The sequence below is a fragment of the Macrosteles quadrilineatus genome, unplaced genomic scaffold, assembly GCF_028750875.1.
Source record: "Macrosteles quadrilineatus isolate MER2022 unplaced genomic scaffold, UCM_ALF_1.0 Scaffold_2__2_contigs__length_208266976, whole genome shotgun sequence".
Classification (NCBI taxonomy): Eukaryota; Metazoa; Arthropoda; class Insecta; order Hemiptera; family Cicadellidae; genus Macrosteles; species Macrosteles quadrilineatus.
In genome coordinates this window covers 122807855-122952033 of record NW_026542595.1, presented here as the reverse complement: position 1 = coordinate 122952033, position 144179 = coordinate 122807855, and the positions used below count along the sequence as shown (strand labels likewise).

The window sequence follows — 144179 nt, the reverse complement described above, 5'->3', positions numbered from 1 at the left end:
CATCGTCCTGCTGCTGTACATGGTTATGGGAGCACTCCTGTTCCAACAGCTGGAGTCTTCCACTGAGCTCGCAGTGGCGGGGGACTACGCCCAGATGTTGGCCCAGGTCCGTGCTGCTCTAGACAACACTACCCTTGACAACGCCACCCTAGACCGTCTCCTAGACCTCCACTCCACTGTCACCTCAGGAGGAGGTGCGGGCAGACGATGGGACTTTGCCGGCAGTTTTCATTTTGTCAGCACTATAGTTTCAACAATAGGTGAGGAAAGTGACAAATAATTTAGTAATTAAATTTTAATATTAGGAGTTTCTTCATTTTATAAGTCCCAGAAAGAATGTTGTTGACATCTTGGATGTTGTCAAACGTCAGCAAATATCTATTCAAAATGTTCAATCCAAGGTGAGCGAAGTGGCAATGTATTAGTGATAAAATTATAAAACTAGGGGTTCTTCATTTTATAAGTCCTAGAAAGAATGTTGTTTACATCTTGGTTGATGTCAAGCGTCAGCAAAGATCTATTCAAAATGTTCAAACTGAATGCTTCCTTAAAGCTGTCATGACTGTCTTTCTCTATTTTTTATTTTTTATTATTTCATATTTGCTTATGGACTTTACTTTAAAGAAATTATCTACTTTGTGCTTTACCTCACCCTGATTACCTTTGTTTAGCTTCTGTTAAGAACAATTTAGAATTTTCTGGTATAATTTCCACTTTTGTTCAATACTTATGGGCAAATTACATAAACTTAAGATAAATAATAGCTACCCACGACACTGTTGCTAAACAAAAACGTACTAATTGTATGTTTTACCCCTTTAAATTATTGCTGCTGGGCAATGAAGGATATGTGAGGAAGATGAATATTTCATCAACCAACGGCGTCAAATTGTTTGTTTTATTTTTACATCGTAATTTATGTACGTAATTTAAGTGTCGTTTTTTTTTCGACGACACGACGTCGATTACGTTTTATGGACTATACTGTTTTTAGATGTTTAGTAGGTTTTTGAATACAAAGTAGTTTACAAAGGGTTACTGTTAAATAACCACAAAACATCCCTTTTTCAATAAAAACAAGTGTCAAGGAAAGACTAGAAATGGAATGAGTTTCATTTTATTTTTGTATAGTTTCTTTAATGGTTGAGCTCAAATTGGATGATAGTTCAACTATTTTTTCTAGATATGACATTTGATTCATATGACTGTTGATTTGTCCAATACAAGTCAGAAATGAGATATGAGTTTTAAATCTCAGAGATGAAATGAAAACAAATATACAAGCTATAAATTAAACAAGCTATGATACTCTTTGACGGCTTGATAAGTTCAACTCTCAAGTGGAAAAATAAATTGGAAAACTCAATGATTGATTGGAATGGTGCGACAAATAAATGGCTTCTAATGCTATCTTTATCTTATTTTCATTTTGACAAAGGGCCTTATTAAACTGACTTATTTGTATTCATTACTCACTAATAAGACGTTTAGAGTTTCATTTAGTCTTTAAAAAAATATTTCCTAGTGATGCGAACATTTCAGTTGGATTCAGATTAGAATGTTTGTATCTTCATCGTTACCAAATGTGGCGTCTTGTGAAACATCCTATGATTTTGTAAGATTAATATCTACCTTACTAATTGACACAAAAATGAAACCAATTGTCTCAGATTGGGCTAACAAATTATAATAAATAGGGATAACAAAATTTCTGAACCGACAGAACTCAAATCTTGCACGTACGACGGGTCAAATAATTAGAATAGTCAATTTTAACTTCTGACTTTAGAAAAATCCAAATAATCATGTCATTCCTTTTCTCATTTTACAATACATCAATCACCTGTATATCTTTAAAACGCGTCATGCGAACTTTTTGACTGAAGGGTTTAAGGAACAGTTCCTCACGAGATGATAAATCAAACAATTTTCGTTAAATATTCAAACAGTTTGTCTACAACTCATCATAATGAAATTTCCCAATCTCAAATAGAAACTACTTATGCCATACAACGTTTTGGGATGCACACAGGGGTTTGGGAGGGGGGTAACACAAGCAATAAAGTAATTAGAAAGTTTTAATCCCCAATTACTTGAGTCTCAATTAAATTTCACATGATGAACAGTTTCAACAACTTGATATACAGGGTGTCCCGGAACTCTCTACCAATATTTTAGGTCATTGATTCTGGGTAAGAAACGTACCTAAATATCATATTTAAATTGTCCGTAAGTCCTTAGTTACTCACACAGCCGCCATTTTGGTTTTTCAGTTATTAACTTTTTTCTAAAGAATGGTTAAACATGCGAAATGGAAACTTAGCACAAACATTTATGACAACTAGACAAAGCTACAAAAAAATTATGAAGATTTTTCAAATTCATAAAACAAAATGGCGGCCTTTTAAATTTTCTTTCTTAAATACCTCAATAACCATTGATTTTACAAACATTTTAAATGGCCACCATTTTGTTTTATGAATTTGAAAAATCTTTCTAATTTTTTGGTAGCTTTGTCTAGTTGTCACATAAATGTTTGTGCAAAGTTTCCATTTCGTATGTTTAACCATTCTTTAGAAATAAATTAATAACAAAAAAAAATTGCGGCTGTGTGAGTAACTAAGGACTTCCAGACAGTTTAAATATGATAATTAGTTATGTTTCTTACCCAGGAGCAATGCCCTAAAATATTGATAGAGAGTTCCGGGACACCCTGTATTTTGTGGAGGTAAGAGTGTTTTATGAGGTTGCTCTTGTCGAAACACTCATTACCGCGGGAAATTGTTACCATGCGGTGATTAACTTCCTTACTCTGTGTGTTTTGTAAACTACAACTAACACACTCTGTAAGTCTTGCATTAATTAACTATGCGTTTACACCTTGATGTGTACTTGATAAACAATTGTAATCATACCCTATACAAAGTATATGGAGAAAGTTTTTTTAAAATAATAAATACACTGTTTTAGCCAAAAGGACACGTTTAAAAGTTCGTAGAGTTAAAAGGACCTAAAAATACTAAATTCCAATCAAATTCGATCAAGCCGTATTTTATTAAGATTCCCAAAAAACTTTACGAATTAAAAGTTTGCTTGTTTGTGATATGAACTTGGACATATTTTTATTTCATACCAAGTTAATACAATTTTACAACAAAATTACTTTGTTCTTTTTCTTACAGTAGCACCTTTGGCTATCAATACAACTTCAGTATCCAATAGTCAATGGTAACACACCCAAGTTCTCATTAAACTTTTAGTAAATGATTTAGTGAAAACTGAATCAGGCAACTGAAAATTTGTTTAGTATCCATCTTTGCTGCGGCAAGGGTGTTTTTATTATTCTTTTCTTTTTTTTTTGTAAAGACATTTAAATTGTACTCTGACAAATGTTTGCATATTTTGAAAATACCAAAAAAAGTGTATAGCTCATTAAGTCTAATACACTACATTGAGAAAATAGGGACCCACTTGGGTTATTGGCAAGAACATCGCTTCCTGGGATTGCAGGTTCAAATCTTGCTAATCACTAATGGGTTTTATTATTGCGATTACATCATGGTTTGATGGTTCGGAATCCACCTAAATCTGTACGTCCACACATCTGATAAAAAAACGTATACTTATGTCTCTTGATTGAGGAGAACCTTCAATTAATAAGGAACCTCCTTCACTTAAAGCGGTAATAGCTATTTACATTACAAGTGTAGTAAGAGCGTTTTTACATCACGCAGGTGAATGTTGTGCAACGAGCGAAGGCGAGTTGCATAATTCACCGAAGTGATGTAAACACGCTCTTGCGTAACGTGTAACGTACAAGATTTTACCTGACCCGACAATATTCAGGAGGTTACGAGCAATATACTTCATTATCAATTTCACTCATCTTCTAACAGTAACCTTCATTTACAAACAAAAGCTAGGTTAGGAAAATTCTTCAAAGCATAACAATAAAATTCAAACACACAGCTGATTTCTAGCGTTGAACGTCGTTGGCTCCATAGAGGTATATTTTTTAAGTTATCCACTCAATGTTATTTAAATGGGTTTCATTACATCACCGAGTGAGTTTTTTTCAACTTTACATCACTCGAGAAGTAAGGAAGTTGTATACATCACGCTTGGGATAGGGAAGTTTAACATGGCGGGTTAGGTAAATAATTTAATTGTGAAAATATCACATATGCCGTGCAGCAGACTCCGCTTACGTACAATATTCATGACGTCATAACCGTTTCATTCCCATGGTGAGTAGAAAACCTAGAGATCCACGGCCAAGTTGAGATCGGTGACGTCAAGTGGTCAGTTCATTTACTGGGTGAATAAGGGACTTGTGAATACTTTAACAGCTGACGTCCCTCCGCGTTGTCAACTTCTTTGTACAGCCCTGAAGCAAATATAAAAATAACCCTCGTCTCAACTATCATACATACTAGGTAAATATTTAGTCGATTTGTTATTTCGAAATCGTACGTTTTGCTTTAGATTTTAAATAGTGTAAGTGAATTTTATATAGGCTACTTTTGTGAAGTCCGAAGATATGGTTTATGTGTGGTTCATTTTTTTGACACGAGTGCGATGATGTATAACAAATGCTTTTCTGTTAGGATAAATTTTATGAATTTTGCTTTACTGTGTGGTAATAGTACTAGAGGATAGGTATAAATTATATGTAGATAGGTTTCTTGCTTTAATTTTTTTTATAAGTGAAATTCCAAAAATAATCACTAAACATCAAACATCCTTCTACTAAAACGGATTAACCTTAAAACTGTCTTCAGCTATTCCTAAAAGAAGATTATACCTATATCAGGGAGATTTTTACCTATTTTATAATTCCTATAATTCCTCTACATTGGAATAAAAGTATAGCCAGTTTGATTATTGAAGATTCAATAGCATTTCTTACAAAAGCTGCAGCTTGGGAATGGATTTTAAAATAATGCCTATATTCGAATTCTTTTTTCGAAAGTTTATCTCATGCTAAATCTTAAAAAAAATCCTAATGATGAAGAAACATGACGAAGCTTATTGCAGTTAAATCAAGCGTTTTTAGTAATAAGTTACAATGTCATAAGATCTATAGAAGATATTCTTTATGATGGAATCTGTCTCCCCTCAGTCTAACTGGACACTGGGGCCAGTCGTTGGTAGACAAAAAGGATCAGGACACAGGTTCCATCATACAGACTATAGTAAGTGAGGTTCATGAATCTTGAACTTCCGAAACAGACTTATAAAATACACTTAAATAAAATATACATCAAAGAGTTTACTTTTCCGAGGTATTACTAACACAATCAATTTTATTTACGAACTCAAAATTAAGGTTAATGAATAACTATTAATTATTTGTTTGAAAAACTGTTTAACTTGGATCAATAAACGTCCATAAGACTGTAGAGTTTTACGTTGGAGAGAGTCAGTCAACCCGAGCTTGAATCGAAGTGTCACAAATGTATATGTCAAAGCATACATCACCGACTGTCGTTTTGTTACAAGAGCTTATCTCAAACCCAAGTATATGCGAAGTGCATACATTTATAACATTCCTTTTAAGATTTCTGTGATAATATTGGCGTGAATTTCAGTAGTTTAGTGACAGTAAGTAAAATAATAAAAATTCAAGAGCTTTTCTATTTGTAGCTGGTTGCTTGATTAATTTACACATTCTGTAAAAAGGGGGCTTGGTTATGATATGTAAAACGTTTGGAAGATTGGTTATAAAATAGTTAACTCCATTACATGGAAAAGTGTTTTTTTTTATTTATTTAACTTAACAAACAAGTTTTCCATGCCCGGATTACGCTATTTGTATTAAACTGCTTGAGCTCCTTAATACTTAGGCTACTAGAGTTCCTAAATATTAGGCTGCTGTTGTAGCAGTTAGTTTCAACCATTTAAGAATTAACCAACTTGTGGGCTCATGAGTAAAATTTTTTTTCTTATTATAAACTAGAGGAGTTTAATGAAAACCGAATAAGTTTTTTTTTCTCTCACCCATAATCTTTTTCACATTACTTCAGGCTTGACCTAGGAGTTGTGACATTATCACTTAGATAAAATACATTGGTGATTTTGCAGAATCACCCGAGATCGAAGTTCCGCATTCTACCACTAGACCATTGATATATTAACTATATCAATGCACTGTACCAGCTTGCTCCCCCTCTATATACATAATTGGTTTGGGAAATATTACTAATTGGTTAATTTTGACCTAACGTGTCTTTGGCTTTTAGGGGATATTTATCCCCTGATTCCTTACTATCCCCTAACTCTTATTAACTGGATCTTCAACTTAACACAACTATTTGAATTAATATTGGCTCTTTGTGTAGGATACGGCAACACCACCCCTCAGACCGTGGCTGGACGTATAGCTGTGATAGCTTACGGTTTCCTCGGATGTTCCAGCGGCATCTTGTTCTTCAACCTGTTCCTGGAGAGGATCATCACACTACTAGCCTACATCCTACGAGCCATATACTTGAGAAAACTCAGCAAGGTAGGAAAAATCCACAGGCATTTGTACCAAAAAATCCACCAAAACTAAAGGAATGTTAAATAGTTCTATTTCTTCACATTAAATAACAGGAGGTGCATTAAAATAACTGTGTAGAATACATTCAAAACCTCCCATAAACATAAAACTACCTTCTGATCCAGAGACATAATCGATCAAATTAAACAAAGAAAACTACGTTCACGGATAGTAGAAGAGGAAAGGTATGTATAATAAAAATAAACAAACTAGGACTGGTCCAAATCTCCTTCTAATAGCAGTAACAACTGGATCTGGACTTTTGGGCCAGTGGCGTCATATTTGTGTATATATGATCCATTCCATACAGTATCTTTTCTAATATCTGGCGTTCTAATTAATCCTTTATTTACTCTCATTTTCTACTATGCACCCAAAGAGTCACGGGTTGATCTTTTGAGTTTGGCTGCTGTTGACACAATTCCTCTAGAAAGAAAGGAATTAGGAAGTAACTTCGAAATAATTGATCCATTTTGCTTCTTAAAAATAAAATCTCTTACTTAACATTGGTATACCTTAGCAATGTGGGAGTGTCCCTGTATATATGTTCATAACATATATGTTCATCGAACATATGAACATATATTATGATCGCCAGGTAAAATGCATGTGTTCAGAGGCACTTCAATGCTGCTAAGGGTATAGATAGCTGAGCGGTTATAGAATTAGCTGACAGTTAAAAGGTTGCCAATTCGATCCAGAAAAAAGTTGGTTAGTTTTTAAGGTTCCAACATGTAACCACCTCTGTTTTATTTGACCATTATGCTTTTCATAAGTGGTCCGTGCTGAATAAAGAGCTGATCTCATTCCGTAACAAAGGTACAAAGATCATCTCACTCAGCATACACTTATCTTGCAATCATATTCAACTTGTTTTGTCCTACAGGAAGGTCAGGATGTTGACGAGGACGACAGTCTAGACGAGTGGAAGCCGAGTGTATACTGGGTAATGTTGTGTCTGGTCGTAGCCTCAGTGGTCGTCGCTGGATGTGCTTCAGCTCTCTACTGTATTATCCTTGTTTTGTCCTATAGGAAGGTCAGGATGTTGACGAGGACGACAGTCTAGACGAGTGGAAGCCCAGTGTATACTGGGTAATGTTGTGTCTGGTCGTAGCCTCAGTGGTCGTCGCTGGATGTGCTTCAGCTCTCTACTGTATTATCCTTGTTTTGTCCTATAGGAAGGTCAGGATGTTGACGAGGACGACAGTCTAGACGAGTGGAAGCCGAGTGTATACTGGGTAATGTTGTGTCTGGTCGTAGCCTCAGTGGTCGTCGCTGGATGTGCTTCAGCTCTCTACTGTATTATCCTTGTTTTGTCCTATAGGAAGGTCAGGATGTTGACGAGGACGACAGTCTAGACGAGTGGAAGCCCAGTGTATACTGGGTAATGTTGTGTCTGGTCGTAGCCTCAGTGGTCGTCGCTGGATGTGCTTCAGCTCTCTACTGTATTATCCTTGTTTTGTCCTATAGGAAGGTCAGGATGTTGACGAGGACGACAGTCTAGACGAGTGGAAGCCCAGTGTATACTGGGTAATGTTGTGTCTAGTCGTAGCCTCAGTGGTCGTCGCTGGATGTGCTTCAGCTCTCTACTGCCCGCTGGAGAACTGGACATTCTTCGAATCCATTTATTTTTGCTTCGTTTCTTTCGCTACGATAGGTAATATTTGTCATATTCTCCTATTGTTGTTATTTTGCCACGATAACTGCTACAAATTGTTTCACTTCTTGTTTATCATCTGAATCTGGTTAAACATTCAACTGAAAGATCAGCTGTTAACGTACAGTTCACATTCAAACCCTTTGTTGAAAAAACTAATCAGCAGAACTAGATCTTTAAACTATTGAACCAGATAAAATGCAAGGAAAGGGCAAAACCCTAATGAAAAATATATTTTAGTTTCCATTCCTCCCTTCACTAGATAGCTTTAAAATAATGACACCTTAACCGTAAAAGTCGGTCAAGTAAGATGAGTGAAAAGGGACGTTACAGAGGGACGTACAATACTCTTATTGCATTAATTGTATAGATTAGGTGAAATATGCTTTGCTCTAACCTAAAATGCATTTCCAGGTTTCGGAGACTACGTGTCCACTCAGGGCCCTCAACGTCAGTACCCGTACCCGGAGTTGTACCGGGTCGCCAACTTCATTCTGATAGTGTTAGGCTGCTGCTGCATCTACTCGCTGTTCAACGTGACAAGTATTGTGGTGAAGCAAGCATTGAACTGGGTGATCCTCCACCTGGACTGTCAGTGCTGCGACCGTCAAGGCAAGGCTGGTAGGATGCTGAGGAGACATTCGCTGAGACTGCAGCAGAGAAGGAGGTCGAGCATCACGTACCCGAGGAGTCTCAGGAAGTCTACTAGGTAAAGGTCTAGTAAAAGGATGTTTAACGGGTCTTCTTGACGTATCCCTGGAAGCTCTTGATAGCAGGATCAAAAGCCTAGGAAATTGATTATAGTATATTATAAGATTGAAGCTGTCTCCTGAACCTTAGTCTACCTGGAACTGGCCCTTCTAGGATGACTTGGCTTGTGCTTTAAAAAATTAGATGAACACAATCGTTATAACACTGCGTGTGTTGATAGGTAGCCTAGTAGTTAGCATTTAGGAATGTAATGCAGGAGTTAAAGGTTCTATCACTCTTACACAAACTTCCGCACTCGAAAGAAGAAACGTTAAAATCTTTACTGATATTTTAAGTGACTGATATAGAAGCAGGTAAACACGAAGATATGTGAAATTTATGTGTAAAACAAAACGATATATCTTTACAGGTTGGATTGTATCTTTTGAAAGCATTGTCCACAACTTATTATTGATGGGCTGGTCGTTCAGAAGATTTAACGTGCATCATTGAAACGGCAGCACTTTCTTTTATATACGCCTACCTTCAGTATCTTCAGAACATAAAGGTGGTCTACGAACCATGTTTTTGAAAGTCGTAAATTTTATAAATAATTACATCAAGTTCTTTTCCAAAGTCACTACCAACGAATGCAATGTTAAATATCCTAAAACTAACTGTCTACAAATATTGAAATGTGATTTGATGCATTCAATTGTTTTTATACTTTCAATTTTGTTAATATTGTCTAAAAACCATTAGTGTCATGTATATATTTTCCTGATTTTTAAAGTCAAGGTTAACAAAAAAGAACGAATATGTTCAGTGAAAGTGAGTAAAGGTTTGTTGTTTATCTCATTAAGTTTTCGTTCAAGTGAGGAATAAATAATCAAGATCCTTATATAGAAGAACTATTCAACATTTAAGAAAAACAATAGCAGACATAATTTCGGAGCAGCGTTTGGCTATGTCTATAATTTCTGAGTGGTTTTTGGCCGTACACATTATTTCTGAGGAGTACCTGGTTGTGCACATTATTTTAGAATTGTGCAGGGCCGTACACATACAACGGAGAACTAACTGGCTGTGCATTTTTATTTCTGAACAGTGATGTATTCCGTAGCAACACCAGGCACTGATAATCATAGGGATGACATATTATTGTTAATGATAGATAGTAATATTGATACAATAAAAAAGATAAAATTCAAGAGATTGTTTAATTAGCATGATTTTCAAAGAACTGACAAATTGTAAACAAAAAATGTAAATAGAGTATTAACAATATAATAAAACATATGATTTACGTACAAAAGGCAGGCAGTACATAGTATTCAGAGAACTTCTAACAATTATTAGGTATACTTCACTTATTGGTTGCATGGTGGAAGGAAAAAACATAGGTGTGCTATTCCCACATATTCTGACGTCACTCGGATTGCAAACAAAAGATCACCTGATTGTAACTGTCAAATTAGTATTTATGTATTTGTTTTGATTTGGTTGTTATTGTTTTTATTATTATAAAAACAATAACAACCAAATAAAAACAAATACATACTAATTTGACAGTTACAATCAGATGATCTTTTGTTTGCAATCCGAGTGACGTCAGAATATGTGGGAATAGCACACCTATCTTTTTTCCTTCCACCATGTATTGGTTGTGTCCCCAGGACGAAGCGCAGCACGCCGATGTGTGACGTAGTGGCGGAGACCGACTCTGCAGGATACGACTCTGAGGCGGGAGTTGACTCTCGGGGTCGGAGACTGTCTGGGGAACTCATCTCTATGAAGGACTTCCTCACGTCCAACAAGGTAACATGGGTGTCACAGGATTTCCTAGAGAATAAAAAACATTTGCAATCAGCTGTTTCCATATTTGCGCTGTTCCATTGAGATTTAATTATGTAATACAGATATTCATTGGAAGGCAAATGTATAGACAAGGTAATATAATAACGACTGATTTTGATAAGTAAGACTGGCCTTAATCACCTGACCTGAATGTGTCCAAATATTATGCTAAACTATGACAGGTAAGTCAAAATAAATCTTCATTATGACTTTCTTCGAATTTACCGCTTTGTGAATGTCAGCAGTATATGCTCTTATCGGTACTTTCCTGTTAAAGGGAACATTCATTATTATCGATGATTTTTTTCTCGATATATCGATGTTTTTGTTTTCCGATCCATTACAAATTGAACACAAGAAATGAAACTGTTCTAAGCTAACCAAACATAACCAACCATACTTGCTGTACCATTTAAAAATTCCCTTTGGTTTTGAATATAAAAGCCAAGTTTTAAACGCGGAATTTTTGAATGTTACAGCAAGTTTGGTTAGTTATGTTAGGTTATTTATTTTAGAACAGTTTCATTTCATTAATGTTTGTTGATACTGAACAATATTTTTCGTCATTGTCAGCTGATATGTTTCAATTTGTTAATATCGATATATCGAGAAAAAAATCATCGATAATAATTAATGTTCCCTTTAACAGGAAAGTACCCTCTTATCATATTACTTGGCAAAATGGAAGTGCCCCTGAAATATATGTAATTTACCTGGTGTTCAGGGGCACTTCCATATTTATAAATGTAGCCTATAGGTATGTCGGACAGGATATATTAAAAAAGGGTTGGAAGACGTGTTTTATTATAGTAATATTTTTGACAATTAATTCGTCATTAATACTGTTTAAAAGTAGGTAAATGTTGGATGAGAACAAACCAGTTCCCATTTTAAACTTGAGAAATATTTCCAGCTTAAAATCATAAACCGATCATGTATATTGTACAAACAAGTTGTTTAGAAACTATCATTTTATTACACTCAGCAAAAAAAGCTATTTTGAGGAGTGGAAATGGTAGATTTCTTCTTACCATTTCCACTTAAAACAACAGCTCAACAGCTGATGTTTCCAAAACGTCGATCAGCTGCAACATACATAAAGCAATAAAATTGGTGGAGTTAACTTTCCTTAAAATCACATAAATTTTGTGAACGGACTATAGTAGATGTGTTTATGACTGTTGCTTTAATGACACTGTGTTTTACCATTTGGGATATTTTCGTCGTATAAATCGAAGTTTCATCTCATAATCTCTGTGCTTCTCGCAGGTATCTCTGGCAGTGATGCAGAAACAGCTGTACGAGACAGCGATGATGCAGCGGGGTTACACCGAGGACAACAAGTCCACGGGGAAGTTCACCCCGGGATCTGTGGGTCCTTTGGCCATCGTCACCCAGAAACTGGGCGACACCTCGTCCGCGCGGTAGCAGGCGGACCCCAGCTGATAGGGCGACATCAGGCTGTGATTAGGCTAGGACTGTTATGTGCTTTGACAGTGGAGGGTGACTTAAGGAACTTATAGTGCAATGTAAACGATTTGTATTGGGTATACAGTAAATAGAGATGACAGATTTTATAAGTAAATTGGGTAAGGTAAGGAAATATTTTGCTGCAAAAATATTCTGGACTTAAAGTTAATTTTGGGTGATAGTCGGTTGTTTACAGACATTTCCATTACAGTTGTAAAAATACTTAAGAATCGTTTTGAAGATATAAAAATCTTTAAGAAAGTACCTTAAACATAAGTCCGGCCATAGCAGGGGGAATCGCAAAAGAAAATTCATACAGAGAACTGTGTCGTGGTCAAAACATGAAAAATATACTGAAAGCAAGTAATAGTTATAGTCTGTATGATAGATCCTGTCCCATTAAACTCCGTCTATCTGGGACCATCCTGGGACTGGCCCGGGCCTCATACCATTGACCAGTTTCCATGTAAATGGAGGGTTAGGAGACATGTCCCATCTTACAGACTATATTAGATAGACAGTAGCTCACAATGAACATGTTTTCACAACATGGTGGCTCAAGGGAGCTTTTAACTGTGTGTTGAAATATTTTAAAATTTAACCATACTATTTTGAAGAAATTAAGCTTGTTTACACAACCCTTTTCCCATAAAAAAATCTACTATTTATTTACACAGTATTTAACTGACTATAGCGATTGAAAACAAATGAGATAATACAATGAAGTTAAACACTACTGTATTTTATTTCTACATAAACAACATAGAACACAGCATTTTGAGATAAGAACAGGCTTGTATGTTAATCGAGAATATGAGCCATAATGCCAAATTTCAGCCCAACCCAACCAGTAGTTAATGCGTGATTGAACTTCAAACAAACAAACTTACAAAAATTCACATTTATAATATTAGTAAGATTATCTAGCTAGGAACCCCTTTATCATAAAATTAAATGATATAGAAAATGCATTAATAAGTAAAAATACAAGTGTAAATCCAAGTTGACAAGCTTTAGATGGATAAAAAAGCATACACGTAAAGCGAGGTAATTAGTAGGCTGAAGTAGTTTGTGACGCTGAGCTCAAGGCAATTACTGACTTCTTATTGCACCACCCCTCTACACCTGTCGAGATTAGCTTTTTGGCCTTCTCAATCATAGCCGGCTGCTTAGTTTGAGGGATTGCGATATCTTCAATAAAAAACATGAAAGAAACGTATGCCTAAGTTTTGAAAGTAAATTTTTATAGAGGATGATTTTTTACAGCGATAAACGTAACACCGCTCGTACATAAATGATTTTTGCATGTAATTTGCATAACTCCCTAAATTCTCCTACTATATGAAACAAAGAAATTAATTCTAAAACACTTGGAGATATAATTTCTTTCAATTTTACCATCGTATGAGGAGCTTAAAAAATATATCTATCTCGTTTCTGTGAACCAATTTCCAAACTTTTATGGGTATGAAGTTTTGTTGTTTTTTTGTTGTTGTCATACAGAATGTATGACTGACTCTCTTATTACTGTATATTCAATGCAAAGTTTGCTTATAAATTGACGAACCGATTTTGAATATAGTTAATATAGGAAGTTAAACTTTAATGTATATTTTATTGACCTCTCTCTACTAAAGATAAAACGAGAGATGGTTAGCTCTTTCATACTTATTAGCTGAGTGATTTACTTGAATTACTTAAAGGGGTAAAAAATAGGTAAAATTTCTTTGCACATAGAATTGTAAAAATTACAAAAATGTTTACCATGTAACAAAGTTTGTGGAAGAAATCGTTCATTCATTCCAAAGAGTAACCTTGTTCATCGTGTATCATGAAGGTTTTCTCTTTACAAATACTTCTGACATTGTAGAAAGAATATGACAAGATTTTCAGTGAACTATGAGTATAAAAAAAAATGATAAATGCTTATTAGTTTTAACAGTAAAAATTAAAAAAAAATAAGTTGATACAGGTTAAAATAATGAAAACCCTTTTTTTGTATTGACTTGAATTTGTATTATCCAGCAATTTCCCTTTTATAAGCATTAAAACTCAAAAAATAAACAAACTTCAGAGAATTTAATGTTAACAATCCAAACTTAGATGAAAACTATATCTTATAATAGTAAAATAAATACGACAACTCCCTTAGCTAAATAAATTTATAACTTCGTAGTTTATAGAAAGTTGTTGATTGCTTCAAAACATTTAGTACGTAAGAGTATTAAGAGTATTAACTATAGTAATATATTTTTAGAAAATGCTTATTAGTCTGTTGTAAAATACGAAAATAACTCATATAATTATATTTTTTTATAGTTTCTCAGCCTAAAAAACTATTAAGACTTAGTAAGCTAACGAAACTTAAAAATTATATTTTCGTAATGCTCACATGTAAATTTGTTTCAGTTAGATAATTTAACTAAACCTCGGTTGCGAAACATGTTATATTTTATTTATTCGAAATAAAAATCTCTAAGTAGTACGATGGGGTGTTTTATTACCTTCTTCAATTGTAAACCAAATGGAAAACTCGCTAGATTATAAGGAGCCACTATATAAACTCGCAATATATAAGACTCTATGCAGTTTTAGTTTTTGTACGAAATAACTTTTGGTTTAGTTAGTAGTATAATCCACTTCATGTTAGTATTTTTATGAGTATGATTTAGATGAGCGAATACTGATTTTGTTCAGCTTTACACCATTTAATGATTATGGCCCTAAATATTTAGGCTACTTTGTATATTTTTTGAAAACATTGATCCTAAAGTCAGATTTAAATTACATTGAATATCATAGAAGATGTACGTATTTTCCTACAATCGAACCATTCTTTTTCTGTATGGTATATCTTTCATATCTACATTATGTGTTATAAGTGCTAAAGTATAGTTAAATAACCTCATCAGTATTATTAAATTACCTGAAAGTACAAAAATACGTCAAATGCACTTGCAATAATATATTTACAACCTGTTACTCACAAGACGGTAAATAAATTCGCCTATTGGCGGTCTGATGATGATTGGAGTGCCCAATCGAAATCAATCACCAATAATCTTTTTATATGTAATCTTTTATATGTATTACCCTCTTGTGAGTAAACAGTATTAGTGTAAATGTATGATTACAAGCGTTATTTGACGTATTTTTGTACTTTCGGGGAAATAATATTTTCAAAACCCAAATAGTAAGCATGAAGTTATTGTTTTTTGTCCCTTATACAAATTAGTTTATCAAACCAATCAGCAGAGAGAAGGAAATTTAATCAATAAGTCTTCAAATATAAACACACATTGGAAAAAGAGTCACAAAGAGGAAAAGAGATGCTTATAGCCTTGGTTTGTGAATTTTCAGCCTCACCCAAGAGTTAAGACGTTACTAAAGGCCTCGCCAAGGGCAGCCATAAACCATCGAGATTTGGACCTTACTCAACTGTGTCGCATACTCCTACTGTTAACACTGGTCTGTCGGAAAACAAATAGATTAACATTGTTGTGATAAAACAAACATTCTTGATAGTGGAAAACATTTAGAGGTAAAATTTATAAATGGATTATATTATATAGTCCATTATATTACATACATAGTTGGAGCAAATGCCATTTCACTTATTATATGGAAACTAATATAACGTGTTAGACAGATTTACGACGACGATTTAATCGTAGTAGAAAATAGGAGGCACAGTAAATATAAACTTTCTATGCAACAAAACCATTAACTAGGAATAATTGGGTAGATGTTTCCTACCCAATGTTAACACAAGGTACAATGTTAATACATAAAAAGAGCATTAGCCAATGTCAATTCGAAAAAAGTATGTTCAAATTATTTTCGAAAATAAATGTACTTAAGTTGCTTTCACGTAGCAAGAATAAAATGCAACTGTTTCAAATATTGATCTCTTAGTTACTTTCACGTTCGTAATTGATTTATAAACGAATGGGTTTATTTTGGGTTACCTCTTATATTAGCTTATAAATTTGAACTATAAAAAAACTGTTCTCGGTTGTCGTGTATGAGCCCTATCTACGCATGTGGTAATTATTTTATGGAAAGTAAATAATAGAAACGTCTTATAACCCTTAATACCCCCGCCTCAGAAAACCTGCAGTCTAAGCGAATTTAATTTGCTTGACTGGATTTACACTAAAATATCTCCTTAAAAATATCACATTTTTCCCCTATTTAAATATAATTAGTTTAACGAGTACTTAGGTTTGCTGCAACAGGGAGCGTAAAAGTGTTTTTTTGTAAAATGTAATTAGTTTAGAAATAAATTAATGCATTTTCCAAATTTGATCAAAATATTTTCATAAACAAGCAAACTACAACAGTTTACTTATTCTTGTATGGGAAATTCGCTGAAACGTTTTTAAATGGCATTTACAAAAAAAAATCATAAAATAAAGGGCTTCAAAAAGAAAAATCTAAGTTGGCAGCCATATTGGAAAAATGGCGGCTTAAATTATTATTCAACCTGACCAACATTTTTTTTATAAAAAACCAAAGCTTACAACATCCAAGCTACATTTTAAAATGTTTTCATATCTCTTATAATTTCGAATAAAACAGCTGGTACACTTATATCAATCACCCTGTATAAATAAAATGCAAGTTAACATGCGTTGTGAGATTATATTATAAAATTACTTAGTTTATACCATGTATATATTCTTCTGAGTCGGCTACCGACCAATTTGCTCATTACGGCTTTACTAAGACAATAAATAAACTTACAACGAAACTAAGTAAATAAATGTTTAAAAAATATTCCTGTTATGTTTAGGTCCGTGAAGTTGGCGTACCCATATTAGCGTATCCATTTTTGATCATACCAATCGTTAGTTCATCTTTAGTTCTCGATAGTTCCCAAATTTTTTCGTTAGTTCTCAAAAAATAAAAAAGTTATAGCCGATTATAAGTGGGTACGCTAACTTCACACTTCCGGGTTCTAGCACGCGCCGTTTTCTGAGGAGAAATGTTTACATCTATATACCAATCGTTAGTTCTTCGTTAGTCCTCGATAGTTCCCAAATTTTTTCGTTAGTTCTCAAAAAATAAAAAAGTTATGAGGCATACAAAGTGGGTACGCTAACTTCAAAATTGTACAATTTCCAGCGGGAACAGTTTTTTTACTATAAATGCCTATATCTATATACCAATCGTTAGTTCTTCGTTAGTTCTCGATAGTTCTCCAAAATTAACGTTAGTTCTCAAAAAATAAAAAAGTTACGAAGCATAAAAAGTGGGTACGCCAACTTCACAGTTATAGAATTTCCAGCGGGCACAGTTTTTTTACTATAAATGCCTATGTCTATATACCAATCGTTAGTTCTTCGTTAGTTCTCGATAGTTCTCCAATATTTACGTTAGTTCTCAAAAAATAAAAAAGTTAAGAGGCATACAAAGTGGGTACGCCAACTTCACAATTATAGAATTTCCAGCGGGCACAGTTTTTTTACTATAAATACCTATATCTATATACCAATTGTTAGTTCTTCGTTAGTTCTCGATAGTTCTCTAATATTTACGTTAGTTCTCAAAAAAATAAAAAAGTTAAGAGGCATACAAAGTGGGTACGCTAACTTCACAATTGTACAATTTCCAGCGGGAACAGTTTTTTTACTATAAATGCCTATATCTATATACCAATCGTTAGTTCTTCGTTAGTTCTCGATAGTTCTCCAAAATTAACGTTAGTTCTCAAAAAATAAAAAAGTTACAAAGCATAAAAAGTGGGTACGCCAACTTCACAGTTATAGAATTTCCAGCGGGCACAGTTTTTTTACTATAAATGCCTATATCTATATACCAATCGTTAGTTCTTCGTTAGTTCTCGATAGTTCTCCAATATTTACGTTAGTTCTCAAAAAATAAAAAAGTTTAGAGGCATACAAAGTGGGTACGCTAACTTCACAATTGTACAATTTCCAGCGGGAACATTTTTTTTTACTATAAATGCCTATATCTACAGGGTGATCAACTCAAGGAGGCCACCATTGGGATATCGGAAACGGTAAGAATTAGAGAAAACTTTAAATGGGGGACATTCCTTTATTTTTTGTGGCAGTTAAAAATATGATTTTAGTTTTTTGAAATTCAGCCGCCATTTTCCAAAATGGTGGCCAACTTTGAAATTTCTTATGGAACACCCTATATTGTATCATGTTTTCGGATAGAACAGGCAATTTAAAAACTTTTTTATTCATGACATTTTTTCGATAAACCCACTCGTTTAGGAGTTACAGCCTATGAAAAAATGACTTCCGGTGTACATTTTACATCATGTAGCTCCTAAACAAGTAGGTTTATAGCGTAAATGCGAAAAGTAAATGAGTCAAATAAGTCTTAAAATTGCATCTACATTCCAAAAAGACCAAAAAATTCGTTAAAAACTATTAATTCTTTTATTTCAAAAATGGCGGCCATTTTCCAAAATGGCGGCAAACTTAAAAAGTGGAAAACTGTGTATTTTTTGGTCTTTTTGGAATGTGGATGCAATTTTAAGACTTATTTGACTCATTTACTTTTCGCATTTTCGCTATAAACCTACTTGTTTAGGAGCTACATGATGTAAAATGTACACCGGAAGTCATTTTTCCATAGGCTGTAACTCCTAAACGAGTGGGTTTATCGAAAAAATGTCATGAATAAAAAAGTTTTTAAATTGCCTGTTCTATCCGAAAACATGATACAATATAGGGTGTTCCATAAGAAATTTCAAAGTTGGCCACCATTTTGGAAAATGGCGGCTGAATTTCAAAAAACTAAAATCATATTTTTAACTGCCACAAAAAATAAAGGAATGTCCCCCATTTAAAGTTTTCTCTAATTCTTACCGTTTCCGATATCCCAATGGTGGCCTCCTTGAGTTGATCACCCTGTATATACCAATCGTTAGTTCTCGATAGTTCTCCAATATTTACGTTAGTTCTCAAAAAATGAAAAAGTTACGAAGCATAAAAATTGGGTACGCCAACTTCACAATTATAGAATTTCCACCGGGCACAGTTTTCTAAATAAAAATGCTTATATTTATATACCAATCGTTAGTTCTTCGTTAGTTCTCGATAGTTCTCCAATATTTGCGTTAGTTCTCAAAAAATTAAAAAGTTACGAAGCATAAAAATTGGGTACGCCAACTTCACAATTATAGAATTTCCAGGGGGCACAGTTTTTTTTAAATAAAAATGCTTACATTTATATACCAATCGTTAGTTCTTTGTTAGTTCTCGATATTTCTCCAATATTTACGTTAGTTCTAAAAAAAAAATAAAAAAGTTACGAGGCATACAAAGTGAGTACGCTGACTTCAAAATTATAACATTTCCAGCGGGCACCGTTTTCCGACTAAAAACGCTTAAATCTATATACCAATTTTTAGTTCCATGCATTGTAATTTGATTCATCTTCACACAATGAAAATCAAAGTAACACTGACATTAGAATAACTATCACATTATGATTCTCTCGAAGAGAAAGGATTGCTTATCAGTTCCAGGATAGCGCTTATCTGTGATATTCGCAATAGTAGTTGCAGGTGTCACTCGGTTAGATTATTTTTTAGGAGTGATAATTTTGATTACGTTATCAAAATGATTAACAGTTGAATATGTTCAGTTAATTAGAACATCCAAAAAAGACAACGCTTCCAAAAATTGGTTTTAGATAAGCAATGAAATCATATTTATACCTACTTAGTTGTGTAAAAAAGTGCATTTTATAAAAAGTCTATCATGGAAACAAAATAAACTATCCATCAAAATGAAAACCAGAGTCTGCTAAGTAAAATGGTATAAAGTAATTTATAAGCAGTGATTATTTGAATTGGATTAAGCAGATAAAATATGTACGATCAAAGAACTTCTGTTTGGTTAATTAAACTAATCGTTTGTATTGTTTGTATTTGTTTGTGTTCGGTATTAGTATTATAAAATTACATCATTAAACGTAACACGTTAGACAATAGACAATAGACAATAGACAAAATCTTTATTGAAATATTCCTAGAGAACATTCATGCGTCAGGTACATAAAATGTACAGTATGTACGTAAACTATTACAGTAATTTACAATTACAATTAGAATTTTTTTCTTCTTTTTCTTTCGTTACGAGTGACAGTTGCACGGATCGAGACTGGAAGGTCATACGGACTTGAACAAACTGGAGACTGGAGTAGTGGATGGAATAAATGTGTACAACACATTACTAGCATGGCGTATTGGGTATGGCGGGGTCGAGACAATATTTATTTAGTTGTATAGTAGTATACTGTAAGCATTTTTCGTTGAATGAAGGTGCGCGCTGGAAATCAGAAGCATTAAATAAGTTAATCTATTGATTATTGGCTATACGTATATTTATTTAATTTTTTTAGAACTAACAAAATAAATGAGTGAGCCCATCTTACGATTAATATTAAGATATAGGCACTTTTAGTCAGACAAGGGTGCACGCTAGGAATGATTTGGGTTTGAGGTTGGCATAACCACGTTTAAGACCTTATTGCCTTTTTATTTTTTAAGAACTAGTAATAATATTGGGGAACTAACACGACATAACGAAGAACTAAAGATTAATAAATAGATATAAGCGTTTTTAGTCAGAAAACGGTGCCCGCAGGAAATTTTATAAATTTGAAGTCAGCGTACTCACTTTGTACGCCTCGTAACTTTTTTATTTTTTTGAGAACTAACGTAAATATTACAGAACTATCGAGAACTAACGAAGAACTAACGATTGATATATAGATATAGGCATTTATAGTAAAAAAACTGTTCCCGCTGGAAATTGTACAATTGTGAAGTTAGCATACCCACTTTGTATGCCTCTTAACTTTTTTATTTTTTGAGAACTAACGTTAATATTGGAGAACTATCGAGAACTAACGAAGAACTAACGATTGGTATATAGATATAGGTATTTATAGTAAAAAAACTGTGCCCGCTGGAAATTCTATAATTGTGAAGTTGGCGTACCCACTTTGTATGCCTCTTAACTTTTTTATTTTTTGAGAACTAACGTAAATATTGGAGAACTATCGAGAACTAACGAAGAACTAACGATTGGTATATAGATATAGGTATTTATAGTAAAAAAACTGTGCCCGCTGGAAATTCTATAATTGTGAAGTTGGCGTACCCACTTTGTATGCCTCTTAACTTTTTATTTTTTGAGAACTAACGTAAATATTGGAGAACTATCGAGAACTAACGAAGAACTAACGATTGGTATATAGATATAGTCATTTATAGTAAAAAAACTGTGCCTGCTGGAAATTCTATAACTGTGAAGTTGGCGTACCCACTTTTTATGCTTCGTAACTTTTTTATTTTTTGAGAACTAACGTTAATTTTGGAGAACTATCGAGAACTAACGAAGAACTAACGATTGGTATATAGATATAGGCATTTATAGTAAAAAAACTGTTCCCGCTGGAAATTGTACAATTGTGAAGTTAGCGTACCCACTTTGTATGCCTCTTCACTTTTTTATTTTTTGAGAACTAACGTTAATATTGGAGAACTATCGAGAACTAACGAAGAACTAACGATTGGTATATAGATATAGGTATTTATAGTAAAAAAACTGTGCCCGCTGGAAATTCTATAATTGTGAAGTTGGCGTACCCACTTTGTATGCCTCTTAACTTTTTTATTTTTTGAGAACTAACGTAAATATTGGAGAACTATCGAGAACTAACGAAGAACTAACGATTGGTATATAGATATATAGTCATTTATAGTAAAAAAAACTGTGCCCGCTGGAAATTCTATAACTGTGAAGTTGGCGTACCCACTTTTTATGCTTCGTAACTTTTTTATTTTTTGAGAACTAACGTTAATTTTGGAGAACTATCGAGAACTAACGAAGAACTAACGATTGGTATATAGATATAGGCATTTATAGTAAAAAAACTGTTCCCGCTGGAAATTGTACAATTGTGAAGTTAGCGTACCCACTTTGTATGCCTCATAACTTTTTTTTTTTTGAGAACTAACGAAAAAATTTGGGAACTATCGAGGACTAACGAAGAACTAACGATTGGTATATAGATGTAAACATTTCTCCTCAGAAAACGGCGCGTGCTAGAACCCGGAAGTGTGAAGTTAGCGTACCCACTTATAATCGGCTATAACTTTTTTATTTTTTGAGAACTAACGAAAAAATTTGGGAACTATCGAGAACTAACGATGAACTAACGATTGGTATGATCAAAAGTGGATACGCTAATATGGGTACGCCAACTTCACGGACCTGTTATAGGGTTTGGTACCATGAGTTTAAAATTGAAACAAAATTGTATAGATCGTGTCAATTAGGATGGCGTGTGTGGGTTGAATGATGGAAAGGTTTCCAACAATATTGAGAATCTCACTATACGCTAGTGTACATTCATTTATATGTAATCAATTGATGAGAAGGTTTTGCAAAATAACAAAAAGCGACGGTGGAAGAAGTGTTATTTCGCACACACGCAGCCCACTGGCCAATGTAATTGACACGATCTACACTGTGCTAGTTTTGGTCCACCCTGGGGGTCCATTCCCAGTACCCGCCATGTCTGACGAGCCTTCCCCTATCCGCCACCTGGGGAGGCGCCCGATAGGAGACTAGCAACTCCACACGGGAAAAATATGGTAGAGGTGGGCGGAATCATTTCTACAATATTTACCCCTTCTATTGTCAGTTTATAAAGTAAACAAAGCCACAAAGCACGATACCCGCTGTGGAAGGGGGTACTAGTCATTACACATAGTACTTTCCAAAGACTTCCCAGCTTTTTAAGAATTTTACATAACACTCTTCCAATCGATAAGATTATTTTATATTTAAATATAAAAAAGCACATGCAGGGCATAATAGTTCTGCTGCTCCCCAAAAGATATTCTTGTGCTACTCCCAAAGATAAAAAAATACTCCGGATGTAAACATTTTGTGCTGCTATAATTAAATAAGAACCTTGTATTGAGAGACTTTCCAGAACAATTAATTATGGTTAATAAATGTTAACATAAGTGGAAAAAGTAATATATTATCCCCTACCCACCTGATACAGTACTTCTGTTGATTCCGGCCACCTCTAATACTTAACCTAACTTGACTAACATATACTGTCTATGAAGGTTTAGCCATAGAGATTAGTCATGACTAATAACTATAGGGGTATTTTCAAGAAGAGAGAGTCTGATCAAAATAATGTATCCTCGAAAATGTGATACTCCTTAATACAATATTCAAACGAACGCAATTAGTTTAATCCCTATAGGCACACCTGTCTATAATATATAGTTGACTACAATATATTGAAGGCCCAGTTTTAAAATAGTAATATGTACCTTAGTACGTAAGTAAAGTGAGTTAATATCCTAACAAACTAAAAGTAAACCATTTAAAAAATACTACGAAGCCTTTCAAAGATTTAATAGTAAATCAATAATACTAAAATATTAGAATAACACTTATTACTAAGGCCAAGATACCAGCCTATACAAATAGAAAATTTGTATATCAACTAAACTAGACAAAAAGCAGTGTAATTATTTAAACTAAACCAACCTTTCCTAGTAACGATGCAGAAGTCACAGTAGTTTTATAAGTTTAATATCAACTAAACTTTACAACTGTGAACTCTTTTCACACTATTCACGGTTCCGAAGTTAACAAAAATATAACATTGAAATATCTGCACAACATATATATTAATTTAAATTGTATTTCAAGTAACTCTTTAAAACCGATTACCAAGTACTAAGAAATTTTATTTAGTAAATCAAATTAATGTTGGCAGATATATTTCCTTGTATCCAGGCTAAATTAAAACCCACAAATTTAAGATAAACAAAATTGAATGCTTCCTACCTTTGGTTGGCTTCAGCTGAAATTTAGCCGATATGATGTGAACAAATAAATTTAGGCTATATGAAATTTCCATTTGGTTTCTTCAAATGCTTATTTAAGTAACCTTGATATCTTTACATCTATGCTACTTAAAGCTCCCAGCTATTTATCATGGTATGACCTACACCATAATTAACCTTTTTGTTTCTAAAACCAATATACCAATACCAATGGATCCATGACTAGCCTCCTCCAATAGGTCCATGAATATGATTTAGCCAAACCCATGTGAAAACATCTTTTTTATTTAATTTAACTATAAAAGAGTAAGTTAAAACCAAATTTTTTAAAAGGTTAATAGCTAATCTAAATACATATTCTATTTCAAAAATAATTTTGTATTGGATTTATTTTACACGAATTAAAAATTTGTACTGTCTTGATTTAAAAATATTAATTGAATTCCACATTAGTCACTTTCGTACTATTTTTACTTCCCCTTGAATAAATCTGTACGATAGAAGGATTAATTAATTTTAATCTATTGCTTATGGTACATTAATACCTATGCAGCTTAATGATTGTTCACATCATATTGTACTTTTATTAGCAAGACACAAGACACAACACACAAATATTGAAATAATGTATACAAGTGCCAAGAAAACGGCATAACAAATTTACAGGTATAACAAGAGAATAAAATGTTGCTTACAAACGTAGACACAAGAAATGTTAATTTCGTCGACTAAAAACTGTCAGCGTCGATTCAAACAACATATCGATATTTAAATCATCCGGCGTGTTGTTGGAAAACATAGAAAATTGAGTTTCTCGATAGTCTTCTTTCTGTTGATATCGGTTAACTGGCCAACATGCACCAACAACACCAACTGACTAAAATGTCTTCCCTTCACGCGGTTGAAATAGTACCAACTTAATTCGATGCATGTTTCTATAATGTACTTCGAACCGGTAGAACGTATTCGTTATTAAACCTACCCGAAGCCTGGATACAAGAAATTATTTAACACCTTTAAACAATCAGAGATATAAGTTCTTACCTTTGGTACGACTGCAACCACTAACCTGCGAACAAATTTGTTTTTACTATTTTTGTGTTTAAATAAGCTATAAAAGCTTATCTAAGGTACATCAACATATACTTTGACCATAGCATTTATTATACAGGAGGTATCTTCAATAGTTGTTTTATGTTGTATTAAACTATCGAAATTATAACACAAAAGGAACACTCTCCAATAAAATTGGAGTAAAAACCTGCTTGAAATTCCTTCTTAATATTTTATTGACAATGACAACTCATAGAAATGTAAATTTTGCTTGAAATGCAAATATAAAAAACTATAATCAATTCAGAGTTAAAGCTTAATATAATAATTCACGTTAAAAAAAATTTAACAGAGCATACGTAAACATAAAATATCATATTTTGTATTTTTTTAAGAATGTACAAACGAAGTATCTTCATTATTTGTGGCTTTATTTTGTTGTTGTATTTTTATCAATAGGCCTAATAACATGAAATATATACTATTTTCTGTCACGCTAAATCACAGCTAAAAACAAAGCTCTTAAATAAGCTTGTAAGTTATATTCTTTCTCTAAATAAATTTAGCCCTTGTTTGGGCTATGCTATATTCAATTCTAAACTGCATCGTAATTGGAAATTGATTAACTCAAGGCTTAATCACAATTTAAATACACTGCCCATCAAAATTTGTTTTGTTATTGTTAGGCTAAGATTAATTATTTATTTTTTTACATCCTAACTGCAGCAATCAATGGTAATACAGACCTATCAAGTAGGCCTATCAGACGCTATGATGTTAGAGTTAGGGTCGTGATGTGATAGGGTCTAAATTTAAGCTAATTATGCCTAAATTTAATAATTCAAACATTTTATAAGAGCTATCTTTTTTACGATTATTCCTATGAAGGTCAGATAAAAATAGCTATGTCAATATTTTACCAAAAGATAGAAAATAGTTGCAACTGTTTGTGAGGTTAGCAAGAATAGTTTTATCATTAAAAGTACCGTTTATCAACACTCCATTCAGTTTTAGTAGGCCTAAATAAAGCAGTGATTCAGTGAAAATCTAATAATCATTGTCTAAAACAAAATAAGCCATATGAATGATATAGCTATTATTTAATCATTGTAATGTACGCTAGAGTAGGATATTATCATAAAATAACGGGTACAGTTTCTTAACTGGGCTATGCTAATATCGATTGAAACTATCGACTCTATTAGTAAACCTTCATGCAATTTTTTCACCATCAGCAAGTTTGGTTGGTTAGGTTATGATAGTTAAATTTTATAATAAATATATTAAAAAATATAGATTATCAATCAATATTTTCAATTTGATAGTTTCAATTGATATTAGCATAGCCCAGTTAAGAAACTGTACCCAGTAGTAGACTATTGCGTAATCAACTTTGGTTTAATTTTTGCAGTAACGCTTGTTTAATAATGCTGAATAATTGAAAATACTAACCAGAAATAATACTGCAATGACTCGTCAGAACAAAGATGCATGTCATCACAGGATAATCTGCATAAATAGTATCACTAAATACACTTGTCACACTAGTCACTTGACACTAACACTTTTCACTAAATGTCAACTAATACACACTCACAAACACTACATGATACCGATACGAACATTCACTTCAAGGTCACTACGAATACTACGAGTAGTAACACGAAATACACCGTACAGTTCAACGACAGTTACAAGACAACAATGGACCAATAAGAAACGAGCAGTCGAGCACGTCATGCGAGTAGAGGACTCGCTGATCAGCTGATCAGCTGACAATGAAATAGGGTTTTGGTTAGTTTATTAGCCAACGTTTTAATGCGCTACAATACGATGTATTATAAATATTATTTATTGTATTATTTATGGAATATTAATTATGTAGCCTATGTATGTATTATATACTATTTAAATTAATATAACATTAAAATAGGTAAATAGCTCGACACAAAAATATGTTTTCGTTACAATGCAATTACGAAAGTAATCAACAGCTATAAGTAATATTATTTTCACTAATATTTACTAAAGTCAATGTAATATTTATCTCAGTTCCTAATTTTGTGAATAGTATTATTGTATTGTGATTATTGTAATGCTGTGCTCATACTATGGTTTAAGAAATGTTACCTTTAATTATGCTATATTATAAGAAATGTTTATGATTAGGCATTATATACATTTGGATTAATACCATTGAGAGTGTATTACTGTGAAATGGGATAAATACGACTGTTTTTTACGTAGAGTAATTAACGGCTAAATTGTATGGGCCTACATTACATTGTTAAACAAGAGTCGTGAGCGTTGTAGCACAGACTATAGAATATATAATGGTTTACTCTATAGTCTGTGGTTGTAGTTTTCCGCGTCGCAACAATGCTGACAAACAGCTGTTAAATATCATGAGTTTGTTGTTGCTGAAATGTATTGTGGAAATTTTCAACATAAATGCTCGTCTGGTTAGAAATGTTTACTATTGTAAGTTAAATGTATAATGAAGAAGGGACATAAACTGACTTTCTAGCTTACTGCTATCTCCTTATGTAGGCTACCTTATTATCAACAGCTAGGTTGCAAAAGTCATAATTTTAAATTGTTTGGATTTACTCATAATCTACAGTTGCTACAGTATTTAACAACTGTCCACATTCAGTCGTACTGGCTTTTATTCTGTTATTTGTTAAACATACACTGTTACAGATTTACAGTTACTCTTGTACGATTAGCTGGATATGGTTGTTATATTTTTCTGTCCGATACAGTATATTTAACCTCTTCTAGGAGTTTAATACCAGTATAACACCATTATCATTACATAACCAACTTAAAAGGCTTAACAATACAAAAAAATTAACAATATTTTTCCCCCCTCTCTATAGGGAGTTAGCTATTACCGTAGGTGGCATGGCACCGTAAGAACTAAACCCTGGACCGACATACTTTCTCATTCTGATGTCCCCAAAGGCCCAAAAACACTATTTGTTCAATTTTTATATATGTATACCGGTAACCTATAATGTGTACAACTGGTTCTACTCGTGAATTCACGTGGGTACAATTTAGAAGCCACAAATAAAAAAAATAACATCTCGATTGATTTTAAAGCACCGAGTAGGAGAAGATGAACATGAGGCAAACATCATTTTTGAAACTCTATTGTGTAAAATATACTTTATACGGAAGCTGAACATTAGAGGGAATGTTAAAAGCAGCGGGACCTTCGTAGTATGTGGCTCATAGTAATTCGTTACGTCATTATTTCATACCTTACGTCCTGAGGTGACCAAGGTGGGTAAGGTCGTATCCTCGTATCCCGAAATGGCTGCTCTCCTTCACGATGATCTGTTAAAGATCGGGGACAGCTTCTTGGACGAACAACAGACATTTTATGTTTATCTCACATTCAGTGTCTTTCAAACACCTCCAAGCACTCACTAGTATCCAACGGCTATAGTATCAATGTTAATTTAACGCTCCACTCCTAAGATAAAAGTAAATAATGAAAAAGGTAAACAAAAATGTAAATAAACAAACTGCTGTAAATTATATGGCCAGCTGTTGTTCATAGAATTAATTGAATGAGGTAAACCTCTAAAACATGCGGTGCAGCCCTTTGGAAAATGTCCTGTGGGGCGGAGCCTTTAGAGAATTTGTTCATACCAATACTTTTCTGCAAATCTACACACCCTGAGCTTCATTTTGATGTGTCATATGCCTATGGTTTTATTTAGTTAATAGTTTTAACAGTTTACATACAATTTAATTCTATACTGGAATAATATAATATAAATATTATGTACCCCAGTAGCACAAGTCGTTGGCCCAACGTTGGATTATTGTTGCAACATGAGGGGGTCGGTTGGCATTATTGTGGTAGGGCCAACCAACTAATCTGAGGGTAGCCCGCTTTGGCTAATCCAACATTGGGCCAACGTAGGCTACGGTTGGCACATCATACATCCGGTAATGTTAAGAAAAACCATTTAATATTGCTAACTATTATAATAACTTAGGGTCATAGTGAAATAAACAAACCAAAACTGTTTTCTAAAACGTCGCGTATTGGATGTTCGTAAACACGATAACTTGAGTAATTTTGGTCCAATTTTGATGGAATTTGGCTTGAAGGTGTAGGCTGGGATAAACTTGAATGAGTTCGCGAACCAGCAATATTGAGTAGTGGGATCGGGGTACTTGGTGGTTTTCAAATGTCCAAAAATATTTTTTTTGCAAATTTGTCCCTATAAAACATAAAAATGCTCAATAATTTCCTTTACGAACATCGTGTAGAGCCTAAAATCTCAAACATCTTTATTTTTGACAGTTCTTACAAACTGCATAATAGTGCCAACATAATTTCTCTTAAACAAATCAAAACAATATTTTAATATAGATTAAATCTAAAAACTAAAGATAATTTTTTTTCTTTAAGTCTTCAACGCTGTAACAACAGCGTGACAAAAGAAGACTCTTTTAACCCCTTTGCCGAATTTGTCCACACTTTTTTCCATCTTCAGGGAGTGGGCAGTGCTTTAAAAAGTTGAATGACATTGTAAAATAAATTATTTTAAAAAAGCAGTTTTGTGTTTTGGAATGTCTAAATCGGACCGATTATGGATGTACTTTGAACTCCATGTATTTTTTGGATGTATTTTAGTAAATATCAATCAGAAATACCAAAATTTACTTAGTCCAAGCTGTTTGGCGGCAAATGGTATTTTAAATAAAAATCCTAGATTTATATTACAGCCAGTAAAACAAACTGAGTAATAAATACCCAATAAATTCCCTAACTGGGTAAAAAACAATGCAACAATGCTAATCAGCTGATCGGAAACAAAGTAAAGAAAACAGGGATACCAAATTAAGATTTCTTTCGTTTTTAAACAGTGTCGCAATGTACTTTTAATTTGGGTCAAGTTAAAACCAACATATTTGTTTTCTTATAGTGAAAATTGGTTCTCGTTCTATAATTGTGGAATGTCCAGATGTATTGATCTGCTGAATACCATACCGAGGAGTTACTATGCATAGGCTGTGGTTAACCATTCCATTACCAAAACGTAATTAGACAGGTACAATGGACTTGAGGTAGGGAAATAGCTCTAAGCTGTAAACCTTTGGACTACCTACTTGGTCCATCTACTGTTTCCTTAGAACTTCCTGAACTACATACACAAATGGTTTTTTCATTACAGTATTTGGTTTTATTAATTAATTACAGTAATCCTGTGTTTTCCGTATACTTTATTTGTTTAAAAATCATAAATCTCTCATATATTAGTTATTCAAACCCAATATACAGATATTTTCATATCTAGAAGATTTTGTAACGAAAATAAAAAAAAAAACATATTTAAATAGTATAAAATATAAGTAAAGTTAATACAAAGTATTGAAAAGGAAGTAGTATTACTTATCCTTGAATAGAAATATAGAAGCATTGAAAAAGGCAAACAGTTTTGTTTTAATGTACTACACAAGCCTTTCAGTAAACATTCACCTGTAGATATTTTTCAATACGATTTTACCAGTTTATCTAGATAATAAGGAAAATGTCAACAGCAAACTTATTTGGAAATTATTTGGAAAATATCTGGAAATCGCTACAGAAATTGTGATGTTACGGGTGAATATTTAGTCTTTAAATGTATATACAGTGTATGCTAAATTAACGAGAGAAGAAATACAAATTTCAAAAATCAAATAAATATTTGAAAAAGTTTTTGCTGTACCTATATCCATTTACTTAGATTTATTACTTATGAAGTCAACATAGTTATAGCAAGTTCTCAATTAATTTGTTAAATAGACACGAGTTAATAATTATATTAGTTATACTAAAATAACAGCCCTGATCACAGCCAAAATAAACACCTCAACATTATGAATGACTCAAAATACAATAATAACCTCTTACAAATTTTAAAGCATATTAAACTTGAAAATCTGTATATCACCACGAAAAATTCCCCATACATATTCAACATTTCATAAACTGTAAAAAATAAAGTCGGTATGAAACCAATTTTGCAAAATTTATGGTGTCAAGAGTGTAAAAAATCTTTTATTATAAACTGTAATAATAAATTTATTTCCAAAATGTTAAAAAAAGAAAGGACTAAATTTTTGTGTGGGTTGCACAGATTGTTTATGTCCATGTAAAGTATTTCTATTAAAAACGTTACGTCGCAGGGAAGGACATTTTCCGCTGTCTGCACACTCAAGTGGTGTGACCACAGCCATCGACCCTCCTTACTTTATTCAATTCTATTTCATTCAATAAACATACACATTCGTGTTTCTATTTTGTATTTAGACAGAGTTTTTAATGATAATTTCTAAATGTTTTTTACACCATATCTGTTTTCATTTAGACACAAAAGGACTAATAATACATAAAGTTTTGACAATTGAAAACAATTGAATTATATTTAAATTTCAGCAAATATACAAGGCTAACCAGAGGAAAAAAAAATAATAATTTTTGTGTTCGTAAATATAGCCTATATTTTTAAGACAATATGGTTAGTAAATTCGAATAATTCCGGCTATATTTTTTGTTCTTCGGTTTTTACCGGCTAGGTTTCATATCATCATTAGTTTTTTAGTATACTTTAGTTTTTTCACCTCAAAAAAATCCAATGGCCTTACACATTAATCGTCTCTCTTTAAATTTAATTTATTAAACTTAAACTTTAACACGTTATGGAGAAAGAAGCCATTACATATATTTCAAATGTAATCTTCACTGTTTTAGAATTCCTTTGTGTTAAAAACTAGATATAAGATTCTCCCGACAACACCTTATAAATAGTTAAAATACACAACCTACATTCTCAACAAATTACAAAATAAATAAATAGATTCTCCCTTTGAGTTGCTTGTGATTTGTTATTTTATTATATTATATTTTACATTTTCATTTAAGCGGCTATAATTTGGCAGTCTTTGGGGAACTGAACTTAGACTCGGTCCTTTAAGACTAATGTTTATCTTAGTGGTCTTTGGTGACTTGCCAGCAGTTTCTCGTTTGGTAGGCGGTGATATTGTCTGGTTAGTTGTACATTTACTGGCACACACAGCATATTTGTATCTTAAGCAATAGACAGTATAAAGCCTACTATCTCAGTAGTGAAAAGTATTGAGTATGTTGAAAAATAACACCATTTAATTAATAAGTAATGAAACCCCTTCTAAAAAACATACGCTACTCGGGAGGGGACGCTGCTTTTGCAGTGGTAGACATGGTTGACCTATAGGTCACGGTGGCCTCCGAACCCCTAGGTCACGTCATTACCACCTGTCAAATCACTATTTATATTTGGTGGATCTGAACTTGGGCCTTGACAAAAGTCACAAGTGATAAACTACATCTCAACTCCATGCTTTTCATTTAGTTACCAAAGAGAATAAAGTTTGACTATCCGTTTTCTGTTACTTTCATCACTTTTATTGATCACAAATATAAGATAAACGGTATCAGAAAACTAACACATACTTTCTTCCATTAGCGTGGCAAAAAGCTGTACAGTAGGTATGTCAGATAAGAGTAACTATGATATTTTATGGGGGAAATCACAAAAATGTCAATAACATCCACACACGCTTACACATACACATCACTTTAAAAACCACCTTTTGGGTTCAGGGGGACCCAAAACGGATAATTCCACCCAAAACTCTAACTCGAAAATTTTGATTAAACCAATATTATATCAAAATACTATGTACAGAGGGAAAATGTAAAAAATTGCAATCCCACACAATTCCTTACAAAAATAAAGAGTGGTTTCTTCAATTGCAAGACCCACAGCAAGAGACGGTTTCCATCTTCAAGGCTCACTTCCACAATAATGAGCTACTCAAGGAGTCAACCCTCCAAAAACATTCAAATTGCTATTCTCGGCCAATGTAACAGGAGTCTACAATAAAACTAGTCATAATAACTTTACTTAGTAAATTATGATCTTCAAGTAGGAGAATATGTTTTGTCTAATAAAGGAACTCAGTATAGTTTCAATCATTCTTTTTTCAAATATTTAACCAACATTTGGTTTGGTAATATTGTATATTCAAATGAGAACATTTAAATACTTTTACTGACCCACCAGTTCATTAAGGCATAAAACAATGCCTAAGGATATTATAAAACAATACTTCAATGAAGATTTTCATTTCAGCAGATCATTATCATAACAATGATTAAGCTGTTCTAGTTCCCCGAGATAAGCTAAATAATATCCTTGTCAATTTAGGCGAATCTCAACCTCTTTCACCATAGTAGATATTTCCCTTCCAACTGATTTATGATGTCTCGTTACCACTTTTTTGCAACCTTCAACTATTTTTGTCCAGCTTCAATTACTAGTGGAGTATTTATTAGTAACTATTTATAAAAAATGGAATGCCTCCAATAAAAAATAACAGACATCTGGCAACACCAACAGGCCATAAAAACAATTCAATTTTATAATTTATCAAAACAGATGGGAAATTAAATCCAGTCCAATGTTTTATAATTGACGGATTATATTAATAATTATCCCTATCACCATGAAATCTGATAAACAGTAACCAGGTTTTAGTAACAGCTTATCGTTACTCCACCAACGGATTTAATTAAACTTAATCATATTTAATGTTTTAAAATTACAATATTTAATAGTTAAATAAATACACATTTCCGAGTTTACAATAGACAAAAAGTATACTCATGTTTCACATCCAGTTTAATACTATCACTTTAAAAGTCAACATGTTTCTCATTTTCAATATTGTTATTAGATTTGTAATTAGGTTACTGTATTTTTGGTAAATTTGTTATTCCAACCACCAAATCCCAATTTATAATTTAATTAAATTTGTTTGAATATGAGTTTTTGTTAAGACTGTAAATAAAATAGGTAAAAAGTTAAGTTAAATAGCCTTCAAGACGTATTTCATTCTCTTTTACTAAATTTTTTTAACAACTGTAGATAATAAATTAATAAATTAGCATATTTTTGCTTCATAATAGGCATTACATCTTTTCACATTAAACTTAACTTCCTAAATGTAATAAAACTTAATTTTAAAACAAAAAATATCAGAAAATGATTTTTACAGCCAATAATTCATTAATTAAATAAATAATTATATAAATAATAATTAAATAATGAATTGTTGTTAGGCTATTTTATTTTAAAGCATCGCAAGTTTGAAATAGTAAAATTAATAAGATCTTACTCTGAATTGCAGCATCTTTTGAAAGAGATTCATCATTGTTTTCTTTGGATCAAGTCTGGCCTTCTGCAATCCGAACGCTGTCCGTTGGAATCAATAGCCTTGCCTTATCCCTCCGTGAGAAAATCAACTTGTGAAATTTCTCAAAACTAACTCTGAAAGAAGTACCAGTATGCATTGTTTAATTTTATGTTAAGTTATTAGTTATTCAAAAATGTATATAACCTATACAAATTTACCACAGTGACTCAAAATACTTAATTCTAATAATTTAGGATGGTCATTTGAATTTTTTCAACGAACCTTAAAATTTAGGCATATATTTTTGATTAAAATTACATAAATTATATTGGTCTAAAGTCAGCATTACTACCATAACTGGCAATTATTTAACACGCTTTTTGGATCGAACCTCAATTTGTTTATCTCTTTGGGAGTGCTTTAATTTAAGCAAAAAAGCAAAGACAATTTACCGAGAAAAATGTATGCATAAACACTTAACATATTTGTGTTTTAAAATAAAGAGACTTAAATTTGAAACTTAAAACAATTGTGTGGGTTTTTAAAACACCTCACGTTTAGACGCTGAAAGCTAAGTTTAAGTTTAAGTTTGGTTTCTGATACAAGCCTCCTCATATCTGATTAACGAGAAAACAAACTTCCACATCAATTTTTTAAGAACAAAGAAGAAAACACTCAGATTAAGTTTAGGAATGTAACATTTTATGCTTAAGTTAAAAACCTCATGTAAAGGGGATTTTATTAAGTTTCCTAAAAACTTACCAATATTTTTTTTTTTTTTTTTTTTTTTTTTTTGACAAAACATGTTTTATTACAATAGAAATTTTACAAAAAAGAGTAGAGGACTGTAAAATTAGAAATTAACAATTAATTTTTAAACAAAAAAATTTGGAATCCCAGCTCCATCTTCAAATTCTCTCGCTGACCGCCATTTCTTTCTTGTTCTCCTCAAACACATACTGGTTGACCTTAAAACAGCACAAATTGTTCTTGATCTTATCCAACTTATTACTAAACTGTATGGTTTTTTCCACTTCTCTGATAGTTTTTCAGCCATAACCCTTAAAAACATTTGGAACTCATTCCCAAAAATTCCATCAACACTTGTAACAAGAGGAGTAAACGATGCATGTCGTTGTTCACAAGCTTTAGTATATTTTCGTTTTTTTTCATCTTCAGCTTTCTTAATAACTTGTTGATGAGGGATGGAGACATAAGATGGAGCATCAGTGTCAACGACACGAACATCAAACAATGCCTCCATCTGAGTCTCCCATACGCCTCTACAAGCTAGATCAGCTTTTAGTGCAGGTTCGTTGAGATGACTGCCTTCTGCTATCAAGGGCTCTTTAATGCAGTTTCCCCACGCTTGTTCCATCATGCTACCTATTGTGTCTCTTACTTCATTGTGTCTTTTTATTATCAGACCTCCATTTCGACATTTTAGAGCGTGCTCTGTATTGAACTCGTTTCCGCATCCTTCACATTTTAATGGGAGGTTTATTGGTGTTTTCCCATAACGTAGAGCAAGGGCATCTCTAAATTCTTGTGGGGACATGTCCAGATTAAGTTTCTTCAGAGGCAAGCATGATAGCCAGCATCCATGTTTTGCTCTAGGTCCTGCATTGCGCATAATAATTTTCTGCCGTTTTTCTGAGAAAGTTTCCAAATGCTGACTGAATAATTCTTCTTCCATGGATTTCTTTACTTCTTTACATGACTTAATCGATAAATTTAGGGCATATTCATGTGAATCAAAACAAAATTTAGTTTTCTCTTTTAAACAAGATGTAAGAATTTTGCATCCATCTTGAGACGATTTAAACATATAATTTGACTGCTTTGTTGGGTCTATTATTCCTATTCCTCCCTTTTTTACTGGTAAATGTAGAATCTCACATTCCTCATTGCTTACTTCTGAACAAAATAGATTTGGAAAAAAAGATGTCCTAATTGCTTGTTGTATAGGTAAATACGTTTCAGATTTAGTTTCAACTACCCTTTGAAAAAAAGTCCATTCCATTTGTGAAGATTTAGTCACTACAGTGTAGGCAGATTGTGGATATTTCTTTGCAATATTTGCCAGATTGTCAATGTTTTGGGTCCATAAACCAATTTTTTCAGAAATGTGTTTATTTTTTTCCTCTTCAGAACCTATATATCCACCAAGAAATTGGCTACCCTTACAAATTTTCATACCAGATATTTTCTTTTTAAATTGTTTGGAAATATTATCATGATTAAAAATTATTTTTGTTTTATTAACTTGAGGAAAGTACCCATATTTTGGACCTAATTTTGAGAGCTTTTCCCACCATTCCACAACATCATCAAGGGAGCCTTGACAAGAAGAGTCATCTGCATACCAAACTTGAGATGTGTTTGGCATTCTTTTTAGTTCTTGTATTAATGGAAGTGTTGCCAGACCGTATAATATCATTGATAGTGGATCTCCTTGGGTAACTCCTTCTTGACTATACAATCTTTGATTACTTCCTTGTAAAATTAAATCTGAGCTACATTGGTAAGTATTATAAATGAATCTTGCAGCCCTTGGCCATTGGACTCTTGCTTGCCATAAAGCATGAATTCTGTTTATTTTGTTGAAGGCATTATCTGCGTCTACCAGGATCATACACCATTCTTTGTTGGTATTACTATGTTCACTATATTGCTTTCGCATGAAATGTATTCCTCCCTCTATACCAGATTTGAGACCTACAAAAAGTTGATCTGTACCTAATGCTTGTTTTGCATCATCGCCAAAAGCTAAAATAATGCATTTGGCCAGAATGCGTCTGAGACATTCTCCTATTCCAATGGGCCTCACACCTGGACATTTGTCAATTGCAATAAGTCTATTTGCCATCAGAGCTCTTATAGTGTGCCATGGTACTACTTCTCCATTTAATTTCATCGCCAAGGTGGCTATGGCTGTTCTTAAATAAGTACTCTTTTGTCCATGACGCAATAAGAAATCTGTCCAATTTTCGGATGAACTTCCTCCTGGACCTCCACTACCATGAAGTTTTCTTGCTATCTTTTCTACATGTTCTGCTGTTATTTCTGCATTTTCAAGCTTTGGAATTTGGTCCATGCCATCTGGTAATTTAAGCAAATTAATGTCAGGAATTATAGCATTTGGGTGTTTTTCTTTCAATACATCATAAACAGTGTACGAGGTATTATCAATAGTTTCTTCTGGATTAAGTAAACCACCTATATTCTTTTTATTTATCTGTCTTGAGGCTTCCTTTATTTTACCTTTTTGAACTAATTTATTAAAATAAGAGTCTTTTAACTGTTCATATTCGTCAGAGTCAAGCTCATATTTTGTTTTCTTTAAAGATTTATCACATCGAATGGCCTCATTGATGAGTTTGTCAAATTGATTATTCTGCCATTCATCTAGTCTTCTTTCAATTAATCTTCTTATATCCTTAGCTTTTTTAATCATTTTGTCTCTTTGAAGGATAATTGCTATAAAACAAATCACTCTCTCAGATATCTCTTTTCCTTTTGCCAACAGTAATATTTCATCTGCAAGTATTTGAATAAAGTTGTTTCCTATTGATCCATTTGGTAACTCATATTGCATCCTTTTCAGTGAAATAATCTTTTCCCATCTATCATTCCATTCAGATGATTTATGATTTTGGGCTTGTGGTTGGTCATTTCCAAAAGATTTTATTAAGACATCAAGAGGATGTTTGTCAAATGATTTTCTATTAGAAGACTTGTTAGGATCATAGTTTGTTATTGATGAGTGTTTTTTCTTAAAGTGTTGTTGGAGCCTATTATTATTTTTGAAACTTGTATTGCATTCAGTACACCTATATAGATCATCTGTCAAATCTTCTATGATATTAACGTTATCCTCTTTTATGGCCCATGCTTTGGATTTTGCTAAAAGTAGATCAAAGTGTCCTGAAGTTGGATTACCAGACAATAATAAATTTACCACTGGTACTGATATCTGTTTGTCATTTTGAGAGGAAATTACAATGGGAGGTTGTCTCATAGCCATTGTTCTTGTGCATTTTTGTGGTTGTATGGGTTGTAGGTAAATGTGAAAACTAACTTGATATAGTTGGGCCAAAGCAAAACATTCCACAGACGTTGCAAAAGTGCCATTTTCTCCCATCAATTTTATATATTCATCTTTTTCTGAGGATCCAAATTCATCTAATATAAACATTTTAGCTGATTCCCAGTGTTGATCTAAATATCTAACAGTTTCATTTCGTAATTTAGTAAAGCTATTCTGATTGCCAAATAAGAATACACTTACAGCACGAAATAAGCAGTTTCCATCTTTTTCAACCTTGAAGATTGTAAAATATTGTGCAGGAATCATTCTTGGTTACTTCTGTTTATAGGTTAGGATAAAATATTTCTTTCATTTTTATCCATATTCTTCTTAAAGATAAAGTAATTTACATGATTCAAATTTAGGAATATTATGTTTAGTAAAATAAATATACTATAGAGCTAATAACTAACTGATAATTAACAAATTTCTTAAAATAATTTAGAGTGAAAAAATTGCAATGTTTTGTTTATCACAGTACAGATGACCAATATTAAACCTAACTATCATATAGGGCTAATTTAATTATATTACAGACTAGGTAGGTTAGGTATGTTTTTGGTTTAGGTAGTTTAGGTCAGATAGGATAGTTTTTTTCGTCCTAAGACGCTAGGCACGAGCCCGGGACTGTTTTTCACATTACTTCATGCTAGACCTAGTGGTTGCGGCATTATCACTTAGATAAAATCCATTGGTGATTTGGCGGGATTTGAACCCAGGACCTCAGGGACCGAAGTCCAGCGTTCTAACCTCTAGACCAGCTCGCTCCCCGATCTTGATGATTTTTAGCTTGACAACTATCCAAAAATTGCGGAATTGAAGTCGAGATTCAAATTGAATAAAAGTTGTTTAATGTTACTTGAAAATAAGAATCGACGATTCAAAAACCACTTAAAGGAATATTTTTTTATTTACGTAAACTAATACACTGATGAGGTCTGTAAGGCCAATTTATGTTCATTTAACATCGCCATTGATGTATTACCCATTCAACCATGTTTGTGTTAAACCGCCTGTTACCTCGTACAGTGTATTGGGCCTATAATGGGTATAATAGGACCAGGCTGACATTATGGTCAAGCGCCGGCTGCACCTAACTACCCTAACACAGTTCAACGCAATTGTTCATTGTTTACTTGGCGTTAAACATGGTCTATGCAAATAAGTTGAAAGTTTGCTTCGGCATTCAAGTTAAGTTTAACGTTTAGGCTCATGAAAGTGATAAAGTACACCATTTTTGCATAGTTAATTTTGAACGTTTCTCCAAAGACAATCGTTTAGGGAAAGGTGTATATTTGTATGATATAAACTCACATATGAAACTTAAACAATTCTACAAAATACACAAATGGTCTATGATAACGATATGATGAAAAGTATTGTTTTTTAAGTTTGTTGCTAATTTAATTATCACTGTAAGTTTGTCTGTTCCAAATTATACTCCACCCTTTCCTCCCTAGTGTCCTTCACACCTGACTCCTCACTAAAGCTATTGCCTTCATTCCCTAGGGTTCATCCCCCCCCCCTAGGGTAGAAAACTAACCTACTCCTTCTTTGTCAGTTTCACTTGTTGTAACAAAACTAAGCATTTACCTGCTTCTCCTAACTCTCTAAATTGGGATAAATGTAACAATAGTAAATGTTTGTTTTAATAATTTAGTTATTTTATATTTTATCTGTGTTAATTAGTTTCAAACAAATCACTTTGATGGGGTAGGATTGTATGGTGAGTGTGCTGAATAAAAGTGTTTATAATATAAAAAAATATTGTCTTTTTTTAGTGCAATATAAACCATGCATACATATTTAGATTGTTACAAAAATAGAAAGTGAGGTTATTATTATCTCAGATTAAACAAAGTGTGTATGTAATCAATCGACGTTTTTCTTGCATCGATAATTTCACTATCTGTTTCATCATATTGTTTCTAAAATTTAGGTTAATAGAAAAGGAAAGTTTGGGTTTTTTATGATAAATTAATAGGTAGTTGAAGCTAATACAAAACTAAATACTTTTGTGTGATAACCTATTTTAGGATATATCGTATTCCACATTCTTACGGGCACTTCCTAAAATCGGATATTTGAAGTGTATATTTGATGATAATAGTCTATTCAATTCCATGACTAAAACTAAGACATACTAAGGCATGTATAGAATTGTTATAGCTTAAAATATTGATGTAGGCAAAAGCATCACAGAGTCAGAATGTTGAGTATGTTTACCGTGTTGTTCTCACAAAGATTTTGGTAAAACCGTCCAATACATAGGTAATAAGGAACAAGCCTTCTAAATTCAGTAATCTTGTAATAAGGCAACTTAAATAATATCCCATATTGTTCTTACTATATTATTTTTATCAGATATTATATTTATTTCAATGGATAGTTTTCTTATATCCAGATGACACAAAAAAACAAATTTTATAAAAAAAGTAAAATAAATTTATACCTTAGACGATTCATAGCCGCGTTATGAAATTGTATGGCCGCAGTTCAATTAATTTAAAGTATATCTTTCTCTATTATATCTTAAAATACATTGATTTCGCTTTAAAATTTTTCATATTAGATACTAGCATACAGAGAGATTCAATATCAATACCATATCCTAGTCTATTGTGAACTTAACCGTAAAAGTTTCATATGATTCTGAATGTTCTTGTAAGGTATGTAATGGAGATGGTTATAGGTACTAACAAAGAACAAAACCTTCTCTAGCATCTTCTACAACCTCGGTAAAGTCGAGTTATAGTTTCATTTCCACTGTCTTGTACCGTTAAGGCTTCGTACATTGCGGTTAAAAGAAATATTTATTTTAGTATAGCGTTTTGAGTTTATTAGAACTATCGGAGTTTCAACAATAGTTGCATTTCATACAGTAATAGGTTTCTTCAAATCAAAGAATGAGACAAAAACTAGTGAGGTTTTAATTTTATAAGTATAACTAGTCCAGTAAACACGGTATTATCGTGACCTAGACAAACATAAAACGTAATATCTACTTAATTTCCATCCACAAAAAATAAAAAATTAAGAAACATGAAATTATAAAAAAGTTTGATCACGGAAAATAAAAAAAAGGTTAGGCCTACCTTATGCACTAGTATAAGCTAACCCTAGTTGAATATTTGTTTTAACAGAGGATGAAGTAAGCTATTGTAACGAAACCACTTGACTGGGAAACACTTTAGTAACACTGTAGCGGTCAATGGGCTCTGTTAGAAATACTGAATTTGCAAAGCTTTTAACTTGGAAGCTTGAATTTGAGGAGTATATATTCATAAATGTCGTGCCAAAGACTTTAATAATACATTTAATAAAACTGGATAGGCTTATTAATTAACAAAATTCTTGTAAAACAATAGACTTACATTTTGTACCATTATTAGATAAATTTCATCAAATTTCTACAAAGGCTTTTTCATCTTTGTGAGACAGAATATACTTTAGTGTCTAAAGAGAATGTATCTGACACGCAGCATATTAAAGCTATTAGCTTCTGTACAGATTAATTGTAAAAAGATTGCACCAGCAACTAACAAAATTTCAAAATGTGTTATTCAAGCCTATCAAAATTATAAAATTAATGTTGTTAGTAGAATGTGTTGAATAGAAATATAGGTTGTTTAATATGATGTATTGAGTTCACATCTATGCTTTACTTTGCAGCGTGGATGAAAGATAGGAGATGTGAGAGCAGTACGGTGCATTGAAATTCAACTGTTGCATATGGATTTTCAATACGTCATCAATAAATTCTATATGGTGGTGTTTCCAGCATTTTTTCTGGTTGCCGAGCTTTGCTACGGATGTTGTAGTTAGATATAGTTTATATTTATGAGACTTTTTTCCTTATCATCGTCTAGCACACTAACCTAGGACGTTTTGAGAATAGCTTCAAGGTAAAGCGCACATCAATAACCCACTTAAGGGTTAAGTGAGGCTACTTCCCCTTCCTTTTAGGATACAATGAAGTGGTTTAAGCTCACCCTAAGTCCAAAACTTAACCTGTATTCTATCCATCTTTATGAAAATACTGGTAATATAATCATCTTAAGTTATAATAATACGTGCATGTAGTTATCCCTTAATCAAACGGCGATCATTATGTTGTATTTTTTATGGATAGCGCAAGGGACAGATTTATAATTATGTTAAATTTAGGTGAAATCTGTCCAAACCCATTCAGGTTTTTTGGATTTGAACTCGTCCTTAACGTAACGAATTCTGGAACGCTAACCTCTATGCTACCAACAGACTCGTAGGAAACATCAACAATAATTAAACATTAATAATGTAACTAAAATAGAGTAACGAGAAAATTAAAAAAAATGTGTTAGTACGTTATTTATTCAAACATTATACTAAACAATATATCCACTTAATACTTTTAGATAAATAGTTGGTAAACTTAAAGTGAAGGGTTTATAAATTAAAAATACGTTTTGTAACAGATACGTCTTATGAAAATGTGTAAGATAGAACTGTGTCTGTATCTACGAGCATTATTACGTGCTACGGGTTATCATGATATAATATATAGTATAGATGATTGCAACTAAAGGGTAAGAATATTTAGTTTTTATTGGTTTCTAAAACTGTGAGCTTTTCCTCTAGAAGTTGCATGCATGGGTGCCTCACATAATACGTCCTTTGTGTCATGTACTCTTCAATATCAATCTCCTTTGTGAGTGGCCACTACGTCAGACTTTTAATATCAGGAGTATAATGCGATTTTGGATGGACAATTAGTCAGTAGAAGCTTGTAATTTTCATGAGACAAGCATTATCCATGCCACATATTTTATTGTAGGTTTTTTTAAGTTTTTTTGGGTGTTGGTTTTGTAATATTTTATTTTGTACGGTAGAAGTTCTATTCGAAAACGTTAGTTTTTTAGTTGTGTTTTCAATACAAAGTTAATAATGATCATTTACTTTATTTAGTCAAAATAAAATTCCGAAAATATATTATCTTAAAACGTCAATATATCTCACCTGTCAAACAAATATTCACATTATATAATAAGTAAATTATCGCAAACACTTCATGTAATAAATAATCACATGTGAACAAGTATAGCGAAAAAGATAACACAAACAAACTCTTCTTTTGGGTATTTTTCAGCTAAGTTTGAATTTGTGTATTCATGTTGTAATATTCGTATTTTCTAACCTTAGGACGGGATCACATTCCAAATCTAAAGAGAAAACCTCAGCATTGAATCATTTTACATATCGTGTGAGAAAATTAAGTAGGTATTTTACACTACAAGTACAAATACAGCTGTTTTGTAACAGGTAACAAAACCAATCTGCTGTTATTGAACCAATGAACCTGTGTGACCAAAGTATTGAAAACCCATTTGGAAGTCATTCAATGTATTATTTCACAGTCACATATAAGTGGAGAATATTTATTTGTTTGTCGTTTACAAAAATCCCCTTTATATAATTTCATCGAGACTCTACAGGTAAATCTTAACGATTACAATTCCATTGATGATTGTAAACTTAAGAATGGTAATAACATAATTGTCATAACTTACGGTTATAGAATCTTTCTTTAGTTCCATAATCAATGACATAGTTTTAGAAACAATTGTGTAAAATATTTTATTTTATTCGTTTGGATCAGCTGTCTGGAATTGTCAAATAAGTATTCAACAGTTCTAATTGTTTATATTGAAATGTCAATACAAAGGTGAACAAAGGTGAACAAAGGTTGTGAAATTTATCATGCTCCCATGGGAAAAATTAATATTTACTTTTGAAAACCTCCCCTCAAAACCTTGGACATCCAAGGGGGGGAACTCAGGGAAGTGAATAGGCCTATGACATTCCTAGATATGTGGACTACGGTGTGTTTAATTTTGGCTGTATCGGTTTAGTATTTTAGTCATGGCAGCCGCACAGACAAACAGGCACCACCTAAATTTTTTATAGCATAGATGTCAAGCCTATCAAGTAAAGGAACAAGTATTTTGGTCACTGTATGTTTTAAATATTATGTTATATATTATGTTTATAACACAATATACACAAACTTTAAGATAAATGATCAATTTTTAATGTTTTGTTTGAATACTCCGTGATTTATTTTGCATCAAAATATGACTATTTTGACCTTTTTATTGGATACAAGATTATTTTCTAGAATAAGAATATAAAACGATGTCATCGACTCAAATGATATTAACGGGTTTGGATTGTCATTTTTATTTTAGAGTTTAGTGAGGTCCATGCAGGAAAAGTCACATTATACTTTTTCTTAAGTGAATTGCAAAACCCGTTAGCTTAATATACCTATAGTTATAAATAAAATTGTGCAACATTTTCTGTAAAATAGTACTTATTTATTGTTTAGTTTAACTTATCGGAAAAGCTTTTCAGGTTTTATAATTTTCTGTGTAAGATATTCATCATAGGAGGAATTTCATTTAAACACGATGGACAGCCTTGAGTAAGAAAAGAAGTGTGAGATGCTAAATTACTAAATGAATCACAGGAATAATTTATTGTTAAACATATCAGGCGTAAGTATATTTGTATGATTTTGTATAGAATTCATTCATTAAATTTAAATACATAGCTTTCATTCAAGTTTTCGAAAGTAAGCATAGTCGCTGTTCAGGAACTATTTTTAACTCTTTGTATTATGATTCTGGACATTATAAACATTGGCTTCCTCCATGTTAACACCAGGTTTATAAACAATATTTACCTCACAGCTGACTATTTCCAAACCAGTTTTAATGTGTTATTAGGAAAAAAATACAATCGGGTTTTTCAATTTGTTGAAAACATTATACAGTACTACACAGTTTTGTTCAACCAGCAATTCCTAGTGGTACACTGTTATGTATTTCATATCTTCTAGAGCAATAAAAAAATATAAAATTAAACGCGAATTTTGATGTTAATAACAACTCCGAAACTAAAACAATATTTACCTAGTAATTTTACCGACATTCAAAAATTTGGACGCAATAGAAAGGTCATTGACCTGATGGTGAGATATATACTAGCACGTGTAGAGGGGACACCCCTTAACAGAAAATTTGATTTATTTAACCAGGATGAGCCTCTCTAAGGAGCTTCACTCTTTATCCTTCGTTAAGCTAGGTTGGTAAGAGTGAGGAACTTCAGATATTATAAGTTTTTATTGTGTTTCGTATTAACCTTGGAGTAAGCCAGATCATGTGTCAAATACGACTACTTTTAGCTAATTGTCCATTTGCTTGTTTATATATAAATTGTATCAAACTTGCCAAATTTTTTTTATACTCGTAGGCTAACTCATGGGCATTACAATGGCAGGGTGAAGTTTTTGAGAAAATAAAGGTTTCAGTTAAGATGAAGGGTGAGTTATGTTTTGGCTATAAAATACATACATTCCTTTTCAACCACTTGAATAGCATATCTGTCACAGCCACCGAATAAAAAGCGAATTCAAAAGGAAAAAATTTTTTCTTGAGAGATAAATTTTTGTAACACGATATTCTAAAGCCATCCTTAAGAACAATAATTTAGCTTGTTTGTAATGAAATTATATTGTGGAAGTTATCCCATCTTAATGTGTAAAATGACTACAGTACTCAAATTGGTATTTCTTAATCTTTACTAAAATGTATATTAAAGAATTAAGAGTGCCTTTCATATTTTAACCTTTCATATTTTAACGGTTTGAAAAAAGAAAATCCCACCGTAGACTTAATGATTTATAGTATAACTAGCTGTGTACCCGTTCTACGCACGGGGATCTTATAATATTCAGTTGAAACCTTCTTATATAAAGAACAGCAGTTGGTTTGCATATTTTAAGATATGCTGGCCAAACTATTATACATAGCTTCATTTTATGTTGTTTTTTGTTGTTCCGGATCGGTATGACAATCAATAAAAGGTTAAATTACCTCTGTGTCTGCCGGTCGATCCTATAACGGTAGGCTTACTTTTATTTTTACTATCTGATCTCGTTTGCATGGCTCAATCACGTCCTGGTTGAAGTTCGTTCGCTACGCTCACTCACCTGTATGTTGGAGCTCGTTCGCTGCGCTCACTTTCCTTCAGGTTAGCTCGTTCGCTACGCTCACTTGCCTTCAGGTTAGCTCGTTCGCTACGCTCACTCGCCTCCAGGTTGCAAATTAGCTGTTGTCATAAATGTAAAAGAAATAATAGTGCTAGTGCTGCACCCTGTTGGTAATCCTTGTAACTTTAATGCTATTGAACATCACAGAACAGAACCAACTTGTTTAATTGAAACAGCTGTTAAGATTCAATAATTTCATTTCTCATAAGGTTAACATGGGCTTCCAGAAATTCCACGTCAAAAATCGACAAAAACTTGATTTTCAAGGGTTTACTGTTAAATATCTAACTGTCTCATATTCGATGAAATACGTCTAAAACCATCTCATATATGTATAGTATTTGGAAAATAAGTTTCAGGCGGGACAGTGCTATAGTTATTGAGGAGTAGTTGTAATAAAGTGCGTATTTTAGCGTTACCAAGAGAATGACAGATAGACAGACAGACAGACAGACAGACAGACAGAAATTGAGATAAGGTTTGATTCGGTTTCTCTGACCTATGAAATGTAAAAATAACCAAAAAGTTCATTATTCTAAGCAATGTACAGACAAAACTCTAATTTTATTTATATAGATTACTTAATATAATATTACTATAAAACAACTTTTTATTTGATTACATGTTTAGATTTTAGGAATCTTGGTTTAATCTATGAATGCAATTCAAATGTAGCCTACACACAAGAAAAGTGGCATTCATATTTAGCTGAAGATTATTATTTTTTGTTCGAAAATGACTTTTAGTCATATGTGATAGTTAAAACTATTTCCATAACAATAGGTCCAGATATTAAAACCGTCAGTTTCAGTTCCATTCAATTAAACTCTCCAACAAATGGTACAAGTTGTGAAACAAGAAGGCAAACAACTGTTCTTGTTCGCTTGTTATTGTTGACGACTAAACTGCTAGTCCATATTTCCATGTTGAGGAAAACTTTTGTTTAAACAATATGCTTACCCATAAAAAATAACCGTAACTATATACGATTACAGTGTTATAATTATAGTTTTTTGAAGTGGTCTGTTCTCATGTACAGTACTACGTCAAAGGACAACTTTTAGACGGAAATGTAAGGGGTTTTCAACACATGCAAATTAATTTGGCATTTTGCAATAGCGTATAAACCAAAACTAGACTAAAACTTAAAACTTAGCACGACTTTATAGATTGTATATTTCACTCCCGAAAGTGGAATTTCTGGTGCACGCTTAAGTTTCATGTATGAGGCAAAACCGAACATTGAATATGAAACTTTACGTGCGAAGCTGAGCATGTGAGGGTAAGTTTCATGGACGAGGCGAAGCCACGGATATTTTAACAAGTAAAAGGAAATATCTTAGTGAAAAGCCAACCAGAGATATGTAACTTAGTATGCAGGTTTGCTGCGGTGGGGCGTTTTAATTTGGTGGTGTTAGTTGGAGTTTTGGAACAAATCTCAGTTGATTAAACCAATCAGACACAAGTCTCATCAACAACCGAGGCAATTATCAGCTGATTGATTTTGTATCATCCTCTAGAGAAAAACACGGTCTTACACTCTTTGAATAAAAACATTGTAAACATGTCGGCATAAGGGGACGAAAAAACGAACTAACAATACTTTGTTCGCTTTGGTTGTAAAAATTAATTTTTTCATGAAAATATTCGTAAAATACGATATTGTATTATTTACAGAAGCTAGAGTTCTAATTCTAGTGTAAAATTTGAAAGCTGTTTTGAGGCGTATTTTTTCTTCAGTTACATAACATTAGCTTTAATATTTCACTTGATCGTTCACTTCTTTTATAGGACGAACCTAACATTGTGCAGTGTAGTCTCCCTAGTACTAGGTAATATTTAATGCTAGAGAAAATGCAAAGATGTCAAAAACATCTCGTTTATTGGGACAGGAAAAGTAAAAATTAACCTTACTTACCCTTTTCCATCCCAAGAAATACCTTGAAACCATCTTCAAAGAGAAGGACCATTAATTAAAAAGTTATGGCTTGTTCATTAAACATTTTGTGAAGGAAGTATTTTTGACTATTTGTCCAAAACTACATTCAGACGCATCCACAGTGATCCATTTTTCAACAATACTTATTGATAAACGATTATTGGTACTTTTCTGCAACAAAAAAAAAACTAAGTGCATAAAATAATTTATAGAAAAAGATCTAAAAACCTTTATCAAAACAAGCTAACAGCAATTCAAAACTAATTTCCGATTAACATGTCTTATCCACACATCATCAAATTCCAGGTATTCTACACCTATGTAGCATTTAATCAATTTCTAGTAAATCAACAAGAATTTAAATCATTCCAACATATTGATTACCCATTTGCAATCAATTCATAAGTACTTTTATGCAACGAGTGGACTAATCAAACTGTTTATTTATCCTGTTCTTATTTTACACATCTACTGTATTCATTATCTACACAATATACTATTGTGACTAAGTAAAGTAATTAAGATATGTCTATTAATTACCTCTAATTACCAGTTTTGTAATCAGGCTACACATGCGGGCAGTGGTAATTAGTACGCGGACTGGGGTGATTAAGCGCACAAGTCCAACTAATAATCTACAATATCATAATTGAACTGTCCGGCTGTAACGGTTTTTGATTATTATTTGTATATTCAGGTGTAAAAGGGTGAAAATGTTGTAGCATGGTAATTTGAAGAATGAGAGATGGGGTCCCGTTAGAAACCATAAGTTAAATAAAGGTTTATGTTAAGTGAAATTATTGAAATAAAATAATGGATAGACAAAAATATCTTTGTGTGGCATTTTATCTAGGAAGAAATTGTTTAAAGATCTCAAAATGTATGAAGATAATCATGAAAAGCATTAATTTCTACTACTCCCACCTATTGATTGCACTCTGGTGTATTGATTACTGCTATTCTACTACGATTGGACTAATTAAGGGCTTTCATGCTTACAATACTGTTTATTGAACCCATTCAAATCCCCATAATACCCATATTGTATCTATTTGTTCAATACTCACCATTCATATTTTTTTTCTCAGGACTTTTTAAAAGTACTGTAGTAACCATCAGAAGATATTTTCAATACCCTCAAATACTTTAATACCTAAACATACTGTGCACGTTGTTGAAATCTATTGTAATGTTTTTACAAATATAACTGAGAGAGCTAAGCTTATAAAGCACCCTAAGCGAGGGTTATTAATCACACAAGGGAAGTAATGAAAAATTACATCTTTGTGTGCTTCATGGCCAAACTGTCCGCTAACAAGCATTATTACCTCGCTCCACGCATATTTTCACCAAACACTATCATAGTTTTAATCAGGTTGTTGTTTTACTCAACTAGTTTAAATTGATTAGAATTCCACTTAGTGTTTATTATTAGAAATAAGTGGACACCTCAATAGAAATTATTCTTGATTATCACCATTCAGTTTTCTTTTGAAGGTTATTGATATCAACATAACAATTTCTGAAATTATGTTGCTTAAAATCAACGCCATGGCAGTGTTGGACCAATTGCTTGGAATAAATTAATAAAGGGTTGTAATTTCACCAAACCCCAATTGTTGTTTTTCTCAACGCAAATACTACAAGTATTTGGGACAAAGAAAGAAAGAGTTTATCAATTAGGGAACATACATTTATTTATTCGTTTTGGATGAGATATAATTTCAAATAACTTCTTGATCAGCATTGTACGTGTTATTAAATTTACGGAAAGTAAATAAAGATACGTCTTATAACACTTAAAACATATATTTACGCTTATACTGTTACTCACAAGACGGTAAATATACAAAAGATGGTAAGTGGTGATCGATTTCGATCGGAATTTTGATCGAAATCGATCACCACTTAACCATCTTTTGTATATTTACCGTCTTGTGAGTAACAGTATAAGCGTAAATATAGTTTTAGGTGTTATAAGACGTATCTCTATTTACTTTCCGTATATTATTTCAGGTAGAACTTTAATGTGATTGTTATATCACTAAGTCTGCTCCTTTGATTGCGGGTTCACAAGTGAGTTAATAATTAAAAGATTTCCCTACGATTGTGAATTCTTTTTATTTCTCTAGGTTCCAGCTCGAAATCAATGTCCACATTGCTTTAGGCTGGATTCAGAGTGGGTCACAATATTATCACTTAGATAAAATCCGTTGGTGGTTGGCGGGATTTGGACCATGGACCTCAGGGGTGGAAGTCCCGCGCTCTACAACTAGACCAGCTACCTCCACGGAATGGTTGGCGCTAATATTGTTAAAATCAACGAATGTTAGAATTTTTCATTGATTGATTAAATACTCGGTGGAAACTGGATTGAGCATCTGGTGTATTATGACCAACGAATAAACACAACTGTCCATAGCCTTCCTGGTTCTGGATTGCTCCCTATACTATGAAAAATATTGCATATTTTATCGCAAGATATTTCCAAATATCATATTCCACTTCGTATCCTAAAATGCAGTATGATCTATAGAATACAATTTGACCAAACTTATACTTAATAATCCCGACACATTGCAACATAATATGTTCTTCAGATGTCTGTTTAAACCGTATGAAGATCATTTCATTTAGATCTCTTAGATTGATAGAAACTAATAGTAATTCGGAAAAAGATTATTGATTAAGAGCATAAACCCCAAACACTTCTCAGATATAATTTGTAATGTAAAATAATATAAACGCTACTCTTTGAGTTTGAATGTATTGTATTTAAATAAAAGCAACCTCGCATGTGAACTAATTACTTTCAGTAATGTTTTAATGCGGTTGCACAGTTGTAGTAAATCTCCGTTAAATTTCCCCTCGGCCGAAATATCTCATGCAATTAAATAGTACATAGTGGTCTTTCTACAGTTTCTTCAATCTGAATGAGAAATAGATGGTTGCTATGTTTGGAATACCTTCGAAAAATATCAATTCAGGGGATGCGATAATCCAACGAAAACAGTTCGAAAACATCATCGTTATACTTAACACGTTCAGTTATAATCAACGAGTGTACGATTTTCCTTAGTAAAATGAATGTATTTGTGTGTTTACAATTAGAAACACATGCATTCTATTTCACCGTAATAACATGTTTCTTAATAATAACGATCATATGTTTGTTTATTTTTAAAATTTAGTTTCAACCTAAATAAACATTAATCGTTGTAGTAATTTTTAAGTCTAAATTTTCTAACTTAAAGCAACAGAAATGTTATAGAACAAGATCCATAAATGCCATCTAATTGAAAACCAATTTCACCGGTTGATAAATCAGTGGTAACAACTAAATTTTAATAAATCAGGAGTAAAAAAATCGACAAAATATCCTTGACTTACTAAGGGTTTTCATCATGGCTGTTAAAGTTTCGATGGACGCGCGGAGGAAAATCTCAGAACAGTTAGAGAGGGAAGAAGAGCAGAAAAGGGCCCAGAAGAAAGCTATTGAAGAACAAGAACTTAAAAAGTTAACAACTCAGGCAAGAATGATGAAAGAATCTAAATTGAGAGACGCTGTTGCAGAAAAACAAGCGTAAGTATAACAAAATGGTTACATTGTAATTTATCTTTCAACAAATACAAGAAAACTATGTCGAACAGTTGGACTAATCTATTGCAATGTTTCAGAAAAGTTAAGAATATTCTGGTAAAAGAGAAAGTTTCCTTGGAAGACAACCTGAGGGTGATGAACACCGCCCAAAGGTGCTTAAAGGACACTAGACAAGCCCGGGAAATAGCAAATCTCTTTGCTAAGAGAGTAAGTACTGTTGTAATAGTCGATAAGTCCATATCAAGTTTATACTGGGTCATTGAATTTTACAATCTTAAGTTCTGTTTTTCCGATATATCATGACAATTTGCTGTGATTTTTACGCCTTCAACATACAGTTAGGCTAACAACTTCCCAATTACATTAAAACCATTCTTTCAAAATTGTACCAGATTATGTCTTCAACAGGACCACCTAGACGCTGCGATTGCACAAGAGAAGAAGAACTTGGAAGAGTTAGAATACCAAATACGGAAAGATTCGCAAAACATTCAGGCGGTAAAGAAAAACCACGGATTCGCTGTTGCCAAGAGTGAATATCTGCAGAAAACAGAGGCAGAACAGGCTGACAGGTCTTTGCAAGCTTGGAGCTCGAGATTAGCTGCGGTAAGCTGAACAAGTAGATTGAACTTTTAATTCAAACTGGTATTGTAACGGTTTCAACAGTAGAACACAGAATGTCAATATGGAAATATGTTTAAATAATGTTGGTATAGTTTATGCATGTTATGTATTGAACATATTTGGTGCGAGGTTTTGTACTATTTATGTATGTCGTTATATATTTATGGAGTGAAAATTTAACTGAAAACAAAATTTCTTGAAATTTACGTTGAAGCTTAAAAATCGATTTCACCGGCATCTTAAAATACCTTTTGCATAAAATGGATCTCAAATACTATTTATTAATTTACGAAATAATTTGGTATTAGGAATTATTATTTTTCTTTATACACAGTTGCAGTGAATTGTTTGTTTACCAAGATGTAAACAATACACATTGCTGCAATCGAAAAAAAAAAACATGAATAAAGACATCTAACCTATGGGCCAATCCTCAAACCAACGAACGTGTAGGAATTTGTATGTAAGAATTATTTTAAAGAATCATACTGCAGTTTGTGTATATGTCTTCAAACTTAGAGCTTATTAAAAAAAATTGTTTGTCAACTCACAGTAACATAAAATAATCATATCTCAACCGATTTTACCAGGAAAAAGCCCAGCTGGCGATGGTTATAAAATCCAACGAAGAGATGAGAAGTAAGTTGCAGCGTTTGATAAAAGAAAAGGGGCAGTTTAATAAACTTTTTGGAGAACTCATGGAAAAACTTACGAAAGGGAAAGGCATCATGGTAGATATAGTGGAGCGATCCCGTCAAAACTTCAAGAAAAGGTAAGTGTCGAGATCTTCATTGAAATGTATTGCCAATTATTTATAAAAATTTGCTGTGAAAATCGAACATATCCTAAGTATTAGTACCTTCTTAGCATTTTCTAATACAAGATCATGGCGTTGGCGTGGTTGTCATGGAAAAACAGTATTAACAAACGTGTTAAAATAAACATGACGCAGACGTTACGTTATAAATTAGTTCAACAGCTGTTTGGGTAGGCCGGGTGTGCGGTGTTGCCACTTTTGTCTGGCTGCGACCTTGTATTAGAAGAGGAGACGACTGTGCACTACATTTACTACCAACAGCTGTTCACTAAACTTTGGAAATTAAATTATAGGATGCTAATCTTATTTTGTCCATAACATAAGTTTTATCATGACACTTTCCCACAGTAGAAAATTCAGTATAGACAGTATCCTTCCCAATTGTTATATTATTTTCAGAAAAAAATCTGTTTACAGAATTTTGTCTTAACATAATCCTAACCCAGATCCTAAAATCTTTTAACTATGTGAAAGGCACGAATGTATGTGGATTGTGGAGTATCTAATAAGAAAGGTCTATAAGTGTACAATTTTAACACTTTAATATTCGTATTTCATTCAATAGCTATATTTTCTCAGAGACGACGTACACCGCAAAATTGAGGCTCTCAGAAGTCGGGACAAAGTTGATTTGTCAAAGCGGATGGAAGAAATGCAAGAACTCGAGATCAGGCTGGATCATGATACAAGACTCAACAATTTCAGAATGAGGGTAACTGCGCTTGTCATATTTTTGTACTATTTCTTTTGGTTAAGAATGTGTTAAATATAGCGATTTTTTCTACTTGCTACCTAGTCAATTTCAAAAGTACAATTTTACAAGTTATAACTCTCGGTTAAAGATGATTATTCAAACAAACTTTTGAAGGAAGTGTGCTGTGATGGCTACTTTTTCATATTTGAAATGAAAATTCATTTTACATAAAATAAAACACCTGAAATGAATGTCGTACTCGAGCTTAAATAATGTTTGCCGACACAAATGTAACTAGGCCTAATAAAAACTTAATTTCAGCCCCTATTTCATTTTTCAAATTTAAATACAAACCCTTCGTAAACTTGTTATATTTAAAGGTACAACAAATGAGGGAGAAACTTTCGAAAGAGCAGGGGAGGAGCAGCTGTAACTCCGAAGAGCAAAAAAAGCTGGCACATATGTTGGAGACTGCGAACGATTTTTTGGTAAAACTACAAGAGTTCACTGGACTGACCACTTCTGAGGAGATAAGCAACCATATCGTCGCTGAGGAATCCAAACTTTTCAGCATGTTCAACTTAAGCAATGAAATACGAGATCAGGTAAAATCATAGTTCCCTTTAATACAAGGTCGCAGCCAGAGAAAAGTGGCAACACCGCAGACGCGGCCTACCGAAACAGCTGTTATAGGCCGCGGCTTTGGTGTGTGGCGACGTCACTCCGGCTGGTCTATTGCCATGGCAATCACAAAACAATATAAAACATAAATATTGCATATACGCTCTATTATGTATTAGTTCAACAGCTGTTTTGGTAGGCCTGGGCTGCGACGTTGCCATTTTTCCGTTCCACAAGAGGAGACCCTGATGGAGGCTCTGATGCTACTCATATCTTGTATTTCTTTGTAGAGATTAAACTATGTTCACCCAAACTTGCTTTTATGCAAAGGTTCTCTCAAGGTACCTAATAATCTATATCTAGGATTCACAATATAATTTAAAATCAGCAAAAACGTTAAAAACAAGTTTTTTTATAACTATCTTTATATTAACTCCAATCTGCTATGATTCAAATATTGATTATGTAAAACCTTTGACTAATAGCATTAGTCAATGGTAAAACACAAATATATAAAAGTTTAGGCAAATGTTTAAATTACTGTTCTCTATAGTGAAAAATACAAATATCTACAACATCAACAGTTGTTGTTTTAAATAACTATGACAACATTATTGGTAAAAGTAAAAAGCTACTTGAAGTTTTTTAATAATGTGAATATTGTCTAAGCATAGACAAATAGAAGAGGGTACGTTTTATCTATGGTATTGTATAATTGTTGTTCAACCTTAGTGAATAAATATTCTTTTACAGCTGGAGGTGTTGACATACAAAACCGCTGAGCTAGTGTCAACCGTCAACGAGGAGAGGGAGACCGCTGAACAATATCTAATTGATAGTAAAAGGTGGGAAACATAACTTCTAATATTAGATATCCAAATGAATGACAACTTGCCTTATAACAAATCTTGGATTGAAAACCAATATGGCATCCGTGTATTTTTTTTCGCATCAGAAGTAAAATATAAATTCAACTTCAAACCTTCTATAAGGATATTTAACTATGTTTGGCACTGTAGTATTTAAAATAATAACCTTTCGTATACGCGATAGGTGACAAAACTTGCATTAATGCTAAATAACTACACGCTGAACCAAAGATTATCCAATTTTAGCGAATTTCCCTATAGGGAAGTAGCTATTACCGTAGGTCTCATGGTAAGACTTAGGCCCGGGACCGATTTACTTTTTCATTTTAATGTCCCCAGAGGACAAAAACACCATTCGTTCAAATTTTTATATATGTATATATATATATATATATATATATATATATATGTGTGTGTGTCCGTGAACACGATAACTTGAGTAATTTTTATCCGATTTTGATGAAATTTGGTTTGAAGGTGTAAGGCGGGATAAACTTGAATGAGTTCGCGATCCAGCATGATCGGACCATGGGAACAGGGTTTTATGGGGGGTTTTATGGGGTAAAAATTGGTTTTTCTCACTTTTTACCCTCAAAACACAAAATTTCCCAATTTTTCTCTAAACCTTCTTAAAGAGCTTAAAAAAACAAACAATTCAGTATATCAAAGTGTTTTTGTACGGATATTGGTTACGGAGAAAACTAAAAAAATAGTAAATTTAAAATTCCCATGTTATTCTTATGGAGAATATTGTAAAATGTTGTAGTTTGCTTGTTTATGGATATATTTTGATCAAACTTGGCAAATTTATTTATTTTATAGTAAGCTATCAATATTTTACTAAAAACACACTACTTTATTAGTTTCCTTGTAGCAGCAAACCTAGGTACTCGTTAAACCTAATGTTATTTAAATAGATCAATTGAAAATCAATTCGGCCAAATGGAAATTCGCTTAGACGGCAGGTTTGCTGCGGCGGGGGTATTTTATTAAAAATCTACTTGTGTCCTAAATTATACGTTGAATGAAATTCCTTTGGAATTTCCAGAAGGTATGTGGACATGGTAAATTTCAATTGGATCTCCATTCCTTGCTAACCAATCCTCCCTTGAATCTCCTTCGGTATTCATTAGTTACGCAAGGTACTGTTATGAACCTAGGCTGCGGCTTTGGCAACGTCGCACCGGCTGGCCTGTTGCCATGGTAACAACAAACGTAAACAAAAACATTGTGCATATACGCTTCATTATGAAGTAGTGCAACAGCTGTTTTGGCAGGCCGGGAACGCGGCGTTGCCACTTTTGTCTTGTCACGGCCTTGTATTAGACTATGATACAATACATACAAATTACTTGAACATACATTTTGTTGTAGCCATAACAAAGAAATGCATGACAAACTTGGACGTATGGAACATGAACTGAACGATATGCAAGATTTCTACGATGCCAACCGTCGTGTCTTCAATAGGCTGTTGGATAAGACACAGGGTCTGTGCGACCTTTTGCATTGCAACACGTCCGTTTTACGGGATCTTTTAGGTAATTTCAATAGGATTATTTTAGAGGATTTCCCATATAGGGAATAAGTACCATAAGTCTCATGGTAAGACTTTCAATGATAAAACACACACCATTTCCTTCCCTGTAGCAGCAAACTTAAGCACTTATTACAATTAATGTTATTTAAATAAGATATGAATCTGACAATTTTAAGGGGATATTTCAGTGGAAATTAAGCCAGGTAAATGGAAATTCGCTTTCTGCTAGGTTTGCTGCGGCGGGGTTGTTATTGATAACTATGCGAACTATCCTGTTACGCAGCACTTTTGCTTTGATTTTTTATGCAGCACTCCTCTGACTGGTATAATCATTTTTTTGTTCTGGTAGTCCTAGCCCAGTGTATAGTCAAATAGTAGCGCTCCGTTACCATAACTAAATATATCAATTTTACATGTAACAAGACCAGCTCACGTTGCCTGTTATATAATGATTAGCCTCTAAAACCACGAAACTGCAATGATTATAACCACCGATTGGTGAATTCTATGAAGCGTTGGAAATTAACAACTTCATAGTGTAAAAGTGTAAAAATACATTTTATGAGTAATTTTCCTTTGTGTTACTATACCAGTTTGCTTTTCTATCATGAAGCAGTATTTTGTACTTTTTATTTAGCAATATTTGTTCTCATTATTGTACCGTCCACTATAGGTGAGAACTCTGAGGTCACCCAACACAACTTCCCGATGTTCCTGAACCTGTTGGAGACCGAGGTAATCTCTGCCTTGGATACCCTGACCCATCACCTCCCGTGGGTCTTCGCCACTAGTGGCGTCATGTCCACAGTCAGCAAGTCGGAGAAGTCCTTGTACTTCTCCGGAGTCGAGGAAAAGTCTACGGTGCTGGTCAAGAAGGTGGTGACTCGCCACTGTTTTGAGTAAGTGTTTGAGTTTACCGTCAATTTAAGATAGAATATTTATATAAACAAAAATATGTTTGTAATTTGATGGGTATACAATTTTTTTGGAGGTAGGATGGTTCTAGTCCTGGTTGAGAACTGGGATCCAAGCATTGGCCTTTGGGGGTAATTCTAGTGGTAAAGGGTGGGACTTTGGTCTCTAAGGTCCCGGGTTCAAATCCTGCTAATCACTGGTGAATTTTGTCTTAATGATAATGCCACAACCCCTAGGTCTGTACTCTGTTAAATGAAAAACATAAATTAATTAAATTTATATGTTTAGGTGTAACGGAAGGAAAACGAAAATGCTCTAAAACATAATGCTGGATATGCACAATCTACAAGTCTTCGTTATGAAAGGAGAAATACCAAAACGGATCTCTACCAACAATATTGTATGCTAGGGAGGCAAAAGTTTTGTAAATTTGTGAATTAAAACAAATACGTTGGAATTATCTTCAAATTAATATTATCACAGTTAAGGAACTAACATCTTGCTAACTATTTTTTTAACTAATCAATTTGTTTAAACAGGGAAATAACTAGCATTTTATATCCTTATGTAATAACTAAGAAGCGAACGCCACAGACAATTTGTGTTGAGAGCAGCAATATTACGATATAAGCTACTTATGTTTACGACAAAACTTTCTAACGAATGCCTCGGAAACTGTAGTGTGGTAATATAAGAATGATTAATACATTAGACCTTGGTAAAAGTTTTAGGCACTGTCCTATAAAATAAAGATTTGACATAAGCTTTCGTTTCTGAATATAATATTTAACATATTTGGATCGGGTTTTAAACACATTATGACTGGACTAAAGTTTATATTGTGTGTTTGTGAAGAATTTTATTTCTTAAACGTTCTTAGACCAGAATAAAGGAGGAGGATACAACTATTTAGATTAATGAAAATCCGTAATAAATAAAAAAATATATAATAAAAGAACTGCATAGCCACTCCTTTCCGTTTGAGCACACTGACGAAACGCCGTATACAATGAAAAAAGAGTATTCCTATAGTTTTGTAAGCAACAAAGTACTGTGCTAAAAACCTGCGTATTAGTTTTTGTGATGTGTACTTTGCTTAGCCGTTTGACCTTTTTGAAACCGACTGTCAAGTTTCAATTTGATTAAGCAGAGTGTATATTAATGAGTGTTACGTCTATATTCTGGTGGTGTGTCTGTTCTCATATTCAGTTCACAAAATTTAGGTGGTTGCATGGAAGAAATCCCTTTCCCTCCTTCTTACCCTACCAACTACCTTTAAAACAACAGGTGTCCAGCTGATAGTAAGCTTAAACCGTCAATAAGCTGTAACATACATTAACAAAAAGTGGGAAGGAATCCGGGAAACTTTCCCTAAAACGGGCTAAATTTTGTGAACAGACTACATTAGGAATAAAACGTATTTTCCAGTACTTCTTTTTATCCTGGTCTGGTCCTGGTCTACCAATCCTGAAAGAAAATTTTGCTTTGAAATCAACTGGTCAAGAAAAAAATATAAAATGCCTCTCGAGTATCTGATTACCCTAAAGTATAGAATACAATTTTGTATTGAATCTCATTTGATTTTTTAAACAATATGGTAATTAAATACACGCTGTGCATTTAAAATGCTGTTAGTGTCAGATGGGCTTATATTTGAACACAGACAATAAACGCCAAAACACTCATAAATGCTACAAACTACAATCACAGACACCCATAACACTGTCTCCGTGTAGTTATGGACAGTTGAATAATCATGTCGCTGATTCAATAACGATAAAGATAATTACTCCTGCACATAAGTAAATTGATTGTTCAATTCCATGACATGCTACGCTAGTTGCATATTTCAATTTGTATTAGCAAACAACATTTCTCTCCATGCTGTCTGTACTTTGTACATTGATTAGTGTTGGTATTTAATTAGGTTGGTAATAATTGTCAGGCTACTAAACTAAGTTCACATGGTTATGAACATACATAAGAATTGTTTCAAAATAAGAAAGCTTTTTTTACTAAACATATTTTGCAAATGCTATAACAAAACAGTAAATGAAAAACTCAGGTAATTTTTTTAATACAGTAATTTATTTATTTTATTTGAAGCTATTTTGTATACGTTTTGACTATAAATTTGCTAAGACAATAAAAGGCTATATTGTTTAGTTTAAACGAAGATGAATTAAACAAAAATATTATTTCTTGTTGTAGTTGGTTTTGTAGGCCAATCAGAATAATAAGGTTACAATAACTGCAGCCTCGCTAGTGGTCCTCGGTAGTTATGTGACATTATGTGTCGAAAAAATTCAAGATTTTTAAAGAAATTCTGGAGATGGTAGTTACCGAAACGCGTAATCCTGTGGGATGTTCGAGGAACTCTATTGGCAGTCTGCAGGTACTGTGTAACCTTATTATTTTCAACATATTATTAGCTTAGAGCTTTGTCACCATTGATAAAATTACTCGTCTTCCTAAGCTGTAAAAAGCTAGTTCTTAAGCTACAAGAGCTTTCCGTTCGTTAAGAGCTATGTTCAATGACAATATTACCCAATGAATCTCGATATTATTATATACTATTCAACATTAAGGTCAACCAAAACGTTTTACTAGGATTTGTTTTGTGTATGCAAACTTTAGGCCCTACAACATAATTATTTAATCTTCAAAGAGACAAAACTACAGTATGATTTTAATTCAAAACCGGGACAGTAATACATACATTAATCAAACCAGGAAATTTTTTATTCTTAAAAACAATAGGTCCGATGTCATTGAAAAATCTATATGTTCACCAAATTTGAGTGAAAACTCCTTCCTATAGAACTCCAGAACGTGTAGGCCTACAGTAGAACCTTGACAGCAATACATGAGGTTTATTAAATAAGACTTGTTTTTAAGGTTGACTTCTTATTAAGGTTCACAATAACATGTGATTAGGGGCAGAATACATTTAAGGAAGTTCGAAAAATGACATTTATTATCAACTAGCTGTACCCGCGGGCTTCGCCCCGTTTAACTTCATAAGTATTCGCATGGCTCATTCACGTCCTGGTTGAAGTTCGTTCGCTACGCTCACTCACCTTTAAGTTGGAGCTCGTTCGCTGCGCTCACTTGCCTTCAGGTTAGCTCGTTCGCTACGCTAACTCGCCTCCAGGTTGAAGTTTGTTCGCTACGCTCATTCACCTTTAGGTTGGAGCTCGTTCGCTGCGCTCACTTGCCTTCAGGTTAGCTCGTTCGCTACGCTAACTCGCCTCCAGGTTGAAGTTCGTTCGCTACGCTCACTCACCTTTTGGTTGGAAATTAGCTGTTGTCATAAATTACAAAAAAAATAATAGTGCTGCACCCTGTTGGTAATCCTTGTAACTTTTATGCTATTGAACATCATAGAACAGAACCAACTTGTTTAATTGAAACAGCTCTTAAGATTCATTAATTCCTTTTAAATATGAAAAATCATAAGATTAACATGGGGAACTACAGAGCCACTGGGGCGGAGCCCGAAAGGGGTTTTGAGATAAGAATATGCTTTAATGTTAATCGGGAATGTGAGCTATCATCATGCCAAATTTCAGCCCAATCCGTCCAGTAGTTTATGCGTGATTGAGCAACAAACATACACACAAACTCACAAACTTTCAGATTTATAATATTAGTAAGATAAGATAATGACTTGTTATCGAGGGTGTTCTTATCGAGGTTCCATTGTATTACTTAAACTCACATTTTCATTCAAAATTCCTCATTTGTGAGGAAGTCAGTGTTTGTATACAAAAGAGTAAAGTTAAGTTGAATGAGACAAGTTACAATTTCCTTGCCCAAGTGGATGTGACAGTTGTTGTTCTTTCTTAGATTATTGTTTCCAGTAAGTTTATACGCAGTTTGAATATCTCAGCAGCTTGAATACCCAAACGGTATTGACCTGCGGAGGAAAAGATTAAATATTATGGGTTTATTCATAAAAATAATTTAAAATTCTCAAACTACTCAAATAATTTTAAAAGGTGATAAAAATAAATAATATGCTAATATGAAGTTAGTTAAAAAGAAAACAAAAACAAATTACGATGATTGTTCAGCTTAAAATTACGAGAAAATAACACTGTGATCCTGCAGTTAATTTTAACACTAATTAAATTAGTTGCAAAAATCTTCCTGATCCCAAACAATTAGGTGAACAAAAGAATTTTGTTTACCTCACTTTTAATAATATGTTACCCAACGAACATTATACAGTGTAGGAGTAATGATTTATTTTTAATTATTATTTTATTCCAGAATTTTTTTTCTTACAAAATAAAAGCATTATACCAAAATAACTGTGTAAATGCTCCACAATCCAGCTACTATGAGGTCACGAATCGTGGATATTTATAGGCATGCACTATGGATGCGATACTCCCTGGTGTGGATTAACGTCCGCACGAGTGAGTACGACGACTATCCGCAGTACTATCCTGATAATTAGACCAATTCGTATATACCAAGGAGTGGTTCGGATTCCACTATAAACTGTAGGTCCCTTGGTTGCCATTAGCTGTATGGGCTATTAATTAACAGCGGTGTCTAAGGAATGTCGGCCTTAGTCACTAACAAGACTACAAGATCGCGCCACTCATACTACACTCATCTCCATCCATACTTGGCTTAAAAATTCTTCAATAAAAGGTTAAATTACCTGTGTCCGCCGGTCGATCCTAATAAAGCTGTATCCTATTACAGGAGATGCATTTCGGCAGAATAAATTGCCATCATCAGTCCTAATATAAGTACTTGATATTCCCCATTGGGTGCGTCTTTATTGAATATTTATTCTGCCGAAATGCATATCCTGTAATAGGATACAGCTTTATTAGGATCGACCGGCGGACAGAGGTAATTGAACATTTTATTGATTGTCATACCGATCCGGAACAACAACAAACAACATCAAATGAAGTTAAAATACATACTATGTATGGTCGCCATTTTATTGAACAGTATTGTCAGTATTAACAGGTATATTGATGTGGTTATTTTTGTATACATATAAACTTACAAATTAAGCAATGCAAGTGTTATGCTAGAATTACATCACATTGGAGAAACTATCATATAACAAACAAGAGGGTCTGTTCCACCGATGTTTTATAATACGTTGAACGACTTCCAAATGGGTTTTCAATACTTTGGACCCATGGGTTCATCGGTTCTATAAATAACAGGTATTGGCAGCTGTTGTAGCAAATTGGTCTGGGAATAATCTATAATGTGTACTTCGGTGTTGTATACCAAAAAAATACATTATGCTCTAAACTCTGTGGACGATTCAATTTACTAACAATAATGTAAATATTTACAATGGACTACATAATATATTCTAAGATTTAAGTTTGATTGATTTATTTTGTACAGAAACACAATTTGTTGTGAGTTTGGCCTTTTCCATGTATATTTCATCTATTTTTGGGTCTATGCACTTTTTTTGTTTTCAAGTTTTTGTGTCTTGTGTTTTTGTGTCTTGGGTTTTTGTGTCTTGACAAAAAATTTAATAAAATTACATAATATTTGCTATATCTCTTTACGATAATTACTTATGTGAACCTATAAAAACACTTTATTTTAACGGAATTTCGTATCATTAGTTTATTAGTTTGACATTAACACCCGCACTGACCTATCGTCAACGACCTAGCCTTTGTCTAGACTTTAAATGACCTGACACAAGCTTAATCTTGTTAATGTCATCAGTTGACATTTTACTTGTCTTATGTTGAGACAATCTTCGACCATGTTAGAATATTTTTATGAAAATCGCATACTTGCTACTACCACTAAATGTACAGATAAGTCATGTCAGGCTACTAACTAAGAATTTTTTCGTAATTAAAATTTTTATGAGATTTTACTTGTATTTTACTCCGTTTATTGTCATACTTCGAAAGAGAATTGACTTTTAACTTAAAAAATCCCTGAAGACATGACAATATCATTCACAAAATTATATTTTACAGGGCATTTGGCAGCGGCAAAATAAATTAAAATTGTTGATTATTTACAAATTATAATATATATTACGCGGTCCAGTCTTATGATATTAAAAGTTATACATAATGGCCACTCACAAAGGGCGATATTATGGAGGACACAAAGAGCGTATTATGTGAGGCACCCATGCGGATCACTTTTAGAGGAAAATCCTAAAACTTTAGAAACAATAAAATCTAAATTATCTTAACTTTTATGTAAGCAGAGTATTATTACAAATTGAATTACGAACTTATCCACCATCTAATTTTCATTTATTTTATCATTCCGTTATAACAATGTTGCTTCTTGCATTTTGTATCTATTTATTTGTGATTAAACGATTCTATCCCTCTTGTTATGTGACTTTTGGAAAAATCGCTGTTATACTTTGTAATTAAAAATAATAATATTGATAACTACGGTGACTTTAAGTTCCAGGGTATGTATATTTTAGGATCGGGAATTATATAGAAATTCCAAGTGCGTACAACAATTTCTAAAATTGTTTACTGAGATCCGTGAGAAAGGTAGTGCATTATTGCAAAATAAGAGATTTTATCAAATATGGCTGGACCTTTTCAAAAGTAAGTACCGAAGCCCAAAAACTAGACTAATGTCTAAATACCAGTATTTAGTTTACTTCATTTATTGTAAAGTTTTGAAATTATAACTAAAATTCAAATTCAGTTAAGTTTAAATTTATCTTTAATAAACAGTATTGCAAAAAAATCACCATTACAAGCTTAAGTTTATTGCCTAATGTTTACTGACTAAAAATTTATCCAAACAGAGAATTAATTCATTTAAGTTTGATATGACAAGTAAAAAAATGACCCAAAACTTTACATTACCAAAGGCATTCAAACATTAAAAATTAAAAAATAGGTTTACAGAAGAAACTACAACCAACTCTGGTTGCACACTTGCTCTTAACAAAGCATCAGCGAGCTATTGTAACGGAGACCACTTGACTGGGAAACACTTTTGAGACCTGCAGCAGTCAATGGGCTCTAGAAATACTACATTTTTAACATGACGGCGGAAAACGAGCAGTATATAAACACGTATTTTGGTCCAGGAAGTCAACTAGTTATAGATTTTGGCATTATTTAGAAACGAACTTTAGAAACGATAAACTTTAGCTTGTAATGTTAATTTGTGAAGCTATACCGTTTATTAAAGTTCAATTTAATTACTAACAATCAACACTCATAACTTCTTAGAGAGGTTATGTTTTCGTTTATTGTCATTGCCACTGATAATAAGCTGATTTCATGTAATTACGTGTTTGTAAAACTTCGTTTAATAATACGGTACTTTTTTCAGGGAATATGTTCTGCTTGCAGCATTCTTACCATAAATATCAGGTAATTAATATAATAAAATGGTGAATTTACAGTTACATCTCAGCATCGAATATGTGGTCCACAACAAGTTGGGTGAAAAAGTGGTTAAGAGGTTTTCAAAAGAAACCACAAGCACATTTTCATTTATCAATTTAACCTTATTTTGTTTAGTCCATTTAATGAATTGCTTGTATGTAATTAATTTCATACCTTTGTTTCGATTTTGGTGGCAAAAGATTACCACAAACAGTTTGTGCTCTCATTTCCATCTCGTCAACTTCACTTTCACTAACTGACATTTTTAAATCAGTTTAATATACCTTCCTTTAACTTAGACTAACTTAGGTTAAGGATACGCGAGTATCAACAGGAACAAGTCGGATCAACAATTAAAATTGTCAACTGATCAGCTGATCAGCTGATCAACTGCTTAGTTGACGTTCGAAACATTACAATTTTACTTATTTTCTCTCAATCCTTGAACCTCATTGGTTCGTTACCCGTTGTTATGAGAAAAACTATGCTGTTATGAAAGTAAACAGCGGTTAAGTGAAACTTTTCAATTCTAATAACTGATATAAAATGGTTACTTTAAAAAACTGTCGTAGGTAAAGTTATATTTAAACTTAAGTGAATTTCAACTTAATTATAATTTTAAAAATTTACAATAAATAAATAATAAGATAAAGTTTTACTTCCTCCGTCAACAGCAGCTGCTAACCCGTATTATAAAGGCTTGTCTCGTATTACCTGTGTATTGGATGGTAATCTTGCCAACATCTTTGTGAGAACATCCGGGTAAACATACTAAACATTCTGACTCTGTGATGCTTCTGCCTACATCAATATTTTAAGCTTTAAGCTATTACAATGTGTATGTTTCACATGATTTCCAACACTATGTTGACTTTCTTTCGACACGCATTATTGTATTGTGTTATAGCAAACCAAAATTCTACTATAAAACTAAACGTTTTATTTTATACTGTAAACCCATCAGTCTACAGGGTGTTTTTTTTTTAACTTACTACTTTATTAATGTAAAAACTGCAATAGATAGAAATATGCAGTTTGCGGGAATCATCTATTGACGTAGGGGTCTACAATTGTTGTGAATTTAATCTGAAGTTCCCATTCACCCCCTATCTTCCCCTACCTTTAACTTAAAATTTTTAAATTATTACAAGGTACCCCTTTTGGCATGTCAAATGTGAGGGCATGAAAAACTAAAAAAAGAATGACGCATACTAAAGATCTCCACGTCAATCCTATCAAAAGCTATTGCAGTTGAAAACTTGAATTTTTCACCCCACCCCTATTTTAGAAAAACACGTTTTTTTAAACGGCTGTAGCTCGAAAACGGTAAGATTTGAAAGAATTTCCATGATCAGGAATTACATTTTCTACAAAACACTCTTAAGAGTTTTCAGAAAATCGCACACCTTCACCTTAAAAAATCACCATACTTTTAAAAATTGTAAAATTTTTCGGATTTTGTATGGTTTTTTTTTTTATTGAACAAGGATTTTTCAAAGGCTTGACTAGCTGGCATGCTACATCTGAAACGTATATAAAATATATGTTGTCATGTAATAAAGGTATTTTCTATCAATGTATTGTTTGAATTCATGTATAGACTACTCTTGGTAAATTATTATTCCAAAGCCAAATTGCATTCGGCGTTCCGTGAAACGATTATAAAAATGTTTTGCCTCCTGTGAGATTTGAACTCACGACCCCTGGTTTACGAGACCAGTGCTCTAACCACTGAGCCAAGGAGGCGTTGGATTTTCCCGCGGTTATTGCAAACCACCGCGCATGCGAACGATTTCCCGCAACAAAATTATAGGTGTTCATAATTCTATGTCCTTCGTAACACTGATTGTGTCCAAAGCTACAAACAACAACTAGTAGAAGGCCATACACTGTCTTTGGGCTCCAGCGATACCAGCTGTTATAGTAAATTAAATAATTGTTTTCAAATTAAAAAAATAATACACAATTAGTTCAATGACCAATGCCGAATTCAGAAATCTTCTGGAATCAAACCAGGAACCTTTGGCTTTGAAAGTGAGCACTCCAACCATAATGATTGTTTTAATATTTTACTTTTAGACTTTTAGAAATTTGGACTTAATAAACTTCACACAAAGATACTTTGCATGCCTGCAATAGCCATTGAAATAAATTCGCATATGGACTAAATATTTTATGCGTGAGATGAATGAGTATTAGGGCCTAATATTAAGTGTAGCAACGTAGCAGTTAGCTTTAGCTCACAAGCCACTAATTATGGCTTTGATGTCCAAAAACTATTAGTAGTTATTTCAAATTATCTTTTATTCCATGTAAACATAACCATGTTTTGTTAACTTTTATTTAGTACCTACTGTGAAACCATTTATCTCCTGATTTAGTTAAGAGAAACCGACATAAAAGCTTAGTTTTGTTACAACAAGTTAAATTGACAAGATGGAGTAGTTTAGTTTTCTCCCTGCAGCAAATGAACACTTGGGAATGAAGGCAATAGCTTAGTGAGAAGTCAGGTGTGAGATACACTTGAAATATAATTTGGTGCAGCTAAACTGACAATGATAGATGTAATTTTACACCAAGTGTGTAATAGTGATAATGTGATAATCCATGGATGGATTAACCATTTTTATTTGTTATTTGATAGATCAATGTTTTATACATTTACTGTAGAATGGTGTAGATACTTTTTCAGGGAAAGCAATACTATCAACAATGCATTCCATATGTTGGGATTCTGTTCTTCTTTGAAGGACGATAACGTGTCAATCTCCATTCTGACTTCCATTTCATTCACAGTGAGTCCTCGTTAAACATATCCAAATAACGTTAACTATCGTTGAGATGTTGAAGATTAAATCAACAATCAGTTTCCCCCCAAGCGTAATCCAACTTGAGGTTGAAATTGGTGTAAATTGTATTTTCGTTACGAGATATCCAGAGTGGTATTGTTGTCTTGTTATTGTTGTAAGTATATCTATATATTAATAGGCACACATGTTTCTTTTACACCTTTTTTCACAGCTCGTGTACATCGCAGGGAAAATCTACCCATATAGAAATATATTTTCTAGTATATGTGCAAAATCCCTTTATAAATTAAAATAGGCTAAAAAAAGCACAACAAATTAATTTGAAATTCAAAAAAATTAACATGGGCCTAATGGGTTGCCATGCTGGTGACGAAACAACAAAGAAATATAAACAGAAAATCAAAACAAATGGAAGAAATTCAAATCACATGTTTTATTTACAGTGTGGGGTGAAAATAGAGAAAGCTGTACATTACATATTTTTGGTCGAGTTTTCGACCACTGGACGACCTCTAGTATATTATTCAAATGCATATTCCGTTAGAATTAAAACCTCCAGTTGTTTTTATCATAATTAAGAAATAGCTTCACACATAATCACAGTGATGATAAATCATAGATCCATTAAAGCTGTCAAATATTTCTCCACAAATAAATGTAAATCTGCAGTCTGAGATTGCGTTTGAAAACAGAATATTCAATCGTAAATTAAATCAGATAACATTGAAAACGGCGAGGCTAAGATTTCTTTGGTTCTTTATAAAGCAGAAAATCTTTGCAGGTTTGATTTGACGAGCGTAAAATTTGTCTTCTCACCTTTCTGTCTATCGGTATTGTGCTTAAATTAATTTTAATTCCATCTGTTGTAATATTTAATGGAATAATAAGAGATCCATTGCAATATGGACCGGGTTTTTGTCGATATAGGCATTAGGGTAGATGAACAAAAGATTTGTAAAATATCAGATCAAATCGATGAATTTATTATGTCAGTCAATAAAATTTACTAATTAATGGTATGAAATACACTCATTAAGTTATTGAAATCCACACGAATTAGTTACTAAATTTCAATTTCTGTCGTAATGGAGACTAAACACTTTTGAGTATGAAATTTTAAGTCTTAAAACTATTCCACGATATTTCAGAGCTATATTTATCACTTTAGATTCACGCGATTAAAAATTAAAATTAGTTACGAGCAAATGGTATTACAGTTCTGGCACCAGACAAAAGGTTGGTGATAACTTGGATTTACTTAGCAGATTTCTTTGATTGGGGTATTTACAAAATAATTAGTTACATAATTAATTCACCTTGATCTGGATAAACTATAAGAAATCCTTTACACTTTGAAATAAAAAATAAAAATAGCTACCAGAAAATAGATCAGCTAAAACTGAAAATTAATTAAGCATGACACTATACAAAAACATTAGACTTTGAAAACAAAAACTACTAGCTTGTAAGGAATCCTTTCTGTTGCAGCTGGTAACTTAACGAAACTTAATTAATCAACCGATTAATTTAAGAATTATTTTCGCTGATAATTCAGTGATACGGTTGAAATTCAATGTGAATAGATTACATTATCGTTGTGACTGTCCTTTTGTCAATCTGAAAACAACTTTAAAATATGAGGTTTAGTTTTGGTCCAGTCTGTAACCATTCACAAGCGTGAATGTTTACAGATGGAGCCAGATGGTTACAGATGGATACAAGATGGTTATGTTTAAAGCAAAAATTCTATAGAAAGACAATTTAATATTTTTACGAACTAATGTCTCAATTAACTTTTGATTTGTAGTCTAGAAAGTTGTGGTATGAGCTGGCTAACTCATTCATCAGACATTCTAGGGGTTGTATCAGAAAACAAACTAAACTTGGCTCTTAGCTTTCGCTGACTTAGACGTGATGTGGTTTTTAAGAAATCGTAGCTCATTATTTCGTTTCAATTGTGGAGTTTCTTTATTTTCCGTTCGTTAAATGAGGAACGTTATAACCTTACCCGTAGCAGCAGACCTAAGTGCTCACTAAAACTTGATGTTATAAAAAAAAGTAAATACACATGACAATTTTGAGGAAATATTTTCGTGAAAATCTAACAGAAATAATTAAAATTAGTCTGCAGGTTTGCTCCAGCGAGGATATTGTATTATTTATCTATATACCAATACACTAATATTACTACATTGCTTTCCAATGCAAACAGTTAAGAATACACGTACAATATTCAATTTCCAACTAAAACTAAATTTTATAAATGTAAAAAGTAAAGTTTACAGATAAGTATTAAAATATAATTGCAATTCCGTTAGTAAATCATATCAAAGGACAAAGTTACAAAAAAAAATTGTAGGTTAATCCCATATGCCTTGCGTAATGCATTCAACTGAGCATATTTCGACATACTTTTGTTATGAATTTGAGTTTAAAAATTATTTTACAGAGAAAGATCAGCTTATAAGGCACAAGCGAGTCTCATTAATAACGCTGCTGTAAGGACAGTAATGAAAAATTACGCCCTTGTATGCTTACTGGCCAGACTGCCCGCTCTAGCACAAGCTTTATTACTTTGTACAGGGCTCAATTGGAGGCTTTTACTCAAAACGCATAAGCTTACTTAAAACATCGATATATAACTACGTAGTTATGTATCGATGACCTAAATCGGATAGTAAGCGTACTGTATATCTATTTAGTTGTAACTAGCTGTACCCACGGGCTTTGCCCCGTTTAACTTCATAAGTATTCGCATGGCTCAATCACGTCCCGGTTGATGATCGTTCGCTTCGCTCACTCACTTTTAGGTTGGAGCTCGTTCGCTGCGCTCACTTGTTTTCAGGTTAGCTCGTTCGCTACGCTAACTCGCCTCCAGGTTGATGTTCGTTCGCTACGCTCACTCACCTTTTGTTTGCATATTAGCTGTTGTTATAAATTTTAAAAAGTCATCCCTTTTATTGTTTATAATACTTTGATAAAGGTTTTTATTTTTTAATATTTAACATTAGAGATTGGGGTTTAATACATTTGGACGTGTTCAAAAGTAAAATAGTTTTCTGTGCTGCACTCTGTAGAAACACTGTGGCATTATTTCAAATCATGACTAATGCTAATACAGAATGTTGTAATCATTCAAACCTACAAAACAGTTGGTGAAAGTAAACATCTGCTTTTAAATTATATTTATTTGTAAACATTGTAGATCAAAAAGTCTGACATTGGCCCACTTAAAACCCTCTGGGGCAGAGCCCTTTTGACAGATCTGCACCAAACTTCACTCGAACCATCCTTGAAAGATGCTTAATAATGCCTGAAAGTTTCATTACAATCTGTCGAGCGGTTTCGGAGTCCATAACGTATATACATACACACACACATACATAGTTCCTCTTTTATAGATATAGATTTTTCATAGGTGGTTTTGTAGAGTACAACTATACAACATTAATGTACCCACGTATGTGACATTAAACACAATCATAACAAGCTTAAGATTTCGCAATGGAATAAAAGGTTAACCTCCACTGTACATAGTCAACGCACTGTAATTCCTAACAATAGTTATTCAATTTTTTTAAATATAATTAGACTAAGTTAATTAATAACAAACAAAATACTATTTATTCGTCTTTTGTCCACTTACACCGAAATATGTTGTAGGCTTTATATTTTACACAATGTTTTTATTCAAAGAGTGTGAGACCGTGTTTTCTCTAGAGGATATTCATTAATGAACGACACAAAATCAATCAGCTGATAATTGCCTCTGTTGTTAATGAGACTGTCTGATTGGTTTAATCAACTGAGATTTTTTCATGGCTTTTAGTTAACAATACTTGTAAATTGAAAATAAGCAATGGGGATTGATATACCACATTGTTCAGTGTATAAAATTGAATTGAATTCTACAAATTATCAAAAGTAGTGTGTTAAAAATGTTGTAGTCAAAATATAAATGTTATTACACGAAGTAGTACAATAGCACTGTCTTATATTTATAAATATTTCTTGGATATTTCAACAAATACAGGGAATAAACCTTATGCCTTTTTAATGACCTTTTTTAAACAAACTTACGTCGACACCAGCGATCAGTGTTACCGGACATGTACTAGACACGAAAAACGAGCTTAAAAATTTTCAATGGGATGAAAATTCTACTTGTTGGTTAGTCTATGATAGTAGGTACCTATTTATTTTTCTCAACATATTAACAGATTAAAAAAATTAAAAGAGAGATCTTTAAAATTGAGTATCACACTCCCTACAACCAAAAATAACTAACGATGATAGAATATTTAACCCTACTATTCTCACGAATAAAAATAAAAAGTAATTTAAAACCAATCTTGCAATATACGTAAGTTTAAGGCTTTTGAACATAGTATGTAAGTAGAGAAGAGGAAATTGAATACTTTGATAAGTTCGGGATCCTTTCACCTTTGTTAGCTTAGCAGGATATGTTTGTCAAAAACATGTACGTCAACTTGTCTTTAGTTTTAGACCGAGCAGTCAGTCAGCAGTCTAAGCCTTGGATTAAATTACCCTTTTTGATACAGTACTTTGGTATCATACCGACCACACTTAACGGTCACACCTATTAACCTAACCTAAGTGTGTCTAGGTTGTGTTAGAAAGATGTTCTTTACAAATTAAAATCTTTTTGGAACTCAGTTTATCGGTGTGGTTGGTATAATACCAAAGTACTATCTAGGTATTAATTAAATCACAATTAACTCTTATACTGTTGGAATACATACCATGAAACGTATTTTTTTAAATAATTACGCTTACTAGGAATCAAATTAAGGATGTAAACAATGTTCAACCGTGTATTAAGAAACTTTAATAGTTGGCAACGTTGGTCTCATAACAAAAGAAGAAGAAAACTTTAGAAAAAGTAACTGGACGACTGTAGATTAGTCTTACACCTTATAAATCAACTATCCTTCTTATTTAATCAGGTAAAATCCCCCCTCCCCCAAAAAAACTAAATAAACATATCTATGTTAAAACTGTATAATAAACCTTACGATTCAGTAACCTATTTTTCCCCTTAAAAGTAGGTGTGATTGTTTATTTCTGATCAGTAGCTCGAACATCTAATGTATTTTTATGTTGGTATTTAGTTTTCATTCTTCTCACAATGCTGTGTGTGTTCAATGCTGCGAATGTTGCATATTCAATATCTGGTTAATACTTCGTTAGTATGCCTGATGAGTAAACACAAGATAAATTGAGCTTGCTGAATCAGTTAAAACCACATTACTAAAATGGAAACAATAGCAAAGCCATAGACACTAGAAATCTTTAAATTGTGTGGATCCGGATTTTTTCTACGAATCACACATAAAAATTTTAAATATATTCTATCACAATAAATCTGATGTGCGTTTCAATCCTATAATTGATCACATTATTGTAAGGGTCAATCCAAAGGTTTTAAAGAAACATGCTTGCCGATTAATACATAGATTAAATCTGTTTATATAAATCACCATTTTGTTTCAACACGATAAGTTTTCCTCGACATGGAAATATGGACTCCCAACTTGGCCGTCAACAATAACAAGCGAACAAGAACAGTTGTTTGCCTTCTTGTTTCACAACTTGTACCATTTGTTGGAGAATTTAATTGAATGGAACTGAAACTGACGGCTTTAATACCCGGACCTATTATTATGGAAAAGGTTTCAGCTGAAAAAATAATTTTAAAAACATTTCTAGATGAATACAAAACTCTAAACGACATGTGGACGTTATTTATTATAAATGTTAATATTCCAATAACATAATTTGATTAATTTATTTAACAATGATACAATGTTATGTAAAATGGTCGACATAGCGTGTAAAACCAAATACAACAAGTTTCTGTTTTAGCAAAATTAATCAAAGCATTAACTTTAGAATTTTTGTAGTCAATGAAAGCAACGTAAATGCAATTTAAGAGTATTAATTGAAATTTCTGATAATTGTTATGACATAGAAATATAGTGTAAATCTATGTCCCTGTTACATTTTTACTGATATATTATGAGGCTCTAAGATTTATTCTATAACTTTGGATCCCGCGTCTCTCTCTGGTTCAAACTGTCCACCGTGCTTAAATTAAATTCCTTCTTTGATAAATATCTCGCTTTACAGCCATTACTTATATGAAATAACAAGAGCTTTCATAGGTTACATACTTTATACTTATACTTTCTTATGAAATGGCGACCATACTATGTAGGTATTTTAAGCCAAGTATGAATGGAGATGAGTGTAGGATGAGTGGCGCGATCTTGTAGTCTTGTTAGAACCGTCTATAACACAATATTAAGTAGGTATGGTATAACATACAAAAATTTACTAACTTAATAATTAATTTTTACCAAACAGCTTAGGGTAAAATAGAAACTATACTAAGTTTGCTTATCAATAGATCAGTATAGTTTACATTTAGTATTTATTCCAAATTTTTACGGGAAATTTAAAATTCAAACGTTTTCTTTTTGGTGTATATCATGTTTAATGCATATAATTATTTAGTTAAATACGATATAGTGATATTCATAACTAAAAATAAATAACTGTTTTGTAACGTATTACATTTCAAACATACCATTGAACATAAAAGCAGTGTCCAATAATCGATGATATTTGTTGTTTCAGTTCATAATTCACTACATTTTACTTCACTTTGTCCTTGTCAATAAAATAACACATGTATGTAATTTAAACCATCTGTGTTATGATACATATTTATTTTCCAACTCGTTACTCGTTTGATAATTTTCAACTCCTTAAAGTTATAAATAACTCATCTAATAACTAAAAGTGACTGCTCACGTATTACTAAATTGTTACTTAAAAGATTACCTAAATAATAACTAACATTTTCAAAGATAAAAGCAACTCACTTATTACTGTATAGCTTTTGTAAACGTCTTTAAGAAATGGCTAGGAAAATATCAAAGGCAAAGGTTTCCGAACAGATAGAAAGGGATGAGGAACAAAAAAGGATAAAAAGAAAAGCAATTGATGAATTGGAATTGCGAAGATTAACCAGACAGGCTAGGATGATGAAGGAGGCGAAACTGAAAGATGCTTTTGTAGAAAAGAATAAGTAAGTATAAACAAGTAGGTAAGTAGCTACATTACGTACACTTATGTTGTTAGTTGTCCAGTACTTCAATTAGGTTGTTCTTTTTTGTATTAACATTTATGGATACTAAAAGGTAGGCCTACCGGTTGGAGTTCCAAAATGTGGACCCTCCAAAAGTGTTTACTTTTCAATGTTGATTCTTTCATTACGAGTTTTACTTTCTTTGTGCTCATGGTCTTACTGGCTATAGTCTGTATGATGGTACCTGTCTCCTGGTCCTAAGTCTGCATTGACCTGGCCCGGGCTTTTAACCATTGGCCAGTTCCCAGACTTACGACGTATCATGAGACACGTTCCATCATACAGGCTATAGGCCTGGCTCAATCCTTTCAAGGATACTACTGTATAAATACATTCATGAAAACTTAACTCTTGAAAGTAATAAAATCCTTTAATTTGATAATTTTGTTATGGAATTAGAGTAGGACTAAGTTAAAAATATGATGGTAATAAGTACATTTACAATTATTTCAGGAAAGTTAAAAATATAATAATCAAGGAAAATGACGACTTGCTGGACAATCTAAGTTTGATGAAGTCCAAAAGGCGATGTCTGGTCGACACAAAACAAGCACAAAACATTGCAAATCTTTTCGCACAAGGGGTCTGTATACACAAGTATAGTGTACTTTCTATTGTTAGCTACCTGTAAATCAATCAATAGGCTGTAAAAACTTGATGTCGTCAAAAGTCTAGTGCCACTGTTCACATCATAAAACCTTGAGTTGTTGTAAAATTGATGTTTGAAGTATCGTAGTTGGTTTAGCATTGAAGGTTAAGTAAAATAATTTCCTACAACTATCTTACGTATATTAAATTAATTGAACTTAACATGGCTATGTAATGAAACTGTTACTTTGATTGTTTTGTATCTATTACCCCAAGATATAAAAGAGTAAACATCTATTTAACAAAATATTTAATTGGTAATTCAATTGAGTTACAGTTACAATGTAGACTTTTTATTGTATTATTTAACAAAGCTTTGATTCATTTCGTAAAAACAGTATAATTTTACTGAATAGTATTGCTTATGTTTAAGGGCCTATCCAAGGCGATATGCACCGTATATGTTTAGAATCGTTCTCTGTAGGTTTTATTTACGAGTATTATAATAATCATAAAAAAAAATTCTAACCATTTTCTAATGTTTGTAGATTTTCCACATTCACACCATAGAAGTTAATAGTACTACTTCTTCAATACTGTTAACTTTAATTCCCTAATAATGAGTATTGAAAGTTATTCAAAATGCTAATTTACTCACGACAAAAAGAAAATCAATGACATCAAAAGTAACTATATAGCAAACATAATTCAACTGACAACTAATTTGATCAATGTTCCATAGGATGGCCTGGACGCTGCCATTGCTCAAGAGAAGGACTACATACGAGACTTGGAGTCTCAGATACAGAAGGATACTGTGAACGTCCAGTCTGTCAAGAGGACGAAAGGAGCTAATGTGGTCATCAGTGAATATATGCAGAAAAGGGAGAACGAACGAGCCGCGAGAACCTTGGAAGCCTGGAACTCAAGACTGGCTGCTGTGAGTAGTGTTTGTTGGTTAGTCCTATAGTACCGAATCTCAAAGCATCGAATGCAAAATAAGTCCCAAACCACCGAATCCCATAGCTCCGAATCATTTTGGTGATTTAGGATGATTTTAAAACTACCCCATCCCTTGGTGTTAATGTTAATAAAAAAGGTTAAATTACCTGATGTCCCCAAATTAATCGTAGCAATTATCCTTTAGGGGAGATTTCGATGATTAAATCACCATCGCCTGTCCTTATACAGCATAAGATCTTGATAATTACTGACGATGGTGATTTAATCACCGAAATGCAGCTCCTTTAAAGGATAATTGCTACAATCAATTGGTGGGTATCAGGTAATTTACAGGTAATTGTTGTTGTTACAGCAGCGCAACAATTGAACAAAATCCTTTTGGTTCCATGGTAGGAAAGTTTTTACATGAGAATTGATTTTCTACTTCAAGGTAATGATTAAAGTAACCGTACTATCCGTACAGCAATGATAATTCACCGTGTTGTATCCTCATTTGTAACGTCTAGCAGATACATTGTGTCTATGCTGCAAAGATCCGTCCACTAATCTACATATGATATTCACTTTACAGGAACAATCTCAGCTGGCGTCGACAATAAATGAAAATAAAGAAATGCGAGCTAAGCTGCAACAGCTGTTGAAGCAGAAAGGTCAATTCAACAAACTGTTTGAAGAACTCATGGCGAAACTGAACAAAGGTAAACGAGTGATGGCGGAAATCGTCGAACAATCCCGGATAGAGTTCCAGAAGAGGTACGTTATTACACTTTAATATTTTAATATGTTTTGGGTCAGTAACTTCAAATAAGGGGTCAATATAAGCTAAATATGAATTCAAGATGTATAAGGGAGTGGGATATGTGTATCTTTATTAGTGACTAAGATCAGCTGTTAAATAAACTGTTAAGCTGTGATTAGCTAAGTAAACTTGTGAAACTTTTTACTTTTTCCAAGGGATGAAGTGTCCAGGAAGATCGAGGCTCTCAAAAATCGAGACAAGGCAGATTTAGTCAAGAGGATGGAGGAAATGCAGAATTTGGAGAAGAAGTTTTATGAAGACCAAAGACTGGCAGATTTTAGATCTCGGGTATGTTACATGACCTAAAATGTAATATTGCCTACTTATAGTCTGTATGATGTTTTAACACTTTGAAGATTCGTGAAAATCGCCCAGTATGTGCAATTTTGTTTGTTTTTACTATGGTAATAGACCGGCCAATGCGACGTTGCCATACAGAAACGCTGCTGGTTGTATAAGAGGAGGGGCTATGTTTTAAATCAAACCTAAAGGTTTAAACCAAGACTAATAGGATTTGAAATTATGAATAAAAAAATATTTCTTTAGTAAAAGTAATTGTCATTCCCATCCTCAGGTACAGTTCGTGAGGGAGAAACTAGTGGACGGAGTACGCAAGAGCAACAAAGACACGGTAGAGCAAGAGAAGTTGACTAAGAGGTTAGAAATGGCGAACGAGTTGTTGGACCTACTAAAAGAGACGACTGGACTCAACACTAGTGATGAAATATATAAAAGTATAGTCAACGAGGAGTCTTGTCTCTTCAGCATGTTCAACTTCAACAACGAGATTCGAGATCAGGTAGATCAAACTGAATACATAGATTTAGTCAGTACTTCAACACAAGATCCTATGCCTGTGTGATTGAACCTATCACCGGACCCTTCCCCACCTGAGACTGGCCCGGGCCTTGCATTGGCTAGTTTCCTAGTACCAGGTGGTTTGGGGACAGATTCGATCATACAGAGTGTAGATATGTATAAGTTGAACAGGAATAGGTTTTAAATGTTTCTCATTTGCAGCTGGAGGTTTTGACCCAGAAGACGGTAGATGTAATCCGAACGGTTGACGACGAACAGATGATGGCAGAAGAGCGAATGGAACAAGAGCTAAAGTAAGAACAAGTCTAAGTCATAGATTTGTTCTAAGTAGTCTTCACTGTTGAATTTAGTAAACGTACAAAAGTAGATTCAAACCATTAAACACTACCCCTCTAATGCGAAAAAATCTATCTCATTTCTCGTGTTGATTCCAAAAAGGTTTAATATTTCAGTTAACTTATTTACTTCTTGCTAGTTATAGCTTTTTTTAATAATATTTTATGTCAATACAGTGGATATCCCTGATGGCAAACTCATCAACATTGATCATCTTATACAATAAATAAGCTGAATTATTATAGCTACTAAGAGTTCATAAACTAAATTGAGATGTACAGAACAAATCGATAGCCATATAAGGGATATTACATTCATTTATTGGGCCATATTTCGTTTATACTGTATAGTTTTTTTATTGCATCCTTTTATCAAAAAACTATTTTAGCCGTAACCAATGGTATGAATGTTTGTACGATTCTACTGATAAACATTACTATAGTTCGGCCGCTTAGAAAGCGACCTCCCCCAGCATTGGTTTAGCATTGGCGCGCAGGTCGTTTTCTAAGCGGCCGAACTATAGCTGGATACATAGACCGAAAACAAAATTCCAATTTCAAACAAGGTAATTTAAATAAAACTAATAAATACCGTATTGTGAATTTATGGATACGACTATCCTCAGTACTATCCTGATAAATAGACCAATTCGTATATACGTACCAAGACAAAAATGGGGTTCGGATTCCACTATAAACTGTAGGTCCCTTAGTTACCAAGCTATATGGACTATTTAATTAACAGCTGTGTCTAAGGAATATGTTGGCCTTAGTCTCTAACAAGACTACAAGATCGCGCCTCTCATCCTACACTCATCTCCATTCATACTTGGCTTAAAATACCTACTTTGCATGGTCGCCATTTCATTGAAAATTATTAAAAGCTTTAAAGTATGGATGCAAAAATAATTCTCAGGTCAAGAAACTCTATGGAGAGGAAACTGGAGACGTTAGAGCAGACTTATAACGACTTGGAAGATCATTACGAAGCCAACGCTAGAATGTTCAGACGGTTGCTGGACAAAACCAAAGCGCTCTTCGATTTGACGAAATGCAGGACAACCGTTCTGCAAGATCTTCTGGGTAATGCCTTTGACTAATACAACACACACAGCACCAAAATCACCGATATAAGGGTCGAGGTCGTCTTCATGAAATAAATCAACTCCGAAAATGATATAAAGCTTGTATATGTATTTACAATTTTGTACCTACCCTCTATATCTGTGACTTTGGTGGTGTGTCACTAGCACTATAGGCCTGGGGTAGTAGGGACAAGGAACATATTTCTGTACCAGGTGGTATTTTAACCTGCGGTCTCGTGTCAGAGTTCCAAACCCCCGCTCGCGTCTCTAATGAGGTTCAACCCCTTGGCAAAACCCGTTGAACTGGAAGTTAAAATCTGACCGTGTCAGGGAACCAACACACCCAAAACACTTACCTACGTCAAAGGTTCCACGTACATGCCACTGTTGCTCATGTGGATGGGCAAACACAAGGTATAAGAGGCTGCCGCTTTTTTTAAGACTTTTAATCCAGTTTAGAAATGCAATTTATTAGTTTTCTTTCGTTGATACAACCTTTGAGTTGGATTGTTTTGTAAGCTATACTAATTCTATGGCACATTTATAGTTGTCTCCCAATGTCTTATTCCTTCCTAGAATCCATTCCGGTTGGTTTTCTTGGTTGTAAAAAAAAATAATTTAATTCCATATTAAGAATATTACAATAGGATGGGTGAACATGTATGCATGTAGTCTTTGTTACATAAAATCTTAACTTATCACTATCAGCAAATCTTATTTTAATTTTCAGGAAACAACCAACAGGTGACTGAGCACAACTACAAACTCTACCTGAGCCTAGTAGAGACTGAAGTGATCACTAACTTGGAGTGTCTAACTCTCAGCTTCCCAGTGCATCATACCAGAGCTGGCCGGGCTATATCCGCCAAGACCCTCTCCGTTCGCTCCATGGCCAAGGTCAAGTCAACCATCTCCATCATCAACAAGAAAGTGGTCACCAACGCGTGCGGGGAGTGAGTATCGGCACAGCCTGTAGTCTGTAAGATGAAACCTGTCTCGTGACTCTCCGTCGATTTGGAGGCCAAGGTAGATGGAGGTGCAGGAGACAGGTTCCATCATACAAACTATGATGAGTGGGTATACCTTAAACCTAAAATGTATGACTAGGTATTCAGAAGAATCAGGTTGTATTTTTGCAGAAAATCACTGTGGTACTTCTAGGACTAATACTCTAAGAGTAATATATTACTTCTCTGTAGTGCACTCTACAGTCTGTTTCATTGAACCTGTCTACTGACCCTGCGTCTACGTGGGGACTGGCCAATGGTTTAAGGCCAATGAGACAGGTTCCATACAGACTAAGGGGGGCTTTCCTTCTCTTCAGTCCGGGTTTTGTTAAATCCCCAATGGAAGTTTGTTTGCATTATTAAGATTGGATCATGCCTCCTTGCTGTGTTGGATCACGCCTTTGAGGTCCTCATCTCAAGGGAAGACGGATATTCCCTAAAAAATTGCAAAATGTCTGTGTGTTAGGGTTCCCTATTTATCAATTATTCTGTAGCCCCGGACACAGAAGATTTCTAGTTCTATACGAAATTGCAAGATTAAGATGAAACCTAAAATAAACATGAGATAGAAAGCGACAAAAATTTAGTCATCTGTCATTTATAGGCTCTAAGTTGATCTTTAGCAGGTATTAGGTTGTCCCAAAATAGGATAAACCATTTCGTTTGAAATTATTGAAAATGTTATAACTATCAGTGACAAAGAAACTACATGAATTATGAAAAACTTTAACGTACAGTAGTAGGGAAAGGAGAAGAGAGTAATAAAACAACTAAACTAGAGGGAGGACGTAAATGGAGGTGCATAAAGTTTCATATTATTTGCGATACGTAACCTATAATCTGGTGATAAATTCAACAAAATCTACCTGAGGCTAGATTACACCCTCTTAGTGTTGTATTTCAGCAAGCAGATATCTATTGCTTGCATATTGTTACAAGAAAGGTGATTTTATCATATACATTTTGTAACATGCTCAATGATAACTGTGGCAATTTTCAGATGTGAAGGTACAGTGAGGCCGAAGTGGGTGTGAGAGTATTTTGGTCCGAGTCCCTCCTCAGACAGGAGACTGTTTACTTATCCGGTAGAGGATTTTAGACAACGGGCTTCAGACGGAATAGAATCTGGCTGAAAAACAACATTGGCTACAGTCAACACAAATTCTTCAAATAAAGGCGCTTCAATAAAATGTTTGGTGTTTTATACTTTTTGCGAGTATCCTGACATATCAAAAAGCTCATACCATATGGCTAATGCAACGTTTAAGCCAATTAATTATGATTTGTAGGGGAGGGTAGTAAGAGTATATTTAATGAATTGTCTAGCTTTAAAACTAGCTGATAAACCATCATCGAGTCGATTTATAGACTACAATCATTTCTAAAAAATATTTCCAATTCTTACATTATCAACAATCATATGTTGTACTAATTCTACTAAATAGGTTCTTAAAGATGTTCTTAAAGAGATTCTTAAAGATGGAAGAGAAGAAAGAAGTCACCATAAAAGTGATAAAAAATTATGAACCTCTCTCACGGAAGTTAATTGTTTTAGTAAAATGTAATAGACATACCATCTATATTATTAAACTGTTGCCAGTTTTTGAGCTATGACAGTCTGATGATGAGCATCCCAAAAGTGGCAACGTCGCAGTTCCGGCCTGCCAAAACAGCTGTTGCATAATGGAACGTCTGCTTAGTATTTGTTTACATGTTTGTTATTGCTATGACATGAGGCCGCCGTTGCGACGTTGCCACACTGCACACGCCAACACCGTGGGCTCGTATTTTTGTAATAAAGCGAATTAATATTTTGATTCCATCACCCTTTTAGTTTTTAACGTACTATAACAGTGGTTGGATGCATTTTCTGTTCAATAATTTAGTAATAACATGGGAATGGTGTGTCCAACAGTGTGGTTTTTAAAAAGTGTACGTTTATAAAAAAACATCACACTCTGATATCCTACAAAAAATTGAATTCGAACTCAGGAAAAAAACAAGTTGATTTATAAAATGGCAATATCTTTAATGTGTTATCCGTGAAACGTAAACTTGGTAAAATATGATGTCATTGTTGTCACTCGAGGAGTTTGAGGAAGTCGGAGAACTTTGGGATATTATATTTCAACACTTGTTTGGTAAATTGTTTGGAAACAGCTCTCTTTTCCTTCTTTGAATCCTAAATGTGAGTAAAAGTGTTTCTTTTTTATTGTAAACCCTTGAAGTACCTTCTTATCGGTCAAGCTTAGCTAAAAATTTTAAAATGTGAGTCTTTGTAGATTTGTCTTTTTTTCTGCCTAGAAATCACCATATTTGTTATATTTGTATTGCGACTAAGAATAATGTTGATCTTATCTGATTTACTGTTTTAATAAGTATTTCTTTATTTGGTCTATTTGTTGGATCTATTTTACATGCGCTCTGATAACCTAAAAAAGTTATAATACAAAATAGTTCAGAATTATTTGCGATTAAACCACCAATGAATGAACCAATTAGTTTATTTGTAAGATGTATTATGGTTGGTTTTGAGGGTTGGACTAGTATATAAAAGTTTCCCCTTATATATAAAAAAAATACCGGGTGTCCCACAAAGGGGTTTAAACGTTTGATTTTATATTACGTGCCCATTCATACACTTCATACACATTCATACACCGAACTTTTTTAAACTTTACACAGTTTACAAAGTAGGTTCTAAAAATATTCTGGAAAAATTTCAACTCCCTAATCTTAGTAGAAACAAAATAGTGGCATATTGACAAATTTACCAATCTGCTTTCTATAAAAACTACTTTCATGATTTATTATTAGTTATTTATTTATTATTATTATTTATTAGTTATTTGATTTATTTTTAGTTTTCCGTTAGGCTATGTTCTAGTTTTTTTTTTATTTAAAGGTCATATTGCCCTTGAAAGTAACAATAAAAATATTTTATAAAACCAAAAATACCTTTTTTAATGTTTTTGAAGTAACGTTTTTCAATATGCCACCATTTTATTTCTACTGAGGTTTGGGGGTTGAAATTTTTACAGAATATTTTTAGAACCTACTTTGTAAACTGTGTAAAGTTTCAAAAAGTTCGATGCATGAATGGGTGCGTAATATAAAATCAAACGTTTAAACCCCTTCGTGGGACACCATAAAATCCAATGTATGTTTGTTTGTATGTATGTTTGTTTGTTTGTTTGTCCTTTATGGACTCCGAAACCGCTTGACAGATTGTAATGAAACTTTCAGGTATTATTAAGAATGATTCAAGGATGGTTTGTGTGAAGTTTGGTGCAGATCCACCAAAGGGGCTCCACCCCAGTGGCTCTGGAGTTTCCCATGTTAACCTAATGAGTACTCATATTTAAATGGAATTAAAGATTCTTAACAGCTGGTTCAACTAAAGAGTTTAATTCTGTGATGTTCAATAGCATTAAAAAGTTAGTAGGTTTACCAACAGGATACAGCACTATTATTTTTTTCAATTTATGACAACAGCTAATTTGCAACCAAAAGGTGAGTGAGCGTAGCGAACGAACTTCAACCAAGACGTGATGTAGCCAAGCGAACGTGCTCATCTTGAAAATGAACGAGCATTTGACATAAAACCACATTAGGACAGGACGACGTATGTCGGACCAGCTAGTACAAAATACAATATACTGATAAATATCAGATAAGGTAAATATGTATCCTCCGGTTTATTAACCTGTCAGTGAGGCTGTGAAGTTAAGCCTTGTCAGGATAATATTAAGGTCATTGGCTTTCACCTGAAAGGTTTATTGTTAAACTATAAAAAAAAGATTTTCTTTAGCTACTAACAATTTAAATCGATGATCCTTATTACCTTCAAAACACAATTTAATTTTAGACACCTAGTATTTGCATAATTGTTTATTTTTATGTTCAAAATACTTAGTTTTTCACGTGAATATCAACGGTATTATAACAACCGACCGAAATGAAACAAAATTGTAAAGAAACGGAGAAAACCCAATTGAAAATAAGAAAACAAACCGTGGAGAATGCCTAGAAATCGCATATTTGTGGGTGATAGAACCTAATGTTTTGCAACGTGCTTATGGAAATCTGTTTACGAAGGAAGAAAACTTTGAAAAATATGACTCTACTTGGGCCATTTCTGCTTGGGAAGTTGGGCCAGAATATCGGCAACTGTAATAAGAAGTCCTTTGTTTACTAACTTTACTGGGGAAATGATAATGAGTCAATTTGTTACCTAAGCCTAAGTAACTTTGTACAATCTAGTTCACTAATATCAATTCATACCCAAAGATGAATTAATTTAACTTAAATCAAATATGTTATACGATGGAATAGTAAAGTTTCAGTTGTAGTTAATGCAACTTATTTAAAACAGCTAGGTATGCAGATTTTAGGATGGGTTTGCTGTTTTTGTTTTGTTTTACAATAAAGGTGTTTGATGACCGATTCTTTATCATAAGTGTTTAATATCTGGGTGTTATTATAGTTTTATTTTTGATGGGGATTCCCCATAAAACACAAAGGATGACGGGAAAATCAGATTTTCACATAACGGTTCGAACTATTTTGATTAAAATTTAGTATGCTATGGTCCAACTCTAATAAATGGTACAGCCCCCAATGCTATAGAAATGGCGGTTAAAAAAGCTATTGTAATTTCTTTCTACAGTAGAAATAAAGAATGCTCCAGTTTGCTGATAGTGTTATTTATGCAAATTTTAGTTTCATCACTCACTATTGGATCTTGCAGAATCATCTCGTCTATAAGTTTCTTCTTTTAGATTAGTCCTTCTCCAAGATCATCTGATTACTAAACAATTTGTTTTTAGTTGTTATACAACTTCAGATGACCAACCACTCTTTTTTATCCTTCTTCAACACTTTTCAAATCTTCTTTTCACACTTACATCCCGATTTGTTTACTTCCATTGAAATTGTTTAACCTGAGTATGAGTACTTCAACTTCGTTTCTCAAATAATACTTCGTTCACAATATTTAGGTGGTTTGAAGGGAAGATCCCCACCGCGTTTTTGTATTTGATGTATGTTGCCTTATCATCTGTTGAGCTATTATTTTAAAGGTATGGGTCAAGTCAAGGCAAAAGTAACTGTTGTTGCCTTGGTCAAGTGGAGGGGATAAATTTCTTCCCCTAAAACCACCTAAATATTGGGAACGAAGTATAGCACTATTATTTTTGAACTGGAAAAACAGCTGTTACGGTTATTAGTGACGTCATTTGTTTATGTTTACGATACATAAAATGTTTCTGTTCTAATATCCATCCAAAATGTTGACGTTAAGCAACAAGTCTTTGAAAATTGTGAAAAATAGTAAATAAAAAATAACAGCATAAAAAATATGAATCAACTGTTACTAACCAACCCACATTCAACCACCAAACACCGCACCACCATTGCAGCACATTTCTCTGACCTCACTTAACCAAGTCGTTATCACTTAGCGGGGTCAAGTTCCGCGAAACGTGACCCGTCACATATCACCAGACAAACATCACAAATCTCACGCCAGACAAATCACAGACAGGCGACGGCGGGGACCGTACTATTATTAATCCCCAGTCCGTACGCGCCCCAAAATACGTGCGAGAAGTGGCAACGCCGGGCGGCTACCACACTAGTCAGTAGTCACTCACTAGTCAGGCGGTACGATGGGTCGTGCGGCGGCCGTGTGGTGCTTTCTAGTGTTGTGTGCTCGCGCTGCCGCTCTCGAATTTTATTCGTACGGACCCGCTTACGATTCGCAACTCACACGACAAAACGACGTGTCCAGCTACGAGATATCGCTGAATGTTCCGATCAGGTTTTTTGGGGAGACGTACAACTCGATTTTTGTAAGTACGATTTTATAAGGTTTATCAGGATATGAATGTGTTGGTTGCAATTATTTTGTGTCATCCGCAGTTAGTTTCCAAAAGCAATTTGATTGTTTTGTGGGTAGCCTGTGGCATGTGTATATAACGCTATATCAACAGTTGTTTAAGTCCAGCAACAGTACTTTGGATTTATAATTTACAAAGAGTTTATAATAATGTAGACAAATGTGTATACCCGTTGATATACGACCGTATATGAGGGTTTCAGAACTGAAACCAGTGATGTAATGTAATAAGTTTTATTTTTTTTTAATACCAGTATAGTAGGGAGTTTTTATTCCCATATTATCTAATAAGTACGTTATTTATTTTAATTTTTCAATCAAATAAAATATTTCAGACGTGTTTGTTGTTGTGCTTCAATACGATCCTTGGGTTCTTCCGTTCAAATTGAGTCTCTAATGTAGGTTTGTTGATATAAAATCTTAAAATGTATACTTATAAAACGAAAGCTAATTACTCAATTGTTTTCAAAAGCTGGTAGGCCTACTATGTACAGGAATTCATTTTAAGATATAAGTAGGTTAGGTTTCCACATAAATCCAGTAAATAAAACGTAGAATATATTTATGAAACATTAGGAACAAATAGCAATACATGTAGTTGTTTGTTTTCCTTCGAAATTATTCATATTTATGCTTCTAATGATTTAATCAATAAAAAACTTAAAGATCCAACGTAATAATCATAGAGGGGCAGGCATACTTTAACTGAAGGTTTAAAACCTTAGCACTAATTTAACTATAGTTCTTAGGGCCATTTTATTTGATTTGTATACGCTGACAGAAAAAAACTTCATGAATTTTGGTGTAATAAGTTAAAAAAATAATAAGATTTTGTTTTATCTGTAGATAAAAACATATATAAACAAATCACTGTACCTAGTTCAGTACCTATTTGAATGGTGACACACATCTTTAAACCACTATACACATGCTGTAAGTAAAATAAAGAAAATAAGCATACATTTCATCACAAATGTAAAATTTACCTGACAAACCTAATTTTCATCATATTTATCACAGATTGTAAAATTGTTCATTATTACCTTATTCATTTGTAATAGTTTGATAATTTGGAACGCTTATAATTACAATGGAGTGTATTTCATTCAACCCATGTGTCCAAATTAAGGGTGTTTAATGTGATAAGTTAACAATACTAAAAAAAACTGGTCTAGTGGATTCTCCACAGCAATAAAAAGTCTGAGGCTCTTTCACGGGAAACTGACCTTTAGAAGGAATCCCATTGTTGGTAGCTTCTTTGATGCACTTCTCTTTCGTTCCCCCTCAACCCCCCTCGACAGTTCTCTCGTTCTCTTCGCTCTCTCGCACCTACAGGTGCCATCCTGGGGCAGGCTCTTCTCTCTCGCACCTACAGGTGCCATCCTGGGCAGGTGCTCGGCGGTTTCAGTTAATGACTGCCCTCCTGGAATCCACAAAGAAACAAAAACCCCTCAGAAACCCCTCAAATCCGTTGACCATGATGCACTCCCTTGGTTTTGCTTTGTTAAACTATTTATACATTGCTAAACAGCTGATCATATTCGGAGATAAAATTGAGATAAAGTCATAAAGGTGGGTACTCTAGGAAAACATTTAATAGGTGCGATTTTGTCACACTTTAAATGCTGTACAAAATTGAAGACTATGGTAACTTCTGTGCTGTAAAATGAAAATTAGGATCAACAGAGTATTTGTTGATCACATAAGCTTCTATTATATTTTGTTTCCTACACTGGAGATGAATTTTAAGTTAAGCTTCAAACCACTAAACACTAGATATTATCGCACATCCATTATCCATCGGTCATTGGCGGGATTTGAACTCGTAATCGTTAAGCCAGAAGTCCCACTCTCTCACAACACCAGTTGCGCCCCTAGCTAATAATAAACTCAGTATATTCAATGCATGATCACCATAAACTGCAACATTGTGTAAAACTCAATGTTTATTGCCCGGCACTGAACTAGTTGGCTTTATAGCTCGATGGCAGGTGTAAAGCCTCTAACTCATCTTACGACCTGTTCTATTCATACAGGCACAATGTGTGTACAAAATAACTTCTCTCGTAAAATCTGCAGCGTTTTGTTTGCCTCGAGTATATTTTGTTGTCTTGGTTTTATTTCAGAAATTATATTTCAGGTAAAATGTTGGTGTAAGGCCCAATCCGACACATGCCTTTTCCCATTAGCTTGTCAACCATCCTTAAAATTGGTAAGCGGTGAAAGTAACAATGATATTTCATCGGTGAAATCGCGAAATGTACAATAACTTCTGAACTATAGTTTTTACAGCAATTGGTATTGTACCATTTTATTTCAATGGAGTTAAACGGACTACAAAATAATAAACTTTTATAAATAGCTTTACTCGTTTTTTTGTAATAATCAATTTTTTTCGTTATGTAATGGGTTTTTATGGGGAAATCGTCATTAGAGACCAAAATTTGAAAAATATTAAAGAGAACTTTTGGATATTGGTACCCATATGCCACATTTCATCCAAAATTTTGACGAAAACAATACTTTTTTCCATATATTATGTATAGGAGAATTAAGTAAAAGTAAATACTTGGACATATAATATTGTGGTGTGAGGGTTTTAACCCATGTTTTAATTATCATAGGCGACTTTATGACGAAATAGAAGTCAGAAATCAAAATTGATTAGTGGCATACATCCATTGTGAACGCACCCAAAGTAAGGGAGGTATAGTTATGCTACACTATTTTGTGGCCAAACGTATATTTCATATTTTATATCTAGGCCTATTCTGAATGTGCATTGAAGCTGTATAAACAATTGCATTTTGTTTCGTCTATGTACAAACGTTGTGAAAATTGAGCAAAAAAATAATAGTTAAAAATGTGAAACAATCACGAATAGGTCACTGCTTAGATTTACATACATTACATATTTATACAATTTATTTTACCTCACAAATATTTGAAATTTTTGTGATTTAAAATAAATATTATAAATACAAATTTAATTCGTAATATATTTCGATTCCTAAATACGGCATTTGATATGTATTGCAATAATTTCAATCCATGGGCTTACGTTACGATGAATTTTAAAATAAAAATCTAAATATATAATATTTTTGGTACTAAGTATTTATTGTACTAATTCCTCCCAGCTTTGCAACGGAATGAGGACGCAGACGAGATTAATGTGGCCCTTAAGTTCTGTAGAAACAGTTACACATCCAACATCAATTATGTAAACAAAACCCAATGTGCGACTTAGTTTTATTAAAATGTCTTTGATTGAATTTGATAAGCTGTGTGGCAACCATAATATTTAAAAGCTGTATTGAAATGGTAAGACAAGTGTAAATAAAGAGTTATGTAATGCCAAAACTACGGGTTTTTGTTGCCATTGAAACCAATCAATATTTATTTCCAAAGCCTTCATCTTGAAATGTTGGACGTGTCGTAAGGGCAGAGTCCGGCAGAATTGTATAAACATCGATAAATCTATGTATTGGTCGAATTCGAGATTTACCTTCGTAAAAAAAAACCTCAGCCCAACCTTAGTTTTAAAACTATCCTTGAACAATTACATTCATTGAAACTTAAAAATAACCTCTACTTCAAAGTATTAAAGATAGTTAAATAAATCAATAAACCTAAACACCCAAAACATCCTAAGAACATTGAGTAAATAGAAAAACATATTGACAAAAGAAGCTATGAAAATTATACTTTAAAATGTTATGGCTCGGATATAAAGAAATCCTGAGGGAGATATCCTCACGTATCCTGGGGATTCGCAGGATGTGTTGAATCCTTGAGGATAACTCAGGAGTGTTAAAGTCCGGTTTATGCCCCGGATGTCACTCCGCACGTTCTACAGATTTATTACGTTGTATCCAATGTGGTCGAACGTTTCCCTTACGTTAACCCGTGTTTTATTTTTTTTCTTACTTTATTATTAATTAACGCTGGATAAAACTGAACTAGATTTTGTAAAACCTTTTGTACAAGCAAATTTGGGTTATTGTATAAGATAAAAAATATGGACGGAAGCATAATTTTTATGTTTATAGAATGCATCATGAAGTATTAAAATATTTCCACTTATATACTTTAACAAAATAATTTAAAATACTTTATATACTTTAACAAAATAATTTAAAATACTTTAACAAAATATACATCGTCTCTATGGTCGTAATCCTGTATTTATTGTAAATAAAATTAGGAATGTGTCATGCCTTGTAGAGTGTTGTCAATGGAGAAATATTGGGCATTTCCCGTTAATTCACTTCCACATGATTATCGGGGTAAAATGTTATAATCTTCATCTTCAATCATTTCTGCTTAGGGCTAGGTTAGGTTAGGTTATGTTAGGACCGAGACATAAAATAAAACAATTGGGTATTGTTAAATAAAAATTACGATTAAAAAAAAATGTTTGTATACATAGTATTGTTATTAAAGAGTATGAAAGTTCAATTTAGTTTTCTACAAAAAGTTAGTAATTTTTCGATATAAATACAGAGAAAATGCTGTACCGGTACAATTGAAGTCTCTGATCATTTGGCTTTTAATAAATGGTCCTTCTAAATGAACCAGCTCGTCATAATAACAAAGCTACACAAGATTTATCACTTCATTCTTCACCCATTCTTCACAAAAATCCAGATAAAATACGTAATATAAGCTCGGTCTTTCAATATATATTTCTTTGCAATGTTATAAATAAAATTAATTTCTAGTCATTCTAACTCAACTCATGTATACAACGATTTAAACTATTGTTTTATCAAACGAATCAATAACATTGTTATCCTATTATAAACAAATACTTCGATTATAGTTTGAAAATAAAACCATTGAATAGACTATACAAATTGTTAATGAAATTTTCGAAAGTAAAGTAGAAATTTGTGTTGAAAATACCACAATAACCGAACCCTACACATTACGAAAACTCCGGTTTCTTCCCTCTATTTTAATCAAATATTTCATATATTCAACCTCACTTCACACTTTAACACATAACCATAGGAAGGTCAACGAACAGTAGTTTTTTAGATACAACAATGCTAGCTGTGTTTCTATAGTCAATGTTAGTCACCAGGGAAGATGAATAGTCAAATTAAATCTATTCCGTTCTCAGTGTTTGTATACCGAAGCAGCAACAGTACTTTACTGGTTGACAGCTAAGCTATTACACTAGCTGTAGGGTGTTTAAATTACTCGATACAGACAAATGTTTACACTTTAAACAGTCAAGTGTTTACAAACAGGACAATGTGTAACGCCTCGAGGTATCTTGTAAGATTGTTACATTTTACTCCATAATGCGTTGTTGCACCTAGAAGTACCTTGGATTGTTTAACGTCTTCTAAACATAGGAGACCGATGGGAGTGTAACAGCTCCTCCGTGATCTGTTGAAAAATATTGGGAATTAATATTATAAAGGTTCCGTAACAGGTTTCACGTCTGGTTGTTTAGAAACTCATATTTCTGTTATTTCTACTAAATAAAAAAACACTGTTTTATAACTTGTTAAGTTTCTCCACAGAAAACTTTTGAGTGAGTGTGTTTTTAATAATGAAAATAGAAAATTTATATTGTAATCGTTATTTAGAATTGTATTATCCTGTACTATCCTGAAAATTAAACCAATTCGTATACACCAAGGCAAAAATGTGGTTCGGATTCCACTATAAACTGTAGGTCCCTTAGTTGCCATTAGCTGTTGGGCTATTAATTAACAGCTGTGTCTAAGGAATATGTCGGCCTTAGTCACTAACAAGACTACAAGATCGCGTCACTCATCCTACGCCGATCTCCATTCATACTTGGCTTAAAATACCTACTTTGTATGGTCGCGCATTTCATTAAAAAGTATTAAAGTATTACGGAAAATATGCAGTTTTTCGGTTGTGTATTCGATTTCAATTCGTCAAAAACGTATACGAACCAAAAACACTTTTAAATCGATTACGTATTTGGAAAACGACGAACCAAACCCGTGAATACTGTATAGAAAATAGTATTAGGTTTTGAAAAAAGGTATTTCATGCTCTGTAGAACTTGTATGTTTTTAAAGTATTATTTAGTTCAAAAAGCCAAAACCTAAATGGTAAATGGATAAAATCTTACGTTCAGTAATACAGAAGTGTATTTTTTTTACCCTATAGATAATAATTTCCTGACAGATCTCGCATACTTGGATGGTAAAATTGTTTGGGAACATTTTGACAAACAGGTATATAATAACTGTAGTATATAATAATATTTGTTATTATAACATAGTAAATAGCTTATACATTAACGATATTCAGTATTGTCCAAATATGTATGAGCTGTAAGGGAAGATTCCACCCTTTGACAGGTTTTGCATGAGGAATGATCTCAGATATTACCAGACGTCCAGGTGTAGTAAAGTGCCAAGTAAATTTCTTTCTGTGTCTAATTTTATCAAATCAATTTTCAACCATATCCAACGACTTTTGAATTTTAGGGTTACAACAATACAGTACTTGGAAATATTTGTTTAGTCACTGTAAACACAAACTGTAATCACTGTAGTCAGAAAAGTATTGAAGATTCATACTTTTCTCTCAATTTAAAATCTCTAGTAGGTTTCCTCCTTAGACCGTCATAACTAAGTATGATATGAGAGGTTCACTGGCATAAAAACCCTAGGTATCATAGGCGAAAAACGTATGACTAGTTTTAAACTTGCTCTATAATCCTTTTAAAAACAACTCAACTAAAACGTTTAATAAGTACAGTAATATGTTCACTAAAATCACTGGGTTTACATATTTTTAAAGAGGTTTGCGTTCTTCTTAAATTTTTTACAGCCAAATTAATTAGTAGGTCTATGTTATTGTGTACTCTAAATTACAATGGTGAGAAAGGGATGATTTTATAGTGGTGGGGATACCTAAGTATAATTAAATATCAATTCATAGTTGCAAAGTTTTATCAACCAATCGATGCAGTCACGAATCATAAGGGCCAATAAATACACATAATATAATAATAGTAGTTTACGCAACGATTGCGTAAAGATAGTGTTAACAACACGAGTATAAAATTAAAGGTACGAGCCTTGGCGAGTGCCTTAAAAACTTCTACGAGTGTCGTTAACACTATTTACGCGAGTTGCGTACACTACTTTACCTACGACGGTGTTTTAATTACTAAATATCACTACTCATAACTTCTAAGAGAGGTTATGTTTTTGTTTATAACCTCTAATTGCCACTGACAGTGATGCAACGAAACAGTGTATCAAATACTAATTGCACCAATCAACAATTAAATTGGCCTGAACAGCTGATTAGTTGAATTTCGAATCATTACAATTTTGCTTCTCCTTTCTCAATCCTTGAACCTCATTGGTCCGTTACCCGTGTTGTTATGATTAAAACTATGCTGTTATGAAAGTAAACAATGCTGTTATGAGATACTTTTCAATTCTAAGAACTGTACTGAAACGGCTACTTTAAAAAACGGTCGTAGGTAAACACTTTAAATTGCAGCATCACAATTATGACATTGTTGTTTTAGAAAAGGTAATCGATCAATTTCGGTGAGTTTACTCATTCGTGTCGGTTTTTATGAAGAATCGCTATAGAAACTAATTGTGGAAGGCGCCAGATAAACAAGATAGTTAACAAAGTTAATTAACCAGTAAGCTAGCGTCGTCGCTACGTCCCCTCTTTGTCTGTTGTTCTGTCAATGGAAATGGTGGAACTTGAAACACTTGTTGAAACAATTACTTACTACACCTTTGTATTTTTATTTCTCTTATTTAGTTGCAGCATAGATAAAAGGAGTAGACACTCCTTTTATCTACTCCATCTTAAATAATTAATTGATAATATCTATGTTTGCAGTTTGTTTCTTCTTAACGATTTGGGGTTATCTACAGTCTTTAAAAGTTTGGTTCCTTTCTTTTTGCTTATAACATTGTTGCGGTGAACCTAGAAGGTGCTGTACAGAATTTGTTGGAATTTTACTCAAAGATAGATCTAGAATCTGTCCAATTCAATGTGTATTAATGGCCTTAAATACCCCTGAGATGAGCGTCCGATTGGTCCGATGTATGTCTTGAGTTTTAGGCAAGGCTTTTGGTAAATGTTGATTTGATCTCCATGCTAACAAAAATAAACTGTATCAACAAAACTGGCACATACTTTCTCCCATTGGCTTGTCAACAACCCTTTTAATGGGTGAGCGGTGGGAGTAACTACAGACATCCTTTAATCATCCAGGATCCTAACGATGATATTTTATGGTTAAAATTAGCAATAATTGCACTGACTGCTGAACCTTAATTTAAAGCATCGGGGATTGTACAGGTATTCTTAGAGTTAAAAAGACCACAACGTACTAAATTCTAATCAAAATCGTTTCGGATCCAATCGGACAAACGGATCTAATCAGAGTCATTTTTGGGAAAATCTGATACTTCTGTTATTTGAGAGTTTTTATGGAACATCACCAGTAAAAATCCAAATTAGTTTTATTCTCATATTTGTTTCTATTGAAAGATTTTTCCACGGAATATTTGGTCCCTGGCCTTTGGTAATTCACCTAACAACAAATATTTATTATTTATAATACAAGTTTTGGTTTTTATGTGAATAGCGTACACATTTTTGAGATAGTACAAAATAGTCTACTACCAATTGACCCGATATATTTACTGTTATAATCAATGCGTGTGACAATCACTATTTCAATCCGCTCGATTCATCAACAAACGGTATCAAAGGTCGTCGTTTTATCAAGGGTCAATAAGTATAAAATTAGCCTGATGATGTCAAGTAACTAATATTTTCCATGTGCGGCAAGTTTATGTTATTGTCATTGATAACAATAGCCAATTGAAAAGAACTTATCTAAATGGCGTTGGTGTTAAAAGTTATATGATAGATACAGTAGATGTTGTAGCTAGAAACATCCATTGACTATACAGACCCAATAATTTATCGATTTACGCTTTAAGGTACGTTTTGCCTGAAGCGACAGGTGCGACGGTCGCGCAGCGACCGTCGCTGAGCGGCAGTCGCGGGACACTGATCAAAGGGGTTTTGCATAGTCCTGTTTTGCTTGGAGCTACTGTCGCTAGAGCCGCGAGCTGCAGTCGCTGGGTACTGCTCCAAGACCAGTCAGGAGCGACAGTCGCTTAGCGACAGTTACATTTCTGATTGTTTTTATAGTCTACACCATTATGGCAAGTTCGGGAACCTTTTATTTTCGCTATATGGCGTCGGCCAACGGCTGTGATTAAGTTAAATTTTTAGTAGATTATTTAGATTGTCGCCTTATAGACTCTAATTAAATTTCCGTTTAGGTGATTCAAATAAATATTGCTCTGTATAAATGGTTATTGATCAAATTGGTTTAAAAGTCAGGCGTGTCATATTTAAATATATAGAATGCCAATTATTAAAGTGATGTGGTTATTCAAATATTAATGGAGTATATCATGTAATTGGTATTTTATTCATTTACAATACAATCAATAAAATATAATTTTCACTCTGTGAGGAGGTTGTTTATAACACTGATTTCCAATTCAAGTTATGCTTGTGTACTGCAATTTACGGAGAAATTGAGTAATTTTATTACATTTTGGCTTGTGACATGGCAGTTTTGGAATGTTTCTTATAACAAATAACTAGGCCTACAAGGAATACTTAATTCATTTGTTAAGTTTTACCTGTTTTACTAAGTGAATTTATCGATTTTATTTAGTGACTTTATACTTAGTGCGCACTTTTGAGGTTAGGTGCACTGACGGTACCACGTCTCGTGACGCCAAACAAGTTGTCGCTCCAAGCAAAACAGTCTACCACCCCGCGACTGCCGCTCGGCGACAGTCGCTTAGCGACCGTCGCACCTGTCGCTTCAGGCAAAACGTACCTTTTAACACTCAATAGTATAGGAAATGTTTTAATTTCTATAGTAGACTTATAAACACATTTTTTGGCTTATTTATGTTTAAATATTTTCCTTACGTGTTTAACTGAGTCCTTGTACAAGATATATCTCAACAATTATAGTTAGTTAGGACTGTGCTTGTATTTAAATTATATTGTTCAGACCACATGCTAAAAAATGCGTTTTTTTAGTTATGGTAAAAAATCTAATTTAGGGTACTCTTCAAAATATTTTACGATAAAAAATTATTTTCCTTATTATCAATAGCCTAAAGGAATTTTGTAGGAAAAACAAAATGAGTATAAATTAAATTTTTCCATGTTAAACTAACTTGTTGGTTGTAATTTAATTGTAAACAATGTTAAATTGTTAATTAAATCTTTCCTTGTTGTTTTTGGGGAAGAATATGTTCAAATGTCACGCATAATGATTTTTTTTACAAATTCTTTGATTCTTATATCCATTCAGGACTTATTTTTAAAAAGCAGAATTGCTTCTAAAAAATAACTTGCTCTATTAGTATTTATATATTTATAAACTAAGCCCACCGTCAGATTGAAGACTCGGTTGTCGTCAAAAGCACTCTTGAAGCTTATTGTGTACCAACGCCTCCTAGAGTTTACATTCACCCTTAATGTGTTTATAAACATTCCAGCGCTGGCCTGGTGAAAATGGATCGTTTAGAACAAACTAGACTGTCTAAAAATGGAAATGTGTTTAGGAATCTACCTTTAGTCTTCTAAAAATGTAAACCGCTTGTAAATGTAAATAAAATGTGTTTTAAGTTTAAACCTATATAACTCTTACTATCAATATAAGGACAGAGTAGGCTACTAATCCTAAATTAATATTATGATACACTTAATTTAGACCAGTTTAAGTAAAGCATTTTTAGTCCGACACACATAAATTATATTACAAATTAGTAATTACTCGTTCTCAAATTACTCTCTCGTATCCATTTAGTAACTGTGATTTTATTTCAGAAATAATTTGTGGTCATAAAAGCTAGAAATGATTACCTTTTAACTAGCTGTCTTTGGGTACAATAAGCTTATCACCGGTAAAAATGGTAATGCAAGAAGTAATTTGAAAAGTAACAAAACGTTTGAAATACTTCAATTTAATGCGAGATACTTCTACATAATGGCAATAATCATTCTTCCATTCATGCATCTTATCTCTCGATGAGACCTAGATGGGTGAATTTAAAATGAGTGAAAAATATACTTGGGATTGTTAAAAATACTAGAAAATAAGTCAAGAATCATACCTTCCCTCGTAGATAACACAGTTGTTAAAACTATAGCCTATAGATGTTAAATAGTTTATTTGTGATTTAATTTATGTTTCTGTGTTTTAAAAACCGTGACGTTACACTACATTTGTCGAAAAATTCAAGTTTTGTAAAATAGGATATGAAGATGGTACAATAATACCGAAATACGTAATCCTATTGGATGATCGAGGACCACTGTAGGCAATCTGCAGGTATTAATTCATTTTTATTTTCATTTGCATAAAGTAACCTAGAAAAATAACAACATGAACGTTTATTTCTGCGCTAGAGATTTTTGTAATGTGAAATAGATTAAACTCTAATAATAGAGAATATCATCCCACTCCAAACAAGACCATGACGAACCACCCTAGAAATTCCAGAGTCTTATTAAACAAATGTTACCTCTTCCATATGACTATCAGCTGATTACCCGGCACATGTGTCTATCGAGAGATGGCCTTTACCGCTCGACCTACAGACAACACAGCACAGATTGTCTAATGTCTAGAGCAAGTTTAAGGTCAATTGCACGATAAAGGCCGTCACTTACTCCATTATAAAGGCTAGACTGAACACAACCTTTCAAATCTGCAATGAATTAGTTCAGGTGGATTGATGATTTTATAAATGTGTCAATTAAGTTGTTATGTTTTATTATGCTAATATTATGATAGTGTAGTAGTATTTTGACTGCATTTGGGTATCCACAGGCAATGCTGTATCAATGCTGTATACCAGATGCTTATATTGGTCTAATTTTAATGGTATGAATTTAGCAACGATCGCATAAATTTAGTTAGAAATTAAAATTTGTGCTACTCTTTAATTTTGATGAAAATATAGTCCCTTACATCTACTGTTTTTGAAAGCTTGTTTTGATTAGATGTTCCTCCTTGCCAGTTTTCAAAAAATAAAACTTAGTGTGACAGTGCATTGACGCTTTTAATACATTTCTTGTGATGTGGAAATTGCGTTCATTTTGGTTTAGGTTAGATAGTTTTAAGTTTTTAAAATTACGATACAGCATGTTTTACATATGTTCATAGTGCACAAGGTGGACAGCTAACTGTTTTTTATCTGGTCTCTAAATAATACCTATTATTAGATACATACAGAAAACTAAAATATTAAAAACTTTAGTTACTGTATTAAAATTTACTTATTTTTAGAGTTTTTCACGATTTACTTAACAGGCACTCCTCAAATTTTTGAGTTGATCTGATTGCTTGAGGATTTGCTTTTGCTGTTTAAAACGTTTAAAAATGTATAGTTTATGAAGAAGATTGAGACCCTGAATGACGATCATTCAGAAGTTTCACATATTTTATAAGTGTAATTTTGTTTTTGCAATAAAACATGGTACAGAGGTACAGTTACGCCTTGAATTTAATCCTGATAAAGGATGGCTATCGTGCATCAAGCCACACCTCCAATAGTTGTGTAACTCACTCAGAACAAAGGTAGAAAAATTAAAAAAAAAAATTTAGGGCGAAGTTAATTAGGCATGTTTTACAGATTTCTAACATACTTCAGGTAAATAATACCGACTAATTAACTTTAATAATGAAAACAGCATTGCCACCAAGACTGATATTCGAATATATAATAGGTTACGTACCTACCTTGGTCCGTCTTCAGTCTTATTTTAGTCTATGGATGACTGTATTTATATAATGATGAAGACTTCCGTCGGATTTTTGACCAGCTTCTACACGATGTTTTAAAAAGGATTTGACCATGGGTCTTTGTACTTGAAACTAGTCATCCATAGACTAAAATAAGACTGAAGACGGACCAAGGTACGTAACCTATTATATTATATTCTTAATAATGAAGCAAGGCTGTTCAAGATTAAACAAATGCGTTATGCCTTTTCTAGTATAAGAGACAACTAAGTTCGTTTGCCCCAAAAGCCACTAAAACTGTGTGATCCAGAAGGTACACGACACCGCTAGTATGTCAATGTCCGGTAAAAATAAACTCACATTAGAAACCGAGATGGTGCGAGGGAGCATAAACATTCGAACGTAAAAATACTCTAGGAGCATTAAACTGGTGTAAAAGAACGCGTTCGGTGTCTTGTTCCTGAGAAATTATCAACTGAGACAGCCTAAATGATTCAGGCTTCGGCCACTATTTTTTTTATTTACTAGTGTATTCATATGTAAGTAAATAAATGAAAAGTTTGTTTATTGAAAGTAATGGTTGAACAGCTCGTCCATGTCGATCTTAAAATGAAATTTAACTTTTTTGAGGTTTATTTCTGCATATAGGCCTAGTATAGGTATTTAACACTACCTACTACCAGCTTTGACTATTGATACAATAGTTAATGCCCAATAGTCAATGTGCAATAGTCAACGTGCAATAGTCAATGTGCAATAGTCAATGTCCAATAGTCAATGCCCAATAGTCAATGTGCAATAGTCAACGTGCAATAGTCAATGTGCAATAGTCAATGTCCAATAGTCAATGCCCAATAGTCAATGTGCAATAGTCAACGTGCAATAGTCAATGTGCAATAGTCAATGTGCAATAATCAATGCTACCAGGTAACCCAAGACGAGTGTGATGGCTGGTGTGCGACTATTCTTACTATATCTGTGATTTTTCAAGCAAATTTTACGTTATCAATGTTACTTTCGTCGTCGCTTTCGGTCTGACCCTTAATCCAATAAAATTATTGATTTTAAAAATAGTACATAAAAAAATAGGAGGTTGTAGGGATATGTACTGTACTGATAAACAATGTATACATTTTTACGGCAATGTATAGTATACACATTTTTTACTTAGGAAAAGCATTTGAAATTTGTACAATTACAACTCTTCTATTATACAATGTTTTATCACAAAGAGAATAATAAACGTTGTTTAGTCTGATCAAGAACAACGTGTTTAGACGTAAATAAACAAACAGTTGGTAAACAATCTCGGCTTGAATGGAGTTTAACCCAGATAGATGCTATAGATTGACCAAGAATACTTCAACAGTAAACTGATGTAATAAACCTAGTAACATAATAGACCAAGTAGCTTCAATGTCTACGTTGATGCTACATAACAATGGCTATTCAAGTAAATTCAACTGTCTAAAATAATATGATACACGAAGGATAAGGACACTTCAAATAATAACTTTAACTGTCTAAAGTGATGTAATAAACCTAGTAACATAACTAACCATGTAACTTCAACCTGTAAAATCTAGTACTATATAACAAGTAACATAAAACTATGAATTCTTAAAGTTACCTTTGTGACATAAATAAGTGTGACATTTCACGCATATCATTTTTCCCTCATTTTAAGGCCCACAGAAACACATTCATTTGTTTCTAGCGTAAATCATGTCCTTTATTTCTTTGCCTTAGACTTAAACCAATACAATAGAGTAAAAAAGTCGAACCAATTTCAATATGGGTATAGGATAGTAAATGAAAAATTTAACAATTTATTGCAAGTTGTTATTGATTTTAATTTGTAATATGTTTATAAAGGTGGAAGATACATAAATTCTACGAAATCCAGCTATTGAGTCCGCTTAGCTGATTTTTTTGTAAAATTACTATCCCTACCTCAACAGGTTCGTTAAGTACATTTCAGACTGCAGCAATAAACAATTATGACCAGGTAGTTATGAAGGTCTAGGCAGTTTTATGTGAGGTATATCATCAAGATGGCAGTTGAGGGGAGTATAAGTGTTATGCGCGGTTGGAAGTTGGAGGTTTTATTATGGGTCGGTAACGCAGGAAGGGTCTTTGAAAAAGGAGTTGTCTACTGGAAATGAAACGTAAATCATGCTTTTCGTCACACTAAATTAACAACTTCTTTCTGAACTCTTTTTAGACACATGTAGTTTTTTAGAGAAAGGGATACTGAGTGTGGATTTAAATGCAAACTTTCATTTAGTACTTTAGCCTTCGTTAAAGCAACTAGAAATCTTCTAGTCAGTAGGTTTGCTGGGATATGGTGTTATTTTTATAATAGACCTACTCCTAATTTCCGAGGGGTGTTTTTGTAATTTTGTACAGAATATTCTCACCGAAAGTTTTAAAATTAATAAATATCTTTCACGGAGGAACACTTATTTTAAATTCAACAAAATTACAATGGTTAAGTATCCTAACATTTTAAATTTGTATTTTATATTGCTGTAAGCTGTTTTTGTTAAGTAAAAATATTAACATTTTTTACAAGATAAACCTCTAACTCGACTCAAAACAAAGAAGAAAATGTCCACAAGATTTGCGATGCCCCAGGGGAGAGCGAGGAAAATGTTTTTGTCTCGAAAATAACGGCGCAGACCCTCCTTTTAACTCTTTTTGGCTGAGGCGGCCCAAGCTGATAAAACAAACCCCGCTATGCCCACTAAGTGTCAACTTGTCTAATTGTTCGTACATTTAATATTTTACTCCCATGCTTTACTTTACTTGACATTAACAGAATGAATAAAAAATAAGCGTTAACATAGTTAATCGTTTTTGTACTGTGTGTATAAAACAAACCTCACTAACTTTCAAACTGAAATAACAATTACCTCTCACATATAATTTTAAATACTACTTTTAGAGCAATATAATTGGTTCGTCGCTCCCATAAACCTGGTTCAGCAATTTATTTAATTTTACCGTTTTTAATTAGCAAACAATTAACAATATTTACAGGCATATAATTTATAATATAATTACACGTCGACGTCGATAATATAATTATGCGTCGAGTGTATGTTTGAAATTTCGATCAAATCATGGAACACAATAGTTATTCAGCACCGGCACGAGGTTAAACGAGGTTTATATGTTTTATGTATGTTAATACTATAGTAAAAACTCACATCAATGCTAAGCGCATAGAACATAGGGAGGGACAACTTATAAGAACAATTATTAGAAAATAAATACTAAAGACCAGCCTACTGTAGTTCGAATAATATTTTTTTCAGATATGTGTCAAAGAGTGTACGTAGACTATTAAAACATCTATATCACTAGGTACTTTATAAAAAAGTTCAAATAATGAATCGTAATTTTTTGCCAAACATCTATTTTGCATTGTTTGAAAAATGTCTATAAAGATGTGTTTTTTTTTCAGGTAAACAGCAATGGACTGCTTTCATTTCTCACGGAGATTCCGATGTTCTTCAGTATCCAGTTTCCCCTTAACTACCCCGTTATCGCACCCTTGTATGCCAATGTGGACTTGAGTGGCAAAGGTATGTGTTAACACAAGGATTAAGATTGTAAAGCTAATACTGTCACAATTTGCATTAAAACATATAGAGCATGTATCAGGTACATATAACCATACATAAAACATACTCCCTTAGTTGGTTAGTCTATGATATAACCATAGAACAGGTGCCCTAAAATAGATAACTACCATTTAATCGACATCAACTCACTCAAACGAAAACAGGCTTAGAAAGAGAAGTCAACTTGCATTAGGTACTCAAAGTCAATGACAGTAATCAAGCTACCCGTTTCGAAGATTTAATGAACATGGTTCAATATATGATTTTAATATCTTATAGCCTACAGCTTTCTGAATATACACCCCAGTAGATCGAATTATAAATCAGTTTTCTTTGTTGGCAATTCCGAATCTTAGACTAGACATCTCAACAACTGTCAGTTGGGATTCTCACTATTCTCAGCTGTTGAGTTATATTGTCTACTCCCTGCTGGACTGGAGAGTGGAGACAGTGGAGACTGGACTAGGACTGGAGGGAGAATTTTTCAAAATGTACTAACGAACAAACAACAAACAACGATAGGTACCAGTTCAGTTGTGTTCTATTATATCCCAACTTCGGAAAGATGAGAAACAATTAACTCTAAATAATAATCATAAACTAACAGATACATCTACCGTCAGTGTCACTATAAATAAAGAACTCCATAACGAAGTCATAAAACAGTAAGTAATGGCCTAGTGACAGGTAATCTTAACCTGCACAACTAAACTAAACAACTCGTTATCCTGTACTTTTATACAAATTCATGGGTACAATAATCAATCAAAATACATTTACAGAATAGTTAGGACGTAGCTAGTGGTTGTTTTTAAGGTAAGACATACTAACCCTAACCCTGAACATCAAATTATAATTTCATCAGCTCATTGTGATTGGGACTCAAGGGATATTTTATCCGAACAAACCATGAGTAACAACTATTTAAGTCTAATAAAATAAAATTATATTTTTCACAACTTGGTATACCTACTATTTAATTTTACAATATTCATTTGAATTCTAGGCAACGTCTACTACAGAGAGACGCAAGATCCAGAGTTGATAAAAAGGTTTGACGAGCGAGTGAACCGCTTCTACCCCAGGTTATCTGCTCCGTTTCATGCACGGAGTGTTTTCATTGCCTCATGGATTGAGGTTGGGTACTATCCACAGGGAGTTGACAAGGTACCATATGATAAGTTTAAGATTTTATCAAATTAATTTTAATTTTAAGGACCAACAAAATGCTATAGCCTACTAAGCTACCGGTACTGTATGTTTATCATTCTACTTTTGAAGAGATGCTATCTTTGTTACTGACTAAGATCTAGGCCTACTGGGTCTATCTCCAAGAACATTATTTAGAAGCACCTTGTATTAACAGCAACCTAACCACAATTTCAATCCGTTTTGTAACTTTTAACAACTTAACCCTGTGTCCAGGTAAACACGTTCCAAGCCGTGGTGGGCAGTGATGGAACCGAATCGTTTGTGGAGTTACTGTACCGTCAAGGAGGTATACAGTGGGTCCAGGGGCAAGGCCAGAGCTCCAGACTACCTGAGGCTAGAGCACAGGCTGGCTTTGTGGCCGAGGATGGACGACTGTATACGCTACGAGGCAGTGGAACAGACCAGATCCAGAATCTAGACAGGTTAGTCAATTATTTTAATGAAGTTTAGGAAAAAAATGTTAATTGATAAATTATCTGAACAACATTTGCTGGTGAGTAGGCCTATAGCATACCTTTGTATGAATGATGGTGGGCTACTAAGTGCCCCTTTTATCCTGACATGGGATGTTTGTCTGCAAGCTCCGGAAGACCTGTTGTCTCATTCTTATGACAGGTGGCTATGAAATACGACATGATAGATGGAAATAAAGTGCCCAATGCTATGTTAACTGATGACAGATTTTGATTAGATATGCCAATCATAAGGTAATAGTTTTCCGTATTATTGTGTCTAACGTTGGCAACATTCCAGATGGAGTAACACAGATGAACCGGGGTCTTGGTTGTTCCGGGTCGGAGACACAGGACCTGGGAATGTAGAACCACCTCAGGTGTCTTTTGGTGGAGATGGTAAGTGAGCTAGGCAATATATTTTACTCAAAAGCTTAAATAAAAAAAAAACAGATGCAAAAAACTATTTTAGTAGAAATTCATTTAGTTCTGTACAGTTTTATTGTGACACCTTACTTTTGTCTATCATGAGAAATAGTTGATTTATTGTTTAGGCAAATACCACATTGATTTTCAAGACTATGGCTTAATGTTGGATACCACCTCTAATGTCATTAGTACTATCAGTAGTGGTAATGAGTGATACTTCTCCTTTAACTAAGAGTAACTGAGACTAAGATGTTAGGGGTAGTGGAGAGTTTACAGGTTGGTTTAAATTTTTTTCTCGATGACAATGTTTTTCACCGTTTGCAGACAACCTAGTGGAGGAAGCCAGCTGCCAGGTGGCCGCAGCAATGTGTCACAGCCGCGCCTCTTGTGTGGACTCTAACGACAACTTCTGCTGTGTCTGCCAATCTGGTTACTACGGCAACGGACTCGCGTGTCTTCAGGATCGTAAGTGACTACATAACTGCATTACGTTTGAATTGAATTATATACTTTTTGAGGAGTAAAAAATGGGATTTAAAATTAAAGGACAATGATTCTGTTAGGATCAAGAAGTGTATCATTAACTACAGCTTGATACAGATACACACCTCTTCAATCTAAAGTTAGCTTTTTCTATCCCAAACAGATACCCTTTTATTTGTCATAGGGCTATCTAAAAAAAATCAATCATTAGATAGTAACAAGACTAAGGTTTAAACTGTTACCTTACAAAAATTGTAAATATGCCGATGGGGTTAAAAAAATAAACTAAGTACGGTAAATAAAAAACCTATTCATAAATGTCAAGCAAGATACATTACTGTTACCTATTTGAGCTACAATTTACATTCACAAAATAACTATTCAGTTTTGGTTTTGTTTTGATTAATCTCTACCACAGTTTATGTTAGAGCCGTAGACTTTTAATTTCCGTCCAAAGTACATTTAAGAAACAATTTTATTGTTGAACAATATCATTAACCAATAATAATACCCCGTTTTGATGACTGATGTATGGTTTAGTCTACCCATAAAAATTATTATAATGTACAGTGATGGCTTAATCTTCTGTCTCGGTCTTGATGAACAGATGCAAAATCGGTAATATACAGCGCTGGGAGAGGATACATGAACTAATATATAAGGAAACCTTGTTAGCTTGCGTCTGGAAACTGAAAGAAGATGTGAGAGGAAATTTTTAATCTGATTTGGAAAACCTAATGTGGTCACATCACAAACAAAACTAATAAATAGGATTTCAAAGAATAAATCACCTCAAATTCACCACTATGGTTGGTCAAATGTTATTTCAGAGATCCCTCTGCGAGTGAACGGCAAGATGACGCTGAGTCTCAACTCCGCGGCCGGCCAGGAGGTGGACGTGCAGGCCTACGTTGTGACAGCTGACGGCAGATGCTACACTGCACTCAGTAGAGTACCTCCGGCCATTGGCACCGACGCACAGCTAGTCACGTCTACAGCAGATGTCATAGGCTGGCTGTTCGCCAAGTCCATCAATGATGCACCCAACGGATACAAACTGACAGGTAACTGATTTGTGGTTGTTGTTCTGGATGCACGATTGGGTTGAACTGAGTGGATACAGTGATCACCTAGCAATCAGTACGTTGCCAGTTCATGAAGAAATCCGTAGTATTTTGATGGCTCAAAACTGGACCTAGCTCGACTTGAAGGTTGGACTTTTAATGAGTAGTCCTGACGTAACAAACAACCAGCTTAATCTTAGTCAGTAGTTAAAGTTGTCCATATTAAAGCTTAACACAATTTTTAGATATTTATAATGAAAACTGTCTGTCTAGAAGTCACAATGCTTACCATCTTAACTGAGCTGCTTTATTCTGTATGATGAAACCTGTCTCCTGAGTCTTCAGCTACCTGGGGACTGGCCAATGGCTTAGGGCTATGGTCAGTCCCAAGTATACTAAGGGTCAAGAGACAGGTTCCAATTCTCGGCTGGTTACAGGAGGTATTTTCAACCACACGGCAGTCTTGACCTTCGCTAACGGCCAGTACAGAGCCACTGTAGAGCAACGGTTCCTCGGTTTGGACGTGTTTGACCAACTGAGAATGGAGGGAAAGATCTTCGGAACAGTTCCGTCCGTTCCTCATGGCTACAAACTGTCTCTCCCGGACTCCCAAACACAGTTCCGGAAAGTTTCTGCAGGTAAGAGCAAAATATTTTTCGTTGGTGTTACTTATACCAGAGAAAACTATCTTTTATAGAATCCATTAGCGTCAGACTTTGATCCTATTGTCGTGTTTCATACACACTTGCACATAATTATAGCTAAGTTATTTATAAGCAAATCGCAAAATAGGCCTGTTTTTCTTGAGTTGATGTTTACTATTAAGTATTGTACTGTATATTATCAACTGTCGCATAATTTGTGGTTTTGAATATCATCCACTATATTTTTGCCAACTTTTGATATTGTAGACTTTTTCTCAAACAAGAGGGAATTTATTAAAGATTCATGGTCTTCCGTTGATGACTGTGTCAAAGTGAACTAAACACTTCACTGATGTTTCGTGCTCAATGTAGTGTCGTCCTCAGGGTGGCTTGACTTCCTCACAGATTGAGTGACTTGACTTGATCAAATCATTGACACAGTTGTCACCAGAACCACGACAATTCCTTCAATAAGTGACTGTGGGAAGCCCGAGCCTATCCAGGAAGTATTGATTTGTAAATGTCAGGTTTTACCAAATGTTCTCAGTGATACTTTTCTACAGGCTGAGTGGCACTGCTACTATGAGAAGATAGAAGCCTTGTATTTTTAGGTAGTTTTTTGTAGCTTTTACAGTGATACTTTCATAGAAATTGTCAGTGTATCATTAAGATATAAGCTACATAACATTTTTGTACTTCGGCAAAGGTTATTTTCTAGGTTTCTGTTAAATATTTGACTAGTAAAATTTTTTTATTCAAATGTTCCTGCTAATTTTGTTACTTTAGTAGGGTTTATTGTGTTTATTTTCCCCTTCTCTAACCAGTCTCGTTTGCAGGTAAGGTTACGTCCCAGTCAACATATGTCATCTACGCAGACAACTCCCAGGACCAGTTCCCAGTGTCTGTGGAACAGACTATAAGCTTTGACGAACATTGTCCGTCCGCTTATCCTGAAGGCTCACTTAGACTTAAGGCTGCCCGCAACTTCATCAGTTACGAAGAAACAGAGAACATACTCAGATTTGCCGCCACCAACAAAATATCCTCTCTGTCTGGTGAGTTTTGACAAATCGCAGCCTTTTTTAAATTTGTTTCAAACGATTGTCACAGATATTATTACTTAAACACATAACCAATAGTCAAACTCCTGACTGACCTTAAACAGAGGTGTCTCCATGACTGTTTGGTACCAACACGCTGATGCATTCCCTCACTCTAATTATATTCCATCTAAAAATCCTCTAAAGAAGGTAGGAGACCCTTTGTTACACGATACCAAAATTAGTTTTAAGTGTTTCAAAAATGTTTTTTAGCCCTAAATATTAAAAAGTGACTCGATCCGAAACACTACAAATACATTTAAAGCATCACAGGTTTATAAAAAACTTAACCACTAAAATTTAAATTTCTGCGCCAAAATCATTTTTGTTTTGTTTTCCAGACAATGACGACCCCTGTGTTGTTGGGCAAGTCAGCTGTGTCAACAACAGCCATTGTATCCCTGACACGTCTCAACGCATCTCAACATTCCGTTGTGTCTGCAACAACGGGTAAATAATGGCAAATACGTAATTTGTAAACAATATAAAATCAAGTTAACACTAATTGCAATCAATCGAGATCCCGATTAAAAATAACTCGTCCAACTTAAAACCAACTTACTCAATGCTATCTATAACAGTTCTAAGAAAATATTTTTAACGCAGAAAATATTGCCAGAATATAAGCTGTAAATAGTAAAACAATTAAATTTAGTGTTGCAAATAATTTTGACCCAACTATATTAAACCTGTACACAAGTTTATATGAGGCCAGGAATGTAGATTTTGTCATGTCAGTTTCCAGACACTATACACAGACGAGACGACGGGAGACTACGGTTGTGTCGACATCAACGAGTGTCAGTCCGGGTCTCACACATGTGATGAGAACGCTCTCTGTATCAACGAGATCGGCTCCTTCAGTTGTCAGTGTCGACCCGGATATTCTGGCAATGGATTCTCCTGCCAAGGTAATGTAGATTTGGCATACATTATAATATGACACTTACTATGTTAACACTATTTAATTTACTGTATTTAACACCTTTACCATTATTTGGTAGCCTATGAGCTTTGACACTATTGATAGACCAAGATCGCATTCTCATTTCGGTAGCATAATCTATCTATATTTTAATAGGCAAGCATGTTTCTTTAAAACCTTTTTTCTCAGCTCGTGTGCATCGCAGGGAAAATCTACGCATACTGTTGGAAAGATATTTTTCTGTAGATGTGCAGAATGCCTTTATAAATTAAAATAGGCTAACAAATAAGCACAGAAAACGAATTTGAAAACTTCAAAAAATTAACATGGACCATATGGGTTGCCATGATGGTGACGAAATAACAACAAAATGTAAACAGAAAATCAAAACAAAGGGAAGAAATTCCATTCACATGTTTTATTTACAGTGTGGGGAGAAAATAGAGAAGTCTGTACATTAATTATTTTTGGTCGAGTTTCGACCACAGGACGACCTCTAGTAATAATTAACATAAGACTCCTGACTTTACACGAGTCGATCACGGTGTGGATTAATCACGATCGCATGAAAATATAAATTAAACATATTATGCAAGTCAAAAGTAAGTTATGCAGAAGGCTAACTAAATTAAGTTAAGTCAATTAATTAAGTTAAGTTAAGTTAGTAAGGCTAGCTAAGTAAGTTATCTCGCAGGCAGACTATAGAGTCTCAGTTTCCGTGACCGACCACCGATGGGTCACCGATAACAACCAATCAGTTGAAAAATTTTGTCTGTACTTTAATTCCTGCTATACATAGATCTCCATTATTATTTGTTTTGTAAATAGAAGTGGGACAAGTTTAATGGTTTCTACACTGTGTTTAAAATGTTCAATTCTGAAGGTTGTTAGTTTGTCCCCAACCGGGTTTGATTCAATACCTAGTTGCAAACTTGTCATTGGGCCATGAATTAATGATGCTACTTAACAAAATGCTGACATAGTAATAAAACCTGAGTTTGGAATTTTTCCCTTACAAAAAACGAAACAACATAAAAATTTGCCAATGGCGTTCAACAAACTAAATTAAATCCCAAACCTATTTGACAATGATCTATTTTCCGCAGCCATACAGCAAGACTGCAGCAGTGTCAGATGCAGCCCCGGAGCCGAGTGTATAGAAGACCCAGAGACGGGACCCAGCTGTCACTGTATTCCCGGGTTTGTGGGGGACGGCTACACATGTACTCCTAATGCCGAAGGTAGCAATGTAAGCTGTTGTCTGTAGGCATGTGTAGATCAAACATCAAAACCTAATCAAGCTAGGCCTAGTTGATTAACAATGGAAACATCGGTCTGAATCAAATTTGTGATAGACTTTTGTTAATTGGACACCAGATAGTTCGACATTCGGTAATCCAATGATGTTTTCAAAGGTTTACTACGGACATTTTCCATCACGACGGTAAAAAACAATACACAACGTTTCGGGATCTGAAATCTGATCCTGTACTCAGATGAAAAAACTTAACTAACACATTACAACTAACAATGCACAAACGCCCAACCTAAGTTGAAATACACTACAGAGAGTAGCAGTCAAAAAATATTCACTGTATAGCAGTCAAGTCATGATACAATAACATGCAAATAATAACCACCATTGCATTATCTCACCATAACCAACAGTGAACTTCAATCAAAGAATCCAATGATGTTGTGAAATTAACGTCAATACTTGTACAATACAGGCTGATCGATCTAGATGATCCAACTAATGTATGATTTGCTATCTTCAATGAAATGCTAAAAATCCAATGTCAGAAGTTAAATTAAAAAGGCAGTATATGAACGACATTTTTCTAGACTTTAAAATGCCAGTTTTATAATTTGTTGATGTAGTTGGGTGAGGCTGTCCTTTTAACATAGAACCAAGTTTGTTGACATATTTATATTTATATTGACACATAACACTGTGATGTTGTTCTCGGGCAAAATATTGTTGAATCTTGTTATCTATATGAGTTTTATTTATAATCTATCTATACTATTATAAAGAAGAGGTGGTGTCTGTGTGTGTGTTTGTATGAGCTAATCTCAAAAACTACTGGTCGGATCGGGCTGAAATTTGGCATGATGATAGCTCACATTCCTGATTAACATATAGGCATATTTTTATCCCAAAAAATCCTTCGGGGCTCCGCCCCAGTGGCTCTGGAGTTTCCCATGTTAACCTTATGAGAAATGGAATTAATGAATCTTAACCGCTGTTTCAATTAAACAAGTTGGTTATGTTCTATGATGTTCAATAGCATTAAAAGTTACAAGGATTACCAACAGGGTGCAGCACTAGCACTCATGGCCCCCACAAGGGTGGGGCTGGCGCAACTCTAGTCACAGGGCCGGGGCCCTCAGGGGGCCCGGGCCTACCCATTTGTTTTTTATTTTTTTCCCCATTGAAGATCACTTTAAAGCTCATAAATTGAAGATAAAAAAATAATATTTAAATATTTTACAAAAAACAAAGTTAAATAATTTAAAATGTATTAATTCTTGATTCTAAGGAAGTTTATATTTAAATTCTATAGGTGCGTAGGTGCGTATGTACTATACAACAGCAGAACAGCCAGCTCGGGCCCCAGTGGCCGGCTCCACAAACTCCCTCTACCCCTTCCTCCCGCCAGGCGCCTAGCCACTCCTACCTCATTCCCCCCATAATAAACAAAGTTTGGTTTTATAATTGAACTGATAGTTTCAAGAATGAATCCTTATAGTTATAAGTTAAAATAAAATTTGTAAAGCATTGAAAAATTGACATGTACTATGTACCATAGCTAAGGTGACCAGACGTCCCGTTTTAGGGGGACTGGTCCGTCCCGACAAATCCTCTCGGGACGCTTATTTGTCCTGTTTTATCAACATTTGGTCCCGGTTGCACTTTTATGTATGGAATATTTCAATTAATAATTATTGCAATCTAGGTTATTTGACACAAACTTAAAAATTCTTTACTTTTGGAGTTTTAAAAATATGAAAGATTGTAGGCCTAATAATTTTGACCTAAGTTTTCTTCCCAATTTGCTCGGTATAATACTGTATACTAAAGCATGGATTGGATAGCATCGGTCATTCTCGGCATTACTCGTGCACATTTGTTTTTCTCCGTGACTACTCGGCGCAAGTTCGGCAGCTCAGGCATCCACTCCCAAAAAATGTAGTATTGTTAAAATTCTTGATGAAAATTGTCACTGAATAAAATATGATTTCATTGGTGTAAGCTGTTAAACTCAATTTACGTAAGTTTTTTCCTACTCCATATTACAAAGTACAATTATAGCAGTTAAGATAGCCAAACCCTCTTACAGGGAAATAAAAAGGACAAAATATTAATAGGCATGGAGCTTTTGTGTATTGATATAATAGTTTTAATTGCTGAATTCCTGTAATTTTAAGTCTTATAAAACTCATTGAAGAACTCTTTTCTTCCTTAAAAAAGGCTGCAAAAGTGCCATTTACCACTCACAAATTTAATACCTAGATTGCCTTAAAAACTCACTAAAATACATGACATTTTCAACATTTTCCCGGGGGGGGGGCCCCCGGACCCCCCCTCTACGCTGGGGAGTATTCCATACCCCCCCGACCCCCCGGTTGGTAGGGGGGCCCGAGCCAGATCCTGGTAACAGGGCCCACAATTAAATGTGGGGGCCATGCAGCACTATTATTTCTTTTACATTTATGACAACAGCAAAAGGTGAGTGAGCGTAGCGAACGAACTCCAACCTGGAGGCGAGTGAGCGTAGCGAACGAGCTAACCTGAAGGCAAGTGAGCGTAGCGAACGAGCTAACCTGAAGGAAAGTGAGCGCAGCGAACGAGCTCCAACCTAAAGGTGAGTGAGCGTAGCGAACGAACTTCAAAAAGAACCGAAATTTCTTAAACCATGTCCTCACTCATAACTGCTATAAGCATTTGATACTTATATGCCAACCCCGTACGAAGGACGGGTACTCTGCTAGTAAGTTGATAAAAACGTCTCAGGCTCTTTTGTGTTATTTTGAGTTCCAGACAATTGATGTAACACAACAATTTCACAGTATATTAAAATTGATATTTTGACTTAAAAAAGGAGCTTCTTCAGAAGGAACTAATATAATTGCAGTTACAAAACGAGCGGCATTCATTTTTTGAGGAAAGAGCATTATATCTTTACTCAAAAACTAATGCCGTTCAGTTACCAATTTCCTCTTTGATCACAGACGACTGCCTGATGTGTTCTCCGCATGCCTACTGCAACAGAACGTACTCAGGTACAGTCCAGTGCACCTGTCTGCCAGGCTACCAGGGTGATGGCAGGGACTGTACTGCGTCTGACGGGACTGTAGAGAAGCACTGTCTGCTGGGATTGTGTTATTGCCCCTCTGGCTACGTTGACAACGGCCAATCCTGTGTTAGGGAGAGCAGTGCTACCACAACGAGGCCGTCTGTACCCGTCTATGATGGTATAGTATTTTTAACTCTTGCGCATAGACTCTGTAAGGTGGATTGAGTATTTGGCATGTGGGATTGTTGGATGGTTATTCTTGTCACATATTTTCTATCAACGCTGGTTTTTAAATTTAAACATTAATGAGTAATTGTTTAGAATATGTTCAAACAATCATAAATCTAACGTAGTAAATGAAAACATCAAATTTCATCAAATCAAAATCTCCTTCATTCATAAATGTACAAGTGTAGTGAAGAGTCACTTTAACTCAGGTTTTTTAACATGAGCTCAAGTCAAAAGTATCCTAGTAATGAAACAAGCTATATTTTCATGGAAAGAAGTACATAAAACATTGCATGTTGCAGATTATTCCCAACATCCAGAACCTGAATGTTTCTCTTCCCAATGTTTTTGCCCCAAGGGCTACGTTTTGACTCAAGCTGTCTGCATGCCAGAGACTGGAGCCAGTCTTCAGACTCCCTATACCAAGGGTCATTCCGGATATCAATGTATGCATGTCTACATTTATTGATTGCGTTTAATGTGGATCTTTGTATCTTGTCATTTTGTTTTGTTACAATTCTTTTGTAGAAAGGTTAATAATCTTGTCTAACATTACTATTTTGTTTGTGTTGTTGTTTGTTTGTGTTTATATTATTGCAGAGACTTTTAATTTAGTTTGTGTGGGGTTTTCTTACTGCATGCAAACTTGTATTGCTGAAAAAAAAACTGGTCATTCCTTACTATCATTCCGCTTTTCTTCTCTTCATGGAGTTATTAGCTTGACTTTGAGCCATGTGACCACAGTCAACATCAGTTTGCTGGTTCATTGACACCTTCTACCAGTTCCACTTCATTTAATGTTATCTTCTTAGAACAGTAAAGTTCACATAACTTTACCTTCAATACAGTATACAGTTTGATTTCAAACCTCTTTTCTTTCACAGAATAATCCTTGTATGAAAATACTTTAAACATAACAAATTTAATCTATTTTTTTTTTTAAACCTATCTGAATTTGAAATTTTACCAGACCTAAAAGAGAATTAATAGGTTAAAAATATAGGAAATGTGTTGTCTCTTTGTTAAGTTTATTTCTTACATACATTACATATTAGTTTATATTCTAAATTTCACATTTCAGTCATTTTTATTTTTCAGTCTTCAAATGGTTCTTTTGCGTGACTCTGAATTCATTTTAGATGAAACTTCCAGCCTACAGTTTGATAACTCTGTCCACGTCACTCCACATTATTCACTGTGTTTCTGGTTCCGTATCATGTTTCCCCTCCTAACTCGTTATGCAGCAGATGAGAGTTGATGTTCATTTTCTGTTTCAGTGTCATGTAACACCATCAACAACTGTCATCCGCAGGCGCAATGTATCTACATCACGTCGGAAGGCTCGTACCAATGTCAGTGCAACGCTGGTTACGAGGGGGATGGCTATGAGTGCTCGGAAATCGGTAATTTTTTATTAAGTTAGGTTAGCTTTGAAAAATGAAAAAATAATATATTGTGTTGGTGACTACATGAAAACCCTTCTGGACAAATGGCGCATCTAAATGCAATTAAGTTCTCATCCATTTGTCGTAGTATTACAAACTAAGGGAGGAAAGGTAATCCAAGCAAACTATTTCACTCTATAAGAAGCACATTCAACGATGTTCTATGTAAACAACAAAATCACCTAGTTCATTTAGATGGGGATGTCTTCTTACGATGAAGTCAAAGGGGAGCGAGCTGGTGTAGTGGTTAGAGCGGGACTTCGGTCCGTGAGGTCCTGGGTTGAAATCCCGCCAAATCTTTATCTAAGTGATAATGTCGCAACCCCTAGGTCTAGCCTGAAGTAATGTGAAAAACAATCCCGGGCTCGTGCCTAGTGTCCTAAGACAAAAAAAACTATGAAGTCAAAGCTATTAAGTATTGCCTTACAGATTTTATGACAAATGTAGTGTATGTTCGATGCTAATTATGTTTGTTCTGTGACAGAACTGTCGTGCCGTGAGGCGGACATTTGCCACCTGTACGCCAGCTGTGAAGAGATAGAAGGGACAGACCAGGCCATCTGTGTGTGTGATGAGGGGTACCAGGGCGACGGCACCAACTGCTACAAAAGCGGTATGACTCTTCGATGGTTGAAATTAAAATACAGTTGAAGAGCGGAGACACATTGTAATAAACACTAGGCCAATCACAGTTAAAATCACAAGAAGTAAAGTCACTATATGGTCCTAACACAAAAATGTCCAAAGAGCAGCCTGTAAGAAAGGTGCTCTATTTGTTTTCAAAGATGTAAAGTTGCTTCTGCAAAAATCTCAATCATCTAGACTCTATGATAATATCGCAGTTTGCTTGATTTACATTATATCTCATGATTACCGATTAATTTGTTATTTTTAAAGAACAGCCGATCAGTATCAAAATCAGCCGATTCTCCAAGATGAGGATGTAATGTATATATTTGACTATTTTCTGAGCTAAGATTATTTAGTAATGGCAGGAAATGCTTTGTTGATTTCGTTCTCATGTTACAGACATTTGCAGTGAAGATATAGAATGTGGTGATCACGCTACGTGTGTGTGGTCAGAAGACACCCAACGGAAAGAGTGTGAATGTGATCCTGGCTACGTTCTCGACTATAAGATCTGCATCAGGCAAGGTAACAATATATTCAGAACATAAATTCATATAATACTAGCTGTACCCGCGGGCTTTGCCCCGTTTAACTTCATAAGTATTCGCATGGCTCAATCACGTCCTGGTTGAAGTTCGTTCGCTACGCTCACTCACCTTTAGGTTGGAGCTCGTTCGCTGTGCTCACTTGCCTTTAGGTTAGCTCGTTCGCTGCGCTAACTCGCCTCCAGGTTGAAATTTGTTCGCTACGCTCACTCACCTTTTGGTTGCAAATTAGCTGTTGTCATCAATTAAAAAAAATAATAGTGCTGCACCCTGTTAGTAACCCTTGTAACTTTAATGCTATTGAACATCATAGAACAGAACCAACTTGTTTAATTGAAACAGCTGTTAAGCTTCATTAATTCCTTTTAAATATGAAAGATCATAAGGTTAACATGGGAAACTCCAGAGCCACTAGGAGGAGCCCGAAAGCCCGATCAGATTAAAAACTACTTAGTTTTCCTATTTAATGCCCAAAGAATCGGCGTACCGAATTTCACCCTCCTAGGTAAATGGGAAGTGGGAGAATTAGTGATGAGTGAGTGAGTCAGTGAGGGCTTTGCCTTTTATATCTTAGATTCATAAAATTTTGGTCGGTGAAGTGAAACTGAAAATAATTTCCTATTTAAAAACCCTTCCTGAGTTAGTACTGGATCTTGAGTGAACATTCAACTCGGCACTTCAATTTTAAAGGCTTAGCTTAAAATTTAAAATTTTAAGTGAGTTTTCTTTTGTTTTCAAATCTCCAAAAGAAATTACCCATATACCCTTATTCATCTGGACCCAAATAATACAAACTTTGCTTTGTTCAGACCCTATTCATATGGATACATTAATATGAACTTTGCTTATAGAAAATAATTTTACAGCAGTTTATACAAACTGTATACCTACTCTAAGTTAACTTAGAATGTGCCGATGTAAATAACACCGTTTTTAGTATGCTATCAAGTATCATAAAATCACCATTTTGCAAATAAGCTCAATTGTGAATGAATGCTGAATTGTGAATTGTTCATGCTGTATATTGTTCATACTTTTATTTGTTAAACTAGTGGCTTGTAGGGACATAAGTCCCTAAAAAGCTCAATAATATAAAACAAATTATTCCAATATTTAAACAAACTAAGAAATATATTATCGCTGTGTCAGAATAGATATCCCTGTACGCCATATCTTTTGTGTAAAAAACAGTTTGTTGTTTGTCTTTGTTTGCCTTTGATGATGTTATTTTCAATAAATCTTTTGAATAACTACATAGCTTTTAACTCTGATAAAGGCAGCAAACATATAATTGTTTGTGAATAAATACTGATGGTTTATTAAGGTAGCTTTGGTCTTGTGGTTGATTGTGATAAAAAAGACCTCCCTGATTGGAACTTTGGAAATTGTCTTCGTCAAATAAGAAAAGGCAAATAAAGGTGTTTAATAATAAACATGTTTATAATTCTAAGTTTATACTTCTTATTGTTAAGGTTTATCAGTGTAAAGTAAAGGCATCCCATTGACCAAATTTATAACCCTAGATTTCTTCTGATCAACATAAAAAAACTACAATTAGTGAAAGTTTATGTGTTGGTATTCCTCTTAAAGGTGCGAATGACGTTACATATTCTATCAAATTAGGCCTAATCATTGGCTGATTCTTAACTCTTTTGCGAGCAACAGACAGTACCTGTTTAAAATCTCCAAGCATATTGTTTTTCCTCCCATTTGAACTTGTCATAGTACTTACTTAATTAACAAATATATATTTCCTGTACGAACCTATTCCATCTTTATTTCCAGGTTATTTTCTAAAGCCTACTTCATACAAAGTATTGATTAAACACTACAATATATCTCAAATTTAAAAGGAAGAAAGTGTATTATAAATCTAGAACATATGTTTTGAAATAAAAAACAAAGCAGAAGTGTTTCATTTAATCTTGAATCGTTAATTATTTAGCCAATGTGGTTATTTAATGTTAAACGTTAAAAATACACAAATTTGAAAAGATTAACAGTAAAATTATTTATTTCCCCATTCCATAACGTAACTAAAAAGTCTTAATTCTTACAGGTAACGTTATCCCTGGTTTTATATAGTACATTGCAGAATTGGCTGGCAAATAAGTCATCCAAATTAATGTTATCATTGCTTATACTGGCTTGATGATAAATCACGATCAGCTGTATTGAAGTAAACAAAAATCAGCAGTAAATGGCTTCTAATGCTTTTCTTATGGAGAACATTTTACGTTATATCTCGTTTTCTGGTAACTTTATGGGAATTCTGCTATTTTTCCCGAGTCCTTGGGGTCAAGACCTTTAATTTAAGACCCCTCCCACTTTTCTGCGACCTACCAGACGTCCACAATTTTCTGGTAAAATTTTGTCTTACAGAATTATATATAAGGATGAGTTTGATTACCTTAAAACATACCTAGAATAGCATTGTCTTTCTTCTCCTTAAGTATTTTCCCCCATTGACTCAGTAGAACAAGAACACCAGTATTAGCAATATTTTTAAGGCAAAAATATTTTTACACAGATTTGGATTGGTAAAAGAATTATCACTATACTTTATCACTACTACTACTGAGTGTTTACATATTGTTTTGTTCAAATTCCATTATAGAATTACAATGGTTAAAGCGATGACATTGACCAGTGTGTGTTATTGTGTAGGTTGTGCTGAATGCCACGAAGAAGCAGAATGTATTGTGAACCCTGTAACTGGACTACCTCAGTGTGTCTGCAAGTAAGTTTTACTTTCAAATATTATCAAAAAATATATTTTCAAACGGTTTTCCTACTATTTCTTTGGATTAATTTTGAAGGCAAACCCATAGTCCACAAAGACGCCATTTCTTTTTATCAAACATTTTTATCCTGATTCCCCAGTTTTTGGGGATTTTCCATTATTCTTTACATGATAAACACTCGTTTTGCCAAAAATAAGCATTGAGTTTTACGTAAACTACTAACTCTTTGTCGAACCTATTTACTGAACCTAATTTACATTTTCATTCCCCTTCTGTCCTGTCCCCCTTTGGTGATTAGTGTTATTAGTTATTAAAAATTATGTGTGTTGTTTGATATGAATAAATATAGCCTTTGGTGAGGCTATGTTTAATGTGCTTTTTGTAGCATTATTTATCGAGTTGGGATCAAAATTATTAGGCCTAATTTCAATTTGAAATAACATATAAATGGTTAAAGAGGAGTAGTAGGATGTGTATGGATTCAGGCCTCAGAATTGTATCCTTCCTGGTTTGCTTACATTTTGGCCGAGAGGTATGCTTCTTCAAATAGAATTCATACAATTTTATTATGTTTTTAATTGTGTTTAAATGTCACAAAAACTTAAACGTTCTCTAGTAAAAACTACAAAACAAAGTAGCTTACACAATGATATAATAACATTTTGTGATGCTCAAATATTGATGCGATTTAGGCTATACAATATTTTTTGCAGGACCTATTTTTATCAAGTTATGAAGAATAATTTAATTGCTGTTAATATTTATAAAAAATTGGGGGTGGGGAGGCAGCGGAGTGGGGGAAGAGCCATAGTCTGTCTCAATCCCACAGCTTGGTATCTCTCTCTCGCACCAATGCTACGAGGAGGACGCTTTCTAAGCGGCCGCCCTATATAGCCAGATTTTATGTGTTAGAGGCTTCTAAAACTTTGTGGTTTGATGCTACCCAGAAATACTGACATTTTACTTTAGGTGTTTTCCCAACACTATTTTATTTGTAATATGGGGATTACAATGGTATGATATACTATCAACTAATTATTAAGGATACATTTTTATTAAAACCTGCATAGTAAAGTAAATTTTTCCATGGCATTAAACTTGCAGTTATACTTTTACCAGTAACCTAACCTCTTAATTTGTATGAATTGGGGGACTTATAAAATATTTCTTAATTTTTATACCCTTGTTAATTATGCCCATAATTTTTATACCCTTGTTAATTATGCCCATAATTTTTATACCCTTGTTAATTATGCCCATAAGTGTAGGGTTACCAATAAAATGGTTACAAACGTAAAGATAATGTAATTTAAATAAATAAAATTATTTAAATCAAATAGAAAAAATAGGTTAAAGACATACATTAAATTCCTTTTCCGTCTTCAATATATATACTTACTTAACAATCTCAGATCCATCAATTTTCCACTCTCTGTAACCACCTTGATGTTTCCGTCCACGACTAGTTTAGTCTCGTTGTGAAAGGCTACAGTGAGCCACTTCCGGTTCCCTTCGGGTGCCAAGTAGTGTCCCTGGGAGTACCGACCTTTCTTTCCCGTCAGAACTTCCATGGTGTTGGTAGCAGCAGCTGTTACTCCATCATCTGATTTACGGACACCCAAGAAATAGTTGTTTCCCGGAAAAGAAACGTGGTCGCAAGCTACAACCTTGTATAAGACACAGTTTTCAAATTCACCCTTCGTCTCTTCAAAGTCTTCAACTCGAGACAGCTGTGGCCTTCCTTGGGATCCGGTGTATTTCCTCAAGCGAAACGTCACAGAGTTGATGATCTCTTCGCAATCTTCACATTCGTTGTATGGATCGTATCTGACACAAGCAATATGTTCGCAAGGAGGAAGATCTTTGATAACGGATCGTAAAGCATTTTGCAAGTACTCTCCCATTTGTCCTTTGTATTCTTTGGCATAAACTCCACAGCCCAAACCTGGTATTACGATTAACGCCTTTTTATTCTCCTTTTTTGCCGTTTCCTCCGCGTAAATGAAAATCGGGAGTAACCTTTTTTTCATTAGGTCATTGTAATTTTCTTGATTTATTTTGCCATCTTTAGAGATCGCTTCAAAATCAGGAGTCGTCCCTTCGAACCGTTTGCCGATCAAGAGAGGGCCCTGGGTATATAGAAGGTGGGCTGTCATTGGTGGGTCGTGTACTTTAAATGCGTTGTCGTTGATTTTCCACACCCCGTTGTCGAAAACTTGAACCTTCATCGCAATAGATATTTCACCGAGAATTTTGAACTCTGTCTCGTTCCAGTCGGAGCCGTCTCCTCGGACACTGGTGTCTGAATTGCATCTGTATTCCTTTGTTGACATCAACATTTGCAAAAACCGTCCACTCGTTTCTTCACCCAAAGAAAGTTCTTTGTTTGGTAATGAGCTTAGTTGACTTTTCAAATAATTGCCTGCTTCTTTCGTGTTGGTTTGTAAGTCGGTTTTGTACTGGAGCACCATTCGCACAGTGTCTTCACTTAAAATTATATCGTAAGATGACATCTTTTCTGACAAATTTATTACCTCCTCCACGTCCTGTAAAAGGTATGAAAATTGTTACATTCTCTCAAATGTTTATCCTAGAGGTGCAGGTAATATAAAATAGACGTATGAAACTGTATCTAATATACATAACAAGATTTGGGTGGGGCAAAATTTAAGATTTGAACACTTATCTATACTATTATATAAAAATCTAATGGTGTCTCTCTGTATGTGTATTACTAATAGGTGCAAAAACTACTGAACCAACTGGGCTAAAATTTTACAAAAATATAGTTACCATACCAAGGATTATTATAGGACTATTCACATTTCGATACTAACCGTAGGCTTTGCCCCTTTGGCTTTAAAAGTTCTGAGGTGAACATTTTAAAAGTAAATATTGATTGGTCTCCATGGCTGTGATGAGAACACTAACAATGTTTGTTTACATTTGCTTTAACATTTAAATGTAAACAAGAAGAACTGCTAAACTGCATATTTCACAATTTCAGACAGATGATACAAAGAATTTCCATAAATATGAGGTAGGTTTATTTTAATCTAACCTTTTATCATGGATTATTTATTCTAAAACTATGTCAATGACTATAGAAAAAAAAGATTTTATAGCCGTTGCTGTATCAACTCCGGCTCTGCTTTGGATTTTTTAAAGCGTCTTAAGTTAATAATCTTAAGTGAAAATAATGTTATTGATGTTTTCATGGAAACAGTATGAAAATTACAATGTATAGATGTTTTGTATGATTTTGGAGGCTACTTTAAATAAATTGAAACTGCTTCACATGTGTTAGATTAACTATAATTTGCACATCACATTGTTTTTTATATGTATATTTAGGTAAATTAAGTTTTGTGTTTTGCTAAACCTACGCTTTAATTAATAAAACTAAATTAATTTATTTTGCCACACCACTGATTATTTATTATTTGTGTTTTGCCACACCACTGATTAAAATAAACCGAGGAAAATATCATAAAACTAAGCAGTACACAGTGTTCTTTTGTTTCTAAAATCAATGAAATATCTGTTACTATGTTTTCTTAATGGTAAGTGTGAAAATGTAAAGGCAATGGACGATGGAACTGATTAAAAGAACTTGTTTGTATATTAAGTTGTTTGTTGATATTTTTGTATAGTAGAATCAGAGATGCAATGGAACATATACTGTATTTGCTATTAAATTTTTTACTCCTTGATGCTTTGATAATCATATTAGTTTTGTCTGCTGTCTTTAATTATAAATTATTTGTTTGAAATTATTTTTTATAGTACCTATAGATATAGTTTCTTTAATATTTCAAAAGACTGTATTGATAAGGCACAGCAATATTTCTAAAGTTTATAACAGCTGACTTAGTTTTGCTAATGATTTATTGTGAGTGAAAAAACCGAAGATGAAAGGATTTGTGATTTAAAATAAAGAAGAGTTTAATATAAAGATATTTAAATTTAATAATTAGTATTTTTGCAACTTCAAAATTGAAATTTAAAATGTCAATAATAAATTTAAAAATGTGTAACTAAGGGAGATGAAGGTAAATCTGGCAAATTATGTATGTCAAAGTTTTACTCGAAGATTTGGTCAGTTTTTCTCATATCAGCCTACACGAGATTTAAAATTAATCAAAACCAAAATGGTGGTATCCACTACTTACCAGATTTAAAAGACATAACTTAAACGTTTCTTCTATTAAGGCCATAAAAGTTAAATTTTGCTTCTAAAAGCGTTGGCGGATGTGTAACTATTATATGCAAGAGATAAAGATTAAAATGATTTTATTTTGTGTCCTCTTCCCGTTGCAAAGCATGGGTACAACAGCTAGTTTTAAATAAAAGAAAGATTTTTCTGCCATCCGTATACAGCAAACCCAGAATAACAATACTGTAGGAAGGTCATTTAAAGGAGCAATACAGGTGCTGTCGTAAAAATTGCCATCTTGGTTGGCTATAGAAACAATGCAACACCTTGGAATCGGTACAAATTAGTAGTGTGTACAATATAAATGTATTACATTTTGACACACTTACAATTAAGATTAAATTTTGAAATTTGCAACAGTGCTAGGAAATAAAATAGCAACTTCCCTATAGGGAAATTCGCTAAAACACTTAATACCATATTTATGGTTTGGTTTTAAAAATTAATATATGGTTGGTAGGTAGGTTTATAAATATTTTTAAAATAACTAATTAACATATTGGAGAAAAACTTGAAAAGTACTGTAACTTAAAAAATTTAGTTGGCTACAAAATCTTTTTGTCGGTCAGAGAAGATTTATCTTTAGGAAAGTTGTAGATAATTAAATTTATACTTTACTGTTTGTATTTAACTTACAAACACAAAAAAAAAAACATGAAGATGTATTACTATTATGGTTAAGTTTCACTCTGTGTTCTATACCATGATAATATTTAATAACACAAATTAATCATAAAAACTGCCAAAACAGTTTGAGTACCAATGTAAATTGTAAGTATAAATAAACTGGAAGAAACCGTGAATAATTACAAACCTTGCACTGTGTTTAAATTAATTTTTTTAAAATCAGTTTTAAAACGCAAAATCAATAACCAATCTTTAATTTCCAAAACTGCTAAAAAATGTTATTTTCTACTTAATTAAATTGTTGTGACAGTTTTAGTTCTTGTTTATCCAAAAATTAATACATAGTACAAAGTCAATGGACAATGATATTTTTAATAACCTCTAGGTAAGAGCTAATAAATGTAAAAGAATTGTTTATTTTATTTTTTAATTTTACATGTAATTTATTTACTGACCAAAATCCACTCTTATTCCCACGCTCTGATGCGCCGATGAAGGAAAGTACTGACTAAACTGAGTTGAGTTTGTGTCTGACTTTTCCTTGTTGAATCACCTGTGCCTGGACTTCCCCTAGGTCAAGGTCAAGGCAATGTAGTCCTGCCTCCTCAGTGGTACCAACTCTTAGAGTTAATTATTTGCAAGTTACAGAGAAACTATGTTAAATAGGTTATATATTATTTATTTTATATTTAGCTTAATCATATTTTCATGATACTGGATGTAGTTAGGATTTGAAAAATTTAAAGCTTATTTTGCCAGAACAGTATAGGAATTTTATTATGTGACGTCTGTGTACTAAAATTATGTCGACGAAATATTTTAGTTTTTGCCTGTGAATTTTATGAACTCGGTTTAAAAAAATAGAATTAAAAAATATTGGGATTGTTAATTAAGTTTATTATATTGTTAGGAAAAACTATTCCTGTTTGAAACTGTCAATTGACTATCTTAATTACTTAAAAAAAACCAACTGACTAAGTACTAGCCTTGTAGTTACTGAGCTTGCCATGAAATCCAAAAGTTCCCTAATTTGATACCGAATGGAATCGTTGGACCTAGGTGCCATTAGCTATTATTGAGCTATCAATATAATTATGGTAGTTTGCAAGAACAAGACCAGGGTATGCTCAATCCTTCAACAAATTTTGATGGGCTTTAAATATACATAAATATTTTAAATATTGTTTAATAAATGACATACAAGGCTTAGGTACGACGGGAAGGGAGCTGGTCTAGTGGTTAAGTGTGGGGTTTCAGATCCTGAGATCCTGGGGTCCACAATTATTGTATCGTGTGATGATAATGCCGCAACCCTCTAGGGCAAGCCTGTAATGTGTAAAAACAGAGGGCTAGAAGCTCGTGTCCTAGGATGTAAAGGTGAGACAGAGAAAAAATATTTTAAAAACTACCAAGGTACCATAGTTTTGGATTTGTTTGCAATTTATTACTGATTCGGGTTAGTCAGTTATTTTAGTAGGATGAAAAATCACATATACAGCATATTTTTGCGCTAAGAGATTGTGTGTGATCTATTTTGTTTAATACTCCTCGTGTGTGCAGGTCGGGCCTGACGGGAGATGGAGTGGACCAGTGCAGTCCGCAGCCAATCGGATGTAACATCATCAACAACTGTGCTCCCGAGGCCGAGTGTGTGTACTTTGCTCCGGACAACGGATATCGCTGTCAATGCAAACTGGTTTGTCATCTTGAATTTGACCTGTTGTAAAAGTACAGTAGATTCTTGATTAGCTGAATATACAAGACTTGCTTTGCTAGTCTTTTTTTTTATTGCATATTGAAAAGAGCATTGTATAAACACTGTTTCTCTGTGACAGTTTCAAACATTTAGTCAGTGACCTGTCTCTTGTCCAGGGCTACGAAGGCAGTGGACACGAGTGTATTCGCGTCAATACTTGTATCAACAATCCGTCCCTGTGTGATGTCAACGCTCGTTGTGTCTCTGGTACAACAGGCTTCGAGTGCCAATGTCAACCCGGCTACGTCGGCAACGGACAGACTTGCAAAGGTTACATGTTTTTAATTTCATAACTGATATCTTTTGTTATCTGCTTTCATTATCAATGAGGTAACAATCTTGAGGGTCTAGGTTGGGATTTTTGATAAGGTAGCAGGCTTGGATGGAAAGTGTCTATCATGGCGCAAAAAACACAATTATTGTAGACAAAAAGTAGACATTGTTTAATCACTGACAAAATGTTCAATCAAGGAAAGTTCTAATTTGTCAGAGAAACTGGTCTACAGTGGCAGTGAAATTAAGTACAATATTCTGTGTATTTTGCACAGTTATTTCCCTGTGCCAAGATGAATGATTTTTTTTTTAAACAAACACCACTGATATTTTATTGGTTAGGACTTCAGAAAGCCGGTCAAAAAGTATTTTTCACATTCAAGTAAGCCAACATTTTCATTTTTTATGTCAGTTTAAAAATATAAATAGTGCTGTACATCATGTTCGATTATATTCTGTAAACCTAATTTTTGAACTCGATAACTACCGGTAACCCTAATATGTGAACAATATTGATTGCAGAAGTGCGGCCAATGGAAGGCGGGTTTCTTCTGGTGAACAAGGGAATGGCAACTGTCAAAATTCCCCAGCAACCAAGCGTCACCAACCCTGGCAAACCAATACAGCTTCAGTATGATCAAGTCGCAATAGGTTAGTGTTTATGAATCCAGACATATGAAATACAACAATAAGCTGTGATTTACGTTGGCATACAGTTTTATTCAGAGAACATGTTGTTGGTTTATACATCTATTGTGGTGGATTCGGATTGTACGTTAAACCTGGTATTAAATAGTGGTGGTTCTAGGATCTTGCCAAGGGGGTGTCCCCTACTAGGAGAGGGTTTTCCAAAGTCGTTTGGTAAGTTTTAAAATCTATTTTTAAGGTCCACAACTGTGTCCAAAAACCTCTATTACATTTCAATGACGAAATGTGTGTTTAATTTTACGTTCTCAAAGTCCAAAGGGGAAGCGGTTTCGCCCCTATAGCCCCCCTTGGATCCGCCACAAGTGTTTTTTTCATCAGTTCTAAGTCTTATAAGTTTATTTTCTGTTTTTAACAGAACTGTGGTAATAAGTTCCTACAAAACTCATGCAAACATTACCACGAACTACGATGTATCCGAATAACTGTGTGTTACTATGTTTGAATTTTACAGGTATTGCAGTGGATTGTGTCGAAGGTTTGGTGTATTGGAGCGACATTAACGGACAAGTCATCAAGCATTCCTCTCTTAACGGCAAAGATATCACCAACTTTGTCACTGAAGGCAAGTCCAAAAGTTTTAACTAATAGTTTGACTGTATCAGATTGAAAAATGTGTTAAATTTACACTTGTACAGGAAAGATACACAACTAACTCACCTGAATAAAGAGTCCCGATAGTCCCCTTTCAGAAGCAAAATACCAGTTTAATGTGTACTTTCTATGTGTTCTATTGACCTCCTGGGACTCTTTTATTCAGGCGAGTTATTTGTGTATCCTTCCTTCTTCTCCTTAATTATTCCAAAGCCAAGTTGCATTTTCCCTTTAAAAAACTAAATATGAAACAGAAACTTTTAAAGGAAAGTGTAGATGGGAGGAGAGGTTCTGTTGATTTTAAGTTAATAATCATAACTGAAACCATGACATTCTAAGCACTCAAAAATCATCTTGTGTTTATCAGTCACGGCTGGAGGGTTAAAACTGTAAGATGACTTACTTAACCATAACCATCTGGTTACACTAATGTAAGCTTGTCATAGATATGTTCTGTGACTATGTTGTGCATGAAAACAATGTGACTTGTGAATTTTATGTTTTCTCATTACCTTTTAACACAAGGGTTATTTAGTAATTTGACTAATTTCATTGCAGAAATAAGTTCGCCAGAGGGGCTTGCTATTGACTGGATCAGCAGACGACTCTATTGGACTGACTCTGGCAAAGACGTCATCAAGTCAGCTGATCTCAACACAGGGGAGGTTCAAACCCTTATTTCATCCGGCCTTGTCAACCCTCGCGGTATTGCTGTGCATCCTATTTACAGGTAATGTACTCTTGGTTCATTATCAGTGTACAACCTTGAGGAAGCTGTGAAGTGATTTTCTCATGCGAACTTGTCTAAAGAATCAGCCAGTCTTAGTTGATTACAAAGTTTGTCATCACTTAAGATAGACACCCTGGTGTGTATCTGTCATTGATTCAATCTTCTAATATATAAAATTCTCGTGTCACAGTGTTTGTCTGCAAACTCCTCCGGAACGACTTCACCGATCGTTATGAAATTTGGTGTGTAAATTCTGTAGGTATGCGAATCGGACGTAAACTATTTCCCGTTTCGAAATTCTTAAAAGGGCTCCCCGCCCCAGTGGCTCTGGAGTTTCCCATGTTAACCTTATGAGAAATGGAATTAATGAATCTTAACAGCTGTTTCAATTAAACAAGTTGGTTCTGTTCTATGATGTTCAATAGCATTAAAGTTACAAGGATTACCAACAGGGTGCAGCACTATTATTTCTTTTACATTTATGACAACAGCTAATTTGCAACCAAAAGGTGAGTGAGCGTAGCGAACGAACTTCAACCTGGAGGCGAGTTAGCGTAGCGAACGAGCTAACCTGAAGGCAAGTGAGCGCAGCGAACGAGCTCCAACCTAAAGGTGAGTGAGCGTAGCGAACGAGCTCCAACCCAAAGGTGAGTGAGCGTAGCGAACGAACTTCAACCAGGACGTGATTGAGCGATGCGAACGAGATCATCTTGAAAATTAAACGTAACGGTACTTTCTTTCCATCGGTCTGTCTTAGGGGAAACCTATAACTTAGGCGATACGAAGTTCGCCGGGTCAGCTAGTATTTTATAAAATTGTTTAAGTCTTATCAAATCAGATTTAAGTTCTTATCAATTTTTAACAAAAATAATATTAGATTTTTAATATCACACATGTTTAGAGCAAAATGCATGGTCATTTGGAAACATTTTAAAACTGTACGATTTTATTAATTACAAGCTCTGTGGAAAATAGTTGAATAGTTTAATTTCTATAGTATGAAACTTTTATTCAAGATTGATTCAAAATTTAAATGTTTGGGAAGAAACAAATGACATCACCTATCGTTAAAAATCAATTAAGGGGTTTTTTCAGGATTCAATTCTTGCATGTTATGTTTGATATAAAACTGTTTTACTTATTTTTATATATATTTTTAGTGTTTTCTACATGATGTTGTTTGTGCATGTTTTTCTCTTTTATTAACTCAGACTGACTATTGTGCTTCAAGAGGACCCAAGAGTATCGTAATTTGTTGAAGTTTCATGTTATTTTCAGATAGTGTGTTTAATTCAACCATCACAAGAAATAACTTTAAATGTATTTTTCTGTTCAAGGTATAACGTGTGATATCACTAACTATGTGTGCTGACGTTCGGGTGTCCTATACTAAATTAGGTTATCCATTAGTGATTATGTCTCTTAGTGCTACTAAGTGTGACCATATGAGCCTTCAAGTGTCATTTTTGGCCATTTCAGAAAAATCTACTGGTCAGATTGGAACAGAGCGTCCCCGAAGTTAGAGTCAGCAAATCTGGACGGTTCTGGTCGTGAGACGTTGGTCACACGAGACGTCAAACTACCGAACTCTCTCGCCATTGACTGGGCAACTCACGAACTGTGCTGGACTGACGCAGGCACTAAGAAGATAGGTATGCTGCAAACTACACTAAATATAAAATAACCGTTTGGCAATATTATAAAGAAACGAAGTAAATATAAAATAACTCATTGTTGTTACAAAATATTAAAGCAGTATTACTATATGTAAATAAAAATAAATCATGTGGGATCCTGTAAGAGTGAGATTGGAGCTCTATTTGCTGAAACTAATAGAAGGTAATCTACTTAAAGTCGGGACCACAATAGTTTGCAGTTGAAGGAGGAGCCTATTTACCACGTGTATTTAATACCTACAATCTACAAATAAAGAGGGAAAATACAAAATTGGTTGGATTCAAATAGCTAACAACAACATAAAATTATTTATGTGTTGATTTCAGAGTGCCTCAACCTAGATTCTGGCATCAGAAGGACGGTCGTGGCCAACTGTAGCTATCCCTTTGGTTTAGCAATCACAGCTGATAAATATTATTGGACTGACTGGGAAACGTAAGTATTATAGTCTGTATGATGGAACCTATCTCCATACCCTCCGTCTACCCGGGGCTGGCTCAGGCCTTAAATCATCGCCAGGTAGACATAGGGCTGACAACTACATCAATTATACATTATTTAAAAGTTCCACTGCAACATTTTCTGTCACTATCAGTGAAAAAACCAAGTTAATATGGTTTTCCGGGATGTGAACGCTGACCCTGTCCTCAGATGAGAACACAAGAATAGTATACAAAACAAACGCAGCCGGAGCATGAAATAACACAGAGCAGTCATTAACGAACTGTTCAGATCATTATTTTTATTTTTATTTCACTAAAATATATATTGAACAATTTAAGTTCCTTCACCATTAAATAATTTTTGATTTAATTTTTTTTTAGATATTTTTTTATATCCAGGACGGATGCAATGGCTATTATATATTGGGTTTCATAACTTTGTCCTCGTCAATTCACTAATCATTAATCAAAACCAATCATCAATCATTAAATCATTAATGATATATGGTTGCCATAAAAAGGAGAGCTTTAGTGCTTTCAAAAGTAGTATCAAGATTTACAGAGCTTGTTTGTTACAGTCAGAAGGTAGAGAGTGCCTACACATACACCTCCGCACCGGCCGAGTCACTGATTGTCCCTCTCGGAGGAGCTGGTAAACTCTACGGCATCGCAGCCATTGCAGACTCTTGCCCTCGCATCTAGTTCCTCGCCTCGTAGTGCCTTATTTATTGTCCGTAGGTTAACTTTGTAAAGTAATGTGAGTATTTTCTTCGTTTTGTATTTTATTTCATTCCTGTTGATCACAAGACTCGAAATATATTTCTTTATTTACGGCATGTTTTTGATTGACCTCAAAATTTGTTTAGGTATTTTTTATTTTTTTTATTAGTAACTGAGTAAATATGATCTAAAAAATATCATTTGACAAAGTCAATTCATTCACCAATGTGCGAGTAAATGAAACAATTGCTAAACTTAAGAATAATTTATTGAAAAACACTTCATTAATTAAGATAACTACTGTTGAGAAGCTTTTAAAACTCAGTGAAATTGTTCTAAGGCAAATTATTTCTAATTTGAAGACAAGATATTTTTGCTAGAAGACTGGCTAGGGCTATGGTTTGAACAGCTTGGAGAGCATAGGTTTGAACTTATTAATTTTTATCTGTAGTCTGATAAAAACTACCTGAAAGACAAGATAATAAATACTTTATCATTGTTATGTGGCTGATTCCATTACAGTAGACTATCAGTAATCCGGCAGATAAAGGACCATAATACTACAGGATTAGTGAAAATGCTGGATTACTGGAATGTCATTAATAAAAATACAGTACTTAGTTTATTACCTAAAAAAATAGTTTTATTACCTAATATATTGATATAGTAGGGATGTGTCGATTCTTGATACTACCGACACTTGAACATTGGTATTGGTATCGAGAATTGACCATCAAAAGTCTATTCCAATACCAATACAAAACATGTCTGCAAAAATCACGCGGTCGGAAAACGTTATTGAGATGATGCGCATGACGACAATGACTTTTCCATGGCTGTGGGAGAAGATGATAATGTCTTAAGCGGCTGCGGTAGATGATCAGAGTTTTGTCGCTATTGTGGAAGACAATGATGAAGTTTATGTTACCGCAAAGCTCCTAAATACAGTCTACTAGACACAGTGAATTAAACTGTTACGCAATAATGTGTCTTAACTGGAATGCCCCACCACACCCGTCAAAATACCACAGACTACTGGAGTGGCGCAGTGCCGTATTATAAAGTACTGTATCCTGTTTAATGGTAACAAAAAACAGTTGAAAATGTTACTGTGGAGCTTAGTCACCACGACCATTCAAATGTCCCGTTTAGTTAGCTATCTCCAGTCCAGGAGCGCTCGCGCATGCGCAGGAGCAGGTGAGTGAAGTGACCAAAGGAAGTCCCTGTCTTGCTTCCAACGGACAATATGGGTCTCTAAATTGGTGGGAAATGGGGGAGGCGACCCCCCTTGAGGTATTGTGTCGTAGAATAGTAATAATTAATTATATGTAATTTCAGATCATGTAGTCAAATTCCCTATCTCATTTATTCCGTCATTTGTTATTCATCATTCATTCAAAATATGTTAATTCACGTTATGTCCAGTTGACTTATTTATTAATATTCCATATGTTGAACAATTAAGATATTTCTGTGTTATAAATGCTATAATTAATCAAAGTATGCCACATTACGAACATATAAACAGTTTACTCAGGAATATTAACTTTAAACTTAATATCAAAAACAAAAAGTCATTATAATTATTTTATACACCCAAATTCTTAAAAAAATGCTCCAACAAAAACAAATTCAAAATTTACAGAGAGCTAATGACCACAACTCAAAACTATATAATACCCTACCGCAGATCACCCTCAAAAAATAAATTAGCCACATAGAAGTTTGTCAATAGACTATTATCAATGCCTTATCTGAAGATTACCAGGAGGAGGTAAATACACTAAAATACATTGAAGTGTCTAAAGGGTACAGACATTTAATTAGATAAACAAATTAAAAACACAAAGATAGAAATACCCACACAAACAAAATATCAAACAATACAATATATAAATCTTTTGAGTTTTGAATGTACCTAAATAGCACATTGTGGAGATAAACATTAAAATAATGTTGTATTAACGTTCAGGACTAATAATAAACTTTATCTGTATTTAAAAACAATAAAAAATCTCCTATAAAGAACTGAAGGATCCTTCAAAAACCATTTTAAATTACTGTATTCTTTTACAACTTACTTCCAAGAGGGAATTTTTATTATAAAAATAAAATAATGTACATTTGTGTATTGATTATTTTATTAGTATTGTAACTTACTCTATGACAAATCACTAGAAAATTGGTGTAATGTGATGATTGTGAGTAAATAATATTAGATAAATACGATGGTTTTGTAAGTATAATATTTAACTATGGAGAGTGTAGAACAAACCACTAAGCAACTATTGCATATGATGATATATGATTTTTTTTTCATCCAGACTCATGAGCTAGTTTCTCTTGTTTGATATGAGTATAGACATCGTAATAGGTTGGCGGAACAATTGTGTCACAAAGTTTGCAAATGAATCCACATGTAGCGTCTTTGAAAATCATGTCAGCTCTCATTTTGCTTGGAAGTAATTCCTGTAAATCCTCTAGAGTTATTTCAAAAATTACATCTTTGCCTTTAAGGTATTTGGACTTGTTTTGTTTATGCATTTTTGAACTGATGTGCCTTTCCAGATAAAACTTGGAAGGCAAAACCACCCAAGAACATAAGGAGCACACAACATATCCTGGGAGTTTTCCAACAAAAATATACTTTACATCTTTTACAAACTCCCTATCAAGCTCATCAATTAGTTTCCTGAACTTATACAAAATACGTTCACTAACACAGTCAAAGTAAAGTTTTTCCCCTTTCACACGTCTCTGTCTTCTATTTAAATGCCCTTTACATCTCAAATGATTTTCTAAACGATGTACATTATCAGAAACTGCTAAATTGCAGAGAGTACATTTGACAAAATCAATAGCAGGACCTATTTGGATATCATGTATCTCCTCTTTGAACGATGCAGGTAGAGCCTTAAAGAAAGTTGCAAGTTTTAAATCAAAGTCTTTTTTCACTTCAGGGAAATTTGGCAACTTTTCCACATGATTTGGGTCGTTTAAGTGGACAAACAAGTTATATGTCAACTGTTTGGAGTTAGGAGAGTTGAAAATCAGGACATTGCAAATAGTGCAATAGAAATTGCTCCCATTACTGCTTGAGACGATATATTGTTTATCTGTTTTTACAACTTTCAGTGTTTTAAGAATGGAATCGTACATCTCAATATCTACCGAATAGTCATTTTCATTTTCATCTTCTTGAGACTTGTCGGTCAAATGTGTTAAAGCTTTATCCATTTTCTCTAAAATAGCTACAACGGAAACTTTCGGTTGAGTTTTAGTCAAGGTTTGTGTTTCTGTAGTGTCCGAACACTTATTATCTGTGGTAAGTGTGTTTGCGGAACTAGTGTTCATACTTCCAGCAAGATATGATTCGTACCTTTTCTTGTGATACTTGTCTTCTACATGAGCTATGATAGAAGATTTAAAAACGTTCAAATTCTTCTGAAACTGTACACCAATATTACAAAGAACACACATATATTTTGTGCTATTGCCTTTTCTTGTCCAAAATGACGCATTTGCTTTTATAAGTGCATTTCCTTCTGATATTTGATCATACAAAGAGTCAAAGTCTGCTTTACCTGCTGATTGTTTCTTATTTTTGCCACTCGAGTGAACCTCTTCACCTGAAAGCAAACAGAGGTGTGTTATCAGACATAATTGAATTCAATACTATGAAAGAAGAACATCAGTTATAATCTTACCAAAAGCTCTGAGTGAGCTATGCTTGACCAATGCTAATTAAAAAACAAAAATTTGTAAATTCCAGTGTTCAATCAAGATAGGCATTATAATTAAACAGGCAGAACAGCTTATAATTTTGTAGGCAAACACTTTGAACGTGACGGGCTATTAACAACATTTCAATAGTGGAAACCCTACTATTAGTAAAAATAAAGTATGGAACAATTAACAACAGATTTAAAAGAAAGTTTTTTAAACTTGCTGTACCACTCCGGGTGCATTAGAGATTATAATTCCCTTTTCCATTTTACAGCATTTAATAGCTGAGTTTGATACTAATTACGTATTGAAATGTTGACCTAGGATAAAACATCCCTGCCGCAGCAAATAGAATGATTGGATTTCCGATCAGAAATAGATTCTTAAGCTTGGGATTTATTCCTCATCTAAATAACATTAGGTAAGTAGGGCCTGTACTATAAAAACTTAGGTTTGCTTCTACAAGGAATGTGTCATCAGTGGCAGTTCCAAGGGGGGCTATAGGGTAGGGGCTGAAGCCCTCTCCCCATTGGACCCTGAAAATGTAAATTTAAATATACATTTTGATTTTATCCTAAAAACGAACTGTAACTGAGGTTTTTGGACACACTTGGAAACATTGCAAATGGCTTTAAAAAGTCGCCAAACGGCTTTGAAAATAGTGAATTCACAAATTCAACCCGAATCCCCTCCTGGTAAGTGGGTGTGCTTTTAAACAACCCTTGACAAGATCTTAGAACCGCCACTGTGTGTCATAGTGTGTGTTTTTTTTCAAAATATTAATAGCATGGTATGAAAAAAACTAAATTACCAAATATGAAAATATATCATAAATAAGTAAGTAAGCTAACCCCCTCTGTATCTTTTTCGGCTGGATGCCAAATTTCATATTTAAATAATATATGTTTGAACTAACTATTTTTGATAGTTCACATGTTATGGCCTTAAGAAAGGGAATGGAACTGACTAACTTAGGTAAGTTACTGTAATTAATATTGTTCAATAAACCAATAAAAAACAGCTAACGATCTCTTGCTGTAAATACTAATTTTGATTTTCAGAGAGAAAAAGGTAGCCAATTAGCAAAAAAAGCCAGAGGGAAAAACAATATAGAAACACCAATTTTATCAAGTGGGCAATTTTTGTGGTCTTTAACGTAAAAGAGGTTTGCTCCATAAGTTCTATAGTCCGTGAGGCTGGCAAAGGACTCTAAGGGATTACAGCCCTCACACACACAGAGCAGGGCCGTATTTCTAAATAGGCTAAGTAGGCTGCAGCCTAGAGCGGCAAAATTTAGGGGCGGCAGATTTAAAAAATTAAAATATTTTTTTTTACATGCAATATTATTTTCCTTACAAATTCAAGTATACATGTCATTTAAATAAAGCTTTTAGAATATTCATACATTCTTATTTTCTATTTCGACATACGTATTATTACACAATATAATATGTACAATCGCATTGCGCCAACACGCAGCGAGCGGCGATCTGGTGTAGGCAACACTGGAAGCTGGCGACTCTCAGGCGGGCTGCAGCTGGTGGATGTACGACCCAACGTACGACCAGGAGCGGCAGCCACGACGCCGACGTGACAGCCGACAGCCCCCTCCCCACCACTGACACTTACACTACCATACAGTCAGTCCGTGGTACAAGAAAGCCTTTTAAATACTGTATACACAATAAATTAGTTATCAGTTTTGTTAATCGCTCAATGAAATACTTGTATTGGACTATACACGAAGTTTTTTTGTTGTTGTAAATATTTCAACTAATAAACCAGTGATTCAAATAATTTCGTCAACTTAAATTTCACCTTGCAGAACTATCTAAATTTAATTTAACAATTTTCCAGTATTAAAAGATATTCAATAGCACAGAAATGTATACATTTCTTATATAAAAGAATGATCTCAAATGTATTTTATTTGACGTAACATTAACATTATAAATCCAAAAATTTATGATACATGTTATTTTGTATAGTATACAGGTGGAGTTGATTGGTATGATTGAGTGGAATGATTATATAGTAATAGTATTCGTAGGTTATATTTTATGTTTGCACGTGTATTTTCGATCGCCGACTACCGAGCGGTACTGTGCAGATTGCAGAACGGCAAAAATTAGTCTGTGCGCATGAATAACCAAATATTACCACGAGGTAGAGTGGGGGTAATTTTCCTATAAATATGTTTTCAGCAGTAAATATATACATATATATGGGGCGGCATGAGGACTTGTAGCCTACAGGCGGCATAAAGATAAATCCGGCCCTGACACAAAGACACACCGTACACACACACATGGGTCACTCGCCGTGGGGTAGGTAGGGCCCTGCTGGTGAGTGCGTGTGCGTTGGTGGAAGGGACGTTAATCCCTTAGAGTCCTTCGCCTACCTCACGGACAATAAGTTAGGGGGGGGGGGGGGACTTCTAAAGAATGCCCATGAGAAAAAATTGTTTTTCCCTTTTATTTTTTTTTAAGTAGCTTACCTAAGTTAAGCGAAACTAAACAATTACCAGTAGGCCCCCCTAACCTACAAAAACGTTAGGTAGCGTTATGTTTAAAGGTACTATCCCACAGAATATAAATCTAAAGTATTAAAACAAATTATCAGTTTATGATAATACTTACTTTTGGCTGCCATTTTAACCCAGTGAAGGCAGGTTAATATTATTCCATATTATTATTCTTGTGCTATTGAAAATCGGCTTGTAAACTTATATTCATCTGGAAAACATTAATTAAGTTACATCAATGTAATTAATCCTAAGGTAAAGCTATTGCACAATTCCTTAGATAACACAAGACAAGACACAATCAAATCTTAACTTATCCATTTACACTTTATGTAACTTAATCAATCCCAACTCAAATCTATATAGGCTATCTACAATTCGGCTTATACTGTAGGCCTACATCATATTTGTTTATATAACCATTGACTATTAACTTAATATATTGTACAGTAAACCTTCCATAGTTTGACTCTCGATAGTTCGACACTCCTTGTAGTTCGACACGGGTGATATTTAATTTAATTTTATTTTATTTTATTTTACATTTCAACGGACAACTCCATTTTTTTCAGTTTTGAACAATAAGAAAGAACTCAAGATACTGACGAATATGCATATAAATGTTTAACCAAAATAAATAAGCCTAAATATGGCTAAATACTAAGTATATAATGGATACTATTGTGATGTAAGCTGACTTAAACATTAATTTGCAATTTATTGTTGACTTGAGACTAATGAACAGTGAAATTGTAAAGCTTTTTAGTATTTAGGCCTTATTAATTTGGGTGATTTATATTTAGGCCTAAAACTTGTGTTATTACATTCCTGTATCTATACTTATTTAATACGCAAGCAGGTTTTTTGTGACAATTACTCCTCCAAAACAACTGAACCAATTGACATGTTTATGGTGTCATTGGAAAGAGCGTAACGTGAAGTTGTGCAGGAAACTTTCTTTTTAAGGAAATAATTAGAGAGTGAGGCCCTGGGGCCCTTTAAAGTTTTGTATTTATCCATAAGATTAACATGGGAAACAAAATTTGTTATGGAACTCCAGCTGTTGTCAGAAATTAAGAGTGAAATATTTATTGATGGTAGGCCTATCCATGGCGGTGGGGCACACGGGAGGGACTAAGGCTAACATATCTTGTAGTGTCAGCGTTCGCCGCTAGGACTGCTAGAAAAAATTTAAATTAATTTTTAATTTTTTGTTATAAAATTAACTTTGTAATTATTAAATTAAAATTACAAAATAAATTTTTAATTTTTAAAATTAAATTGTCATAACATAACCTAACCAACCAGACTTGCTGATAATATAAAAACTATATAAGATAAAAATCTAATTAATAATAACTTATAATTTTTAATTAATTATAAAATTAATTTTAAAATTTAGTATTATAAAATTAAACTGTCATAACCTAACCTAACCAACCAAACTTGCTGATATGAAAAATTTGTTGATAAAAAGTTAGTGTCACCGGCGGGTTTCGAACCCCGTACCTCCTGAACATCAATCCGAAACGCTACCAACTATGCCACGAACGCCGCTGAAATCACATCGTTTCGTTACGGTAATCGTGTCGCCTCAAGAGAAGACATTAACCACTAGAGATATGACGTCACTACACCTTTAGCCTTAGTCCCTTCCGTGTGCCCATTCCCTATCCATGGTAACAAAGAACAAACCCACAACATTTAAAAATGTAAACAAGCAGAACTAACTGTCAAATTAATTTTGATTTCACAATTCTACACAGCTGGTTCAAACATATTAAATACTGCATGATTATTAGAACAGGAACGGTAGGGATCATAAACATTAATCAAATATGTCACTCGCCCGAATCATTTTTGTCTATGCCCGAATGTTTAACATTGATTAAATGGAACTGTCAAACTATATGTTAAAGTCATTAGTATGGAATTCTTTCAACATCATTTGTTGATCGAGTTAGTTTCAATATTTTTGAACTGCTGTAATAATATTTTACAGGAAATAATTGTTAGATAAATTTATGGATATAAGTAATAATTCAGATTTTTCAATCTTTGCTGTTATTAAAATTGTGTATCCGCAGCAAACCTTCAGACTAAGCGAATTTCCATTTACCGGGCTTAATTAATACAAAGATTAATATTCCCTTAAAATTGTCATTTTTTTCCTATTTAAATAACATTAAGTTAATTTTAATATGAGGACTTAGGTTTGCTGCTACAGGGATGGTAGGTGTGTTTTTGTTGAAATGTTGATAGCTAAGTATGATTGTTAGTTATTGGATTGGTTTGCAAATCCTGTAATACTTTACAATTGCTCGAATTCGAGCAACATGTACACTAGTATTAACTTAAACTCCATTTACTCCCTATAACTTAAGTAGATAACTTACTTAGTAGTAGTAAGTAGTTCAAAATTTCAATAGTTCGACACCCCTTCAAAGTCTACAAAGTGTCGAACTATTGAGGTTCTACTGTATTGTTAAATGAAATTCCAAACTGTTAGGTAAGTTTAGGCCTAATCCACAGAGCTGACACCTCATAAATGAACATAAATTATAGACATGTTAAGTTATCTGTGTCTAGCCTGACTGTAGCGGTGTAGCCATGCTATAAGTTATTGTGTGCATTTTTGCAATGTCAAATGACAAAAAAAATGATTCAGATTCTGTTTTGTTATGATAATATTATAAGTTAACAAAAAATAAAGTACATAGGCTGATAACCTATCATAGTTTTTACAGTTACTCACCTTTGTAAAACTTCATTCAGAATATCCTCAATAAATCGGTCAATCATAATCTACGTTCTCTCGTTTATTAAAATTGAAGAAGGCAACTGAAAAACTTGTCAACGATTCCTGGCTAAGCTAAGCTACAATTTACTTGCGTATAACTCCACACTTGCTCCTGCTGAGTCCTGTTTAGCCCCTGCCCTACAAACAACAGTTCGAGTTCACTCACACACAAACTACAAACACAAACACAAACAAGCTGGTTGGTTTGGTTTGGTAAAGTACCGTAGTACGCTAGGTAGGTACCAGCTTGTCAAGTTACAAACCAGCTAGAGTCGAGGTCGAGGCTCGAAGGAAGACAACTCCAACATCAGTTCTGCCAACTGCCAGTGTAAATCGAGGATATTCCCATTAGTTATAAAAAATCCTTTAAAATAAAATTACAACATTTTACTGAAATTACTACCATGCCATTAAAACGCCAGATGTATACATTGTGTATACACTTTCAAACATTTACTTAACACAAACATACACTTCTTTATAAGAATCAAGATACAAATAAAAAATACTATATTCCTGGAAAGCTTATTAGATACAAATTTCAGTTATGACCCTATATCTGTATTGGTAGCAGTGAACAGAGCGGTTGAACCTCAAAGGTCATGTGGATGTGGTCATTGTTCGGTATGTAGTAGCAAAGATTACAAATGCTAGCATATGTAATCTTTGGTAGTAGCAAAAACGTGATTAGTCTAATATGGTAGTAGAGTAGGATGACTTCCTGTTTTGGTTAAGACTACGGCCGTCTCTTTATAGAAATGCCAAGTAACAGCTCCTATTACTTTTAACGTAACGGTTGTGATATATCGCTCATTACTTATTACCAAAGCTGCGTTGTTGACCAGCATAGCTGGATAAACTGTGTATTTAAAAAAAATATATAAATATCAATTATTTACAACAACAAAATAAAACTTGTATCTTTCAAGAAAATCAATTTGAAAGTTTCAAAAATAAAAATAAAAACTTGGCGGGTGACTACGGAGGTGATTGTGCACTCTACCATTTGTCATCAAAATACTCTCTCACGGAGTAGTATCATTGACTAGTCAATGGTAGTATGCTCCTTGAAGAAGCCTATCTCGTACAACCCTGGCAAACTTTTTTTCCGGAAGACTGCTAGCTGTCTTCACGCTAACTGTACCCGTGCCGGATAGCTATTCCTATTACCTTGGAACGAATTCATTGGTAAATGATGTGTTAAAATCTCGCTGATTATTCGAAGGTACTAACATAAATATGTTAATTCAGTATGTTTTATCATAGATAAAACATACTCCCTTAGTTTTATCTATGGCACTAATTAATCGTGTATACTCCGTTCACAACAATTTGGAAGAAATAATCTACCCCCATCGCTTGATCTTACCTTTAAAATAATAGCTCAACAGCTGAGTTTTGCTAAAATGTCAATCAGCTGTGGTTTGCAACAAAAGGTAGTAAGTTCCCATTTAAACCACCTAAATCTTGTTTACGGAGCTACGACGGCGCTGAAGGGCCACCAACTATAAAAAAAATATTTTTCTTAATCTCTGAGAAAAAACTTAGAATTCTGAGTTTAAAGTCAGAATATAACAAGTGGGCGTTCCACTCTGAGATTAAAGTCAGAATTCAACTAGTGGGCGTTCCCCTCTGAGATTAAAGTCAGAATTTAACAAGTGGGCGTTCCTCTCGGTGAAAGGAGTTATAATTCTGAGATTAAAGTCAGAATTGAATTGTGGGCGTTCATCTCTGAGATTAACGTAAGAATGCGGCCACCAATGCGGCCGTGCTACTATACTCTACTGTACTCTTCTCACGGCCACCTTTAACTCCAGCCGCGGCCTGGTAGAATTGGCAACGTTGCAAGTAGAAGAACACAGTAGAATAGACAACAGAAATGATATTTATATTATTTCTTTTGTCTAAGATAGTAGGGATGATAGCATCGATATGCTGATAATATCGTTGCAATAAGAGAGGAACGCCAACAGTTCAATTCTGACTTAAGAGTTGAATGCCCACTACTTACTATATATCAAGTAGTAATAACTTAGTAGTGGGCATTCAACTCTTAAGTCAGAATTGAACTGTTGGCGTTCCTCTCTTATTGCAACGATATTATCAGCATATCGATGCTATCATCCCTACTATCTTAGACAAAAGAAATAATATAAATATCATTTCTGTTGTCTATTCTACTGTGTTCTTCTACTTGCAACGTTGCCAATTCTACCAGGCCGCGGCTGGAGTTAAAGGTGGCCGTGAGAAGAGTACAGTAGAGTATAGTAGCACGGCCGCATTGGTGGCCGCATTCTTACGTTAATCTCAGAGATGAACGCCCACAATTCAATTCTGACTTTAATCTCAGAATTATAACTCCTTTCACCGAGAGGAACGCCCACTTGTTAAATTCTGACTTTAATCTCAGAGGGGAACGCCCACTAGTTGAATTCTGACTTTAATCTCAGAGTGGAACGCCCACTTGTTATATTCTGACTTTAAACTCAGAATTCTAAGTTTTTTCTCAGAGATTAAGAAAAATATTTTTTTTATAGTTGGTGGCCCTTCAGCGCCGTCGTAGCTCCGTAAACAAGATTTAGGTGGTTTAAATGGGAACTTACTACCTTTTGTTGCAAACCACAGCTGATTGACATTTTAGCAAAACTCAGCTGTTGAGCTATTATTTTAAAGGTAAGATCAAGCGATGGGGGTAGATTATTTCTTCCAAATTGTTGTGAACGGAGTATACACGATTAATTAGTGCCATAGATAAAACTAAGGGAGTATGTTTTATCTATGATAAAACATACTGAATTAACATATTTATGTTAGTACCTTCGAATAATCAGCGAGATTTTAACACATCATTTACCAATGAATTCGTTCCAAGGTAATAGGAATAGCTATCCGGCACGGGTACAGTTAGCGTGAAGACAGCTAGCAGTCTTCCGGAAAAAAAGTTTGCCAGGGTTGTACGAGATAGGCTTCTTCAAGGAGCATACTACCATTGACTAGTCAATGATACTACTCCGTGAGAGAGTATTTTGATGACAAATGGTAGAGTGCACAATCACCTCCGTAGTCACCCGCCAAGTTTTTATTTTTATTTTTGAAACTTTCAAATTGATTTTCTTGAAAGATACAAGTTTTATTTTGTTGTTGTAAATAATTGATATTTATATATTTTTTTTAAATACACAGTTTATCCAGCTATGCTGGTCAACAACGCAGCTTTGGTAATAAGTAATGAGCGATATATCACAACCGTTACGTTAAAAGTAATAGGAGCTGTTACTTGGCATTTCTATAAAGAGACGGCCGTAGTCTTAACCAAAACAGGAAGTCATCCTACTCTACTACCATATTAGACTAATCCATATAAGTAGTTATATTCTGACTTTTTTCCCAGAGAGGAACGCCCACAATTCAATTCTGACTTTAATCTCAGAATTCTAACTCCTTTCACAGAGAGGAATGCCCACTTGTTAAATTCTGACTTTAATCTCAGAGGGGAACGCCCACTAGTTGAATTCTGACTTTAATCTCAGAGTGGAACGCCCACATGTTATATTCTGACTTTAAACTCAGAATTCTAAGTTTTTTCTCAGAGATTAAGAAAAATATTTTTTTATAGTTGGTGGCCCTTCAGTGCCGTCATACGGAGCGGACTAATATTTTAATAGTA

At 33.8% G+C, this 144179-nt stretch overlaps 6 protein-coding genes and 1 non-coding gene across 8 annotated transcripts in view; 4 read left to right on the top strand and 3 right to left on the bottom strand.

Annotated features, from left to right (window-relative positions):
* LOC128988170 (potassium channel subfamily K member 13-like) overlaps positions 1–14703 on the top strand; it is a 14767-nt gene extending 64 nt beyond the window's left edge. Inside the window, exons 1-6 of the mRNA XM_054409405.1 lie at positions 1–260; positions 6342–6508; positions 8015–8201; positions 8616–8910; positions 10568–10709; positions 12018–14703. The exon at positions 1–260 is cut by the window's left edge and continues 64 nt beyond it. Of these exons, the coding sequence (XP_054265380.1) occupies positions 1–260; positions 6342–6508; positions 8015–8201; positions 8616–8910; positions 10568–10709; positions 12018–12176 (1210 nt within the window). The 3' untranslated portion in view covers positions 12177–14703. The remainder of the gene's footprint in view (positions 261–6341; positions 6509–8014; positions 8202–8615; positions 8911–10567; positions 10710–12017) is intronic.
* Positions 14704–51716: 37013 nt separating this feature from the next.
* On the top strand, positions 51717–58644 carry LOC128987114 (outer dynein arm-docking complex subunit 1-like). Its single transcript, XM_054407821.1, has 10 exons — positions 51717–52096; positions 52192–52321; positions 52523–52720; positions 53329–53510; positions 54135–54267; positions 54630–54854; positions 55624–55715; positions 57114–57280; positions 57953–58178; positions 58483–58644. Exons 1-10 carry the CDS (start codon positions 51918–51920, stop codon positions 58511–58513), a joined length of 1563 nt encoding a protein of 520 aa, XP_054263796.1. The 5' UTR covers positions 51717–51917; the 3' UTR covers positions 58514–58644.
* Positions 58645–67255: 8611 nt separating this feature from the next.
* On the bottom strand, positions 67256–67328 carry Trnat-cgu (transfer RNA threonine (anticodon CGU)). Its single transcript has one exon. It is a non-coding gene; the product is annotated as a tRNA-Thr (tRNA).
* Positions 67329–75256: 7928 nt separating this feature from the next.
* Positions 75257–82338, top strand: LOC128984837 (outer dynein arm-docking complex subunit 1-like). Its single transcript, XM_054404203.1, has 10 exons — positions 75257–75506; positions 76020–76149; positions 76897–77094; positions 77689–77870; positions 78072–78204; positions 78491–78715; positions 78937–79028; positions 79987–80153; positions 80886–81108; positions 82163–82338. The coding sequence occupies exons 1-10, from the start codon at positions 75337–75339 to the stop codon at positions 82194–82196; spliced, it is 1554 nt and encodes a 517-aa protein (XP_054260178.1). The 5' UTR covers positions 75257–75336; the 3' UTR covers positions 82197–82338.
* A 4388-nt stretch (positions 82339–86726) lies between these two features.
* Positions 86727–131573, top strand: LOC128986180 (nidogen). 2 transcript variants are annotated; one of them, XM_054406374.1, is made up of 26 exons: positions 86727–87014; positions 103360–103480; positions 104526–104686; positions 104945–105153; positions 105485–105582; positions 105937–106077; positions 106926–107159; positions 107597–107797; positions 108640–108858; positions 109245–109353; positions 109642–109814; positions 110935–111069; positions 114065–114307; positions 114660–114803; positions 115635–115760; positions 116287–116415; positions 116832–116957; positions 119645–119717; positions 126125–126260; positions 126437–126590; positions 127116–127244; positions 127753–127863; positions 128451–128622; positions 130102–130274; positions 130626–130734; positions 131321–131573. In XM_054406374.1, exons 1-26 carry the CDS (start codon positions 86832–86834, stop codon positions 131442–131444), a joined length of 3933 nt encoding a protein of 1310 aa, XP_054262349.1. In that variant the 5' UTR covers positions 86727–86831; the 3' UTR covers positions 131445–131573. The 2 variants fall into 2 exon arrangements, with proteins under 2 accessions (XP_054262349.1, XP_054262351.1); XM_054406376.1 differs by lacking the exon at positions 114660–114803 and having other exon boundaries at positions 86728–87014.
* On the bottom strand, positions 120335–125087 carry LOC128986181 (uncharacterized). Its single transcript, XM_054406377.1, has 2 exons — positions 125020–125087; positions 120335–122267 (listed from the first exon to the last, which is right to left on the bottom strand). The coding sequence occupies exon 2, from the start codon at positions 122232–122234 to the stop codon at positions 121104–121106; it is 1131 nt and encodes a 376-aa protein (XP_054262352.1). The 5' UTR covers positions 122235–122267; positions 125020–125087; the 3' UTR covers positions 120335–121103.
* A 1551-nt stretch (positions 131574–133124) lies between the features above and the next one.
* LOC128986398 (uncharacterized) lies at positions 133125–140635 on the bottom strand. The gene is made up of 3 exons (XM_054406754.1): positions 140468–140635; positions 137828–137923; positions 133125–135091 (listed from the first exon to the last, which is right to left on the bottom strand). Exons 2-3 carry the CDS (start codon positions 137838–137840, stop codon positions 133779–133781), a joined length of 1326 nt encoding a protein of 441 aa, XP_054262729.1. The 5' UTR covers positions 137841–137923; positions 140468–140635; the 3' UTR covers positions 133125–133778.
* Between the last annotated feature and the right edge of the window lie 3544 nt (positions 140636–144179).

Bases quoted from the DNA above. Each gene is read 5' to 3' on its own strand.
- LOC128987114 (XM_054407821.1), top strand. From the start codon at position 51,918: ATGGCTGTTAAAGTTTCGATGGACGCGCGGAGGAAAATCTCAGAACAG. The intron at 52,322-52,522 runs GTAAGTACTGTT...TGTCTTCAACAG, and splicing joins CAAATCTCTTTGCTAAGAGA to GACCACCTAGACGCTGCGAT. The intron at 54,268-54,629 runs GTAACTGCGCTT...TTATATTTAAAG, and splicing joins TCAACAATTTCAGAATGAGG to GTACAACAAATGAGGGAGAA.
- LOC128986180 (XM_054406374.1), top strand. From the start codon at position 86,832: ATGGGTCGTGCGGCGGCCGTGTGGTGCTTTCTAGTGTTGTGTGCTCGC. The intron at 107,160-107,596 runs GTAACTGATTTG...GGCTGGTTACAG, and splicing joins CAACGGATACAAACTGACAG to GAGGTATTTTCAACCACACG. The intron at 114,804-115,634 runs GTATGCATGTCT...TTTCTGTTTCAG, and splicing joins GGGTCATTCCGGATATCAAT to TGTCATGTAACACCATCAAC.
- LOC128984837 (XM_054404203.1), top strand. From the start codon at position 75,337: ATGGCTAGGAAAATATCAAAGGCAAAGGTTTCCGAACAGATAGAAAGG. The intron at 76,150-76,896 runs GTCTGTATACAC...AATGTTCCATAG, and splicing joins CAAATCTTTTCGCACAAGGG to GATGGCCTGGACGCTGCCAT. The intron at 78,205-78,490 runs GTATGTTACATG...TCCCATCCTCAG, and splicing joins TGGCAGATTTTAGATCTCGG to GTACAGTTCGTGAGGGAGAA.
- LOC128986181 (XM_054406377.1), bottom strand. From the start codon at position 122,234: ATGTCATCTTACGATATAATTTTAAGTGAAGACACTGTGCGAATGGTG.